A 129,459-nucleotide genomic window follows, 5' to 3' on the forward strand; every position below is an offset into this window, starting at 1 on the left:
AGTGAGTTTTAGTGAAGAAAAAATGTATCAACGAAAGTATATGGACATAAATGCAGTCGTCATGATGACATATTCATGAGAGAACTTTTACAACACAATGATGACGGTGAAAGTTTAGACACCTCTTAGAACAGGAAAAAAAAGACAAAGAAAAAACGAGCAAAGGGTGAGCTGGATGAAACATTTGGTATTCAGTCAAAAACAAAGTATCACTATACCTTGACGTGCACAAACAAAGAATAAAGTGCATGTCGCTGTTTCATTCTGTGCCCCTGCCTTCTCTCTTCCTTCCATCCAATTTACCCTCTTTCTTTCTGTTTGGTGAGACATTTTCTCCTCCGCTACAAAGCCAACGTCATGTTCAGAGCTTTTCTACATAAGTGTTTCATGTCGCTCCTTTTCGCTTAAAACACACTTGCCTATTCCGTGTGTTGTTGGTCTTATATTTTGGTTTGAGAGTGGATAGGTAACATTAAAGAGCTATCACTTTCTCTCTCTGTCATTCCCCTTCTTCATACACCATTTGATCTGAAGCCAGATATGCCTTTTAGATGTGTGGATGCGGACACACACACACACACACACACACACGCATGGAATACCTGCATGCAAACACATGCACTAGCACAAACAACGTGCACACACTCTGTCTGACTGACGGATAAACTGTTTGAGGGAACACACGTACATGCACGCTGAAACGTGTGCAACAAACACACCTTTATCTCTGATTTGACTTTGTGTATTTCCTCCCAGCCAAATATCAAAAGGCGAATACCATCTCACATCACACAGACAAACAACAGTATTACAATTCTCGGTACCCGACAATGCCATTTTCAAATCCCTTACCTTTGACAACTTGTGGAACGGAATAGGTTGAAGGAAAGGAGGATTCAAAAAAACAGATATGAATACACAACAAACACCACCTACAGCCAATAAAATATGCACGGCAGAGGACGCCTGCCTTTAAACTGACTACTGTCAGAATTAGTAACGTGCACAAAAAGACAGTGACTGGCTTCCACAGGTGTTTGTCTGCTTGTCTTCACACTCCATTCTTTCCATGTTCTATTTTTGCACCTACTTGCGTGTGCATTTTAGCGCTCACAGATATAACAGCTCAATAGTGTGATGTCAAAATGCGCGAGGAGCTCAAGATTGTCAGACAAGTTGCACGGAAAAAAAACATGCGGCATGCATTTTTAATATTTTTCTTACTTCTTTGCTTTATACTAATTTCCATGACACACATGACATAAATCATCTGGACAACGGAACAGATACAAAATGTTCTGAAAGTCAAAATGAATGCACTCAGATTGTAAGAATGTGCCCGTCTGAAAAACCTTGATATGTGAGATCCCAATAACTCGTCTTTTCTTTCACTCCAGTCTTTGTTCACTCTCTTTCTGATCTGTAATTGAAAAAGCATTCCATTTTTTATTTTATTTTTTACCGCTATCCAAAGGCTAAATCCAAAACACCAGCCGAGAGGTTAGCCTGGTCACCTGGCACCCACAGGCTCTCTCTCTCTCTCTCTCTCTCTCTCTCTCTCTCTCTCTCTCTCTCTCTCTCTCTCTCTCTCACACACACACACACACATGCACACACATACACAAACCTGGCTGCTGTGCTTCAATAAACTGTAAATTCTACCTCTGCGCCCACCATACCCAAGCTAACCCTTTAAAAGTCACCCGCCTCCACCTTGTAATGCATGAACACACAGACACACACATACATACTAACCCACAGTTGCACACAACAGACAAGCCCAAACACACACAAAAAACAATGTGGCTTAGTGGATGGTATCAAATTTAGTGGCCACAGGGATCTGGCTGGGGTCGTAAATCTATATCTAACATGTGAGAAAATCTCTACATGAATATCTGGAGACAGAGGGAGAGAGAGACAGACTGCAGGATACAGAGAGATAGGGGGACAAAGGGAAACAAAAGCAGAAAGCTAAATAAGTGTCTTGCAGGGAAAAAGGAGAGCCACAGACAAACGGCATCAGTGGGAAACAGGAGTCTGAGGGAGGTATGGAAAGAAATAAACAAATGCAAGATGGTAGAACAACTGAGTGGGAAAGTGGGCGACAAAGCGCAGTGGAGGACAGCAGGAATAGGTAAGATAGATAAAGATGAACCGGCAGAGGGAGAAATAGAAAGATAGACGGAGCAAGAGAGTCACAGACGGAGACTATATGACAGTGAGAGAAATATGGGAGGAGAGACAAACCGAGGGAGAGAAGGAGGGCTGAGACAGACAGACAGACAGAGAGAGAGCGAGATACATGACCCCTCTCTCTCTAACAATGGCTCTTCATGTGGTGCCCAGCTTAGCAGGCGAGCCGCTGGAATCAGGAATGTGGAATGTGGGATTTCAGGCTTGGAAGTGATAGCTACTGTCTGTGTGTAATATTTAGGGCCGACGCAGGGAGCCTCTGGCACGCCATTAAACACATGGACGGCACTGCTTTTTCTCTGCTGCATGTCTCTTGAATGCGTGTGTGCATACATTTGTACAAAACTGTGTAAAGATGTGTGCACATAGATACATTACAATATTGTAGGACATTTTTTTTTTAAATGACAAGTCTCAGAAAAACCAAAAAGAAATATCCACAACTTTTACTGAAGTAAAAGATGCAATACCGCAAGTAAAGTTCAATTTAGCTTGAGTAGAAATAAAAGGAAAGTATGAAAAATACTAATTATGCCGAATGTAAGATTGTTGTTAGATTAAGATTATTGATGCATTGTTAAACAGCCGTATCTGGTCAAGATGAGGCTGACTGGAATTACCTAATTACCTACGTTCTTTTTAATTTAATATACGTATAACAATGCATTATTTTTTGTGTCGATGATACATTTTGTATTAAAAGTTGAATATACAAAGTAACAATAGCTGTGAAATATGTGTAGAGGAGTTATGTTTGCCTCTAAAGCGTAGTAGAGTGCAGTACTTTAGAAAACATACCCGGTTACTGTCCACCACTGTTCTATGAATGTATATCAAAGACATATGTTGAAGACATATGTGTCCAAACTCTGATCGTCAACTAAAGAGCGAGCGTAATCGTCACTGCACAAACATAAAGTTGCAAGTGGACGCACACTGTGTATTGTCACTCTTTGTCTCTCACTCTCCGTCTCCCTCTCACACACGGCGCTAACACACACACACACACACTGCCGCTAACACAGGAGACAGTCGTTGCTGGCCGCCCCAATGCCTGTCATGGCTGTTGGGCCAAAAATCCCATGAATTATGGCTCTTCCAGATGTAAGAGATTTCTAAGGTGCCTCCAACGGCCTGCGGTCTGTGGTGAGAGAGAGAGAGTGAGAGAGTGAGAGTGAGAGAGAGTGAGAGAGAGAGAGAGAAAGAGATTTGGGTTTATGCAGCGTCATCTAAAAATCCATCTTCCTGTCTCTATCCCTCATCTTTATTATCTTACTGTATTCTATCAGTAGAAAAACTGTCATTACCTTCGGACAAAAATATTATTTTACTCATCACACATTTTAAATTTGGTAGGAATATGTGACTTGTGTCTGCAAGAAAGAGTGACTACCTCGCACACTCAGATTTTTTTTTTTTCTTTAAGTGGGCTAGAAATTGGATATTTTCGGAGGAATATATTTTTCCAGCTGAATGACGGTGTTTGTGTGAAATGATTTCACGACACATTCCACGTTTTCAACGTCTGCTTAATACCTGTTGATGATTTTGAGCGCATTAGCTGTAAAGTAGTATTGTATTTAATGTACCAGTGCAACAAAGGCATTTGTATTTACATATTCATCATTCATTTTCATATTGATGATCAAAAAAAATGTAAAACTACCAGTTGCTGCAGGGTTGCTGACACATTGATCATTTTGTCTGACCAGTGCAATTATCTTAATTTCCCCGTATGCACGTCAACACTTAAAATTCAACCCCCATCGCTCTCTTACTTAGTTTGGTCTGCTCTCACTCTTTCTCTCATTAGTACTTCGTAACCAGACAGTTTATTTGAAATTATGAAAGCATTACACTCTCTGATGTAGCAGTTTAAAAATCAATAGCTGAAACCCTAGCCGCCTCACTTAAGCCCTCTCCTATAGCAAAGGGGATGTCTCTTTCTCCCTCTCTCTTAAATGGTAATTTCATTTGCAGTCACTAAGACCTCACCGATAATTACCAATGCCCTGAGAGAGAAAGGCGAGTGAAAGAAAGAGGGGAGAGATGAGAGACAGGAGGGGGAAAGAGGATAGATGGATTAAGAAAGGAGAGTGAATGCCAGTCATTAGAAAAGCTTTCCTCTCTCCCTCCTTTGATCAGAGTTAAGAACACATTGCCTTCGCTCTATCGCTCCCTGACACCAACCTCTGAAAAGAAAAGATGGAGCACAGGAGGGGGAAAAAAAGGTGAGTGAGGAAGAGACAGACAAAAAAAGAAAAGAAAAGATCCCTGAAGTCTTAAATAGCAGGCCTTAATTTTGACATTGAACCCTCTCTGTTCTTGGGTTACACCGGGGCCATCCATTTTCAGAGAGCTCCACCATCCATTCCCCCCCCCCCCTTCTTCATCTCTCAAATGAACTAATCAGAAAGAGGAATATGAAGTGTCCTGCAGGATCCATTTCTCTCGAAGCATATGGCAATGATTGATGGGGGACAACTTTGACTTTCTCAGGTCATCCTTGCACACATCTGGGAGCATGCAATAATTCTCTTAATTTTAGACCCCGTCTCTTCCTTCTGCTTCCTCTTTTTCTGTCCTTTTTTCAAGTAACTTCAATTTCCCTTTAGCAAAAAAAAAAAAGAAAAAAGAGCCTCCACTCAGCCTACCCCTCCTCTTTCTGTCTCTCTCAAGGCTAACACAACCAGTCATTTTGCCTGAAATAAAGGTACCGTAGTGGTTGCCAGATGTTTATAACGACTGTTTGGGGGCAATCCCCTTGTTTTTTTTTTATGGCTCCCATGATTTTTCTTTCTTGCTTAAAAAAGCCATAAGAACCACTTATGTCATATAGCTATGGTCACTGGATTTACCATATGTGTAATGTTAGTTGATATTTCATTATGACAAATACTGTAAAAGAGCCACAAGGAAGATGAGTTACCTGTGTTTATTGCTTTTGAATGGATTTCGGTGAAGGCTTCTTTTACAAAAATCCGCACATCCTGAGATTTATTCACTTCCAGTTCAAACTTATGCTTGGTTGCTCCGATAATTTAAAGAAAACTGAAATATAAAGAAACTTAAAAGTTCAAAACTGAATGAACGTCATGTGGATTGTTATTCAAACCCATTTGAACTCCCAACAAGCTTTAAGTTTTCAGTGTGTGTGTGTGTATGAGAGAGGGGGGGGAGAGAGACAACTATCTCAAACCTCCCCGACAGCAACTGGGCCTTGTTAGCCGTGTATTGAAATCATCTTTGACTTCGGGTTTACAATAACAGAGAGGAACTTCAACCACTAAATGCTTTCGGGAAGCCCGCTCGTCCTCCTTCTGCCATGTGATGATCCCACCTCTGAAATATTCAGCACCATTAACATTCCGATGGGTATCATCCCCTTTCAGACACAATTCGCTCTGCTCTTCAGACCTGTGGGCAAAAGGCAGGGAGAGGCATGGAGCAGATGCTATCTTTTCCCATTCTTCACAAGATCTCTCTTCCCCAAAACACACTCGTGTGTGTGTGTTATATGTGGTGCACAGGAAACGATACACTGACTTGTGACATGATTTTCTTTTCTTTTTTGACGAAGAATAAATCGATACAATAACATTTAATAGGAAATATTTCTTTTTAAGTTTGATTTTCGTTAAATGTAGGGGCTAGAATATATTAAGTGAGCTTCCATTAATCATCGAATCAAGGAGATTTACATTCAATTTCATTACATGTAGTTTTAATTGTATTTTTACTTCATTTTTTTCTTCAGATAGTGTTCTGTTATCTTTGAATACTCGACCATTAAAAACTTCCATGAGTGTTATTGGCCAATAAAGCTGAATGTGTTGATCTTAATTGCTAATAATGTGACTATGTGGGTGAATTGTTTTACCAATCGAACATTGTGCTCTCTCCTATAGTTAACAGCTGCTTTTATGTTGTCAAGCGTCACAGTTGAGCTGCCCATAATTAACCAGGTGTGTGCGTGAGTGTGTGTGAGTGTGTATGGGTGTGTATGCGATCTGTAATCATGTGAGAGACAGCGCATTACACTTTAAGCACAATTAGCCACGCATTTAGGCATCTTAATTGGTGACATTCGATCTCAGGCTCTCGCTGATGAACCACTTAGCTGCAGACATATGGATTAGCAACCGGCACAGCTCTCCCTTCTCAGATGTAACTAACAGGTCTGGAATTAGTGCTCTCAACGCTGCCTTACAGATGACGACAGCTGTATTGACTCGCAGGGGAAACTACCGGTCCTTCCAGTTTGCTTTTGCTGAATTCCGTCTTACTCCTGTCCTCTCTTCTTATCATCGTCTCACATCATGTGGTCTCTCGTCTTACCAACTGAAGCAAGCTTTTTTGATTTTTGAAATTTTGATTTCAACCGCCACGTTGGCAGCGGGCCACGAACGTTTGGCCGTGACAGTATTTGGCCTGATTGTTGTCATGGCGCTGAAGCTGTCTCAGTTGTCTCGGCAACATGCGCCGGGGCTCATGGGAGCCTCATAAATGTCATGTATCGACGGAACCGCTTGGGAAAGCAGGAAGTCCTTGCCAAAAAAGAAGACAGATAGTGCGCCACTGGTGTTTTGGATGCCATGTTGCATTAAATCATGACTTCACATGTTAAAGCAAGATGTGCATGCAGCCATGCATACAAATACACTGACATTTGTCAACATTTGTGCTTGTAAACAGGCAGGTATGCATGCAGTGGTCAGCAACAAAACACACACAGGTATTACAGATGTGTTAAGAAACTCTTCCTCCTCCGCCCTTTAATTCATGCCCTCCCCTTTTAAAGTAATTCAGTAGCCTCCACCCCGCCCTCTGTAGGTGTGTCACATTTTTGCCACACTTTCCCCTCCCCAGGTCATTGTCATGTGCCTGGACCTACCGAGCAGAGAGGCTTTAAACAGGAGAGACAGCACTTGTCTGTTAGATTAGCCAGTCCTCGACGTCACATGCCTTAGCCTGCACACGCACCACTTGTCTGGAGGTGCCTGTCGGGGTTCATTAGAAAATGCCAAGATTAAAGAAACAGAGAAATTTTGTCAAAAGTTCGACAAAAATCTCAGAGATGCACGCAATGTGTTTCCCCTGAATGAGGAAACACATATTTGATTTGATATTGTGTAAATGTTGGTCTGAAAATATTTTTGTATTCTTTTTTTTATGAATAAAAGTGCCTTTTGAAATGTTTCTTCGATTATAAATAGATATTTCTGACCCAATGTCATTGTTATTCAACACAAAACCAATATTCTAACCAACAAAGAAACTCCAGGCCGAGACGAAGGCCAGCCGGCATTTCAAACGCCCCTGAGATTCCAGATATTCTAATACCGTGGGACCTCCTCTCATATTTATTGTGGGAATCAGAATTTATGATGAGTAAATTGGGTTTCTTCATCTGTGTGCCGGGGGGGTTGCAACATGCGGCCGAGATGGCTTGACTTATTGATTACAGGGAGCAGTATGCCCCATTTCAAAGGGAAGGAGAGCCCCCGCCACGCAACTTCTGAGAATTAATTTGCCCGGCATGGGCCTTCATGAGAAACACATGTCCGTACATACACACAGAAACACAAAGCATAGACACAAACAGGCACACAAAAACCAAAGCCTGCAGGTAAAAAAAAATAAAAAAATCACCCAGCTACACATGCATACAGCACCCCCGACCCACATACATGAGACCAATTTTTGCAGAGCTCCAGGTGACAAGACAGGGCCATTCTGCTGTAACCACAGATTGTCATCGTGCTTGCTGGCACGGGCATAAACACACGCTCAGGCATCTCAAACATTCTCCCGCTGTCTGGCAAAAAAATGTAACCGAGAAAGTCTTTTTAGAAACATTATTATTTTTTGTTAAAGAGTAGTTAATTTGTACCTTATTCACGGTGTTCACTGTAGCTGCACTAATGTTGTTTTTGTCTGTCAAATCTTTCTATTTTCTTTCATTATTCCCTATTTTAAATTCAGGCTGTTTTTCAGGGAAAACCTAATAAGAAAGAAAATAAGAAGAAATAAAACCCTGTCACTGAAACGTGTTTTAAAAATCTTTTTGGGCTGTTCAACCTTTCACATAAAGTAACATCCTGTGACACTGCAACTACACTGAAAGCAAATACGACTCCGACACGGTCCCATCCAAAGCGTTTCTCCAGATCGAGCCACAGCTGAACTATCAGTGGTTCATCCCTGGCATTGTCCACTGGATCACCCTCTGCACTCAGACACCAGCTCCTATTTCACCAGCAGCACCCGCGCTAATTTATCATCATGCTCATGACAGACAACACATCTGTGTGTGAATGGATTGAGTGAGGACAGAGGGAAGTGAAGGAGGGACAGCAGTGAGAGTGAGGGGTGGGTGGCGGGGGCAGAGAGAGGGAAGAGTATCGGAGGAAATATGGTAGCGAGGAGGATTCGGATCGCACAATCGGCGAGGCTTTCTAAGGGTCATATTTTCTTTGAAGGGCCCCATCCTACCCTTCGCTCGACCTCTCTCTATGCCTCCTTCCTCGTCCCTCATAACACCCTGTCAGTTATCCCCCTCGGCAACTGGACAGCTCATTGTCTTGGGCTATCTTATATTACAGCCCATATACTGCAGGTGTGACATGGAAAAGCGTTAAAGAGCTTAAGGAGTGAATTGAGAATGTAGACCGGCAGAGGTTTTACGGCGCCTTATAAAAATGTGGCTTCGCCGGCTGCAAAAGGGCAAGTCCATGACGACCAGCTTCTCGACTCCGTTCCGGAATGAAATCCTCTAAAAATATTCACAATGTATTTATATTTCAACGTCGGTTGACTGCCACCGCAGTGTTTGTCAGCGTGGCCGAGCTGAGCAGACGTTGTAGTGATGAGCTTGATGGGCAGATAGGTGGAAATATGGATGTACAACAGATGGGGGGGGGGGGGGCACACACTTACACACATGTGTCTTGTGTTCACATGTGCATGCTCATATTCATACGGTATTTGTGTGTGGTTGTGCGTACATGCATGCATACATGTCGAGACAGCAGGTGTGCGCATACATGCGTTCTCATGTGTGTGTTCAAGCAAGCATATCTGTGTACTTTTGCTCTCCAAAACCCACTCACATTTGAATGCAGGAGACAGGACACATCTCCCTGCTCTGTGAGCCGCTAGACAGCTCAGTCAGAATATTTTAGAGTACACACACACACACACACACACACACACACACACATGCCTCCCTGGGGTGCCCCATATGCAGCGCCTGGGGAGTGCAAAATGGAACTTTTTAAAAGCCAAAAACACTTCTCCCGAACAAACTAGTCTCGCTTAATAATACCACACCCGTGTTTCACTCTGCTCGCTCACGACAGGCCGTCATTATCTCCAAGGGGTGGGTGTTTGAGCTGCTTTTTAGGGAAAGGTCGTGCTTGTTGTTTTGGTGTCTGAACCCTTGGTACATGACATAGCAAATAGACTATCTATGCATCAACAAATACATTTTGGTATGGAAATGAAAAAGGGAAGAGTTTGTGGATTGAGCTTGAAGGTACTGCAGCTTTGCAAACTCCTGAGACATTCGATTGACTGAGTTGCTTATTGTGGACCTGCAGTACATATTGTAATATTTTTTGATGTGCATTATATTTAAGAATCAAGAAAATCTATGGTGTTGAGCTTTTTTTGTATACAGCACAAGAGGAGCAAGGGTCTTTTTTCTTCAGTTGAAGTAAATTAACTCATGTACACACAGACTCACAAAAACAAACACACACAGACTCCCGGCACACAAGCAGTATGTATACAGACAAACACACATGCACCTTCTGCTCGTATGAAGATAAATATGGCAAGGGGTAGATTTTCACCTGCACCCACTGAACAGGACACACACATTCATCTTTGCTGTATTTGGTGTTTTGGGGTATGTGCCTGTGTGTGTGTGTGTGTGCCTGTGACGGATGGGGGTGGGGGCGGGGACGCATATTGGGGTTACAGCAGCAAGGGTGTGTGAACCTCACTGCCGTTTCAATGTATGGAAATGTATGTGCATTTTTAAAGTAGGGGGGCTAAATTTATTTCTCTTCCCCACATGTACCCTTCGCCCCTTCCCCTCTCTCCACACCTCATTCCCGAAGCTGATAGACCTATGGAGGCATGATAGATGGAGAGAGAAGGAGAGATGAAGGGGGGGGGGGTCTCTGCATGCATGCATACATGCATGCATGGATGTATATACACCCCACCCCACCCTTTCCTCTCAAACACACGCCATGAAGTCCCAAACACGCACACGCACACACACCTCTGAATGCAGGATTCATGCGCAAACGTAATCCATAGTTTTACATAACGGGGAGGAGGAAAGAGGGGAGCCGAGACGGCTCCTGTAGCTGGGTGATAAAGATAATAGGAATCATCTGACTCTTTCTCGTTCTCTGTGTATGTATACACATTCACCATAGGGAGATGCTGATATGCTATAGGGGAATATAATGAGCTATGGAGAAGGTCCCCCCCTGATCGTCAAGAACACATGTGGGTCATATGTGTGCTTTGTGCAATTTTCACAATGTCTACGGATTATGCTTCATGGTATGCAGAGATTTAAAGAAATGACTCCAAGTGCAAGTCACATGTGTGTGTGAAATGGCAACGCACTATTTCCACGAATTGCATAAAGGCAATCGCTTTGGGAATGCACAATTGAGTGCAGTGTTTTGATCTGCAATAGATGGCTTTTCTGCACGTTTGTATAATAGTATGTATATACTGGGAGATTGGAGTTTGTTTGTCGCTGGAATTAATGAAGCAAAAAGTATCCAACACACTCTACGTACGAACAAAAAGAAAAGTCACTGTTAATTATTCAGAGAAAGTTAATTTTTCTGAATATAATTAAAGGCATTTAACCATCAGGGACAGAGTGAGATCAAAGATGTATATTTGATGTCATGCAGATAGCATTTTTAAATTAGCAAACCCTCTTAACTTTATAATTATCTTTGGTGTGAGAACTGAGGCAGGAAGTTCTTTTGTGTTAATTCTGGGTCTGAAATCGTCTCCGAAGAATTAGATGAAAATGAATTAGAAATAATTGCAAATAGACATGCAGATTGCATTTACAATGCAAATAAATCTGAGCAGAGCAGGACTAACGTTTCTTTTTTTGCGTGTGTTATTCTGAAATAACAATAAAAAATACAAGAGGGCTATTTTTATTCAAATACATTCACATAACAAGACATTTTAAGCTGTTTATACCATTTAAACATGGATTCCAACTGTAAGGTAGTTAACTGAGGGTTTCAATTAAACAATTTATTCCCTCACCATATTTCTCATTCTTATTTCTGGGAAAGGATTCATGTTTTTGGATGTGCGTGTCACTACCGCTCCACCCCATGTTTTTGCTGAAGCTGACACACACAGTAATGTCCAGATATATCAAGAAAGAGAAATAAAAAGAGGGAGTGAGATAGGGTTGCGGTGTGTGTGTGTATGTGTGTGTGTGTGTGTGTGTGTGTGTGTGTATGTGTGTGTGTATGTGTATGAGAGAGAGAGAGAGAAAGAGAGAGAGAGAGAGAGAGAGAGAGGGAGAGAGAGAGAGGGAGAGAGAGAGAGGGAGATTGGTTGAATTCTATCTCCAAGTATCAGTGGCCCCACGGAAAAATAGAATTGTTTCCTCCATATTAGGAATCAAAGCTAAGCCCGGTGTTATTGTGGCCACCATTTTGACTGCAGCCGACAGACCTTGAGGAAGCAGGTGCACCGGGATGAATGTGTAGGTGTCAGTACATTTTATTTATTAATTTTCTTTTTTCGATTTTCGCAGCTCAGAACGCATGCTTCTGTGTATACAATTGTTGAATATTTATGTGTGTATGTTTGCGCTATGTTCATATATATATATACAGTATATATTATCATGTGGGGAATATGGGTGAGTGCGACCACGTTTGCCGCTGGTGCACAAGCATCTATGGCTGCAGGTGTCTGTGCCTTGTGCATTTCTACTCACAGGGAATGGTTGACCTCACGAACCTCCCCCCGCACAACCACACCGTGTGTTTCTGGAGGACCCTTGAACTTGACCGTGGAGGGAGAGGGGTGAGGCTTAAAACAAACCAATCTGATGGACAACAAAGACGGGGGGGGGTGTTGGCTTGGGTTGGGGGGTGCCTAAAGGTTGAGATTCAAGTGGGAAGGTCCCCAGGGAAGTCCCCCAGGGTGCATGTGTGTTTGTTTGGTGTGTCCATATGTACTTTATCAGCTTTTAGAAAGCTGTTTAAGTCATCCATTCATTGTCTTATTTTTATTTTTTTGCTTTTTAAACATCCCCGTATATTAGACTGGTGCAAACTAAATATGTTCAGCATTAATGCTTTTTTTGAAATTGCCGCCTATTTATTTATTATTTTCTTTATGGGCTACATGGTACCTCAGTGAAACAGCATGGTGTGTTTATGAAACTAGTTCACATCAGCAGCACGTGTGTGTTAAGATATGCATACTGCCTGTGCAGTGTGTCCTACCCTATAACATGTGTTGAATACGTGTGTGCACTGATGCTCATGTTTATGCTATTTGTGTGTGTGTGTCTCTGCATGGTCCTCCATGTATGTGCTAAATGTATGTGGTGGTGTTTAGATCATACAGTCAGACAAACAGGCAGAAAACAGAGAAAAGCCTAAAATTGTTCCGTTGATGATTTCTAGCTTAATAAATGACTAAAATATCAGCAAAAACACCAATAAACTAAACAATTAACACTTCCAAAAATGTGTGAGACCATTTTTCCAAATAGATGTGGTAACGATGAGTTTGAAAAAGAAGCAGCAATAGAAGATGAAAGGAGTCAGACAAATGGGATGGAGAGAGATGGAGAGGAGAAGGGTAAACATTGAGAGGGAGAAGAAGAAGAAGAAGAAGAAGAAGAAGAAGAAGAAGAAGAAGAAGAAGAAGAAGAAGAAGAAGAAGAAGAAGAAGAAGAAGAAGAAGAAGAAGAAGAAGAAGAAGAAGAAGCTGGATGGAGAACAGGTGGGGCTGTGAGGGGGTTGAAAGAGGTCAGGGAACATAGCATATCTTGGTGAGGAAAATGAAGAAGCGTGTGTGCGTGTGTGTGTGTGTGTGTCTTCCTAATTGTGAGTAGAAGGTGAGGGGTGAGGTCTTGGCACGCTTCTCGCAAAAACAGCAGATAGAGATGGACAGTCAGAGGCAGCACTGTGCTGTGTGAGTGTGCGTATGTGCGCACATGTGTATGCATGGATGTCTGGGTACTTTGTGAGTGTGTGTGTGTGTGTGTGTTTGTGTGTGTGCGCGCGCCTACGAGTGTGAGTTTTAATAGCCAGAGTCAGAGAGCCTCTGTCAGACGGTCAGCTAATTGGACCATCTTACAAGTACAGAGGAGGCTGCTCGCAAATTGGCAAAAAGGGCAACCGGCTTCAATCTGATACCAAACTCCTTTCTGTCACGATGCTGTCCATTAGACAACAGCTTAAGTCAGGGAAATGGAACAAAAATAAAGAACAGCAGAATACAAAACAGGGGGAAAATAGTGGCGTAATTGTGCTTCGGAGACGTGTGTTGTTGCGCTTGACCCGAGTGTAGCGAGACAACGGGGATCATGCCAGATTTAGCTTAAATAAAAAATGTGGGGGGAACGTTGTCAACGCACTGGGCTGGTGTGTTTTTATATTTGTGTGTGTATGCATGTGTGTTTCCCTGTTGCAAAAGCCTCATGTATTTAAATCCATGTAAAGTCCCAACTGGGTTCCAATTAGGAATTGGTTTCCTAACGCCCTGAGGGGAAATTGATAATTGTGCTGTTGACTGTGGTAGTGACTTAGTGTGCTTGTGTGTTTCTATGTGTGTGTGTTTTGAGGGGCACACAGTGTATATTATTTTTTATCTTTTTGTTATGTTGACAATGCTGACGTTGTTAGTTGTATCAAATGATTCTTCATAATTCGACACGATACAGAGATTCAAATCCTCTTGTCTCTGTTGTTTATCATGGGTGCTGAGCTTAACACACACACACACACTTCTACATCATGTTGTGCACCGAATCTAAGCTTGAAGGCACACGGTATAGTTGAGTGTAGCTGTTTCTGAACATGTTGGGGCCTTGTCTATTAAGCATGTGTTTGTGTGTGTGGTTTAGAGGTAGTACAGTGGGTAGTAGCCTATTTCATTCATCTCTCTGCAACATGTACCCTGCTGATGGTGCTAGCTATACTGAACAATTCCCCATAATTGGGTATGATGCAGAATCCTCTTAGTTCAGTTGTTTTCACACTGCTTTACGTATTCAGTTTAAGGAACAGCAGCCATATTCATGCAGGATATACAAATTGAAATACAGTATATTGGAATCTGGCTTTGTCTGTTAATACATGATGGCTTGTGTGTGTGTGTGCGTGGCATTTTGAGTGTGACAGGTATAGCCGTGCCCTAATGCTCTTAAACCCCCCGTCCGACGTCTAACCTTGAAAAGAGAGAGTGACGCTGATGTAGTGGACGGCACGCTTTGCACGTCTAAACCTAAATGTTGAAAAATGTCCCCTCAGATAAAATGGATGACCCAACTGTTGGAACCCATCTGTATAAATACATTGTTTTGCGAGGCAGAGCTGACAAGAAAGCCAAGAAAATGTTGAATTTTCTGTGTATGGCTTTTCTGCTGTTTGAAAAGCTTGGCATAGCGGTAAAACAGCAGCCCTGTGTTTATTTTCAGCACGGCTGTGCTTTGGGGGATGCCAGGGCCATCCTTACTGTGTATTCATGAACTCTTATTGTGGTTGCCACTATTTCCATATCATGTCGGTGCAAAAACGCCTCACAGAGGGGAATTGAATTTGAGATATTTACAGAGTTTTCCTTAATCCGTACAGATGGACGTGCTGGGGTATGTACATATCGCTATAAACGGTTGTAGACTTATTCATATGAGACGGGATTCTGGGAGGGGGTATGGGGTTCAAATCCAACTCCAATTTACAAATGTGAGATAATTTTCTACACTCCCCTCTGAAGATTTTTACATGGGAATGAAGGGAGTGGAGGGTTGAGGAGGCACAAGGAATCTTTTGAGACTGCAAAACAGCATAATTGTTTTTGCTATGCTATCCAGTCGGGTGTTATACTACACATAATATATGGTTATTTCATACAGCCCCCAGACTGCCAAGATGTTTTCAATTTGGCACAGCCCTGCGATCATGATATCACAGAGAAAAGAGAGCGAGAGAGAGCGAGAGAGAGAGAGAGAGAGAGAGAGAGAGAGAGAGAGAGAGAGAGAGAGAGCTTCCAGTCTGGGATGGCCAGAGCAGTAAGAGGGGGATCATTTTGCCAAACTCAAAGCCCCCCCCCCCCCCCCCCCTCCTCCCTCCGGTCTCTCTCTCTCTTTCTCTCTCTCTCTGGGACGAATAATTCCACAGTTGCTGAGGCACTGAAAAAGCAATCTGCGGAATACCCCAGGGTCATGTCTGTGGCCGGATGATTTGTGTGAAATGTCATACATTAAATATAAGTTTAACATTCAGCCCGGTGCACTGTAAAACTGCCCTGTCGTTGCCACAGTCCGCCATTTCCCTCTGTGCAGGGTGGGTTCGGGTTCAGGAAAGCGGTCACAAAGGAGTCGGACACACACAAATACACACACACACACACAGACACACCACCCCCTGTGTCTGCCCAATCTTAGAGGGAGTGGGAGTGAAGGGGGTTGCGGACAACGGGGAGTTGTGAGACCATTCGATCCACAGCTGCATTTCATTTACAACTGCGAGAGCTCAAACTTTTTTCTTGAAAAATATATCTATATAATTTCTTTTTTTTTTCAATTTCATCTTGTATTTTTTTCCCAGGGAGGTTTTTGGGCCAGACAGGCATTGAGAAAAAAAAGGGGGGGGGGGGGTAGACAGACAGATGGACAGAGAGACGGACAGTTTGTCTAGAGGCAGGTGTTGAATTCGCGTTCGGGCTGAGATGAGAAAGTAAGAGAGGAGGTGAGGAAGGAAAAAAGGGGTTTGTAACTAATTCATAAAGTTTCAGGAAAATAGCAGCCACATAGAGGAAGAGAGAGAGAGAGAAGTGAGAGAGACAGAGGAAAAAGGTGTCTCCAGGGACTTCAGTGAAGCAGTCATCCCAGAGAGAGAGAGAAAGGGGAGATTCTGTCCATCCTAGCAGATGAGAAAGAAATGACAGAGAGGGTACAAAGGATGTCATCCGCCAGATGGACAACTGATGAGTTTTCTCCTTTTCTCTTTGTCTTTCTATGTTGTTGTTTTTCCTCGTGGCTTGTTTGTTTGTGCTCTGTCTGAGCCTCTAGAAAGTTTCTGTCTGAATGACTACAATTCGATCATGTGTTTGATATGTAAAGGGAAAACGTGGATTTTTCTGAAATGTGAAATTCACTGAAGATGGCCAAGTTTGGTGATGATCAAAGGGCAAACACTGGATGTTGCGAGTACAGAAAGTATAGAACACTACATCTGCCCTGATTAGGATATGCCAGACCGATTTGATATTGTTCATGAATGTAATTATGTACCTCTGTGCTTTTTCAAAAATATTCTTATCTTCTTAGCACAGTTCAAATTAGTTTTCGCCTGGTGGTGTTTGACAACATTTGCATCTGAAAAAAAATCCATGCACCCTTTCTACAAATTCTGCTTATTATTGCCATGAAAGAGCTTACCACCAGATTTATCAATTTCACCTTGAAGGTGTTTTACTCGCCAGTGCATTTGTAAGCAAGTCGGGACTCTTTGAAGACAAACACGGGATCATACAATCTGTAGCCCCCCTTACCTACCCTTTCCACTCCCTATTCCTCCTCCCTTTCCACTCCCTACTTCAAAGCAGAAAGGCTTCGATGAAGGTTTGGAAAGAAATGGAAAACAAATTGTTCATTTGTATCTGGGAGGAGACTCGACACTTGAGCAAATTCTCTCTGCATTCTCTCTTTACACGCGCTGCAGTAAGGTTATCTTAAGGCGGGGTGCGGGAGAACCAGAAAGAGGCAAGGCCCGAGCAGCTGCTGTTTTAAAGTCTCAGGCTGGGGAATCAAATGTGTAAATCAGAGCGAAGGTGGTCAATGATCACCTTCAGGACAAATCTACAGAGATATCAGATGCATATAACTGAAAGAGAATTGCGCTGTTCTGTTGAAGGCATTCAGAATTTACGTGTTGTTTGCACTGCAAGAACTGTATGACAAGAAAAGATATTAACCTTTTTTTATCATATTTGTTCACGTATTAAATGAGTCAATAGAATTGTCCACATCAAAAATGACTGCACCAGTGAAGGTCCAACAGTAAACTGGAGAATAACTTTAAGTTATGATAGTTGATTGATCTTTTTTACTGTTAGTTTGAGTCTAATAACATAAAATGATACACTGAGTTTCACAGCAATGATCAACAAGGTGTTGGCTCAAGCCAGCGTCTATTCAGCTTGCCTATGATTTCATAGAGCAACAAAAGTGTGTATTCTTCTTTCAACCCTTGTGAGCGACCCATCTGCATCTGTTATATTACAGGAAAAGGTCATACAGCTTTGATCATGAATACAATAATGCTCTTTATATTAACAAATGGCAGGCTTGACTTCACGGAGTTAAATAGATACTTTGTACAAAAGAGAAGCATTCAGATGCCATGCATATCATTGTGCTTTACTCTCAAAGGTGATGCTGGAACCCCAAATTCAGACACTCTAAAAGATAAAGAAGCAACTGCTGCACACTTAAAGTCACCTCTGCATCAATGTATCGTGTCAGCGTCTGATTGATGAGATGAGGGACAATGAGCCCCAACAAAATTGTAACTGCCACGTCTTAGTGTTATCGACTTCCATTTAAGCACCAGTGGAGGGTATCTGGGGAATTTACACCCTTGTGTTTAGTGGAAGTTCAAACTGGGATTGAAAACCTGAGTCAGTGCTGCACTGTAAGCTAGTTTGTATGACGGTATACAGTGCGTCCCAGTCCACACTTCATATGGCTGAGGACGAGGGACTCCATACCATAAAGGTATAACGCATTTATTCATATATGTTTTCAGCTTCAGGCCTATGATAAGGAGAAATGGGTTGATGGGAGAAGGCCAGACTGCGGCTCCTTGGCCATTATCCACAGGCAGGCAAATCAAGCCAGCAAATCAGGAACAATGGAGCCCTCAAAGAGCAGAGTGGGGATCAAAGCAGCACTAACTGGCCATTGCAATCCAATTGAAATGTTCACTTTGCATCTCTCCGAAGGTAATGGATGTGGAGAGTGGAAGGTGAAAAGAAAGAGCTGCCCGCTCGCATTTGACGTAAAATTACGGAAGGTAAGAAGAAGGAAAAGGAGGAAAAAATGCACGTGACAACCCTGGCCTTCTCGAGTCATCTACTGTAGAAGCTTCATAATGTCCCTTGGTTATTTTGACTTTGAATTTGCGAAGACCCATTTTTTCACTCCCTTTTTTTTCCCTTCCTTTGAACCTTCCAATTGTAACATTATGATGATATATGAGATGCTATACTATGGCCCTTGTGCATGTGGAGTAGGATTGTTGGCAGGCTATTTCTTAAAGTGTCCTCTCGCTCCCTCTCTTCGTCGCACTCGTTCTCCGTGTCTCTCTATCTGTCTCTCCCTCTCCTCTCGTTGTCTCCCCCATCACTTTCTCCCGCCATCTTCCCATCTCTCCATTTCAATGTGTTGATCACCTGGGGAGATGTTGCATTAATGCTGATGCCCAGTAAAAAGCAGAATCTCCTCTTTATTTATCTGCAGTAAAATTCCTTCCAATCTTTCCAGCACATTTCACTCAATCACGCAACTCAGGCCATTCCATTAGCCACACAGGGGCGTTTTACCTCATTGAACACAACACGCCCCGCACTTCTATGAATATAGATTCCCCTAAATTATGTATAATGGGAGTGCTCAGATTTTACCATTTTTACTAAGAGGGTTTGAGGGTGTATGCGTTGTTTCTGCTGCTTTTTAAGTGCATCTTGAAATCCACCATGTCTGCGAGAGACTGGCGATGGTGTATTTGCTTCCTTTGGGTGTGTAGATCGTAAATGGAGTAATGTGGATGTGTATGAACATCCAAAGTTGTCAATAGGTCAAAGCAAAGTTTACTGAGTGTATGTTTGTGTGTGATGGATGAAAGGTTAAACATAATTCTACAGATTTTGGATGCCATTCCTTCATTCCAAACTATTATTTTGCTGCAATAATACAGATAGTAGATGGTGGTTTTTATGTTGCTTTATTAATATCTCAGAAGCCCAAGTTGGACCTATCTCACAAGCAACCGCAATGTCTTAGTCTAGGGAGTCTGAATTTGATCTCTTGTTGTGCTGAACATGTTCTGCTCCGAGTGTGAGCAGTGTGACTAATTGGATGGTAAGTCATTTTAATTCACATGTTGGCAGTTGGTGTCCATGTTGCTCAGCGGGAGGGAGGGACACAGCTGAGCAACATCAACAAAGAGGCCAGCAATTCTATAATCAGAACAAAATCAACATCCTCATTACTGACTCCGAGAGCTGCTGCCGACATCAGAACGGGCTTCAAAACTCTTTCGCCTTGTTTTCAGGGAGTGATTATGTTTAGTGTCAGGCCAAACATGTCAACTTCTGTTTTGCACAAAGACACGCTTACCAGAACACTAACAACCTACCAGTGAGATAAAGTTAGAAGTATTTTAATCTGATTCATAGTTTGGCTGTTCATTTTATGCAGTGCTTTTTTTCAATAAGTACCAACATAAAAATGGAAACACGTAGTAATTGTTTCGTGTATAGAATGTGAACCTAAACACACAATACGTTTTTTTTTCAGAATGTGCCTGCACCCTTTCCTTCAGTTGTTTTCAATCTCCTCCAAAGTGAGTGATGGATGTTTTGGACACGGGCATTTTTTGGACGGCTAACATTGAAAATATGTCCGTCTTCGCCGTGACTGTTTAAGATAGAGGAAACATTGACAGCAGTTGGAGGGAAATAATGAGCATACAGTTTTTATTCAACCTCAGTCACATTCAGTTTAAAATCGATGCTTTGTCCTCATATTCAAAAACAAGCAGAGCAGTAACTATGTTTCCGTTGTGCACGTTTATTGGCAACAACATTGATCAAATTTTTATTTTTGTACTTTTGGATACCTGGAAAACTGCGATTATATGGCTGAGCACCAATGGCAATTATGTAGCGTTCTCTGTGCCCCTTGACCTTTTGCTGTTTGTGCTACCTCTGAGCTACACTGTGTTTGTAACCTTCGGCTCTCTGTACCTGTGGTTTGTGATGCAGCAAGGCATCGCCAACAGCGACACCGCTCTTTTCTTAACCTATTTGTTTGGCTCATTTACGCTGTCAAATTTTAACAGGGGAGAAGTGTTTTTTACTGGTTTTAAAAGAATGTGTATTGGAACTTCAAATTTTTTTGAAGTTCAGAAAATTCTCTGGATTAATTGCATTCAGTATGTTCATAAGGCCGAGGTTCTAAACTTTATGTGTCGTCCAACTCTTCCTCCACTGCTGCAAATGCAAACACACTGCCAGATGCATTGATTAGGTTGCGCACCAATCAAGTCTGACCAACCAACAGCGATGGATCAGAGTCGGACCTCGGTACTAGCAGTACTCTCTCAAACACTTAATAATATATTCTATAACATCACATGACTGTGCATTGTATTTGCCTGCGGCTGAGCTTGGCAGAAACCAGCCGTAAGTAAAGGCCAATAGGGCCTTCTGCATGTCTCATGAACATTGCACCCATGACACCTATTGGATTCATGCTGTGGAAATGAAACGTATGTTAGAATCTTTTTAGAAATGATTCTTGGCGATACGGGCTACAGCGGCAGTATGCAGACGAGTGCCAGAGAGGCTGTCAGAGCCTGTTTTAGGTTGAACCGGGCCTCTGACGCTGGCTGTCCCTGTCGTTAGAGCGTAATGGACATGTCAACCCCGAGGAAAGGCTGCTGGCATCTTGGATCACCATGCCCTTCAGCACTTGACACCCACGTCACCGATGTGACAGGAACATGCAAAAAGCATGCAGACACCATGGCAACTAAATCTGTGTGTGTGTGTGTGTGTGTGTGTCTGTGTGTGTGTGTGTGTGTGTGTGTGTGTGTGTGTGTGTGCATGTGCGCACAGCTGTGTGTGTGTGTGTATTGATCTGCTGATTTTTCCAAACTGTATTATGGACCTAAGTGTTGTTTCTAACATCTAATTTGTCCGAGCTTAGATGTAATTTCATATAGAATTCAGACACACTTGCTAGTTTCGCCTAAGAAATTGACAGCTGATGGAAATGTATTGCCGCGAATTCAGATGGATTGCTTTCATAAAACCTGATGTTGCTTTGGAGGGAGCCAAATATAGTAAGTGTTCCAGTAACTGTATGACGCCTCAGCACACACATATACACCCACACACCCACACACACACACACACACACATATAAACACACGACAAACACCTTCTCATATCCAGACGCATACGCACTAACACTTGTTATCGATCTACAGCTTAGCTCATGCCAGCAGGTAGTCCAAGTCACCGGTTATTCTGAGGAATTGCTTTCAGGAGCTTTATCCACACACACACACACACACTACATGATTGTTTCCAGTGGTTAAATCTACACAATTTGTGCACACGCAACTCTTAAGACACCATCACCTCCTCTTCACAGATCAAGGGCTGCGTTTGTCGATACCGCGCACACACACACACACACACACACACACACACACACTTGCGCTCTTATAACTGAACCAAGTTTAATGCCGTGAGAGTGTCAAGTTGAATACTGTTGCATAGTTCAAACAAAATCCTTTATCCTGTCCTCTCATCCTTCCCTTTCCTCCTCTAAATATTGCTTTTCCTCAGTCTCTGTCATAGTCATGCTTTTTGAATTCTCTTTACAGCCGATAACACAAGTTTGGAGTGTAAAGGATAAGGGATTAAAGCCTTTTTGTGTGAGTATATATGAATGGCTTGGGCGTACAAGTGTGCATGTGCATGTCATGTTTGTTGTGATCCCAGTCGGCCGGGCCCTGCCCCTACGACTGTGTCCCTTTTTGGATCTAATTTGAAAACAAGTAAGAGGAACACAAAGTTCAGTTTGTAAAACTAGCGTTTGGTACAAAAGAATGTTTCTCATTGAAGTCAATTAGCCAGTAGACAACAAAAGAGCCTTTCATTGAAGAACATGAAGTGAAAATTAAAAACAGGGCACCGCTTTAGCTGGCACCACTCTCCTTATAATATGTTATGTGTGCAGCCTCCTCCTCCTCTCCCAAAACCGTCCGCTCTTGCTTGAAACGGATCGAATTAAGATGTTCAAGGATTTCTTTTCTTTCTTTTTTTTTACCCCTTCCCGCTCCTCTGAAAGGTCATAAGTCTAATGTAATTATAGCACATAACTGCGGTAAGGGAAACACATGCCAGGAGATGATATGAACATACAAGCTGTAAACTGCAACTTTCTCTTCGCTGAGCACAATGTTGCTTTTTTATGGCTGAATCAATATCTTTAACGAAGGCTTGTAAAGCAGCCCAGTTAGAGACTTTATTTAGGCTTACCTCTGTCTGACCTCCTCTTACTCCACCTTGACTTTCCCTGCACAAGAACAGCAGGAAGCCTTGCATAAGAACCAGGAGGCATTACGGACTGTATATATGAAATGTGGTTCATTTTCAAACAGACATTCATTAAATTGATCGTGATGTACTGTTTCTTGATATGATTGTGCTCCAAGCTCAGTTAAATGGATTCTCTTTTCCACTTTTGCATTTTCAAACCATTCAAACTGAATGTGATGTGTCGTTTAGAATATTAAAACCAAGTCAGGCCTTTCAGATTTACTGAATTAAATGCTAAATAATATTTTTAAATGTTTTGCACTCAAGATTTCATTTTAAAATGATCTGTCAGTTAAAATGAAGGCAGTTTTTCAGTGCTTTATTCTAGGAATATTAAAAGATGGAACAGTGAATGGAATAATGGGGAAACGAGGGGGAGGGGGGGGGGTAAAGCAATAAAAAATAAAGAATTGTACAAAAGGAAAACAGAATGTAAAGGAAAGTAGAAGTGTAGGTTGTCGGGTAAGGTTCTAATCCTATAGAATCAAATCATTTTTAAATCTAGCATATGCATTTCACATGACTTGATTCTGAGCCGCAGACTCTCTGCAGGAGACTCTCGATAGACCACCGCAACATACAAGGTGAGTGACGTGTGGCTGGCGGGGGTGGCCGAGCTCACATTCCCACTGGCGAGTTAATCTGTTAACACGTCTACTGCCAGCTGACCACCACTGACCAAAATAATGTTCCTTGTTGCTGATTTAAAATTGATACAACGGGACACATTCCAGTTGAAAATGTTGTTTGTTTGAGCCATGCCCGCTTCATTATCTCATATTTCATGATCAGACAGAGTTGTGTTTGCTGGGAAACAGCAAACACAACTCTGATAACCAGACTGTAATACAGACACTGGATTAGTATTTTATTTATTGAAGGGATCCTTAAATGTTCTGTTTGCATGAATATTCAAAACGGGTGTTATCTTTGGACGGAGGTTGGAATGCTTCAGGTCTTTAGTTTGTTTATCTCATAAAGTTACAATCAATTTAATATTTAAATTAGTTTCGCAACATTTGAATGAGAAAATGTGAGGAGTAAATAGTGTAAAAGAGACCGACCTCCCAGAAAACCTTGCCATATACTGGCTAAAAGTTAACTCCAGCAGTTAACTCTTCCTTCCCTCTTCTTATCCCTCACTCTGTCACTTTGTCCTCATCCGTCAGTCATTCAGCTCAACAGCTATGACAAAGAGCGCATCGCACTGTACGTTGTTCTTGTTTTTATTTTCAAAATCCGAGAACGACTGATTTGACTTCATTTAACTATTCGTCCGATTTAGATTCAGGTCATTTCTTTAACCGAGACACACCAATAGTCATTTTGTATAAACACCCCTTTCATTGTTTCCCATCACTTGACCTCAGTCTTACCTTTACCAGTCTGAGTAATACCGTGTCTTGAGATTCCCGCTCTGATCTTTTGTGCCTGGCTGTAATTATTTCACCAGCCAAGAAAAACATAAAGAAGAAAATCAAGAAAAAAAGGAAGAAAACTTTTAAGAATAATAATAATTAGCGCGTTGACGAACCAACAAAGAAACAGGTGTGTGTGTGTGTGTGTGTCTGTGTGTGTGTGTGTGTGTGTGTGTGTGTGTGTGTGTGTGTGTGTGTGTGTGTGTGTGTGTGTGTGTGTGTGTGTGTGTGTGTGTGTGTGTGTGTGAGTAGGAGGATGGAGGTGGCAATGCGAGCATGCTCTCTCTGTTATTTGCTCGCCTGGTAATCAGCCAAACACGCTACAAGTCTCCTGCTATGATTTGCCCCCCGTCGTGTCTGCAGTCTGAACGCCTGTGAGTAAGTCAGTGTTTCTCTTCGCAGACGTGTGCATGTATTTATATAGCATATATACAGTATATATCTGCTCATGTCAGTGTGTGTGCATGAGACGATGCCTGTGCATGAGTGTACTGTATGGTCATGTGTGTGTGTTTGTGCATCTCAAGATTTATATTTCTTTCCTGTGCCTTCCCCCCTGCTGTGGGCTATACCCTAACTGAGGTTTACAGCTGGTATGTGTGTGTGTTTGCACGCATGTGTGTGTGTGTGCAGTCTTACATGCTCGCAGACGTGTGTATTTTGCCGGATGGGAATACAACTCCGAGGACATTTAATCTAGGGTGAATTTCACGCTAGTTACTGCTTGTCATCAAACGTTTCCAGCGTAAAATACTGCAGCGATCTTTTATTGGCGGATGTTCGGGACGAATTCACTGTCAGACCCCTGAGTGCCCCGCTGCCCTCCAGATAGACTGACGGTGTGTGTATGAGTGTGTGTGAGAGACAGAGGAAGAAAGAAAGAGGAAAAGACGCGTCGTAGACAACGTTTGTTGCTTTAAATTTGCTGCTTTTCAGTTGACGCAAATGAGTGTTGTAAGTGTGTATGTAAGAGTTTTCGGGGCAAATTAAAACTTTGTACCGTAGAGATATAGAGACATGAACGTTTTTTTTTTTCTTTTCCTACACACACACACACACACGCACACACACACAGAGATCTGGTCCCAAGCTTAGGGGAGGACAGATCCAGTGTAGCTACAGTCGTATGTGTTCACTTAGCAAGCCACAGCTGCTAGTGCCATTACTACGATTTCCTGTGTGTGTATGTCTCTCTGTCTATCTGCTCCCTCAACACACACATCTAAGGGCCCTTTCCAAATGGGTTTTAGCAGGACACATATTTTACACCCGCCTGAGTCGCTCTGATGTTCAGGTGCTTCACTGTAAAATGTGACCCAGGTTGTCTCCTAATGCGTATCGCAGCCTGAAAAAAACATGACGTATTCCCTCCACCCCTTCTAAAAACCAAAGGAAGGAACTCATAACCTTAACTTTAAGGCTGAACAAAGGAAGGAGTCATAGCTTTTTTTTTGTGCCTCTATATTAAAAGCTCTTAGTATTTAAGCCGGCAGTGAAAAACAAAGGACACATTTGTTGAATAGAATAATCCTTCCTGTGTTTAAGATGACTTCAAAGCTTTCAAATTTGAGTCTTAATGTTTCGACAAGCTGTTCAATCAGTTGTTTTTTGAGGACATCGCAAATGGCAGGCTGTCTCTGAAATACGTTTGCTTGTTTTACCTGACCCACTTTTCCTTCGCTGTGTGTGTTTGTGTGTGTGTGTGTGTGTGTGTGTGTGTGTGTGTGCGCGCGCTGTCCCTCTTTGCTCAGAAGGTTGTAAATGTAATCTTAGACACATGTTACTTCGGCTGATGTTTTTCAGATTGATGTCAGTTGCGATTAGCATATCTGCTGCCAAGACACAGGAGTGCTCTTTAGAGCCTGGCCTCATACACACTCGCTCTCGCACACGCACACGTGTACGCAAACCGTTGGGTAAACATAGCCCAGCTGCCATTTTGAATGATTGCAAGATGATTATTTGATGCAGTGATGTATTTTGAACGCAGCCTGTAAGTAAACTGAGGGAGGAAAGGATGAGAAATCTGACTGACAAGCTCCAAAACAAAATTCTACCCCAAGACAGTCTCCCGACATCTCAGCAACATATTATTACATCCTGGCCACAAAAAAACACATTTTAACTCTCCCTGGCCTCCAACGTTAATGTCACCCTTTCTGTTTCTTAAAATGCCGTCGATAGTGCAGCCATGTAAATGCAGCTGTGACCAACTCGCTCCTGTGCCGAAACTGTTTCATTTGCATTCATCTTGTGCTAGGGAATGGAGAATTCCTCCTCCAATGTAAGACAGCGGGGGAACTGTGCAAAGCGAATTTCTCGCCATCTCTGGAGAGCGAACGATATAGGGATTCAGAACACACCCTTCAGACAATGGAAGAGGAGGGGGTCTTATTTTCTCTCCTCCCCCCCCCCCCACCCCTCTTTCCCCTGTCTCTCTCCACACCTCCCTGACCCTGCTTCCCCTCAACCTGCCCAGCAGAGTGAGAGAATAAGTGTAGCACCAACAGGGGGTGGGGGGGGGGGAGAGGCAGAAAGAAAGTCAGATAAAAGTAGTTAAAAGAGGTAGAAAAGGGGAGGTGGGGGAAGAAATAACAGGAGAGTGGCTGACCAAATACCCAGCGACAAAACGAGAGAGGAAGACAGATGCAGAGAGGGACGGAGAGAGGGGGAGAGAAGATGAGAATATATATGCGGTGGCCAGTGTTGTGAGACAAGGCAGGTTGCTGTCACTTTAAAAATGACTGTAATAAAAGTGACCGTCGGAAGATGGATCTGGTGATTTTGGCTTGCTAATCAGTCATCTGTGAAGAGGACCACAGCCCAGATTCAGTGGCCGCCTGACACCTCTTGATTGATGCCTGTGCCCGATAAAAAAAAGGCCCATTAACTGTCCTCCTATTAAAGTGGCTGAAATGGCAAAAAAAAAAAATGCTCCCCTCTCCCACTCTGCTCCTCCAATCTCTCTTTCATTTAAAACCTACATCCTTTTATGTATTCTGCCCTTTTTTCTTATCAGTTCTCTGTACACCGTTAAGGTAGTCTGTTCTTCTTACAGTCATTATTGAGATAGTGAGAGAGATGTTAATCAGCGAGGCCTGCTTGTGTTTGCGTGTGTGTACTTGTTCTGTGCATGTCACACATACTGTACTTCAGTACAGTCCTCACACTTCAAAATCAATCGAGCAATAGGTGTCCAAAAAGCACACAATGCTTCAGCAGGTACCTGCTAATAACCTAATTATTGTTAAGTATGCAAATGAGCCTGCATAATCAGTGCCTTCCAGCCATCTTTTAACCTCATGACATGCGTCAGAAAAAATAAAAACAATAATGACCCCCGCAGCTGAATCTCATATCTCCTCATCTCGCCTCCTCTCTCTTAGACACACACACACAAACACACACACACACACACACACACACACACACACACACACACACACACACACACACACACAAGATTGCCTGCAATAATAATAACCCCACAGACGACAGCTTCAGCCCCCTCCCTCCCATCCCCTCACCCCCACCTCCCACATACAATCAAACAAAGCCTCTCTCTTACCTTGCGCATGACCAATCCTTCCATCTCTCCCTCTTTTTTTTTTCCTCCACCATTCTATCTATGCATGCTCTTCCATTTCTGTAAACCCAACCACACCTAACAGCAACACCTTGCACTCTCCCTACCATCCCACAGCCTACAGCGCGGCACTCACACCCCCAATAAATACAGCCCTGGTCTGCTGTTTTCCCATCTATCCCTTTTTCTCTGCCCCAGTCTCTTTACCCTCTCTCTCCCTCTCTCTCTCTCTCTCTCTCCCTCTGTCTTTCCCTCTCCCCTCGCTCCTGGCTGGTGCTGGTGAAATATCAGGGCAAACGGATTCCAGCTTTTTTCTCTGGCTCAGAGGGGTTGTTCTGTGCGATTTGGCCCTGGGGTGCATTTCAGCGCTTCTGATGTGAGAGAGAGAGAAAGAGAGAGAGAGAGCGAGAGAAGGGGAGACAGAGTGAGAGAGAGAGAAAGGAGACACAGGGTTTATCCTTTCTGTCTATATATGGGGCAGTCAGAGGTTTTAAAACGGCGGTCTTTTGAATGGCGTTACACCAGCAACTCAAGGCGTGCATGCTCTTCCCACTTTACAGAGGCCTTGAGGTGATCCCTATACATAATCAGGACAATCCACCTCCATGACAGGTGCGCAGCCATCTTGGAATCTCTCTGAGCGAGGGGACTTGAGCAGAGTGTCCGTGCTCATGAAAAAGATGAACGACTGCAGCGCCTCAGTTTTATTGCTTGAGATAAATTGACAACTGGTTAAATGAAAAGAAAAAATAATTCATTTTTCACTACATATTTTGTCATTACCAAACAATAGTGTCTGGTATTTTGATTTTATTCGATATTTCCCACTGAGCTGCTTCAAGACACACATACAAAGATAATATCGAATGCGTAACACTGCACCTGTATTATTCATTTAACTAAACTAACTGACTAATTAAGTATTTATTATAACCTTTGGTAAAAAAGAAAACGCTTTGGACGCTGAATATTGGAGTTTTCTTTTAAATTATTTTTTAATAATTAAGGGAAAAGGTTTCTGGTATTTTTGGTGTTCAGGCCCGTCGTGTTCCTCAAAAATATTTTTGTGGTAGAATTAATTTGGAATTTCCACAGCTGATTGTGTTTTACCTTCTCTTTTGTGTGTCCATGCATGTTCAGTTTGCACAACTTCCTACGCGCGTGCACGTGTGTGTGTGTGTGTGTGTGTGTGTGTGTAGGTGTGTGTGTGTGTGTGTGTGCGTGTGTTTATGTTTCCTAATCTCACATCTCACTGTGGGGCGTTTGAAAAGGATTTGTCATTCTCAGCTCAGTTGGGCTGATTGTGAATTAAATTTATTTTTAGGCACCTTTTTTTCCATCCTTTTGTGAACCCAGTTAGAATTGAGGTCAGGACACACAAACAGACATACATGCAAGCACACGCACACATACACACACCATCTCAGAGAAGGACACATAGCTTTCAGAACAAATCACTGTTGAACTACCCTGTGTGGAATGATTCTGACATTTTGTTTGGGAGAAATAGCATTTAATTGAAGGGAGGGGAGATACGGATGGCAGTTATGCAACCAAGGGAAAATGTCTACATTTCAACCCAAATTGAAAACATAACAGAGTTTGTGTGTGTGTGTGTGTGTGTGTGTGTGCGTGTGTGGATGTGTGTGAGAGTGTGTGTGTGTGTGTGTGTGTGTGTGTGTGTGTGTGCACTATTCGCTGTTTGCTTGCTTGTTTGATTGTGAATTAGTTCAAGTTACAGGGTTTGTTCCATAAAACATAAATATATATATATATATATATATATATATATATATATATATATATATATATATATATATATATATATATATGTTGACGTTACATTCTAAGTGATCCCTCTCTCTCTCTTGTTCTGTAAAATCCATCTGTCTGTCTTGGTTGTGATACCACTTTTGCAGGCATAACATTGACATGCAGAATGATTAAGTGCACAATAACTTTGCTGTTCAATTCATTTAGTTGTATCCTAGTTCTTTTTTTAACAAAATGAACGAGCAGTTAATTTGTTGGAATTATATTAATTATTTAATTTTCAATATCCAAGAACAGAAGAGATTATTTCAATGTCCTCATTGGCTGAAGTTCCACACGCGTTTAAAATCTGTATTGGCCTCTGCTGTTTCATAGTGTGTTTCTGTCAGCATTAATTATATTGCTCAATGTCCATAGGAGGAAATCGTATGTCTTTTTCCCCCAACACAGTAAGGTCAGAGGTCAGACGCATCCACAGAACAAGCGTCTGGAGCTGGGAGTGACTCAGTCTTTTGCTCAATGACACTTCCGCACGGTAGATGCTTGCAGAAATGGCTGCTTGAACTCAGGTCATCCGGTTTAATGACGGTCACTATAGCGGAGGTTGAAGTGGCCTCATAAGGACTCTTCCAATGCAGTGATGAAGCCAACAAGCAAACTTCGGGGTCAGTGCACAACTTAAAAATGACGCCTCTCTCTATCTCTCTTTCTTTCTGTCTTTCTTCTCTCTTTCGCTCCAAGTGTTGCCAATTTGTCTGAGCCGCATCCGCTAATCCGTGTGCATTTACGCATTGGTCATTGCGCCTCCGGTTGACTTGGCTGGCTTGATAGATGATGGCATCCAGGCAGGAGACTGACTGACTGTACAAGCGCACAGCTTGTGTTGGGTGGTAACTCCTTGCTTTGTAAAGGATACAATGCAAGTAACGAGTGGGGAAAAGAATGTCCAAGGAAAAAACAAGATATTCATTTTATTATTTTCCATTATTAATAAAATTGTCGAAATGATAGCACAGCCTCATTATACATTGAGCATTTGTATGAAATACGGATCGAAATAAATTGATATTATTAAAATCTCATAATTGTGTCAGATTGTTTTCTTCTTTTTTTGCTTATATGCAGAAAATAATTTAGCAGTGTCACTTATATAGGCCTGCTATGAAACGTATAGACTACAGTACATTGCTTTTAAATCATGGGTAACATATTCGTTTATGAGCACATGCTACCGCCTCTGACGCTTCTGACATGAATGTCGAGATGTCAATCTGTTGCCATAGAACTCCCTTCTCGATACTTTCCGTGTTGGGATGGCCCACTGAGTGACAGAGGAAAGGAGGAAAGGAGGAAAGGAGGAAAGGAGAGGGGGTATGTGGGGTCTGGGGGGCCTGGATGGATGATGGGGTGGGAAGGTGGAGGGGTGACAGTCCCCAGGAGAGAGGGAGAGTAGGGGCTCCTGGAATGGACCTCTCGGACCACTAAATTGACATGTTCAAGCTCCTGGGTTGTCATGAAGAAAGCACTCTAATAAGCCATGTGACAACATACAGTTGAGCAGTCTTACGTTCATGAGGCCATTAAACAGCAGGCCTTCTGCTAGATTTCAAATGATATTCTCATTGCGCGAATTTATTTTAACTTATACGTTTTATTGTACTGTTTTATGCGTACAATCGTATTCATATTATTACGTTATTATTGTTGTTGTTATTGTTATTATTATTTATTCCCCGAAATTTTGCATTTTTTCATGAATATCATAATAGATTAATGGAAGATTTTATCAATGCTGCATATTTAATTTATTTTTCACATTTTGATACAGTACTTCTCAATATTTTATTATGCAAATTGTAGTTAAATTACTAATTGAGAGTCACTCGAGTGATTTCGATCAGCATTTTTGATGCTGTCAAATAATGTCCTTTTATTTGACACAGGTGCTATTGTTCACGTGCACGGCAGCAGGTCTATGAGAGTATGTGGATCTGAGTGATAATCAATAGAATTTGGCGTTGAGCGGGGCTGGAGGCGGGTGGATGTGTGTTGTGTTTTGGGGCAACACGAGGAGGCCGGTTTGGGGGCTTTTTACTCCTCTGTCCATAGATGGAGGACACTCACTTGACGCGTGTCTATTAAAGAGGGATCAACAAAGAAAAAGATCGGAGGACCAAAGGGCCAAGTGGGAGGAGGGCAGCAGCGCGAGGTGAGGCTGAATGGAAACAGCAGTGGTGTTTTTGGTGTGTGTGTGTGTGTGTGTGTGCGTGTGCGTGTAGTGTGAGAGAGACGCACACAGGGAGGGTATAGTGTGTTTCTGAGAGTGTGCGTGCACTTGTATAGTCTAGATTTCCTCACGCGAGCGGCCGAAATGCGGGCGACGACGTCTGCCAAGTCACCCATCTCCGCCTCTCCTGTTTCTGTTCTCCTCCTCCTCCTCCTCCTCCTTCTTTGCTTAACACAACAGTTGTTCTTCTTCGGGAGCAATATCACGGCAGCACCTGCCCCGCCTGCTTCTGGGTAAAGGCTTTACAGTCAGGGGCCATCGATTGCTCTTATCAAATAAACAGAGTGGTACCGGCGGCTGCACGGACCCACCATGCCCTGCACCTCCACCCCACCCTCCGTCTCCTGTCTCCTAATCTCAAACCCCACCTCTACCCTGCTCGAGAGCCCTAGCAGCTGTGGTCCCATGTGAATTTTACATGATTGGCACCTCCTTATTTTAACCCCCCCCCCACCCTCCGCCTGTCCCCATTCCCCTGTTTCTTACCCCTCTTCATATCATGTTGCATATTAATGCACATATTTTATGCAATATCTCATCTGACAGTGCACACCGGCTATCACGTGCATGCCTTTATCGGGGAATTTGCATACCTGATTATAGTGCCTGAAGTGCTTGATTGTTGTGATGTGAAGCTGAAATGTGATATTTGGTGTGCAGACGGGGGTAGCCGGGTGGGGGTGCTGAAACGCTTTCCCTTGACCCTTGAAATGCAACGTAATCCCGTGTGACCCCGTTTGATTAGAGCATTTTTCTGTCTAATTGTTGTCATCAGGACTTGCACTATCACTGTGCATCTGGAAGCACTTTGACATCCAAGTCAGTGGTTCTCGAAAGTGGGATTCAAGAATTATCAAAGGTCCGCCCCCCCCCCCACCCCGGCAAAATGAAGAATTGTTTAATTTCACTGTGATTTCATTAACCTGCAATTATTTCAATTAGAGAACATGTGTCTCAACAAAGGTTTCACTTGTATCATGAGCGCCACACATACAGCAGGTTTACAATGCAATTCTGAATCAATAACAACGCGAAAAAACATATTGGGAGTCCCAGGGATAGAATCCAATTAAATGGGGACCCTTGGCTTAAGGTGTGTCCATTTGGGGGTCCTTGACATGAAAATGTTGGAGAAGCCCTGATCTAAGTGACTGAGGCAAAGGGCTGCATTGACAGTCTTTGTTTCTTTTTTCTCCTCTCTGCTTTTTTTCCCCTCTCTCTCTCTCTCTCTCTCTCTCTCTCTCTCTCTCTCTCTCTCTCTGCGTGCCCCCCCCCCCCCCTCTCTCTTTAAAAGGGAGCGGAAGAGTGGGCTGATACCGGTCTCATGTTGCGTATGGATTTTCGTTTCTATAATCGATTGAAATGTCCCAATGCATTGATTTCGGGTTCAGTGTTTTACAAACAAGCGTTTATAGGTCTCGATTTTATGTTAGGGATGATTCCAGTGTGACACCGATGCGCAAAGAAGCCGGAGTTGTTGATTTTTAAATACATTATAAATATACATACAAATAAATATCTATTGTTTCATGTATTAAAAAAATATAAAAACTGCCTCGGGATGGGGGAAGGCAAAGAAGAAGGGAAACAGGGTGAAAAAGATACAATATTGTGCTCTCTCTCTCTCCTTAATCAAATAAAGTGGTGTAAAAAACACACACACAAAGGCATTTCCTTCCCTCTGAATTTCTCCTTGAATTATATGCCATCACTAGTGTGTGTGATTGCGGAATATTAAATTAAAGTGGGATAAGTCCGCACCGAGGCGGGCTGCGTCCAATCCGCAACTCATTTCCCCTGTTGTAGCACCGCATCACTGCGCTCCTCTCTTTTCAATGACAATGTGCCAAATCTGGGCATTTTGAAAACACTTTCCATATGCTATTATCGGATCGCTACTGAGCAAGAGAAAGACAGAAAAGAAGAAAAACGGAATGTTTTATACCAAAGGTACCGAGAGTCTACATTTTTATTAATCATCTCTTTCAATGGCTTATTATACTTTATGCTTTTTGGGGGATTTAAAAGAGGTAAGAGGAGGACAATTTGAAGTTTTTATAACGATTGCATATTTATGGACCGCTGTTGGCTTTAGGGCTGAGTGTGAAAACGTCGAGAGAGTTTATGTCGAGCATATATGGGCAAAAACTTAATTTAGTTTCACTGGTTTTTCAACGTTTTCCTCTTTTATTGCTAAAAATACCATTGTTTTTGCTGACTTTTCTTTGGAGTGGTTGTCAGCAAATAAGTACGTGGAACATTTTTCTTAGACATTAATTTCGTTGAAATCACAGACACAAATATGTCGTTTTGGTTTATTTGCAATTACTTGATTTTGCAAGTCTGCGCCTTAATTTAACACAGATGACAACTTGCAAGGGACTTTCCATTTATACGATTATGTGTCCATTATGTCCTTTATCGTGGTAAAAAATACAGTTGTTGTTTTTGTCGTTATTATTATCTTTTTGAAATAATTATTTAAGGCCATTTTTTATGGTTTAATTATTCGGAAGTGAGTGGCAACGTCTTGTGTTGGTGTCATGCGTTGAAAGAGTTACACTTAACTTCTTATTGACTGTTTGATGGGCCTGTGCAAAGCTTATTTGTGCATGTGTTTGCTGGACTAGAGTTGGCCAGTGGGTCACTGTGGCAGGTCGCGGATCAGCGCTGTGGGCTTTTTGCGTGTTTTTGTGTGTGTCCTGAGGAGGCAGAGGGGTCAGCCATGCAGCCCCATGAGGGCGCCGACGCATAGGACAAGCAAGGTAGTAGGTTAGTCTGCACATCCTGCAAACACTGACCAGGTGACCGTTTGTAGTAAACATCAGAACAGAATTGACTCAATTATTATTATTTGTTTAAATTATAACATAATCTAACGTCACATCAATTCAGATTTTCAGTTTGATTTCCGAGAATATATCGATGGACCAACAATGGCTCCCTCCCATGACATCTCTCTGTGTGCTAAGGTAAAATCTCCAGACGATTCAAAGTTATTGATCCACTGAAGAGGCATCAGATCACTATGGGTTCAATGCTACCATTCATATGCATTATGCATGCATTCACTAATTGTCTTTAATTCCAAAACAATTCAAAAGATTTTCATTTCAGTCGACCTGGTCTATGTTTCTAGTGATGCCACTTCGACATTTATTTGCTTTACACGACACAAATACTCGCACACTCGCGCGCACACGCAGACACACACGAAGCAGTCACACACAGACACCAGACCGGAGTTTAGAGATAAAGATCTATAATTAACTGAGGATGCTACTGATATGGAAATGGGGCGAAATATTAGTTAACGCGGTCTATTGTCAAGCGGTCCTCCGGAGAAAGAGCATCGTCTGCAGGGAGAGTGGGAGGGTGGAGACCGGGGGGGATTTACAACACGCACGAGGTTAAGATAAGCTAAGATAAGCGGTAGCCTATAACAGTTCTTTCAATCCGCTTTGTACTTTCTCTTTTTCTCATTGAAAACAAATAAAATAGCAAACGCAACTCCGCTGAAAATGTCAGCAGCGCGCACAAATGTAACCACAGAAAGAGGGTAATGAGTATCCGTTCACAGAAATGGAGGTAGACTCGTATAAAACAAGGAAAACCACGTTGGTTTATGTGTACAAAGGTGCTCCGTTTAGGTGTATAAAGTCGCAAATGAGAAATAGGTCCACTCCAACGCAGCTTTGAGAAGCTCGACGCACGGCCCCGGTGGACTTTTTTTGCGCGTCCGCAGCAGCAGCGGGTTGACTCGACTCTCCAAGCCGTCTGTGAGCGACGCCTCCCAAGGCTGACAGGCTAGAAAACCCCCCTGGAGGACAGGGAGGCAGCTGCAGCAGTAGCGGCAGCAGCAGGAGCCTTGGATCCGGGTGAAAAGTGACGCCTCTGTTCCTCACCTCGACCCACCCACCCCCTTTGTCAGTAACCTCTATAAACTCAGAATAAACAGCCCTGGGTCGGGTCGGACTCGGATCTCTTGGCTTCTTAAGGATCCAGTTGGTGTGGGTGCAGTCCAGTCAATGTGGCTGTAAAGTAGACCGAGTAGTTCACTTGCCAGCAGCAGCCTTATCATCACATCCCAAGCCCCGGCTCATGCAGTTCAATTCACCCCCAGCTTCGATTTTTCCCATGAAGGCGAACAAGATCTCTTGATTTTCTCCCTGATTGAGAATGTGTAAAGTCTTCTTCTTGCCCAAAAGCCACTATTAAGAAACCAGGGAGAAAAGACACAGTAAACGGTTTGCATTGAAAGGATAGGGCCAACAGAGCGATGCACTTTGTAAGGGCACTAAATGTAAACGCCAGTGAATGGAGCTTTCAATAGAGAGGGGGATTTTTGTGTGACCCTGTATTGGATTTTGCAGTTTGGCTCTATTGAACCCACGCGGGGCCTCAGCGGTCCCGAAAGGGCAGTGATGACTGTACAATATGTGCTGGATTACTGTGATGCATTGTGGCTTTGGTTTTTTTTTTAAAGCTTGGACGTTTAAATGTGACATATATGCAACAGATCGAATACAGTATCCTCAATCCAAGATTTAAAAAAAAACGGACGATATTATTAGAGAATAGAACACAAAGCCCAAACCTCGTGAAGCGTAAATGACTCGCGTGTGTGAATGCGTTTAGTGCATACATCATGTTACCTACGTGTTCTACTCTATGTGTAGGCCCGTTTTGATGCGCAACAGTACGTTTGTGTGGTTTTGATTCCCTCGCTAAGGGTTTTTTTTTTCAGTCAGGCATATTACTGATACAAAAAACAGTTATTCCACAAAGTCTAACTCTTTCATTCATTTTAATCATTTGTTCCAAACCTCATGGAAAGTCACTGTTCTTTATATTCTCGGAACATTTCTCCGAATACGCAGACTTCATTCTGCGCATCTTAGAAAAAGTAATTGACCTGCGGTGTCGTAATCAACACAAGCGCTATAATACACAAATGAGCATCGCGGACAGAACAGCACACTCATTGTGCATTTGTTAAATCAAGAATACAGGAAAACTGTGTTGTGCTTCAGCACAGAAATATCCGTGTGCAAAACTTGCCTTTACAGACAAAGATGACTTCTAAGTACTTGTAAGTAATTCGGAGTCCAGCCTGTTTGGTGTGCAGGAAGCGGTTGTCCATTGTTCTACATGAGATTTGGCCCTTAGAGAGAAACCATACAAAAGGATTTTTTTTTGTTCTGCGCGCATAGACCTATGCGGCCGCCAGGGCTCCGTGTGCGCGTCATTTGCAATGTGGAGACTGTTGATCAACTCACTAATTACACTTCTCTCCTCTCTCTCCCTCCCTCTCCGTTTCTCTTTTGCTCCCTCCCTCTCTCTCTCTCTCTCTCTCTCTCTCTCTCTCTCTCTCTCTCTCTCTCTCTCTCTCTCTCTCTCTCTCTCTCTCATCTCTCTCTCATTCGCCCCCTCTCTCTCTCTCTCTCTCTCTGTCTCTCTACCCATTCCCAGAGTGCATATCGGGAAATAGACACACAAAGACATGCGCACTCAACTTAATCAGCCATTTTTTTAAACAGGGCTAAACGATAATAATTAGCAGAATAAAGACATATCGGATTTTCATTTCCTTTCCTCCGTTTCCCGACCCCCGTCCACAAGAGAAACTGCGAGGCAGCCCGTCGACACGTCGTTTCACCGCCACCGGAACCAAAATAAGGGATAGCTCTCTAAACGCTTGACATTTGTGGTTTTACCCCCTTTTCCCAATATAAAGTTGGAGGATTATTGTAATTTTCCCTTGTTTTTCCACCTTTTGATTGTCAAATTACGCAAGCCGCTGGATGTGACTGTTTTAAAAACCCGAGTGCAAAGAGAGAAGCGGAGGTGACGGCTTTGGAGGGGGAAGAAAGTAAGTTTTTTTTTTTCCTTTCCACCTCTCCCTTTAACTTTTATTGAGTAGTTTCGGGTGTGTGTTCAATTTAGGGGTCGGGCATCGATTATCGAACTCGCTGGTGGATCTTTGACATCGGGGCTGTTTGGATAACAGGTGTTGTGTGTTTTTAGTCCAGAATAAAGACGGATATCGTGATGTTCGTGCAACTCCGGCGCTTTGACGACACAACGAGCGGCTGACAGGCTCGGAGGCGTTCTTACGCATGTGTCCGTGGTATTACAGCAGCATATCACGTCCATTCCTGCCTTTTGCAAAGTTTATACCATTGTTACGGAGACTGTGTGGCGGACAGATGCATTGAATACTCCACGTTAGCTACAACGAGACGAGCGTTTCTTCCCGTTTGTGGCTTTGCAGTGGCGGATGTGGTATTGCCTTTCCAGGAGTGCGATCCCCCGGACATGTCCGCTTTGAGCTTGTTTCCAGTCGAGGACTCCGGCTTGATGTTCCCCCCTCCTCCTCCTCCCCACTCCCGACTCCTTATTTCTGTCCCCAACCATCAGATATTTCATTTGATGAGATAATGCGGATGCACCGCTGCGCTCAGCGCCAGTTTTAGAGCACATCGGGTTGCATGCACCTTCCAGGCATTCACGGCCGAAGTGACGATCCGTCTCCCGACGCGATCCCCTTTCGTGTGCATAAGTGTATATCGTCAATAGTCGAAGTAATGCATTTTATTTCATGATCGTTGCAAAAGAAGCCGATCAGTCCGCACATCTTTACCTGCTGCGCTCAAAGAGAAGTCTCACTTTACCGAGGCGTGGGTGGCTGCGTCGCCCAGGAGGGAGACCGATCGTTGGGCTGCTGATAGCACGGCGAGTCCCGTCAGAGCCAGCCACCTCCTGTTTTTCTTTAGCACCGGCATGTGACACATACGAATCTATCGAAAACTCATACGCCATTGTTATTTGTTTGATAGCAACACATTTTAATTTCCACCTTCCATCCGTAGTCTATGAATTCCATTTTCCTCGGTCCCCATCCGCGTCGGTGTGTTCATCATTTCCTTAAATATATTCTCTCTTTCATTTCCAGAGACGCGGGTTGCAACATCTTCTTTTAAGTTGTCGATTGGTGTTTGTATCAATTTAGTGGCAAGAAAAGAGCGCAGAGGTCGGAGTTGTCAGGTATTTTTGCGCCCTGATGGCAGTTTTTTTTTTAGGTAGGTAGACTGGGACGCGACAGTGACAGGGGGGACATCGATCGCACAGGAGGAAAAAAACAAAACATCAGGGCCAAGGGGCCAGTCAGTCTCCAACCCGGGTACGTAACGGTGTAGTGAGTGTGTGTGCGTGGAGAGACTGAATACGCTCCAAATGAACGGTGTACAGGGTACACGACCTTTTTACAGGACGGTGTATTTATACACGGCTTTTCTGGCTTTTTGATATGGATGTCAGAGCGTATTTATCCCCGAAAAGAGAGGATTTCAAACCAGTTTCTCCTAAATGTGTTATTCCTTATATTTGTTTGGATTATTTAATGCGTACAGGGCTTTATATACAGACTGTAAGCCTACTTTTTAATTAAAATACGGGGTTTTCTGTAGACTCTCCAAACGCACATACGGACCGTTATCACTACGTTAACAATGAGAATGAATCAATTGTATTGTCATTGTTATTGTTATCAATTTTTTGAGTATTATTACTGTGTGTGGAGACGTTAGCTGATATTTAAAAACTAAATCCAACAATAACATTTCTGATTTCCATCAATTCATTGTGGTTAAAATCTGATACATTTTACAGATTGCTACAATATGAACAAAGGTGTTTTTTGGGGGGGGGGGGGGGGGGGGACTGGGTGGATCTTCTTTTTAATCAGATTTAATTGTATCTGCATAAAATCCCTGAATTCATTACAAAAATGCAGCCTAGGCCTTATGACAAAACAATCAAAAAGAGAAATTATGAGAGGCGATGATCCTGTCTAATTGCAGCGAATTTCATCAGTTAATGACGGTATTGTCTCACTCTGCAATAACACAATTGCTGTGTTATTTTTCTGTTATTTTTCTATGAGAGAATTTCTGAGGTTTATGTTTGCATAAGCCCAGGACCCCTTGTTTTTGTTTTTCCGTGTGTGGTGTCTCAGTGCTATCAAAGGCTGGGTGTGTATATCTCTGCATGTTAGTTAAGCAGCTTGTAACGTTCATTTTACCCGTAGCAGTAGAGGGGAAGGATACAAAAACATATAGTGTGAAAGATGGGCTGACAGCCGTGGGAGGACAATAGCTGTTGGCTTGGAAATGCTGCTTGATTATTAAAAGCTAATGCATTTTCAGCATTGCAGCCTTCATTAAGGGTGCAGATAGAGGGGGGGTGGAGGGATGAGAGGTTACTGGGAGGAGGAGAGGATGGGAGAGGGGGAGAGAGAGGGAGACAGGGGCTGAGTCTGTCCTATAACTCCTGGGCCCAAGACACATGCAGCAAGAAGATTGGCTCGGGCCTCTCCTAGGGGTCGACAATGTGTCATTTCCACCCGGCTAGATTGCCCTCTGCCTATCTGATATTAATGTGCAAATCAATATTTCAGGGATTAAATTTCCCTTCTTCATTTTTTATGGTTTCTACCTCAATAAGTCTCCCGTCTAATAGAGGAGGCTGGATGATTTAGAAGCCTTTGCTGCAGAAAGGGAGAGGGCGAGAGAAAGAAAGAAATAGAGAGGAGCTTTGCAACAAGGCTATCGCTGCATTTTAATGTTCGTCTTCGTGGATCCCCCATAGGCCCTTAGTAAGGAGGGCTATACCGCTGCTTTACAGTGTAAAGACAGCCAATTTGGCTAAAAGGGCAGAAAGGGAAAATATGAGTCCGGTTGAATACTTAAGACGATGTGGTAATCCGAGTAGCAGGTATTAGCGAAGGGGAGCTCCCCCCCCCCCCCCCCCCCCTCAAACAAGCACACACACACACAGAGTTACATCCAAACCTGCATTACCAGCCGTCACGCTTCAGCGAACAGTATAGCTTACCACAAGCTGGACTGCTATAACAATATGTTTTTTTGCTTCTTCTCTTTCTCCTCCACTTTTTGCCTTTTTTTGCATCGAAGATTTACTCTCCTGCGCAATAACATCTGGCGTATGGGTGCGATAGAAATGAATCACTCTGACACAATGACCTGTGTATGATTATTAGGGAAGGGAGGAGCGTATTTCCACAGTCATAATACTGCATCTCATTGATAGTCAACTAAATGAGCTTGGACCCTTTGACTCCCCATAGACATTCATTAAGGGGCAGCGCACACAGAGGCGTCTGTCTGCCAATAGGTGTGTCTGTGTGTTTATTTAATCCTCCTTCCTGTACCATCTGGTGCGTGTGTGTATGCATGTATACGTGCGTGTCCAGCAGCAGCATAGTGTGAATTTCCCCCCAGTCAGCCCCCAATCCACCCCCCCCCCCCACCCACCCCCCATTCAGCCTTTTGCAGCAGAGTAGAGTAGACTGTTTTAACATACCCTTGATAGGGAGAGTGTCAGCGAGTGAAAACACGAAAAGAGAGGGAGAAAGAGACAGAGGAAGAGGCACAAAAGAGCTCTAATTGTAGCACGACCGCTTGGCTTCCTCCCTGATTCACGGCCATTACGATGTGAAAAGCACAACCGCCTGTCCACCATTATCAAAACTGCAGGCCTACACACACTTTCACATCCATACACGCATACTGGGGCGAATCATTTTTGTCTCTTATCGCTCAAATAACTGCTATCATTCTGGTCACCGGCTTTGAGGAGATTCAATATTGAACGTATCCAGCGTTCTCTTGGTGGTTGAATTTACAAAGTAAAAATTAAATTCTTAATTCTAAGGCTTCCAAGCTGGATCGTCATTTTTTGACTCTGATGGGCCAAGTGTTTTTCAGATCCTCTCTTTCACACTTCTTCCTTATGTTTATAATGGATAGTGTTTTATGCAACATGTATTATGCAACTGTTCAAAGCATGTCGTTTTTTTGATGCAAAGAGCTATCTAACAGCTGAATATTTCAGATGGATCAAGGTGGGATATTCTCTTTCTGGTTATGTAGTGTGTGTGTGTGTGTGTGTGTGTGTGTGCGTGTGTGTGTTTGTGTGAGGGGTGACGGTCTGCAGTAGTAGTGTCAAGGTCTCCTGGCTCAGCGAGGCCTGTAGGGGGAGAAGCTAAGAAGTCCGCAACAGCTCAGCATTATGTCTCAGAGGGGGGGGGGGGGCTTCCTTTGTCAGCCCTGGGGCACCACCGCTAACACACACTTTCTCTCTATCACACACACTGAGCGAGAGGCGGAGGAGGGTTAAAGACTTGGAACGAGATCAAGCCCCTTCGTAGCTCCCAGGGAGGGTACTTGTGAATATTCGAGTTTTAGTGTAATTAGCACTTAATTATATTAACATATGCAAATTGTCAGGCGGAGAGCTTGTACCGCCGGTGGGTAACGGCTGTGATACAAGTGACTCTATTGTACCACCACGGCAGAAAAAAGAATAATGGGTGTGTGTAAGGCAACCAGCCAGCAGCCAGCCCCCCGTGCTAGCACATAACCAGCTATATAGCTCATTTAAATCTCTGGCTGGCCGCTTTGCCAAATTTCATTAGTCGCCATGACGACCTGGCTAATTGTGCTGACTAATGTCCCCTGATCTGTCGTCAGTCAGGATGGGGGGGTGCATCCTCCCCCCCCCCCCCCAAAAAAAACATGAGAGGGGTAGAGGGAGCGAGAGAGGCCCGACTGTCCAGATTAGACCAGCACACAATGACTCCTATTTACACACGTTCCGCTTGTACGATCATTTGCATATTCAAAAATACTCTGCCATCTTTCCTTGTCAGCTCAGTGTGTGTGTGTGTGTGTTTGCATGTGCACTCGTGCATCGGGCAGGCCGTGCGCATGTGGCAGCAATGTGTCGGACGGGACGACAACAGCTCAGCTGTGTGTCGTGTGTGTCACATGTGTAACACACACTGCCGTCTGTGGAGCGAGGCGGGGAGTGTGAGACTGGTATGGCCCTGTGTAGCGACATAGCTGAATTTGTTTTTGATTATTGTACAAGACTGATATTCCGGCAAAGAACAGCTTGGGCCTAAATAGCAGGGACAAGGAGTTCTTCCTTTGAAACCTTCAGCCCTGCTTTTCATTCCATCCAAATATCTAATTACAACACATCTTTATAGCTACCCCCAACCAAGCAGCAGGACGTTCTTTTTTCAGGGGGAGGGTGGACAAACATTTCATTTTCTGTGCTTCCCGCTAGCCAAAGGTGGATAGAGATTGGGCCGAGTTGGTGCTACTAGTACTCGCATGCTAATCCTGTTTTTTGACAGGAATGTAAACTGATATAATTGCTTTTCAGAGGCAGGAACGGCGGTTTATACAAGTGTGAAAGCACGGGAAAGGGGATTAGCATTATTTTGCATAATGCTGGGCAGGCGCTGAATGGGGCATTGAACGCTTGACTGGGTGACAGAGATGAAAGAGAGATGAAATGCTCTACCCCTCTTCTCTCTCTCCCTCCCTCTCTCCCCTCCGGTCCCTCTCTCTCGCTCTCTGGCCGCTGTTGCCGGTAGAGGACTGTGTTTCCTGGAGAGGACACCGGAAACACCAGGCTGGTGTTTTTGGCTGTTCGGATGCCAGCAGATGGAAGCTGTCATCTGAGCCAATATTGATGATAATAGAGTAACTGTGGTAAACGTCTGGCTTCTTAAGCCTACATGTAGATACTGAACTGCATCCCTAAAGCACTGGAGTGTGCAATTATGTAGTGGATGGATGTGGCTCAGGTAGCATTTACATGGAAGGAAGGGAGCGGCTTTCGCGGATCAAATCAAACTACACCGTTCTTACATTTTCCTTTATTGAGATGTTTACTAAGGATTTGGTCGGATATGGTTAGAGGGAGCTGTGGAATTGCAAGGCAGGTGCGTTTCATTTGAATGCCTGCGTGTGTGCGAGCTCCGCTGGTAGTGGTAGGTGGGGGCATAAGGGTGGGTGACGCAGCTTAAAATTGCCACCGTGACTTCCATATGACCCGACTCGACTTTGTGAGTCATTTATGATCAACCGTCATCATTGCTATTGCATCTGGCGTATGGAAATGATCCAGGGTCGAGGGAGGGGCGCGGGGTTGGGTAGTGGAGAACATGAACGCCACAAAAGCCAGTGTGGCCTGTTTTTGTTGTCTCTCATTGGACAGGATCCTCTTTCTTTGACCTTTTGCACGCCTTCCCTCGCCTTTCATATGTTAATGCTCGCCAGACCCGAGGAGGAAACGTGCTGGAGCTGAGTGGAGGAGGACAAAGACTCCCTCTCTCTTTCTCTGCCTCCTTTCCACGCCATATCTCCTCTTTTCTTGCCTCTTCCCCTCTCAACAACTTGACAGACTTTGACATGAAAGGAAGTGAGTGCTTAGCGGATGGGAATGGCGGGGATGGCGTTCTCGCTGTGACCTGCACCACCTGTGAGGATCAAGTGCGCCGCAGCGATACTCGGTTGTGTGTATGTGGAGTGTTATTTTGAGTGGCCCTTGTAGTGTGTATTGCAGATCGGTAATCGTTTGAGCCGTGCCACCGGTAACGTTATAGCTCAGCTGGTTGAGGAGTGATGTGTTGCTTTTCGAGGGAATCGAGTCGAGTTGTCACACAGGGTCTGTCTCTCTCGGCTCCTCCGACTCGATGTTCTTACAACCAGTAAAGTACTGTCTCTGGCGGGGTAAAAGGATACTAATATAGTTACTACAACCCTCCCCTAACATAATACTCCAGTGCACCACTGTTGAGCATGACGTGGTTTCGGGGCTCTTCTGGCTCTGTTGTGGGAAGGGGGCATGTTATCTGTAGGAAATGTAATTTCTGTCCTCATTGAAACCGTTCATTATTGAGGGCCGTTATCTAAATGTTTTTGTTGCTGTTGGTCCTGCGCCAGTCAGGATTGCGTTACCCTCTCTCTCTCTCTCTCTCTCATGTCTCTATGTATGTCTCTCTCTCATCTCGCCAGGCCTTCATCAGTCTCTTAAGGGAAAAATAGAAAGAGGGGAATTTTTCTCTTCCCTCCGTGCTCCGTCCTGTTCTCAGGCTCGACTGCCTATTTTACATCAGCCATCTCAAACAGGATATTAGCCGTGGAAAAACATGGGTCTGGGTGTTTCATTTAGAATAATATGTTTATTCTTTTCATTTCAAAGTGGAAAGGGTGGGGTGGGGAAGAACAATTGGGGCCGTGTGTTCGAGGACTTTCTGTTTGATCTGAGGTCCTGTGGGCCCTGGGGGTGGCTAGGATTCTCAGGTTTAGGTCAAATAAAATAGGCTGCTGACAAAATGAGGCCTCTCTGTTTCTCTCGTATTGTCTCCGGGATTTGCTTTCTCTGTCGATGACTGTTGTCTCTGTCTCATGTTCTCTGTTGCTTTCTGTCTTGTCTTTCATTTGCATCTGTGGATGTTCTTTTTTTTCTGTGGCATGGCCGTCAGGTAAAGAGGGGAGTTGATCGCAAACAGGGATCGGGTTATCCTCATTGATATTCCTTTTACGTCATTGTCCGTGCAATATGTACTATACTATACTTGTTTTATTTATGGACATCAGTGTAGACTTAAAGCTGCAGCTACATTTCAGAATGTGACATTACTTGTCCTCTATACTCATTGAGGCGGTCACTATGAAGGACACTTGCTCAGCCCTCAGGTCCATGTGAGTGCCTCAATGTCCTCATCTTACAAATTCAACAAAGCGTTCAGCCGGCTTTTGTTTTAGAAAGGTTTGTCCCTCTTGTAGCTACCAACAAAATAATGCACAGTACAGAAGGTTATATGCCACATTTCATCGATTGCTCTCAGAAGTAATTTCATTGGTTTAAGAAGCTGCCGAAGTAAAAATAAAACCAGAAAAAAATATGCACATCTACCTCACCAAAAGAGAACTTTAAAAAGACAAGCTCGGAGTTAACAAGAGGGAAAAAGTTGATGAATGACTAAGTTTCTCCTTGTTTTAGAAAAGATACACCACAATAGCACAAGACGTCTCATGACAAATGATACATTCTCCCTCCTCGTTGGCCAAAGACAAAGGCGGGGATTGAGGAGGCAGAGAGCCCAGTCACAAGACAAATACGCATTAATAGACCTTAAGGAAAAATGGAGCAGTAAGGAGAGAGTGATGCTGTATATCCATGGGAATTTAAAGAAAAAAAATCTTGGATAAGATGAGATACGTGTATCAAATCACCCTTACTTTCTCTTTGGTTCAGGTATTTTATTTGTATGTGTGTCAGCATGTGCTCTTGCGCATGCATGCATGTATTTCTTACCCGCGACATGATTGGCATGTAGTATTCCTGGAGGCAATAACATGTGGATATCAAGGCCATTGGCAGGGCTCGTCAGGGAATAAGTGGCTAATTAATTATGCATGACTGGGCTTAAACAAACAGTGTAATGAGACATGAGAGGAAATTACCAAAGAATTTAGTTGCATGGAGACCTCAGTTATTCTAACAATAATAATAACAATAATAATAAAAATAAATATTATTATTAATTGTATTATAGTCATATTAATAATCTCAATTCTTTGACTTCATGAGCCGGAAATGTATATTCAATTAAAAACAAAACAAATGAGATTACCTAAACTCCCACTCATATGTCCACAACAAATATGAATACTTCATTTCGTAACTCCAGCGATACAGTATTAAAAAACATTACTTTGTCCAATGTAGTCTCAGTTTGATCGAATACAGGCAAGCAAGCATGTGTCTCCACATCTCCCACAAAGAGACTCTTTCCAACATCATTACTCCCAAACTCTGCTTCTTTTTTTTCTGACCTGGCACCAATCATGGAATAATCTTTAATTATTTGCTTTTTAAAAGGAAAAAAAAAGAATGAGACTCCCTTTTTTCCCTGTGACAGTAAAGAAGAAGAGCAGAGCGGTTGTAGGAATGTTCTTGCATATGCAATTGTAGGTATTAACAGTGCCGGTTTTGTCAGCGGTTTCACTGATGTATCAGCTCTCTGCCCCTAGACTAAATACAGAAGGGAGTTTTTCAGTGTTTAATCCCAGTTTAGATGAGAAGATATAGCAAGGCGTCGGAGGAATTGTTAAAAAAGCAAAGTATGGCTGAAGAATGGAACTCTTCCTTAACACAATCCCCTAAACAAGTGTCAAGATGTGGTGACGGATGGTCTTGTGTTCATTTTGGCTTGTCGGAGTGACTCATCCGTATACTTTTTTGGAATGTAAAAGTAGCGGCACAGATTTTGTTAAAAGACTAGACTGTACAGGGATTGCTTGCCCCTTCAGGTTATAAGTATAATAAAAAAAAAAATACACTATATCAGTTTGAATGTGCCTTCGCAGTGCCGCAAGTATAATCGGTGAGTCTGTGTTTTAGAGAGAGCAAGAGAAGAAACAAAAATAGAAAAAGAGAGATATTGCTGACTCTGGTCCTCTGCTGCCTTGTCATTGACCTCCACAGTCCCATGGTTTTCACAATAAGGGCAATGCAACACATATATACAGCTAAAAAAATAGAAAGACAGCAAAGAAAGAGACCTTCATTTAGTGTTGATCATTTAACAGTTAGATTCTTTTATTTTTTTATTTTACAAGTTAGATCTCAATATGTTATTTTGTCACTTACATCTAATTGTGTTTATTTCCTGCAGCGAATGGGAAGGTAATGGGTCCATTTCATCTTGGTTCCCTCTCAGCGGGCTGTCGCTGGATTTGTGTGACACAGTGTTTATTTGACAAAAGAATATTATGGTGCTAATCTAAAACCATGCTAATTACATTTGACAGTTGTTTGTTTGTCGTGAAATCCAATTAAAATGTACACTTTTCAACTCAATTGATCATCCTGCTTGTGCTCTGTCTTCCCTCCCATGGTAACTAAAAGAGCCGATGATGGCATAAAAAACAATTGCGCTTTCCTGGTGGTTTCTGCGAGAAGAGGGCAAACTCGCAACAGCTGTCAGAAAAAGGGGGTTTGTTTAAAAAGCAAATGGCTTTGGTCTAAAGTTCATTTGGAGACCTCTCTAATTAAATAGAGAGCCAAAAGCTTAAGTTAATTAGTAATTCCCGGGGTCCAGAAATTAGACCTGTCACGAGTATTCGAGCTCTTGGAAAGCTGAAAGGTATGTGTGCGTTTGTGTTTCGCGTGTTTTTCCACAAATCCCTTACGCCTGCTCTCATCTCCGAACACAAGTGTGCCTAATTTTGTTTTCATCTGTGCTTTTTGTTGTGCAAGGCCCACACATTGTTCCTGTTGAAATGCTCAAGACATTAATCGTCTTTTTTTGTGGCATGTCAAAGAAGTGCTTCGGAGATGTTTAAGTGAGGGGAACATATCTTGTGGCGTCAGTCAGGATACCTGCCCTATGATTATGTTTATGAAGATAATAACAGGGCTAGCGTCCCGCCGAGTAACGTCTTCAGAAAACAGTGGGGGTTTGAACTTTAAACTTTATTGTTATCCCTGGAGAAGGAATGGAAGGTTCGGTCGCCGTGTCGGAGGCATTTCTGCACAGTAAGCAAGGTGTCTCTGTGTCCTAACTGTTCAATGTAAAAGCAGATGTTCTGTTCTCTTTTCTTCTGTCCTCCTCTTGTACTTTGCAGTGTAATTGGACAGATAAGCACAGGTTAAGCAAACATAAATCAGCTGACTTTAACACAACGGAGAGACAAGATGTCCCTGCCTGTTTAGACCATAATAGAGTAATAACTGGCATTTGAGACAGCCAGCAACCACACTGCTGTGGCGTAATGCATTGACTTATATGTACTATCCTATCACTAGCTGTACTTCTGGCATGTTTCGTGGTCACTTGATAGAGATAGACATCTTTCACCAAATAGGGTAACATTTGTGACATTTTTTTTCCTTTCCTAAAAAGGAATGAATGTTTGGCAACAAGTAAACGGCGTTGCTACTTTAGTTTGTAATGCTTAATAATAGGTTCCAAAATATCAGCAGGACTTACTTGCTCTTGCAAAACTGATTTCAGTGCTGGAAAAGTACGACATGCTTTTAATTTCCGACCGCTGTGCCTGTGACAAGGCAAGTATTTCAAGGAAATATCGTGCTATTTTTGAGGCCTAGAATAAGCTACACGTACAAGTTGTTTCACAAGCGTCGCAGTTGTGATAGCTTAAAAAAAGCAAAGAATCGGAGGACTCAGGGTAGTTGATACAGTATAAGCAGCCGTTTATATTTGCCAGGTTGATGTGAAATGCCTGCGTCAGAGACTGCTCTCTGTGTCTGTGAGTGTGTGCTATCCTTGACTGACGTGGACAATGTTTGCCTAACCTCTTCTGCGCTGCACCACCACGGCCTTGTCAATTTAAGTGTGTGTGTGTGTGTGTGTGTGTGTGTGAGAGAGAGAGACAGAGAGACAGAGAGTCCAGCAATGGTTGCTTTCATTTTTCATGTTCTCAGCAGTATTTCTTTCTAAACAAACCTGCTGAGAGGCAGACTGAGAAAAAGAGAGGGGTCTGAATCAACACAAATGAGTGATATATATATACATATATATTTTTTTCCTATGGTGATATATAAATGTGTGCATCTACACACCCCAATAGAAAACACTTTTTTAGAGACCAGATTTGTTTTTCAGGTTTTGTATTTAGCGGGATTATTAATTTCACTTGGCAAATAATCCCACCCTGCCACCCCCTTGGACTTGCTATGTTATTGCAAAGAGGAGGTGTTTGTGTGTGCACGGTCTCATGCGTTTGCCTCGTCCAAAGGATAAGGCTGTGATTTATGTAACAGCTAAGCCCTTTCATATTGTGTATGTTGTACCTTACAACAGCACGATGAGCAGGCTAGATTAATATTTATTGAGCACAGGCAAATCAAGGATTAAGCAGTCATCATTTTAGCACTAATCCATGTCTCTGGTGAGATACAGAGACAAAGAGAGGCAGATTAGTAAACGCACAACTCTACAACACCACAATTAGTTGGTGACTTGCTCTCCTCATCTGTGCAGAAGAAAAGATGGCCGGTGGATGTGCAACACGTGCACAAACACACACTCAAAGTTTTGCTTCATCGTGTCTTGCTTACTTACCGACCGTTGCCACTGTTAGTCTCCTCCTTCTCACCATTGTCTCTCTTCGGAAGAATCCCACGTTGAAATTAGCAGTGGTTTGTCTGATTCACTCATCTGACGCAAATGTGTCTCATGATCTTTCCACTGTCCGAACACACACGCACACTCACACACACACACCCCCCCCCACACACACACACAGACACAGACTGACACACACGCAAGAGCAATGAATACTTCTTTCTTAGCTCCAACCACGTGGGAGAAGGATCGTTTGCTTATACTGTGTGAGTCTTTGGGTGTGCGTGTGTGTGTTTGGAGTTACTTGGGAGTCTGTAAATAAAATTACATTCTTTACTAATTGAGTTAAACTGCTTTGCTGGAGATGTGGCAAATACAAAAAAAAAAAAAAGATGAAAGCTCCCTGTGTATGTTTTTTGTTTGTACGTTGCAAGGTCCGTGTGTGTGAATTTGAATGTGTACGGTGGTAATCTAATTAGCTCTTAGCACTCTCAGGTGGTAACCAACAGGGATGCTGTGTGTGTGTACCACTGTTTGCTAGTTCTGTCCTCAAGCTTTTAGCGCATGCAAAGCGTCAAAGTAGCCTTGAAAACCAGATAATCAGGAGCTGGAGTTGCGATAGAAAAACAGGGTGTGTGTATGAGTGCATTTTTCTGTGTGTTGTCTGTAGGGGGCAACCCCTCACACGGGGAGCAACAACACGGAACAGCAAAGGGGCCAAAAAGAGCATTGGAGAGCTGGTGCAGTGGAGTGAGGGGTGATTTTGGGAGGGCACGGGGGGTCCGAACCAGATGTGAAGGCGATTGAGAGAAAATAAAAAGAAGAGAGATAAATAAAAAGAACGGACAGACAAGTCGTGCTGCGATAGAGAAAGACAGGGAGAAGCACAGAGCGAGAGAATGGCATCCTCAGTTCCCCTTTGCCCTCCTTCCTCTCTCTCACCCGGCCACTGAATGTTAATGGCTTTTCTGCCTCACCCCCCTATACGCACACACATATACCCCCCCCCCCCGTCCAAACCCTCCCCATGGACACTGGTGCTTTGTTTGTGGCAGTGCTTCTATTCTTTCAAACTTAATTACCTTCTTGCCTTTTGTGGCGTCAGGGGCTGGAAGTTTTGCTCTGTGGCAGTGGAGGTCGTCACACATTCTTTGGCGGTGCTTTCCCTTAATCTGGGGGGAGGGGGGGTAAAGAGAGCGAGGGGAAGAGTCTAGAGAGTGGAGCTTCTACCAGCATACACTTCTAAGGTGGTTGTAGTACCCCCCTCTGTGCACGCGTACGCACGCGTGCGCGGTCATAACAGTCAGGGCATAGGCTGCCCTTTGTTTGTGCGGTTCATTTCCAATCAACCCTAATTAACTAGAGAGTGTTTCCAGATTGCCGGCAAAAGAAAAATCCCCATTTTTTTTCACTCCCCTTGGTCTTTTCTGTTTTGAGTTTGAGGAAGGGGAAGGGGAGTAAAAAATAATGGAGGCATTAGCTATGTAGATTGGCTTTGCCTTTGATGCTGGAAAAAATCTTTAGCAAGGCCCAGCAATTGGTGACTGCGACCCAGCAGTGTCTGACTGTTTATTTTCATGTTCCAGTTTGAGTTTAGTTTGAAGTATTGCCTCTTCAAAGGCATGAGACTTGTGCATATATTTAGACTGGGCTGTGTAAGCCCAAAGTCCATTTGTAAAAATGTTAAAGCCAGTCAAAGTTGTCTTTAATCCATTGAGGTTGTTGCCTGTAAGCAGTGAATAGAGGACATGATAGATGTTTTCAACTCGTCCTGCTTTTCGTTTTTTGATAGGGGCTGGTGTAATCTGATCCTAAATCAGATTTTGGGACCCATCTGCGGCTTCAGTGATATGATTCTCTTGTTGCTCTGAGAGAGGAGAAAAGACAAACATGGCCCCTGGGTTCACTATTTGTTCTTACCTGGTCAACAAGTTTGTTTTTACATGCTCGACTATTTTTGGATCCTATGACGCTCTCATCTCACATGTTGCTGATTATTTTCCAAGGTCACCAAGATATATTCTTTTTCTCTGACAATGAAATATCAGGTAAGCACCTGAGGGTAGTTGGGTGTATGTTACCTGAGCAACCAATGAGACCAATTTACTTGTCATCAACCTGAGGGATAGAACCTGCATACCTACTCTTGAAAAAGAAAAAAAAGGCCACTTCCGTCCTCCACATTTCTCCTCATTATCCTGGTTCCCGCTCCTCCACGAAACGCTTCCCTCCATTCTTTGCATCCTTCTACAATCCGAGATCATTGCTGATGTCGGCGTAATTTTGATTTTGATTTGCTAAAAGGCATTTTTTTTTTTTTAGCAGAGTAGGTCATTTGTCGAACAAGATTCCTGTGCTAAATGGAGTGGGGCTTGCTTTAGGTGTCTGGGCCGCGCCTTGCAATAATGATAAGGTGTCTTTTGGTAATGAAGGCCTTTGCTTGCAAGGGAGACGCAGGGAAGAGGACAGTGGGACAGAAGAGGGTGTAGGGGGTATCAGGGAGATCTAGTGCATCTAGGGTCTAATATTACACCTCCAGGCAACAAACAAGGGCTGCATGAAATCCCTCTGTGAGATTAAGAGGTAAAGAAGACAAATTTTCTCCCTCTGTCCTCCCTTTTAAGACTTTAAACAGAGAGCATTAGGCCCTACTCTGTGATTGTCTGCATGTGTTTATATGTGTTTGTGCACGCATGCATCAGCGCTCTTTGATGGCAGCCGAAGCTCCTCTCGCATTGTGAAGAAGGAGATAATTCCCATCCTCCTTCATCCATTTCGTTTTTCATCCCTCCATTTCTGCATAGCAACAAATAAACAGGTCTAATTAGACCAGAGTAGGCCTATTCATGTCACTGACAGTGGGAGATGGATGCAGGGGCTTTCACAGTGCCCTTCGCCTTTGTCTTTGACTAACGCTTGGTGACATTTTGATAGAAGATTTGGTGTTAGACTGAGGGGCCACATGCCGAGACAGGGATGACCTTCTAGGAGACCTCAAGAAATGGACACATAGCCATAGTCTCACGCTGTCTTCTGACTTTGTTGTTTGACTTAACAAGCTTTCATGGGTCACCTTAAAGCTTAAGTCTGGACTTAATTTCATTAGTTATTGGCTGTGCTCGCATATGTATCCGAACATTTTCACAAGCAGAGAGGAAAAAAACATTTTAGACCACACCCCAAAGCACAGATCTGTCTACCGTAATTCCAGTGTTTACAGATCTTATAAATATTGGCAGCAGTATTAACAGCACCGTCTGCCCTTGCATTAGGATATCGGACAGCTAGTGATGAAGAATTTGAACGGAAAAGATCCCCGTGTAAACAAAGACGGCAGTGTGGCGACACTGCAATTACAGGTTTGGCATTTAACAGGCTGCATCTGTGGCTAATGCGTGATAGTCAGACAGGAGGACAAAAGCAGGAGGAGACCCTGACATGACCAGAAGCTCAGTAACTCAGGTTTGCGCTGTGGACATGTTGCTGTAACACTTTGTGTATTATCAGCACATTTATTGCAACTGAACACGGGCCACGACAAAGGAAGTTTTGGCCTTCGTGGTAGCTTTTGTAAGATACAGGATCCAACTGCTATGAAAACCGGAAGTGCTATTAACCGAGTCAGAGAGAGGAGAAAAGTTGGATAACATGAGGAAAAAAAGTGGAGAAATCCCCCACTTTAGACTGCCTCTGTCTCTCAGGGAGCTACTGAAAAGCAGATGGAGCAGAGAGGAGGGGAGGGGGGAGAAAAACAATGGGCCAAAGAGTCTCTGAGTCCCTTTCTCCCATCAGAACTAGCAGTGTCCAAACCAGGCATTCCGGGGCTATTATTTGCCTTTCACTGGATCTGATCTGCCACTTTAATTACCTCAGTGTATGAGTGTGTTTGTGTATGTGTGTGTTTGTATGAGCCTGTGTCCGTGTGCATATGTGTGAAAGCAAAGGGACATGCTTAATTAAAAAACAGAGGTAGGAGCGGCTCAGGCCAAATCTTTTGTTCTTCTGTTAAAAGAAGAGAACTGTTTCTGCAGTGTGGAAAAACCTATCGCTCGCTGTCAAATGAAAGTAGTGTGGTTGGTTAGCAGAGCGAAGGAAGCCAGTGGGCGAGAGAGAGAGGAAGGTTTCCTAATTCTCAGTAACATGATCTGTCTTAAAAGAAGCAGGAGTGGGCACTACTGCGGTGAAAGGTGCGAAGCCTGGGGAATGGGGCAAAACGAAGCAAGGCAGGTACTTATTCTAGAGACAAATGTCAGGTAATCAGCTGATTACAAGTTATTATACTGATCTGTACAAGTGTAACGATTTTGGTGTGGCTTCAATTGAAATCAGTGATAAAAAAAAGAATGGACAGTTACGTTATTGTTGACAGGCAGCTCACATGTAAACAGCTGCTAACCTGCTAGCATTAGGGGTGATATCTCAGTGCCAAGTGCTTAACACATTGGTTTATCCATAAGACATAATTCCATTCTTAAAGTGTTAGGAGATGCATCATTCATAAACCTCAGTGTTTTATGGCCGAGCTACAATTCAAAGGGGTTGCTCCCCAATGATATAAGCAGTGAAATGACACCACTGACAAGTAGTAAATCCTGTCGTATGTGTCGCATTAGCTCTCAAACCCACTGCTTCTGAACAGCTTTACCCTCAATCACATTAAAGACAAACCTTGGTAAGAGGGACACTGGTGGAAAACTGAAATATGTATGGTTGACTGCAGGAAGAAGCCCACTGTGTTGTTTTGGTGCTAAGGTGAGCGTAATCAAGGGTTTATATTAAAAAGCTAACTGAGTTGTAGTGCAAGTGGATGTGGCAAAACCTTTATGTTCTTTATTTTTCCCTATAGCCAAAGTCATATTGTTTTCTTCATCTGCCAAACAGACTGCACAAATATATCCAAAATTGAGAAATTTGTGGTGAAACAGGCTCAGTATGTGTGTGTTAATACCATGCATTCTTGTGGCATGACACATATTTGGCCTGTTTCAACTCCTTGCTTGCGTGTAGAACGCAGAGTTAATTGCTGATAATTTCTTTGCAATTACAAGTGTGAGTTAACCTGTAGACAGATGTGTTTGTATTGTTTGTGTATAGGGGTGTAGAAAACCATAGTTGCTATCTTCAGGATCTGTGCCTAAAAATCTAAAAAAGAAATCATCTCTAAATCAAAATAAGATGTAATGTTTGTTTTGAATTTTCTTGATCTAACAGTTGATCTAACGGTTCGATTTTAGTGCATCAGGACAGACATTACAGACTGTACAAGATTCACTGCATACATTTTCAAGTTAAAAACCTTTGGCGGACAATTTTACACTCCATTACAATGGTTATAAAAATGTGAAAAAAAATGACCAATGTTTGCTCTAGAACTACTCTTTACACTGCCTGACTGTACATACCTACCTTATGAGGCAACTTTGTCATCTACACGTCACAGGTCTACCTCCGGCCTTTTGCCATATCCATGCTGAGCAGATAAGCAGTGGGATTCATTTTCTGCTCCTTGGGAATTTTTCTTTAATCTTCCGAATAGAGAGACAGAAACTGAGTGAGACACAGAGAGAAAAACACACATAATTTAGCCCTTTTTATCTATCACTAGTCCCCATGGAATCACTGGGGCACGTGGCAATCTCTGGGATATGTCAGATTAGACGTGATTATAGCGCGTGCACACAGGCATGCACCCACAAACCTACTCACAAACATGTTTGATTTCATTCCTCACACTTTTACTGTCCCTCCCACTGGCTTTGTTTGGCCCTGGATTGTTGCAGATTAATCCCCTAATTGCTTTGTAGCTTTGTTGTGAGAGAGAGGGAGTGTAGAAAAAGAGAGGGAGAATTAAGCAGCAGGTGGAATGGGTTAAAGGTTAACATGGCTCTTTAAAGCTTTCTTTTAATGCCAGCTCATTTACACGCAAGCATTTGAAAAGGCGCTGGTACTGTATCAAGTGAAAAAAAAAGCGGGCATGCACAACTAGTTCATTTGTTGCATTTAGCTGAGCAAGAAAGCAGTTTCTTCTGAGTAGCATTGAAGCTTCAGTTCTCAAGCTTATAGTCTGTTTTTCTTTTTCTCCCCATTTTGCTTAGCCTCAGTTGTTTTTTCATATTCTATTTAGGTGATGGGAAATTATGCCTATGGTTACAAAATTAAATGTGAGTTTGTGGGCTGAGGAAGCCTTTTTTGTACATTGTGTGCATCCATTTGAGTGTGCCTTTGCATTCGCATTCGTGCCTTGTTGTGAAAAGCCAAGAGATTAAAGTAGTGAGGGGTTGAGAGATGGGCAGTCACCCAGGATTGATAACATCTCACTGGTATTCCAAACATCATTCTTCATGGAAGCTCATTCTCGCCCTCTCTCTCTCTCTCTCTCTCTCTCTCTCTCTCTCTCTCTCTCTTTCTATAGCTCCTACGTTAAAAGATATAAATGTTATTAATGTAAATAGTCTTCGTTATTCTTTCAGTTCCACCAGTGTCTAGGAAATTAGTTATAACGTTCCTTACCTGCATGACATATAGTTTCATACTTGCCTTGTCCACACAAAGTCATACCTTCAGGGCATTAATAGGTGTTCCCTAGTTAGCCACTCCTGACTGGTGAGAACATGCCAAGACTGATGGCTCTAACTCCAATTCACCCATCCTCTTAGGAATACAATCACTGTTCTGTACATACGTTATTTGATAGATTTCAAGATTGATAATCTTGACTGATAAGTGTTACCTCTCTGCATGTTAGTTGATTTGTCCACAACTTGAGAATATGCAACGCGAGCTGGTTTTAGCCTGATATCATAATGTTTTAACATAGCATTGGCACAAACAGGACAAAACAGAGCCAAAACTGCTTCCACTGTTGTACAGTGGTATGCCGATCAAAGAGTCTATTTACTAGATAATTGAGTTAGTCCTATAAACTTCCCTACTGCCAGCTGTCGTGGAAGCTACGTCATCCATTTATTTACCCTGTTTCCAAGCTCTGGTTCCTGGGGCCAATAAGAGATGAAACTTTTGTTCAGGATGTTGTTGTTTTTTCCTGTGGCAAGTAATCTCAGTCTTTCCAGTTATAAGACAAAGATGCAAGCAGTTTTGCAAGCAGATATTGTTTTTCTCCTCTTTTTAAAAGTTGTCATGGTGCTAGCTACTTCATTTTTTCTGGTAGGTGGTAGGCTATACAGAGATAGATAACTGTCATGTTGTTTTGTTGCATATGCGATATTGAAATCACCAACCTGTGCTAGAGAAATCAATCTGATTCAAATGAGGTTGGCAACAACACAGTTAGTACTAGGTCGAATGTCAGGTGAGAGTGAGTTGGAGATAATTGCATCAAAGTTAACGGTGGTTTGGAATTTGCCAATATTATATGCTGTTGAACACCATTTACTAAATCCCTGTTGTCTTTCCCAACTCAGGTCCCTGTTAGGCTGGATGAGATGAGATCCCTATGTAGTGGGCGTCATGGCAACTTGTGACTCTCCCCCTATGGTGTCATCACGGCAGCAGGAACATGGTGGCCAGAGGCTGGACGCTGCTGCTGAGGACAACTCCGTCATTGCCATGGAGACCAGTGTCGCCAACAGCAACAACGCCAACAACAACCAATTGTCGCCTGCTGCCATTGGAGAGCCAGAGAATGGCCTTGGAGAGCCTGCTGTGAGCCCGCTGAGGTCCTCTTCTACCCCCACCAATGTCAGTGCAACCACCGACCCTGTACCTGAACAGAGTCGGAGAGAAAGCTTTACTACCGGTAACAAAGGGAGTGTTACCGGGACTTTACCAGGAGGAGGAGGAGCAGCTTTGGGTTCGGACTGTTCTGCCCCTGCCACATCTCCTGTGGCACCGGCAAAGGAGATCCCCTGCAACGAATGTTCTAGTTCCTTCTCCAGTTTACAAAAATACATGGAGCACCACTGCCCCAACGCCCGTCTGCCTACCACTGGAGGTCATGAGGAGGGTGAGGAGGTTGAAGGGAGGCTAGGGGAGGAGAGTGAAGATGAAGGAGAGCGTGAGATGGGTTCTGCAGAAGTAGGGGAAATGAACAGCGAGATGGAGATGGAAGAAGATAGTGATGTGGAGAACCTGAGCGGCGAGATCATCTACCAGCCCGATGGCTCTGCCTTCATCCTGGAGGACGCCAAAGAGCAGTGTGGCAACCAGGGGGGGCACTCTGGGTCTCTCGAATTCAGGGGCCTGTTGTCCCCCCAGACCTTCCCCAATGCCCAGGTCAGCAGTGGACAGAGTGGCCTGAGCCCAGGGCGAGAGCGGTTAGAGCAGCCCACTGCACCCATGTCCTTCTACCCCCAGATCATCAATACTTTCCACATCGCTTCATCCCTGGGTAACAACCCCCTAGTGGCCGACCACCCCTCCTTCCCAAATACCTCAGCTGGAGGGCTGGCGGGCACTGGTCCCGTGTTGCACAGTTTTCGTGTCTATGACCTCCGCCACAAGAATGACAAAGACTATCTGAAGGCGGATGGTGCAGCCAAAAACTCCTGTGTGTCCAAAGATGTCCCCAACAATGTGGACTTGTCCAAGTTTGAGGGCTGTGTGGCCGATGGCCGGCGGAAGCCTGTGCTGATGTGTTTCCTGTGCAAGCTGTCTTTTGGCTACAGCCGTTCCTTTGTGACACATGCTGTCCATGACCACCGTATGACCCTGAATGATCAGGAGCAGAAGCTGCTGAGCAACAAGCACGTCTCTGCCATCATCCAGGGCATCGGCAAGGACAAAGAACCTCTTATAAGCTTTCTGGAACCAAAAAACCCCCCCAACTCTGTGCTACCCCAATTTCCCACACCTGCCAACTTCCTAGGGCCAGACACGGGGCTCCGCGGCTTGTGGAACGCTTTCCACAGTAGTGGCGAGAGTACCGATTCCCTTCAGGCAGGTTTTGCCTTCCTGAAGGGTAGTGCCAGCAGCTTCTCCAATGACCAAATCCCCAGAACCCAAACCATGCCAAAGGCTGAGACCAACCCAAACCTCGGGGGAGGGACTGGTGCCCACAGAACCCCCAGCGGGAGTTCTGCTGCTGCCGCTGTTGGCAACCTGGTAGGTCAGAACTCTGATAGTGACTGCAGGGGCCACCTTAGGGACACATGCACTTTGCAACCCAATGGGCCGGACCTGAGCCAGTACCCGCATGTCAAGCGTGAGCCCAGTGCAGCTGGAGGAGAAAGTCCAGAGCAGGATGAGGATGCTTACTTCAATGGTGGTGGAGTAGAAATGGAGGCAGAAGAGGAGGAGGAACAGACCATGGCGATGGAAGGCCAGCGGGCTGACAGCACCAGTAGCAAAGATTTCCCTATCTTAAACCAAAGTATTTCCCCCCTTTCCAACAGTGTGCTAAAGTTAAACAGTGACAGCAAAGGCCCTGCATCCACCTCCTCTTCCTTCCTGCCTGTTTGTGAGAAGCTGGAGATGGAGAAGAGCTGCCTGTCCACAGCCCTGGCAGCAGCCAGAGAGCGGGAGAGCAGCAATGACTCAACCATTGAAGCTCTGACAGGACAGGATGGGTCGTCGCCATCCTTCCACCCCCTTGACATGATGATGTTGCGCAGAGATGATGAGAGTCCTGGACCTCTGCATCAACACACAGGAAATCCCAGTATGCCTGGAACTCCAGGGACACCTGGTACCCCAGGTCCAGGTGAAGGGTCCCCAGGTAGTGGGGTGGAGTGCCCCAAGTGTGACACGGTCTTGGGATCTTCACGGTCTCTGGGAGGGCATATGACAATGATGCATTCACGGAACTCCTGCAAGACGCTGAAGTGTCCCAAGTGTAACTGGCACTACAAGTACCAGCAGACGCTGGATGCCCACATGAAGGAGAAACATCCAGAGTCTGGTGGATCATGTGCGTACTGCCGCACAGGACAGCCTCACCCTCGTTTAGCCAGAGGCGAAAGCTATACCTGTGGATACAAGCCTTTCCGCTGCGAGGTCTGTCTATCTTATTTTTCATCTCTATGGACTTCTGTTTATATGTCTTTTTTGTCTTTACAAAATGTCCAATTTACCATAATTTTGTTTTTAATGGGATGGGTTTCATAAGCCAACTTTGATCCTTGATTTAACAAAAACGAATCACTCCGTTTTGTGGACATATGCTAATAGAAACAGTATACCATAATCTTTAGCAATATATATGCAATATACAAGCATAGTATGCATATCATACCCTGTATTAATTATTCCCTTTTAGGTATGCAACTACTCAACCACCACCAAAGGCAACCTAAGCATCCACATGCAGTCAGACAAGCATTTGAACAACGTGCAAACGATCCAGAACGGTGGCACTGAGGTACAATACAACCACAACCATACCCATGCCAATCCTATACCCAGTGCCAGCCTTGGTGGAGGCTGCAGTGCACCCTCGCCATCAAAGCCCAAACAGAAGCCCACTTGGCGCTGTGAGGTAATGAAACAACAGTGTCATTGTAGCGCTGTGGTAGCTACATACCAATTTGCTTCTTTCAATTTCTAAACAATAAGCCAGTTATTTCCATTAACGTCACTATGTCTGTTCTTTTTCTTGGACACATCATCTGATTTCTAGTTAATATAATCCAGAATTGTTCACACATTCTAGCATTACCTCCAAATGTTGTAGAACCAAAAGAAATTCATCATGAGGACTGCATTACTAAAATGCTTGCATCTTGTTTTTCTGTGGATTAGATATTAAGATTTTGCTGTTGTTTTTGCTTTAGTTGTTTTCAATGTCCATTTTCAATGTAATATAATATGTAGTATATTTGTGTTTTAATGACAATTAATTATATAGTGACTTATGATTTTATTTGAAGTGTAAAACAATGCTTTGATGAAGATCTAGCATAGTCAGACGCCCTTAAAAGTAAAATTTATCCCATCTTGCTTTCAACAGGTGTGTGACTATGAGACCAATGTTGCACGGAACTTGCGAATCCATATGACTAGCGAGAAACACATGCACAACATGATGCTGCTGCAGCAGAACATGAAGCAGATCCAACACAGCCTCCATATGGGCCTGGCCCCAGCTGAGGCAGAGCTCTACCAATACTACCTGGCTCAAAACATGGGCCTGGCAGGTGTAAAACTGGAGAGTCCAGCAGGCAGCAGTGGCCCAGATGCTCAGATGATGATTAACCCGTTCCAGCTAGATCCTGCAACCGCAGCAGCTCTTGGATCTGGTCTAGGTGAGTGATACCAGAATTGAAATTAAATATCAGTTTTACCTCATAGTCAATGAAAACGTTCTTTATTTCTGCTGTGGGTGTGACAAATTATTTGGCTTTTTGATTTATTTGCCCTCCAGCTTCTTTTTTTAAATTTCTTCTGCTCAACTTTCACTGTCATTTCTATGTGTTTTGTCTCATATATCTGATGCCATCTGGGTATTCTCCGCGCCTTTCCTTTGTTGCTCTTCATTTTTCTTCATTCCCTCTAACCTTTTCTTTTTCTGCTCCCATCCTTTTTACCTTGCCCCCCTCTCCACACCCTCTTCTCTTTTCCTCTCCCTCATATCTCTGTTCTCATATTGTCCCTCTGTCATTGTCTCCTTTCTTTGACCCCTCGCACTGATTAAAAAATGATTATGAGAAGCCACATGAGAATTATTCTTAATCTTTCATTTGTAATTTTCTTAAATCAGCTTAATCCCTCCCCATACACAGCCCACCCCACCTTTGCTCACCCTGGAGAGGACTCACACGCATATACACACACATACACACACTCTCACACAGCAGGAAGTGGATTCCCGTAGGAGTGAGAGAGATTTAACAATGACCCTGTAGTGTTACACACCCACTCCCTCTTCTACTGTGGAGGTCACAGCCCAGCCAGCAGATGTACTCTCAGTGAATTACACTGATAACAGACAGCTCCCCATAGTGAGCACAGCTGTACATAGGTTTAGATGGTGTGAGCAGGATATTTATTCATTCAACTCAAACAAACATGCACACATACATGAAGGATGAATATACATGGTTACATGCATAGACACTATTTAGACAGACACATTTTAAATTCCATCTCACATTTAACATCTCATTCAGGTAAAAGTTTTTTTTAAACCAGCACACACCGCCACACAAACACTCATCTAGTCACCCACTAATTGGGGAATTATACTGTGAAAAAAGCAGATAAGAAAAAAAAAAATTTCAAATGATTCATAATTGTTAGATCCTCTGTGCTCCCAAACACAGTGTTGATATATTATCTGAAAAATGACATGATTAGCTTTGGTAACATGCATCGAGAGACAATGAAGGGATCAAACGAAAGAGTTAATTACATTTCTATGAATGGCAGATCTTTCTTTTTTTTCAGGGTGGGCAGGCAGAAGAAAGAGAAAACTTGTACAATGCATTGATCAGCTTTTCAAATCTCCGCGTGGATGTCAGAAAAGCCTGGAGCCGTAAAACCGTTGTCCCACCATTGCTGAGAGCAGTAATTAAAGCTACCTGATGAGCGAGTTAGCAAGTTGAAAAGGATGATTGTAATTGATCCTGATTCAATCCTATTAGGGGTTTTTTATAGACGAGAATTTGTAAGGAGCCCTAGCCCTCTGTGAGGCTTTATTTTATCAAATCCTTTTGTGTGAGAGAGGCCTGCACCGAGGACTCACTTTTCTCTCCACACTTAATTTCATTAAAAGAGCTTTTTCTCTCCTTTATCCCTCCCTATGCATACCAGCCTTTCATTTTCATCCGAGCTTTGTCTTTCTGTCATACCTCTTTGTTTTTTTGTATCATTCTTCTTTCTGTACATACTGCCTGCCTTCTATCTGACATATTATACTTCTATGCTTCCATGTATGTAATCCTTATGAGAGCCCTAGGTTTTAAACACCTTTTTGGCATTCCTCTTTGCTGTCTAACCTGCTTTCTCACTCATTTTCTCCACAGTGAATAGTGACCTATCAGCGGAGTTGCGTCTTGCCAGTGGTCAACTGATGGCAGACGATCTATCCCTGGTGTCCTCTGGTGGAATGGGGGGCATGTCCTCATCAGACCCCTCCCTCTCCTCCTTGTCTCCACCTATCAACGACCCCTCACTGCGCCTCTACCAGTGTGCAGTGTGCAACTGCTACTCCACGGACAACCTGGAGGCTCTCAACGCCCACGTCAATGCCGAGCGTTCTTTGCCGGAAGAGGAGTGGCGCTGCGTGGTTGGCGACGTCTACCAGTGCAAGCTCTGCAGCTACAACACCCAGCTTAAGGCCAACTTTCAGCTGCACTGCAAGACAGACAAGCACATGCAGAAGCACCAGCTGGTGGCCCACATCAAGGAGGGAGGCAAAGCCAACCAGTGGAGATTAAAGTGTGTGGCCATTGGCAACCCCGTGCACCTCAAGTGCAATGCCTGTGACTACTACAGCAACAGCGTGGACAAACTGAGACTACATGCCACCAACCAGAGGCATGAGGCTGCCATCCGCCTCTATAAGGTAAAAACACATTCTTATTTTTGTCAGTCACTGACATTATATATAGCATAAAGCTATGATAGCTTACTGGTATGCAACTCAGGGGAACGCCATTCATTTTAAGGTCAGATTTTTCAAAAAGGACATGTGTTTGTTTACAAAGAATGTGCCCCATCCTGTTAACTGCACTGTCACGTGGATATAAGTTTCCCATGAGAATGGAATGACCGAGATGGGAAAGGTCACTGGTAGAGCACCCAGGATGATTTCAATCGGATATGGGTATATGACCAGCTGGCACTACTGTTACTGTTAATTATACACAAGTCACGTACTGTCAGCAAGTTTAAAATGTTTGAAAGTTTTGATTATCTTCAGCTGTCCGTTCAGCTTGTTTTTTTTCCAGCTGTAAATAATTCTGGAATAATTCAAGAATGTGTTTGCATAATAGGAGGACAGAGTCTATAACAACTTCAGTTTAAACTTTTAAAGTCGATCACATTCTATTTATAACTTAAAGAAACAAACATTATGAAAATATTTGTATGTAATATTTGTATTTTTAATGAATGTAAAAACTTCTACTACTTTGTTACGAAAGTATACACATATAGAAGTGTATTTTATTAAATAGATTTCATAATTAATGTTGCCAGAAACAGACGTTCATGTGATCATTTATGTACACGTTCACACAGTTCTTCTGCAGACAAACACGATAGGGGAACTTTTTTTTGCTTGGGAATATTTAGTCGTGACTTGTCATAGGGTTACCAAACTAGTTGCCCAGCAGAGCAGTGAACTCATACAACTTAACGAATTCAACACTTCACTGTCTGAGCAATAAACAGTTCCTGCAAGTACATTACATTAATGAGGATTTCTTTACTACCGAACGCAACATTTGGCAGTGGGAGGTGTTTGTTTGTGTGTGGGTGTGTCTGTTGTGCCTTAAATGTAGAGACAACAGCAGTAAGAGGATATAAAAATGTGTCCTATTGATTTTTTAAAGTAAAATATACAACTACAATTGTATTACTTGTCCGGCCACTTTTCTATTATAATGATAAGCTTGCTCACAATTATTTAGTCTTATTCTCAAAGTATGATTTATTTTTTTGAATAGATGACTCCCAAGTCAAGTACTTTTTAATCTCTAGGCTTGGGGGAAGGCACGTCGATGCAAGAAACTAAAATAGGATGGGAATCTGCAACATTACATTTATAAAGGGTGTCTTACTCCATAGACCCACACATATTTTCAATATATTTTTTGTGAAAGATGTTCCTGCATGACACAGTGATCTTAAAGGGATTGCATTTAATGAGAGATCTGTGTCTGATTCTTACTTACAGCTCCAAGCCTTGAGTGGATTAAGCACACTGGCATTCTTAAGGTTATTTAAAACAGTCGTAGTTGACTTAAACAGGATGTACGTATTGACACAGGATTGGTCGGCAATTTGGCCAGGCTGAACTTGGCATGGGATGAGATGGAGATGTCTATCCTCAGGGATTGTTCACTAATTGCACTGAAATATTTACAATATATGCATTCTTAACAACAGTGCTGCTTGCACATTGGCCCACATATAGCTAACCTATCGGATCAGCTTGATTATCCCACACTAATCAGATTCTTCTTACTGTCAGAGGAGGACTTTAGCATCGGTGTGTGTGTGTGTGTGTGTGTGTGTGTGTGTGTATGTGCGTGTGTGTGTCTTCGTGTATGCCTGTGTGCCTACATTTCAGAGTGTTGAGCCACTCTTGGCAGTTGTTGATTTTAAAATGAGGCAATAGGCAAATAGTTGAACACTGGCAGCTATGTAATCGTGTAAATATAGTTATTTATATCAGTTATGATTGAATGTACAAACCGAAAAGTACAATCAATCAACAGCTCAGAAATATAACAAAGAGGCTTTCCTAATTTAGATCTTATTTTGCTTTCCATGAAACATAAGTAAAGCAGAGGAGTAAAGTTGTAGCTTTGTGAAGGCAAGTGAGAGTCATCCGAATGCCCCCTCCGTGCACCCATACACCCCTGTACCTCATCTACCCACCCACCCACCCGCCCGCCTGCCCCACAGGCCTCAACAAATCTGTTCCACAGATGACGCTTTTAATGCCTCTGGCAGAAATCCCACTATTTTACCCTTGGACATGTGGTATTAACGCGGAGAGAGGCCGAAAGAAAGCATAGAGCAGCAGAGCAGAGGCAGAGGGAAAAAAAATCATTTCTTTATTTGACCAGAAAAACACCTCTCCTTTTATGTATTGGCAGAGGTGAAAAGCACATGGCGATGGAGGTAGCTTGGCCGGGCACATAAAAGATCCGAGTGTTGACGACTTTACCATCTGTTTTTTTGGAAACACAGAATATCTTTATGGCATGGGAAAGCATTTGAAGATACAAACAAAAAGCATATTCAGGAGATTTTATGGCTGCTTTGTTGCAGCAATGGAGTACTTCTAAAGGGAATTGAGAGTTTGAAAGTGGAGTTTTTTTTCAGACTTTGAAACTGCAAGAGGCAAATGACATTAACAGCACATGGACATCAAGTCATCTGGTGTCCAGGGCACAGCAGGTGGCGCAGGAAGTCATATGCCTTATATGGAAAAAGCGGAGGCCCACGCCTTGCTGCTTATTGGAGAGGAAACTTAAGAAATCTGATTGGTTTGTTTCTAATGAGAGTCTACCGCACTGGGTGTTTTTTTTCACATTATCTCTCATGATACAAATTTAAGTTAGTGTGTAAAAGTGTGCATAGAACCGTACTTTAGTATTATCACAGCTGCCAAGTGCAAATCTTTATCCCCTGGAAACAGAAAATGGAAGATGTTTTAATCTAGCGTTTGTACGTCAGCCGCCTGTGAGGTAAGCTCTGCATTTAATGTTGCCGTAGCGTAGCGTGTCCATAGCTGGCCTGGCTCATGTTTGCCTTAGCATCGAGTATGATGATGGCTGGCTTCGTTATGATTTGTACTAACAAACACTGGCCTTAATACACATGGAGACAGGAGTAAATCTGTCATTGCCATTCACAAGTGCTGCAGGGCTAAGTAGGGGGTTTAGTTTGTAGTGAGCATGTGTGTGTGTGTGTGTGTGTGTCCCCGCAGAGCTTTGAGGTTTAGAACTGGGCTGTGCTTGCCCCTGGGTCATTACAAGTGGAGAATGTTCATGGTCAATGTGGCATGGTCAAGGACCACACACACACATGTACACACACACACACACACACACACTCTGTGTCTCATAGGCCATGGCACCTGTTTCTCAGATGGCTGTCCGAATGAATCTTTAACTGTCCTCAGCCCACCCCTGTCTGTCTGTCCAGCTTTCCGTCATAATTCAAGCGGAAATGGACAGCCGGGGTCCACTGCACATTTCCATATCTCTGTTTTTCTTTTCATTTTTTCCCCCCCTTATGCTCTCTTTTGAACTCTTAGGCTTATAAAATGCTCAGGTTTTTATGGTGGAGATGGATGGAGAGAGGGAGGAGAGACATTTGGATATAGCGCTTTGTTCGTGGGACATACAGAGAATGAGAACAGAGATAGAAGGTGTCGCTTTCTGACGCTGTCTCCCACTTTGTCCACTCCCTCCATTCTTACCCACTCTCTTTGTTTTGTCTCTGACTGTCTCGTTCACCCATTGTCTCTCTCTCTTTTTCTATCTCTCCCTTGGGGAGCCACAGATAGGCCATCTCATTACCCATGATCCTCTTGGCAACACCATGGCTGGGAAATGAGGGGTGGGGGGGAATTAAATGAGGGAGGTGATGGAAGGAGGGAGGGATGGAGGGAAAAGAAGAAGAAGAGGAAAGGGGGCTGGATTTATAGATGCATCAAAAGGAGAGTGTCCTTTTCTCATTTTCCTGATCTTCTCCTTTGTATTTTTTTTTCTTATTTCTTTTCGCTTTTTTTCATCAACCATGTTTTTTTTCTTTCAATCGCCCAACTCTGCCCCCCCCCCTCCACATTGTATTCTCCTCTATCTCCCTCAGATGACTGTGCTTATGCATCTGTGATATTAAGTCTACCGCTGTGCGTTGGCTATTAGCAAGGGTCAACCCTGCCCACTCTCATTTGAAAAGCAAATGGCCTTATATATATGCAGCCCAAATTATTGGACTGTCATTTGGACGTGTGGGATGGGGAACTGGACAGGAGATTGACTTTCATAGATTTGCATAAAAAGCCATTGTGCCTGTCCCCGGAATAGAAAAAGGAGACTGGATCTCTTTCAAATGCATGGCGTCATTTATGACACGCACACATAAATGCATATGTGCATACAGAGGTATGGTATTACATAAATTCATAGAGACACACTCACACATACAGTAAATGCGCTCACATACAATTGTAGTTGAGCCCATGTCTGCTTGTTCCAGACACTGGCTCTTGATCACTGCGTCCTTGTCTCGCAGACAGACCTCAAGACTTTCTCTTGAAAAAGGAATATTTGCAGACACTTCACACTAGATGCTACTTGACATCGATTTTCATGTTCTGTCACTGAGACTGATGATGCAGCCAGCCGCCGAGAGTTCAACGCTGTGAACCTGACCAGACGAATGAATTCACTTCAGTGTTTTTGCCAGAAAGGTTGTCTCTCTGTCTGTCTGTATGTCTCTTCATTTTTTACTTCTACAACTTGTTCTTTCGCTCTCTCTCTCTCGCTCTCTCTCTCTCGCTCTCTCTCTCTCTCTCTCTCTCTCTCTCTCTCTCTCTCTCTCTCTCTGTGAGGCAAAGAGATGCGGGTTAGTAGATTATTCAAATCGTCTCCTCTTTCACCTGCGTGGAGATTACAATGGAAATCTCTCAGAGGTCCGTGGGTGAATTGGGGGATGGAGGGTGGTGGCTAATTAAAGCATAAAAGCAGGTGTGTTTGTGTGTCTATGCTGTTGCTTTGTGTGTTTGACGGAAAGGTTTGAATGGATGGTCTTCCCCACCCTTCCCCCTTCTTCCCAATAATCCTCATAGATATTAATAACAGTTTTGCCTATTCTCTCTCCAACGCCTTAAACAGATGGTCAGCAAAGCATTAGTGTGTGTGTGTGTGTGTGTGTGTGTTCAATGTCCAGCTTTGGTCCAGCTCCTGATTGACACTCAAACATAATGTTTAATTACCCTAGCCAGCTTCCCCCTCCTCTCCTTTCTACTTCTCGACCCTCCGGTGAATTAGTTAAGGCCTGAAGACTGCGATGGCGGAAGCCTTCTTTTCTTCCTTTTGCAAGGTGTGTTTCTCTGTCAGTGTAATACAAAGACAGGACTGTTTATCTCATATTAATAGCCAGATGTGATCCTCTTCATAATCATCCCCACAACTCTCTTAGCTGTGGGTCATTTGGGCAAGGCCGGGCCGGGGCCAAGCCATTTGTCCATGTGTAGGGGACTGTGAAGCAGATCGGGTCTGACAGGTATGGGAACGATAGCAGAGAGAGATGGGGGGGGGGGGGGCTCTGGGTCTTCCAGACCACCAGAAGGAAGGGAACATTGCAGGGATGCAGGAACAAAAGAAGCTAGCTGGAGTTTGTCTTTTTCTGTCTTTTTTTTCCCCTCGGCTCATTTGAACCCTCCCACCCTCGCTATCTCCCCAACACCCACCCAAATACACACTTCCCTCCTCCTCCTCCTTCCATCCTTCCACCCCCTACTCACACACTTGTCTTCCTCCTCCTTTTTTCCATCCTCAACTCCTCCCTCTTACTTATTTTCTCTGGGGTCTTGATCATCCTGTTGGGACAAAGATAACAAGAGTGTTTTAAAAAAAAAAGACGAAAAAAGGATTCATCAAAGCGGGCGCACGATCTGAAATATGATCTCCCGGGGCACGTTGCCTTCACTTTTGATACCTTGATTTGATCAGAGCTGACATGGGAGCGAGATCAGATCAATATTTTTTGTAAGTTCATTCGCGTTACTTTTGACACTAAAATGCGTGCCTAATTTGTATGAAAGTTGTCTTAGAAATCATACACTCGTAATGTTTTACGTGCCAATTAGGGACAAGTAGGTGTTCTATTCTTAAAATAGTCTGAAGTATTAAACCAGCTTTAGAATGGTATTTAGATCGAACAATAACTAACTCCCCCTCTCATGAAGCGATCAGGATATTGATATGGACAAAGTTGAACTGAAATACTCCTCAACGCCTTTCCAAATCAATAATCAATCGATTGGAGGTAATTGTGCCTTCCTTGGAATGGTCCCAAGTCTCTCTCTCTGTCCCTTTCTCTCTCCTTCTCACACTCTCTCTGTTATTATCAGCATGTGGCCCAGTATTCGGCCTTTCAGCATTCCAGCTGTAATTGATTTTAACCATTAGGTGCTCAGTGAATAGATAAGTAGTGGGAGATGTTCGATTAATACGGTGAAAAAAAAGAGACGAGGATGAAAAGAGAGGGCGAACGAGGCAGGGAGTGAGGGATGTTGTCGGACAGCTCGAGAAAGAGGAACTGACCTGTCCTGCTGTCGATCTGTCTCTACCACTAGTCTTCCATCCTTGCAGCAGCACAATACCACTGACCTCCTGTGAGTTCAAGCAGCTTAGTTTCTGCGAGTAATCCTTAATGCTTTGAAATAGACCTGATAGAAAGCCCACTTACTTGTTCGGGATTAATGTGGGTTGGGTTGGGTTGGGGGGGGGGGGGGTCCTGAGTTTTTCGGCACATTTAGTTAAATTAACCCATTGGAATTATCATATTCAACTCTTAATTGTGGAGTTATTTGTACTGGGATCAGGACTGGACTGTCTTTAAAAGCATGTTGCACTTCATCGGCAGACAGATGGGAGACTTCCATTTAACATTGTTGTATGATATCGGCCTCGTGCATTAATACCCTTCTCTATTGTTTATGTTTAGGTTTACTACTGTGGCCAGAGCCTTATTATTCCTTTCAGTAGTTGCCCATCCCTACAGGGGCCATTTTGAATCTGAGTGCAGCTGAGGGTTGCTTTCCAACTGTTTTCTGAAGATATAAGTCTGAGGTTTCTTTTTTTTTACTCTGTTCTTTCTCCTCTTTTCCTCATTCTGGCAGGAGTGTAGGTTAGGACTAGGGGTAGGGGCGGATAGGGGGGGGGGTGGTGGTGGTGGTGGGGGAACAAAGGCAAACATTTGAGTAATCTTCAAAGAGCCCATTGGTATGTTGAGTGGACGCTGGTATGCGGACTGCGGCTGAGGCTTTTTCAAGGGAAAACAATATCCTTCCTTTCGATGGCCGGGGCCTGGGCAAACACGACCAGCCAGGCGACTGCCCAGTGCTGCCACCGCTATCAGCTTAACAACCCCCCGAACCCCCCTTCCCTGGCTGACGCAGAAAATGGTAGGGTCCTCTCTGTTGCCGGAACAGTACAAAGCTGATCATTATGGGTTTATGGGGGTAGAGAGATCGTGTCGGAAACGGTGACAGAAAATTGTTATCTCTGTGAGAGACAGTCACTATTTAAATGTCTTGAGTTCGGATGAAGAGGGATAAAGCAGACAGAAAGAGAGAGACGCTCCTCCGCCTTGTATAGTAGGGAGGGATCAAGTGTGCCATCTTGTAGGTCAACTGGAAGGCATTTGATTTCCTGTGGCAATATGCAAAACGGTGCAACTGAAGAGGTGCTTCCATTGTGCTCTGCCTGGCAGAGGTACTCCAGTGTGTGCACACACACTTATCAACAGCTTTTACATCCGACAAGTCCCATTGTTTCTAAGTAATAAGGCCTAAATATTATATTTACTTTCAGGACGTTCAAGATCCTGTTACTTTATACACATAGTATTATGTAGTAGTTAAACGTAGTTCGATTAAGCAAGGCATGTGTGTGGTGATATAGCTATCAGAAAAGTATCATGAGCACTGGTTTGATAAATACAGCTCTAAAAAGAAAGAAGCAGACAGTCTGCCATTTTGTGACAGTTTCAAAATGAATTCCCTTTGTCCAATAATCACTCGCCATTTTCTCACGAGGATCCACCCCAGGGATAATTTCTCCCATGTCTCTGTCATTAGCGGGACCTGGTATTAGGCTTGTGTTTTGTTCCCTGTACCTTTTGTTTTGTGCTAAGTGAAACCATGCGACAGGGTAGGGGCTAACTGGAAAACAATACTCCCCTTCACAGGCTCAGGAATGTGTAATTAGTGATTTGAACCCGACTACACTCGTCTAGATTCTTCCCTATCATTCTCTCTCTCTCTCTCCATCTCTTTTGTTCTCTCAGTTATAGATCCCCAGTCTCTTTGCCTCTCAATCTGTCGGTTAGTTTCTCTCACTGTATGTTTCTGTCATTCATTTTGTCCAACTATCTCAAATAGACATTTTTCAGCAAGACTCCATTACAAAACTTGGCAAAAATTGCTGCTCCTCTCACCACCAAAATGATTTCCCATTCTCTTCCATTTCAGTTTTAGTTAAATATAACAATGTCAGTGCACTACAAACCTCTTTGATGGTACCCGCCAATAAGCTGAAGCCCTCTTTATTTCTGTTTTTCTCCTCGTCTTTCATAGATCCTGTCAATTAGGCCTTGCCTTGATTTCCCAAAAGCATCTTAGCATGTCGGGAAAAATGGAAAATGACGAACCCAACCCAAAAGCATGTCAGTATTTCAGCAATACCACTCCCATTGCACAGCACTGGAAAAAGATAATCCCACAAGCATGTTAGCATTTCAATGATCTTGATCTCAGCGTTTTATGATCTCTGTCCCATCGTGAGTTGATGGAAAAGATAATCTCAGCTGCAATATGGTTTAGGCAAATGGGGAGGCCTGGTCAGTCTCACCTGACTGTGATGGAGACAAGCGGGGGCTTTTAGACCCTAATGGGCTAAGGTCAGGATGGCTAATAGGGAGTAAGTGGCTGAGCCATGCTGTCTAAATCTAATGCTAATGTAAATAGTGATCCATTTTCATGGGGGGGTAGAGGTGAGCTGGCTTTCAAGACACCTAACACACATACATGCACCAGTGAGTAAGAAAGATTTGTCCTGGTGTCTCTGTCTCTGTCTCTATTTCCTACACATTCATTGACTAAGACCAGAATAAATGGATCATGTTGTAAATCAACAAGAGTGTATTTTTCTTGAGTGACAGAGAAATTAATAGATAGAGAGTCAGGAGGGCTTTTTCCAAACAAGGGACCAGGGGTCAGGAAACTGTGAACTTCAGATTGACCTTTGCCCCATACGTCAGACACACTTACGTCACTGCTACAAGTGTGTCTGTGTGTGTTTGTTTGTGTGTGTGTGTGTGTGTGTGTGTGTGTGTAGTCTCATCACTATTGCTTCCTCATATTTTCTGCTGACTATTTGCAAAGATTAAAGAAGTGGAGTGAAATAGAGGGAAAGAACAAGTTGAAGGGAAGCAAAAAGTGACGGCACAGAAGCGGGGAAGAGCGGCAGGAAGCTCGTGCGAAAGACTCATCGTGATAACTCATTTATTTGGCTTGCCGGCCATTATGCGTCGGATGCTTATTGTTATTGGGTGACCTACGCTAAGATCGCCCACAGGCCCTGCACCTCATGGACGGGCCCCATGAGCTCCGATCGCATGTGACTGCCAGCAGGCACAGCCGAGAGAAACGGGAGAGGTAATTTAGCTCGAGGAAATATTTTTCTTTGCATTAACGATAGGGAGAACCCTGGTAGTGAAGAAAGTGAGGATGGCCATCAGGAAAGAAAAGAAGGGCATATAGGTCGGGGGGATTGTTTTGCTTCTCCAGTATCCTCAGATCACACACAGTGAGAGTGAGAGAGAGAGAGAAAAGCAGCAGATGTGTCCGTATAGATGTGCACTCAGCACTTTTTGTATGTGGCCACCATTCTATTTGCATATTTGTTTTTGTGCGTGTGCAGCACGGAATCTGTCTCTACACTATATTCGCTGCTCTCTTTATCTGTGGAAGCGAGGTGGCACATACCTGGGCCCTCAGCATCTCTTTTCAGCAGTGAAGTCTGCCAGCAAATCCATCGGCAGTGATCTTGCGTTACATCTGTGTCTTGGGGGGCTGAGCGGCGGTTACCAGTAACATGTGTTAGAGAGGCGGTAGCACCGATGGAATTCTACACTTGGCAGCCTTCCAGGCAGCGCTGGTATGTGTTTAAAATACTTTCAAGGAACAAAACACGCTTTTGTTGTTTGCTGGGCCAAGTGGGGCTGTTTTTGTCTCCGATGGCCCCCGGGGGCCCAGGGGATAGCACCGGAAGCTGGTGACGTTCCAAAAAGAAGGTATACCCAACAACAAGCTCTCTGCTCCCCCTAAAAAAACACAAACAATGATGAAAGGAGATAAAAAGGCACATACTCTCAGCGGACAGAAATAGAAAACAAGGATGTATGTAGTGATTCTTTACATGTAAAACGCGTACACACATGCTCTGACACACACACACACTGGTTATTAAGAAATAGCTGCGGTAGCGGAGGGTTCTTATTTTCCGTATGTGTTCATTAGCTGACTGGTTCTACACTTAACAACAGGAAAGAGTCATGTTTGTACTGAATACCCTAATTTGTCATTTGGTTTATGGAGGAAAACACAGCCCGGCTGCTTTGCGCTGCTTTCCAAACATTTGTGTCCTAGTAGCAGTGCACACGCACAATCACAAGCACAGAGACAGACACAAAATCACACGAGTGAGGTAAAACAAAAAATAATGTAGAGTTGGAATTATTGACACATAAAAAAAATCCCACACACACATACACAGACAGATGCAGCAGAAGAAAAGAAGCATGAAATTATACCCCCACCCAACCGCATGCATACACACACACACACACACACACACTTTCACCTACATGTGCACGCACAGAGAGATAAAAGAAGTTGTGAGAAGATGTCTTTTGCCTTGGCTTATTAAGAATTCAGTTAATGAGGCAGCTTTGTCACCACGGATAGAACAAATGAATGTGAGACAGCAGTGCTGCTTCCCCCCCCCCCCAAAAAACCCAGGGAGCGAGCAGAGGGGAGGTGTGTGCGCTTGTGTTTATGTGTGAGAAAGGTGTTTTGTAAACATCTCATTCTGCATAATGAATGCAGTACTCTGTCATCCTCACACACACACACATATACGCACACACACACACACACACACTTATACGCAGACACACACACAAGAGCAGCAAACCACTACACAAGGGCGCTTCCCTTACCTGTCAACTTGACTCTCTTCCCCTCTCCTTATACACATCCCAGTGTGTGTTTGTGTGTATGTGTGTATGTCACCGACAGGGCTGACAGTGTTGTGTTTTTGACAGGTAAACAGGAAATCCCGAGTGTCACAATTTGCATTGTGTGTATGGGGGGGGTGTATGCACACCTCCTCCACCATCCAGAGATGTCTGTGCCATGTTTAGGTCCACCCAGGGAGTGCTGTTTAGTTTTGATTGGCCCACAGGGAGCGTTAGCTTATTTGGTTGTTTGCCAAACACTAATCCCTAACAATTAACCACCAGGCACTCTGGAGAGGTGCCATATTGACAGGGATGGGCCTTTTTGCCATCCTGCACACACACACACACACACACATACACACACACACGCATATGACACAAATGTATGTACGGCACATATACACACACACAAATCAGCTGCGGCATAAATTACATACACATTTCAAGCAGACACACACAGGCGCAAACCCAGGAGCAGGAACAGTGTGTTTGTGTGTTTGAATATGCATTACACAGCCCACGCCTGGCAGGAGTCAAAGTGCTCCTTTAAAAGTTCATAAATCATGGATGTTCTGGCCTGTGATCACCAGACCGCCTGCCTTTCAGGCCTGCGGAGTGCCAGAGAGCGACAGACAGCCCTCTAGTTTAGGTCTTAAACAAACCCTCTGGAATGTGCTGATGGAGAGAGAATTAATATTAGGCCTAAACCTATCTGGCAGCCCGGTTCAACCCCAAGTACATCATCCAGCTACTCGCTTCAGATCCTAAAAACAAATAGAATATACGTTCTGACATGGTTGGATGTGAAGCGTCCTATGCCATGACTGATTTATATGAAAATTTTAATTTGGAACCAGTGCAATTACCTTCATGGCCATGTCATTAGGAAGCACTGGTAACCCTCTACATCCTGATAGGACTCTCAGCTATCACGCCTGTCTCCTCCGCAAAGAAAAAACACTCACATAACACAGCACCATTCCAATGAGCTTTTCTTCTGTGGCAGTTGTCAATATAATAGGTTGTCATTGGAGGACAGAAGGGCCTCGTTTGATGACCAGTTTTTCATTCAATTCTAAATACCCACACTTCTAGCAGATTGGTCATAAAAAAAGTATATTGGAGTGTAGTCCAGACACGATTGAATTGTGAAAGAACAAATATCACACATTATGTTTATGACAATGATTGATGTGGATGGTGGGGATATATGCAAGTATAGGGGACTTTGTGTGTGGTGTCTGGCATATGGCATGGATATGGAAGGCCATTATGAGAGGCTAGAACAAGATGATTGGTCCATCCATTCTTTTTCTGCCGCATATCCTGGGCTCGGGTCTTAATACTTTAACTCCTTCACTTTGGCCGGCAACTAACTCCCAACCGGGAGGGAGCAATCCACCGTTTTTCTCGCAGCAAAACATAATTGGTAGCATTTTAAAAATGTATTGTTGGAAAGAATTTGAACAAAATTTGTACCATTTATATTTCAATGAAAAGACATGAACTCAAATCTTCTTGGGAATGCATCTTTGCGTGTTTGTGATTTGCTGTATGTGCGTTTGCTTGCATGAGCACACGTGTGTGTGTGTGTGTGTGTGTGTGTGTGTGTGTGTGTGTGTGTGTGTGTGTGGTTTCCACGGTAAGGCTCAGCAGCCCAGTTCTCTCGCGAGGGAGGGAGGGGAAGAAAGAAAAGAAGCAGTGAGAGAGAGGGAGGGAGAGAAAGAGAAGGAGCAAGGGAGGCCTCCTTTCACAGAGAAACAAAGACAGCTGTAATTAATGGCCCTGAGCTCTGGACTAGGGGAGCTTTCTTCTGACAACTCCGACTTAATTAAAACTTAAGACTTCTGAAAGGGCCTCTGACTGCGAGGGGACGTCCCACCGTCTCGTGAGAAAAACCTCGTAAGATTTTCGACAAAAGAAAGAAAGAAGGAGAGACAGAGAGAAAAGATGTGTTAGCGGCTGTAGCTATGTTGCTAATCCCTGTTTGTCAAAGGAGGAAGAGGGGGGGTTAGAACTCACACACCTGCAGCTAACTGCCCCCCATCCCCCCTGCTCTTCCCACCACACACAACATTTCTTTTCCAATTTCTCTATTCTTGCTCCATATAACATGATGCTCAGGAGGAAATATCACCTTGCTCACTTTTCATGTGCTTCAAGAATGAAACATCTTCCTATAGCAGCCATGAGAGGCAGAGTAGAGTTAATACACACACACACACACACACACACACACACACACACACACACACACACGGCATTATGTGTATTAATTCATGCATAGAGCCCTGCACCTGTTTCTCACATGGCTGTATGAATAAATCTTAACAACGCATAAACTAACCTTCGTGAGCCACCTCTGTGTCTCTGTCTCTTTTCCTTGCTCTCTTTTCCTCTCTGGATCTTTCTCTCCCCCCCCCCCCCTCCTTCCTCTCCCTCCACAGAGGATCAGATAATAAAAGCTTGGCCTGGTCTTTTGTTTTTGTGCATTGTTCATTAGCCCGGCAGCAACAACAGAGGCACACTTGATATGCTTGGCTTGACTGGGTGTATGGGAGTAGGGCAAGGTGGGATGGGGGCTGTGCGTGTCTTGTGTTTGTGTGTGTGTGTGTGTGTGTGTGTGTGTGTGTGTTTGTGCACACGCACACATCGAGGTAGGGGGTAGCTTTGCAAGGCTGCAATGCCATTAAAGAGGCAACTGGAAATTAAGGGCTTGCAACTGACAGCACACGTTGAATGAGAAACCCCTGCAGCTGGCAACAATGAGCAGAGCTGCACAATGTGCATGTTAAAGACAAAAACAGTGTTCTGAACTCAACCCCTTATCTGACTTTTTGTGTGTTGTTCATCTTTATGTCACCTAAAACACGTCCAGTTCATTTGGAATGTGCAGTGTCTGTAATAATGTTCTCTCTGTTTGAAATTCACAGACAAAGTTGTCTTTGTCCATGAGATTTAATCGTTGCTCTGGATTGTTGTTTTTTGCAGCACTGCCCACTACTACATGTCTACTGTGTTAAATGCAATTAAAACTGTTACGTAACATCTGCACCCTCCTCACTTCTGTTCCACAGCACTTGCAGAAGCAGGACAGCGCGTACAGCCTGGAGTCGTGTGTCTACTACTGCGCACTGTGCGACTACTCCACCAAGGCCCGCCTCAACCTGGTGCAGCACACCCGCTCAGCTCGCCACCAGCAGAACGAAGGACTGAGGAAACTCCAGCTGCACCAGCAAGGCCTGGGAGGGGACGAGGAGGGCCCGAGCTTCAGCGAGTTGTTCCACATCAAGGAGTGCCGCTCCAGCCAAGGTCTGTGCTTCCTTAACCCGCTTTCTCTGTTTGCTTTAGTTGTTGTGACTTGAGTTTTTTTTGTTATTTTTAAGGCTATTTTGGGGCCGTTTTCAGGTGTTAAGCGTCATTTCCCTTTTTTTCATATCACTTTTCTTTTTTCTTCTTCAGTACACACATGCACTGACTTATTTGCCATTTCCTATTTGCTTGTGTTTTACATTTTTCAGATTTGAGTTAAATGCTGATTCCAGTTGTGGTGGTCAGTTGCATTTATTTGAGGTCTGATCCTTTACTCCTTATACTCCTCTCATCTCTTTTTCTCTTTTCTTGCACCACTCCCTCTTTATTCTGTCAAACCTCTCACCCTTCCTCCCTCCCTCCTTTGGCCTTCATATCCAGATCACGTCTCTCGATACAGACCCGTCCATTCCTCCTAATCTCTCCAAAATGAGCATACTGTTCCTATTAGGCTGCCGCGCTTATATGCGCAACACACACACACGCACACACACACACACACACAGTGTCCCGTGCACAGGGACATCCCAGTCAGGCAAGCAGTCAGCTTATGAAATTTCACCTTGGGAGTATCTCATAGTGAAACGGCCTGTACACACATACGTTCGTCACACACACATACATTACTCAAACACACACACACACACACACGTACACACACACGCACACATGCTACGGCTACACAGTCTCTCCCTGGAGTGAGCTTTCATTTCCTTTCTCATGACCAAAGCAATTTGGCTTTCATTTAAGACTCTCCGTCCTGCCAGCAGCTAATAAGTGTAACAGAACTGTAAAACATTCAGAGAGACAAAAAAGAAAGAAAAAAAAAAGATTAATCGTTTTTCTTTGAGTGGGGGTTGGATGGTTGGTGAGGGGTTTCAGGGTGTAACGGGAGGGGGCTACGCTGTAATTTAAACCAGAAGACCAAGAGTCAGGGTCCATTATTTAGTCATCCCTATGTTAATGCTGCCGGGAGAAAATGAGCGCTTAACTTGTTTTTGCTTTGCTTGACCTGAAGGAGCGGGTGGGATGGGTTGGCGGGGGGGATAACACATTTTGAATAGCATTCCAGAATAGCATTAGTCCATACATCCATCTGTGTGTGTGTGTGTGGGGGGGGGGGGGGGGGTGTATGTGGGTCTGTGCTCCCCAAAGTGTCCTGTTTATACTGTACATGTACTCCCAAAGCAGATGGGGGCCCAGCACTTAGAAACATATGTGAATCCCAACGTACACACACACACACACACACACACGAACAGAAGATCTCCCAATCCTGAAATGGAGACTGTAGCCCCCGTACGTTTGGTTTTAATTACACATGGATCAAAGTTTCGGTAAAATTTGGGGTATAGCAGAAAAGCATGCTTAGATAAATCATTACCGTACATTTTAACGTACCCCCTCCCCCCTTTCCGCTGCCCTCTCTCTTCCTGCTGCTCTCTTTTTGTATTGCTTTCTCTCTCTCTCTTTTTTTGTCCTGCTTATTCCATCACCCATTTTCTCCTGCTCCCATCGTTTTTTTTTGTTTTTTTTATCCAGAACAAAAGCCCGACTTCAAGCCCTTTTTTCCTCTTCTTTTTACATCTCAAACCAGTGAGCACAACTCGGTTTAAAACCTGTCAAACATAATATTTGCCCGCTTGCACCTACTTCGAATGTTCCACTCTTAAAACACACCATATTTGTTGCTAGGGCCCTCGTTTTATACTTTGGCTTTGATGCCACATGGTGAATTTCCATGAGGAAGCTAGTGCAAAGCTTAAGCGGACGCTGGCAGCGTCCAAAATGCTAAACCACTTTTTTGGATGCCCTCCTTCTGCCCACTCCATATAATTTTTAGTGAACAGTTTTCTTTCACAAGGTAGGCTACGTGGTAAATGTTTCAACGGTATTTCCTTGTCGACCATACACACTTGGCAGGTGTCTGCAGAGAGGGGTGTTTCAACCAGAGCTCAAACACTGGTATTTAATTTAATAAATCAGGGTTGTATTCTTCTTTTGTATTTCGGACAAATAGAGTGTTTTTTAATGTATATTTTTTGCTTCTTTTTAGCTGAGCTATTGTGCTTTTCACAAACATTACACGCTACAGTAGGTTATGTCATAGGGAAGAAAATGTATGTTATAGCTGCTTTGGGCTCCTATGGTGATAAATGATGTGAATGTTTTCACCAATGGAAAAAGGCTCTGTAGTAGGCAACATTTCCAGCCGCTGTTCGGTTTAAGGAGCCTCTATTTGTGTGTACGTGCATGTGTATGCGTGCTGTTAGTTTTCTGGGGCTACAACTCCTGACTCGAGCACTTTCTGTTCATTAGAGACTGGTATGAAAAAGATTAATTTAAGTGCTGACCGGTATCTTTCTCTTAAAGCCTGGGACCTGGCACTGGGCCAGATAATTATAGGCCCATTTGGGAATAAGAGTTCTAATGCTCTGGACTTTATGTACATGTGAATGGCTTTCATTAAACAATTGTGATGCTGATTTTATGGCCTAATTAAGGATACAGTACTGCAGAGATGCACCGCAAGGGTATAGGTGTTTTGAACAAAGACAGGAGTGTGTGAGAAACGCTCCTGTTGGACTGCATTGTGTGCATGTCAATACATGTGTTTTCCCGTGCATGTTTATTTGAGAAACCTGACACTCTTTGTTATCCCTTTGAGTCTGTATTTCCCCGAACCTGAGCCCAGCCATCTCATCCTTTACTCTTGGTAAACACCATTGTGAAGTGAAAGTGAAGGGTCCGTGTGTGTGTGTGTGTGTGTGTGTGTGTGCGCGCACTTAGCTACATGTTCATGTACAGACATTGCTGTGTCCTTCATAGACAAAAAAACCCAATGTGCCACCATTGCTGAGATAAATTGCTCTTCTCTGTGTACAATTAGAAGTGTTAAAGAAAATTGAGTGCATAAAAAAATGCCAGTTTGCATCAGCGGAGCAAGCATAAATTAATTGCCTACTCAACATGGAGGACTTGGAGGCCATTTTACTTTGAGGGTCGTCCAAAAGTTTTTTTTTTTGTTGCCCTTCTCTATAATGAAGTTACGCCTATAATGAATAGAGCTGTTTAGTAAAATTCAAGCAGAAAAAGAAAAATATGACAGATTACAAGTCATGGGTATTCCATCATCGATTTTATAATTTGAACAATTATTTTCGCTGGATTCGTTGGAGGCATTCTCTGAAGTTAAATTGTTACAGGGATTTCTCTCCCTCTGACTGTTTCTCTGTTGCCGGCTCTGTCTCAACCATTTGACCATTTGTTCAGCCATAAAGAACACTGTGAGGAGGCGCGTGTGTGTGTGCGTGAGTGTGTTTTTCTTACGTGTATCCTCGCCCTGTGCTCCGTCATGTGTAAGCTCCTCGTAAGCCAGACCAAGCAGAAACACTGGGGCCTTTTATGCATACTTTACTTTCTGTCATTTGTTTCCCCTTTCGCTCCCTCTGTCCCTCACAAAAAGGGAAGGGAGATGGCATCTTATGGAGGTAATTATTTCTGAGAGCCCGGCCCTGTCATCCATCCGTCCACCACCCCACCACACACACACATCTCCATCCCTCTATATGCCCCCCACCCTCCACCCCGCCACCACCTAACATGCATTAAAGAGGGAGGGAGAGGGCCCTCTTTGTCTGAGTCCCCCTTTTAAACAAAAGACCTCTTCTGACTTAGAGAGACCGACAACACTTTCATCGTGAGTGTACGTGTGTGTGTATGTATGTGAGTGTGTGCGTGTGTATCCAGAGTCGTTTGTTTTCCCTGAGTGATAAGGCTCTGGGTCATTTTTGGTTCCAGTAAAATTAGTGTCGCTGTTCTAACCATTTAGAAAGCAGCTGTAGGCTAAAAACAGAGCCTAATGGACACTTATTGTCCTTATATGTGCCTGTGCTCCAAGCAGGAAGTGATGGAATATGAGAGCAAGTGTGGCTTCTTGCATGTTTCCAAGTGCGCCGACTTTGCTTGTTTTCAATTTTACCCAACCCAAACTGTATGTGTCTGGAAGCACTGAAAACGATCATTCAATTTTCAATGTGGGAAAGGGCTTCACTGTTTCCCAAAGAGCATTTTGATGCGATGACACCAATGCATCTTTTGCGTTATTAGGTTTTCCCTCCTTCCTCACTTTCACGTCTTCATTTTATACTCCCCCCCCCCCCCCCCCCCCCCCCCCCTCTGGGTAGTGGGGGTGGTTTCGCCATTCCAGCGGTTGTCTTCTTTTTTCTTCGGAAGACAGAAGTCTATTTCCAAGGTTTGTCTCAGTAATTTGTGGCCATAACATAAACATTCACGGATGGCCGGAGGAGTGAGAGAAAGGATGCAACACACACCCAGATCTAGCTAACCGCTAGAGTTAGCGCAGCGGTGGCCATTTTCTTTTTCAAGTCAGACTGCAGTAGGTATGACCAGCTGACTAGCTCATCAAAGAACTCTTTTTTCTTCCTTTTTTAGTGTTTTATTCTTCTGTTGCAAGACATCTATGTTTAGATTAGACGTTTAATAGGTTAAGGCAGCCAATTATATTACATATTGATTTGCTTTCTGATTGCCTACAGATAATAAATTATTCGTGACCTTTTCTTTCTCATTTACTGTGAAAAAGGAAGTTACTTACATAAAAGGTAAAGTCCACAGATTTCAGTACGGCTGGATCCATTCCTCATACAATAAAAGCGTGGAATGTTATTTTATGTGCCCAACATGAGTAAAAAGCGGTTCCTGGGGAGAACTATTCTGATGAGAGAGATGTGATGTCAGCCAAGAGGATTATTGTGAAATATGTAGTTTTTTTATTGCTGTACATTTATCTGCAGACAATACGCTGCATTTTAAATCATTTGTCAAATCAAAATAAGACACATTCATATATGTATATTATTATATTTTCGGCAAGTAGCAATTTTCCCTAAATTTCCCAAAACCATATTCTCTGAGGCTGAGGGAGTAAAAGATGTGGTCATTTTTTGAATAATTCCATCCAAGTGAATTATAATTACTTTGCGGTTTGTGTGTGCACGTTGGAAAAAAAAGGGCAGCAAGCTGACTTGTGCCTGAGAAAAAAAACGAGCCTTGTTCACCATAAGCTATTTTTGAAATGGTGTGTTGGGGCGGTATGGGCTCAGGCCGATTGTTTTTCTTTGAGTTGAGCAGCTCTTTGGTGGAGGGGTATTACCCGGGGTTAAATTGTTCCCTCATGTTTTCCGCCAAGGTTCTGTGCCCACCACACTGACAGTTATAATTTGCAGAAATTGCACTGATTATCTGAATTAGCATACCTGACCAATGCCACATTAGTCTTATTTACAATACAAAGCCGTGGGGGCTATGAGGACGCATACTAAATATGACTTAACCCTTTGAAGAGGGGGCTGGCGTCACGGGGCCAGGACGTCTTTCACGTCAGTGATATCACAAAGAGCTTAAGGCCCCGCTCCATATGGAACCGAAAGCCTCTAGAAGGTCCTGGAAAAGGAAGTGTTGAATGTAAGGACCATATTGAAAGCACAGGGTTATTGCATGTTTTCCATTACTGACAGTCTCTTTCAATATTTCTTTCAGGTCTTGTCCCCATCTTGTCTTTACTTTTTTTCTGCCTTCAGCCCCCCTCCCACCACCACACCCCCCCCCCTTTTTTTCCGCCCCTGCTCTTCTTGATTTTCTTCTCCCTCACCTCCATTCTTTTCTCACCCCCGATCCCCTCATACACCCTCTGTCCATTGACTCTTAACCACAGATGGACAAAACAATGGGCCATGTCACACAGCATTAAGACAAACAATCCGGTGATGGAAGGAGGGTTGTGTGGAGCCGGAGCCGCGGTAACCAGGCAATACACTCACTGGGTCCAAGCAGCCACTAATCTCAGACCGCGATGATACAATTCACAGATGGACATTAAAGGCAGCCTTTATGCACACACACTCACACAAAGAAGAGAGCAGGAACTTTACTTTAGAAACTATTGTCAGGTAGAATTTCTGTCATTCCTGCAGCAGCAGCAGCAGCAACAACAAATTATTTCCTACTGATCCCTTCTTCTTCACTCTCCTCTCTCTTTCTTTTACCTCATCCATCAGTGGGAGGTATGGAATTGATAGCAGCTATTGATTACCTATAGCAAAGGCTAATCGTCGCTAACCGGAGGAAGCTTTGCAGCTATAGCAGCTGTCAGTGGCTTGTCGTATATGTGTGTGTGTGTGTGCGTGTCTATATGACCCTCCAGCTGTTCAGCAGCAAGAGCTTTTCCTCCCCAACGGTTACTTACAGCAGACTAATGGCCTTAAAGCAAAACAGCACATGCAAAATAATATATATCCTAGACGTGGCTTCTCTTTTGAGAATAAGGGAAATAGTATGTTATGTCTGCTCAAAGAAACACTGAGAGACATGCCCCGTTTCACCTCCCCACCTATGTGAATGAGACCCATCTCCCTCTCTCTCTCCTTTTCTTCATTTCCCTAATAGGAAATTTGAGCACACTGTGTGAGATTAAAGTGGAGAATCAATGCCTTGTGAGCAATAATTTCCAGACAAATCTCTTTCATCTTTTTCTCTCCCTTTCCCCCCCCCCCCCCGTTCTCTCATTCGTTTTCCCTCCAACCTCCTAATGCTAACAGGGGGTCTCATGTCATGACATCTCTTTCGCTTTTATCATGTCCTAATAACACTCTGAAAATAAAGAGAGAAAGAGGAATGTGACAGAGGGGGGGAAAGCATGCTGGAGAAAAAGAACGAGAAATGGATGGACTGATACCAATCCACTGAATGAGCCTTGGTCTTGATTTGTGCTTTGATGTGGATGTCTTTGTGCGAATTAGACAAATATGCCCGCTCTTCATAAGCTGCCATCTCCCCCCTCCCTGCTATTTTTCATGAAGGATGGAGGAAAATAAGGAAAACATGAGTGACAAGTTCATTTAGGAGCACAGAAATATACATTTGGGTGACTGAATAGAGAGACAAAAACAATGGTGAACAGATGCTGTTGCTATGTAAAAGTGCAGTATGCATAAAAAAGTAGCCTATAGAGGGCGGTTTAATAAAATAGAAAACAAAGAGAACGTACGGTATATGCAGAAAAGACACAAGGGTTTTTGCTTGGTTGGGCCCACAAGGTGCTTTACCCACGATGGCACATAAGGCTAATGGGCAAGGATATACAGACGCACGCACACACACACACACACACACACCTTGGTCAGGCTTTTGTTTCAAAAGAAGGTTAATGGGGAGTGAGGAAGAGGAGCGTTGCAATTTTCTGCTCTTTAGGAGCCAGAGAATTCTCCCCAATGTAAGAGAGACCAGACTCTCAGCGTAATAGGCATTTTACACCCTCATCACCTCTTACACACAAACACACACACACACACACACACACAACCACAAACACGAACACACACTCACCAGAAACGTGTGGGAGTGTAATAGGCATTATATGGTGTGTATTGCCGGTCCCCAGAGTGCCAGTAAGTGTTAGACATGCATAGAGTCGGCAATGAGACAATCAGCATGCTGAAATTGAAACCTTGTCTGGAGTCACACAGGAGGGGAGGAAGAGGAGAGGAGCAAGGAGTAGATTAAATAAAAAAAAGAGTAGAGAGGTGATGGGAGCACAGATGGCAGGAGAGAAGGAGATAAGGAAGCAGAATGAAAGGAGAAGAGAGATGGAGGGAGAGGAAATAGGAACTGATGTTTGTTTAATTGCCTCATAAGTGATGACACAGATAATTATGTCAATAAAAAGAGATCCTTCTCTTAGACAGGGCCGATGAGCAGCTGTATCTGTTTTTGTGTGTGAGTGTGTGTCGCCCTGTCTCTCCGTATAGCCCCATCAACTGTCGTCCCCTCCAGCCACATCGAGTGTAGGACACCATTAAAGCATTACGGTTTGTGTCATATCAAATCATTCAGCTTAATTAACAGAAACACACACACAAGACACACACACACACACTCATCATTTGGAATCATTTTAATTACTCTGTAACATCCTGATTATTAATATCTCCGCTTCATATACCTGGGGATATGAAGACGAGTTCACCTGTGTTTGCAGGCGTGTGTGTCCATGTGTGTGTAAGTGATGCTCCCTTGACTTCATATCTAATTGTCTTTTTTAATGACAATATTCCTCTGTGTGCCGGCTGTATGTAATGAGTCAGGGTGTGTCAAAGTGCAGGCCTGAGCTGTCTGCTTGAGTTAAGCTCTTTCCGTCTACTGTAGAAGCCTCCGGCGTACACACACTCTCGCGCGTACACACACACACACATACACACACACGTGGCGCACACTCAAAGAGACAGTATCAATGTGGGAGTTCCTGTATCTGACATGAGATTAAGAGGGCCAAGTGGAGGAACGTCGAAGAACTGCCCTGTTGCATTTGCAAGAAAAAGGACCATGCTGTCACAAACACACATCTACACACACACACACATACACACACACACACACACACGCAAGCATCCTGTGCTGTAAGTGAGCAGTAGCCTCCCTTGCATTATTCACAGTGGCCGAGTGATCGAAGCCTGGTTCAATAGCACTAAAGCGGCGCACGCTGGAGAGATTTGTCTTACAAAACCTTGACACACACACACACACACACAGGCGCACATATGCTCTCACACACATTGATTTTTGGTGGTGGGAATCTCCCAGGCTTTGGTCGAAAGGCAGGGACGTGAGAGGGGCTTCCCCCTTCAGAGCAACCCCCTGACAAACACACACATTCACACGGACACTATCATTCAGAACCTTACACACACGCACACGCACACACACACACACACACACACACGCACACACACACACACACACATTGCATAGGCAAATACTGTAAGTACATCTTTAGTTCTCTCAAAATGACATTTGATGATGATGCGATCCAGTGATAGCATGAATATGAAAATGAAAGAAAAGATTGGAGATGGGAGACGAAAGATCTACCGCTTAGATCTGATGGGGTTTCATTTACAGTAAGATGAGCTGATGGTAAAATCAAAAAGCAAGGAAAAAGTCTCGCTGATCATATTTCTTTTTTGCTGACTCTCCTGTTTTGCATTCTACCATCAGGGTTTGTTTTTTTTGCAAGCAAGGCAAAAAAAAGAAGAGAAGAACACGCATTGCCAGATATGTCGTATCTTTCCACTGCAGTGTGTGTATACGTTTGCACAGACACGAACAATTTGAAGCCTTCACTTGATTTGAATGGCGATTTTCTTCGAACACAATCAGTCACTTCATTCAGTTTTTCTATTTTGTTCAGAGCGGCACGGGCAGCGTCGCACACACCACCCCCTCTGGCGTCTTTGGCGTATTAACATGTATCGACAAGCCAGCACTCGCATGCCTGTAAACACTGACGTAGAACCTCACACATACTCACACCTCTGTCCCCTGAAGACATGTGATCAACCAGACCCAATCCCTTGTAATCATCTGGAACCTTCCCACACACACATACACACACATATATTTCCCATTGAATCCTGGGTAATGGTTTGGGGCAGGGGGCTGAAGCGGTGGGCTTCTTTCCCTTAGCCCCAGTGTCTTAAGCTGCCATTGATTAAATGTTAACTGATATACTCGGCCCTGGCAATCTTGTTAGAGCCGGAGCAGGCAGGCATCTAGACAGACAGTTTAGGACCCGCGCCCTCCTGATCAATAGCGCAGATAAAGATTTCATCCATCAATGAGCTCCCAAAACAAAAGGTATCTGATACCTGATTAGGCCCGTGGGGACAAACACACACACAGATTTGAACATCAACACACACTCACATATTACCACATTTCTTGAAGCACATGAGGGGACAAACAAACACACTGGGATCACAAATGAATGCAGTGGGACATACAAATCTGTACGTAAGCTTAAGTCAGCACACACTCACACACATTCCTTTCACTCACTATTTTGTCCGGAATAATACCTTCGCTAACCCCATCTGAAGTCGATCAGTTCCACACCTAATGCTGTAACTACCACACGTACACACACGCAAACGCACACGCACGCACAGTCGAGTTTGCAGATAAGGCAGCCCTTGACTTTTCCCGGATGAAGGTTAATTATGCCGTGTTAGTTCACTTAGTTGTGTGTATTTGTTTGTGCATGCAGGTGTACGTGCATCTTTTCCCAGTACTTTGTGCGTATAGGTGCTTCCTCAAAAGCACAAGCATTTAGATCCTCAGAGCATGCCAACGGCACCGCAAAACGGCTGAATCAATGTCTGGGCGACCACCAATGTTAAAGTGTATCAATAATGTTCCCCGATCTTGTTTTCCCGGCTAACGTCACACGGCATTTTGAAAGTCCAAGCCTTTTTGCCGCAATTAAGACTTAATTATAAATCGATATCAGAAGTCATTTGAATATTGATTTTTCCTTTTTCTTCAAATTGTTAACATATTCTCCACCCTGTCTAAGCTTTTTTTTTGTTGTTCCAACTTCAATCAATACTTCCCTTTACAGTTGTCAGAGAAGGGCTTTGGCATAATTGGAGGCAAAAACACAACGGGATATCTTCAAAGGGTTTAAACCCCAGAGGTGGTCAGGGGTTACAAAATGTCACAGCCCCTTACAATTCTGATGGATTTGCAAATACAGTTAATGACGCTTTGTGCTTGTCAAAGAGTGATCTCATTTTGGGGCATATTGGATGACATTTGTTGTCACAATGCCAAAATGCATTTCCATAATTTTCACGGCTGACATTTACTTTGATATGACACTGTATCAGAGCGCACTTCAAACAGTGATATCCATGCAACCTGCATTTCATTTGATTAAATGACATCTTTGCTTTTTATTTTCCTGCTCAACCATTTTGAGGGGCTGTGAGATTTTCAAGTGGCGTGTCAGGGGCAGGGAGTCTAATGCATGGAAACATGGAGCTTTCTGTTTTCTGACGGCTAGCAGAGATAAGGAAGAGATATGGCTCTACCCCTGGCTCAAATCTAAAACAGATCCCGCTGGGGGGTTCGGGGAGTTAAGAAAGTGAAGGAAAGGAGAAAGGGAGGGGTGGAGGTAGCAAGAAAACGGAATATTGTCAATCCTCTAAGTGTCTGGCGGTGTCTTTCTTTCTTCCCCTCTTTCTCTCACTCTTTCTCTCCCCCACTCTCCCTCAGTAATCTGATTTATTCGAAACATATGTGTGCTGCTCTGTCTTTGTCTGCTTCTATTAGGGCCAGTGGGGGCCCATATGACATTGTTTAGTCAGTCATGAAATGGACATTTTTGGCATGTTTTTGAGAAAGTCAGAGGAAAGCCAACACTCCTTATTTGTAACTGTCTGCGAATACCATCTCCGGGGCAGTTGCCCCCAGGTCTGTGTATTTCTGTGTGTGTGTGTGTGTGTGTGTGTGTGCGTGTGAACGTATGTGCCCATGTATTACAGGCTCCATGTGTTCCTTTTGGGGATGATTCTGAGCAACCTAATGAATATTTGGGTTTGAAGATATTTTTCCTTTTCTTCCATGACTCTATTCTTCTTATGTTGAAGGGTCCTACCAGCTTCCTTAACCTCAACACATAATAAGGCCCTGATGATACACGCATTTTTGTTTTGCACCCTCTTGTATGGCAACAGACATGTCGCATGGACTTATTGTCAGTGTGCAGCTATGCGGTGCCCCCGACTCAACCGAATCCCCCATCAATAAGACATGTATTCATAGAAAAAGTGTTGCGAATGAATAGAATGAATGGAAACATGAAGTCATTTCTTGTCATAATTCTTTATGTGTAATTCACACAAACACACTGCTATTGTTTCTAGTAATTATGTATTGAATGCAGCATGCATACCAAACGTGTTGGAAATATTATGAATGTGTAGTTCTTGAAAATGAGGATTCACGTTTCTCTTGTGCAAAATCTAATTTCTAAGCTACACAGCCCTAAACAATACATCTTTTCATGATCCTACAACTGTATTTCTATCTTTCCTTTCCATCTACTTCAATCTTTTGTTGGATTTCCATCCAGGCTTACAGTTTCTCTTTTGGTGGCTCTGAAAGCAGATGTTTTTTATGCAGCTAAAAAGGGGATACTGGCCCAATAGGATAAAGATCTGTTTAAGCATTATCCATTTGGCCACTGCCCGTCACAAACCTATTTTAAGCATAGACACAAACACACACGGCCATTCTCTGAAACCACGGCAGCCATTTTATTAGATTCCCGATTCCCTGCCTCGCATTAGTTCTCGGAAAATAAATAAACCTTAAATACATGACAAGGACCAGTCTGTGTCGATTGGAAACTATATCTAGCCTGCTGGTACCTTTTGTTTACAAGTGTAGTGATGGATGGACAGATAGAGAGAGGCACTGAGGAACAAATAGGATAGGTATATGGATGGATAGCTGTGTATAAAGATATAAAAATAGATGGACAGATAGGTGGATAGATAAACGGATGGATGGAGAGACAGATGAATACGGCAGGGAGATCTTGTTGGCCTGATAGAGTTGAGCAGGTATGCCGAGAAACAGCTGCTTTCTTCATTAGGTTCATCTATCGATCTCGGACCCTAGCTGTGCGTGTGTGTGTGTGTGTGTGTGTATGTGTGTGTGTCTGTCTGTTTTGAGGCAGAGAGCGGGGAAAGACAGCAGCTTCTGTAGATAAGTGCTGGTAATAGAACAGAATGAATTCTTATCACAGAGATGGGATGGCCATTAACCCTCAGCTTCTTGTTCTCTCTCTCTGTCTCTGTCTGGTCCGACTGTCGTTCTCTCTTTCTCCGTCATTCTGTGTCTCTCTCCCTCCGTCCTCCGGTCTGGACCTGCCAGGGTCACGTTGGTGAGCGTGTGTGATATTTCCACGATGTGTGTGACTCTCCGAGAGTGTGTGTGTGTGTGTGTGTGTGTGTGTGTTTTGCGGCTGCCGCTGTGCTCTCTGCCCCATTGGCCAGATGTTTATAATCAGGGCTAGATAAATATTGGGCCACAGAATCATAAAAGACCAGGAAAAGCAAAAAATAGGGAGGGGGGTCAGTTGGGATAAAACAGAGGAGAGGAATCTTCTTTTCAAATTATTCCTAAATCCCTCAGTAAGCTTGCCGTGCCGCCTCTTCAATTCACCTACTCAGCCTACGGTGATTCAAACAGCCGAAATGCAATATGGCTGTTGTGTAAGATGTTTGCGTGTGTGTGTATGTGTGCACACACGTGTGGAGGTGTACAGTAGGTGTGCTCGCCCATTGTATGAAGCCAGGTGTTGCGGCAATTGTTTTTTTTCCACCACTGAACCTTTTGAAGCCATATTTTTGTCCTGTGAAAACCTTTTGTATTTGCTATTAAAGAATCATTAATATCATCCCCCCCCCCCTCCGCCCCAAGTGCTCACAGCACTGAAAATGAAACCCCTCTTAACACGAAACAACAGTTTTTGTCTGCGCAGCAAGCAAGACACGGCCAGCCTTTAATCTTAGCTATGTTTATTCATATGATTTTCTTTCTTATTTCTTTTTTTTTTTCAAAAGAGTAATAGGTGTTTTGTTAGTCGCCTGCAAGACAGCGGAGCGGGCAATTTGAGCGAAATAAAATACAATGAAGTGTCTCAGGAAGTCGTAATTGACAACAACAAAGCAAATTTGGAACTGCTGATACAAGCATTTTATTTTTCACACAAAAGTCATTTATTTCAGCTTATTCTGTCAGTTCAACTTATTGACATTCACACCAGAAGCGTATTAAATGTGACAATCCTATTGTCTGGCTTTCACAGTCGACCCGCAAAACAATAGATATTTTTTGCTGGTGTAATAAGTTCTCATGTGTTTTAAGCAATAAGTGTGGGGGTGGGGGTGGATTGGAGCGTGTGGATGGAAACACGTGTGTTTGCTTGTGCTGGTGTGTGTGTGTTTACATGTTAGCATGTGGGCTGTGGGCCTCTGTGCATGAAATACATTGAGCGCCGTGTGGGAGTTAATGTGTGTTATGTGCAGAGTGGTTCGTGTGTAGGTGTGTGTGAGCGAGTGCAGGTGTGTGTGCGTGTGTGTGTCAGTTATTCCCAGGCCCTGTGCAGGAGCTGTAGCCCCTCTCCGCTGGGTTGATGTTTAGTATTTTAGACATGCTACATTAACAACATCTGGTTAAGATCTAAATGCTTGTTAAACGCGCTGAAATTCGTGGGGGGAAAAGGTACAGGGAGAACGAGGGGAGAGAGAGAGAGAGAGAGAGGGGATAAAGAGGGAGAGTAGGGTAAATAAAGATTTGAGGGTGAGAGAACGGGAGGGAGGGAGATCAGTAAGTCTGTAAGGTTATTACCCTAGCAGTATTACCACTGGCCCTTGACTGTGTGTGTGTGTGTGTGTGCGTGTGCGCGCATAGCTCTGACTGTGTGGGATGGTGTAATGTTTCAAAGCTTTCCCCTTTAAAACCTAGAGGCCAAACTAGAGCCACGCGCGGCGCAGGAATGTGACATCACAGGGCCCCGTATTCCTTGCGTACACACACAAACGCACGCACACGCACACACACATGGTCCCGTGGTCTCACAGGGGACATGACCAGAGTTGTAAGAAGAAATCAGCATCAACATCATGACTAAGTGGGGGAGACATGGCAGTCATGGGTGTTACGCAAAAGATTAAGACTGCACTACTACCACAGATACATCAGACACATACCAAATCGAGTCTTTATAAGTGTTTTTGGACATATACCACAACAGCACACGCACTATTGTAGCATATAGAGTCCTAACAGCCATACAGCAATGGCTTCTCAGTCTAGTAGTTAAAGCATTTCCCATATATTTCTCATAATATTTTCTTTGGCAGCAATTACCGTTTCACTTGACGCTCTGCTTTCATAGTGTCCGTGATTTAAGATAAACAACAATGTAAAAAGAGTATTTTTTTTTTTTACTCCTTTACCCCTTTAATGAGCACCATCCTAGCCCAAGGGAAGCAAATTAGAGGCAGCTCGGCCCAGCTAATGAATTCAGCCATTTTGGTGCCTCCGTGTCCAGTTCCTCCGCGTGGCATTGCTCTACGGTCCTGTGCTGTACGACCGAGTCCTCCACCGGGCACATAACGACCCGGCATGACGGTTATGGGCCCTTAGGGGGAGACGGGAAAGGGAGCGAGTGGTCTCAGAGCAGGTCATTATACAGCTAGAGGGCACACACACACACACACACACCACACCACACACACTGACACTTTCAATACATCCTCCATTGCCTCCATCTCCCATATGTCTACTCTTCCATTCTTTCCGAACGTCTCTTTCTATATATCTTTCTCCACATCCTCCTCTGTCTGTCTGTCAAAACCTGTTTTGCTATTTTATTTTTGACTGTGATATTTTGTAGTAACTGTGAGATATCCTTCTACGGAAATTGTACGGAAATAATTCAGATCACAATTTTCTCTCAGGTCATGTAACCCAAATATGTTGCGTTTGGGGATCTTCAGGAGTTTTCTATTGGGCAAACAAGTGAGTTATTCATCCAGGGACCTAATTGGTTACACTGGCTTCCAATTAATAGTTACATCTAAAACCAGACTGATTTGGCTGTATCCTTGATCAAGACTCACTTAATTATTCGTCCTTTCGAACGGTTAAATATAGGCTGGTGTTGGTTGCAGGGTAATCGGACCCGGGTCTGTGGTTAGCTCGAGCTCACCGGCCGGCTTTAATGTTCCGACCGACCCACATCAAAGAGAGTCCCACCAGGCTGCCAAAATCACACACCCTCCACAGCCTGACCAACTCCCTGTGTGTGTGTGTGTGTGTGTGTGTGTGTGTGTGTGTGTGTGTGTGTGTGTGTGTGTGTGTGTGTGTGTGCGTGGGCACAAGGCAGTGGAAGGTGACTGCGAAAGTTTTGCTCTTTGAGTCCTCTGGTAACGATTAAGTTGATGGTTAAGAGTCCCTGCCACAGAACCCTCTCCTATGCTCTCTCTCTTTCACACACACACACACACACACACTTGCACATGACAACTCACATGCAAACACATGCAGTTACTGTCTCACTCACTTGATCAATGGCCCACATCCACACCAACACACTTTAAACATGTGCACACACACACACGCAGCTTCACGCGCACTCACGTACACATGTGTGGTGTGTAACTGTCCGGGTCAGTCGGAGGGCAGACGCTGTGCTGATGTATTGAGAGAGCTCGTCTGGGAATGTCCTCAGTGTGGAAACACATTCCCCGTATGCACGCACGCACTCACACACTCACCACAGGTCTAACCGGCTAGAAGGGGAAAGGAGTGAAAAAAACCCACTGATGAGGCCCAGATGATCACCCCTCCTTTCCTACTTCTTTTTCTCTTTCTTCACCCACTCTTCACCCTCATTCCTCCCTCTCTTTCCCTCTCTCTGTTCATTGTCTCTCTTTTTCTCTTGTGTCCTATCTAGCTACAGGTAGACTGCCCCCTAGAGGTTCGTTAATATGGTGGTTTAGAAATGTCATGATCAAGCGCTGGCTTCATCTGTGACCACTTTCTCCAAAACCCATATCCTCCTTTCTTTGTATGTTCAATTTGCTTTAAAATGCGAACATGAAATGTGCGATCATAGCTTCCAAACATCATATCACAACAGTATCAAGCTAATTAAGGTTAAACTTAAGGACATCAGCTTACACTGGTTATTCTCTGAGTATGTTAGAGATTGTGTGCATGATAATGATCACTAACTTGTTCTGGTTATCCAACATGTTTGTTTGAAGTCACAGCAGATAATATGAATTTGTTATGGAAATGAAAAGCTCCATAGTGATGATATTATATCATATCATTTATATGATAATACAAATGTACAATTAACCTGCAATAAAGGCAGTAATATATCTATTTTTACATACATTCGGTGGAGTGAAGGACTGAAAGCAGACAATGACAAAAGAGATGAAAAGGTGTTCTTCTGCTTTTTGAGATTTTTTTTTGTTTCCCTTTTAAAATATCGTCCTGACCTTGCAGTATGTGGGATCTTCGAGAGCTTATTTTCCCCTCTCTGTATTCCTGGTTTGACCCTTCTCCCTCCCCTTCTTTTCTCACTCTTCTGTAAAACATGGTGTTCGATTTGTGCCATTTGCTTTCCTTTGGCATCGAACAAAAGTCAAGTGTAGAGAAAAGACAAACCAATGATGAAAGACAAACCCGCTACACACAGCAATATTTACACGCACGCACACACACACTCATGATTCCTCTTTCCCTCTATACGAAGGTGGGGTGAATTAAAATACAAAGATGGACGCTGCAGCACCAGCAGTGAAAATTGCAATTTCTGCAGCCCGGGCTCTCTTGGCTGACAGGAGATATTTCATCCCCGTTGTCACCAACGTATTAATAAAACATCAGGAGCAGAGTGCAGTCCCAGTCTCTCTCTCGCTCTCTCTCTCTCTCTCTCTCTCTCTCGTTCACACACAAACACACACACACATGTACAAGGACACGCATACACCTTGAGATAGGCTGTGTATACACGTGCAGAAAATGCGCACAGCACTCACACACATGTACAAATGCAAAAATACAACAGCGCTCATGTATATGAACACACACACACACACAACCACAGTTCTCCTCTTCAATCACATGCCAGCATCTGCCATGAAAATTTCATGCTGTATATAATGTCCACTTAATGTGTTGGCGCTTAAAGCAACGGCGCCAGCACTTAGTCTATGTGTCTGTCCGTGTCTGTGTGTCTTTTGCTGTGTACGTATGTGTGTGTGTGTGTGTGTGCCCCGCTGTATGTGAAAGGGTTAATCATATCATGTTTCCAAGGGGGGTTTTGCAGACCCCTTGTGCTCGTCATACAATGGCCAAAGTGATTGTATGCAAATGCAGGCTGACCTCAATGCACCCTTTGCCTGATTTCTATGAATATGGCTCCGTGCGAGTGTGTGTGTTGTAAAATATGGTTATTAAGGCAGTGCAGGATTGATGAGTGCAGCTCTTTTTACACTCTCTCACACAAACACACACTCTCACAGACACATCCACCAGTTTCATTCTCTGGCAGAGTGAGGGGTTTGTGGTGAAAGAGACCCCTCCTTCCCCCCGCTTAGAAGACATGAAATTTTTAACGGTTTGCTCTGTGTGTGTGTGTATGTGTGTGTGAATATGATACAGCGTGTGTATGATTTGACGCCTGTGTGCAAGTGTTTCTTTTTGAGTTTGCATTTGGGTGTGCTATCCTGAGATGGAGGAGGTTACTATACGTGTGTATTTATGTTTTGTGTGTGTGTGTTTGTGCTGAGTGTGCGCATGCCTGGTTATCTGGCCTCTCTCAGACTGCTCAAAATTCATTACAAAGTGACATCAGCCCAGCCGGAGACAAATGATGGCTGGATGAAAGGGAGCGCTGGGGCTCGGCTAGGATTAGTGTTAGCTTGCGCTGGCTACACATATACACACGTACACACAAAGCACACACACACACACGCGCACACACACTTTAATCCACTGGCAGAACACTGTAGATACACAGAATTATCAAACAAGGGGCTGAACTCTCAGAGATGGGCAGGCTAATCTGCTAATAGTAGAGAGCTGCACGTGTGTGTGTTGGTTTGTGGGCCTGTGCGTGTGTGTGCATGCACACATGTTTTTTTTTACAGAGGTAACAGAAATACATCGACACAATAGCTTCACACGGCGCGGTAGTGAACATCCTCACATGCTTTATCAGTTTTTACTTTGACTTTATGGAGTAGAGTGGGTATGGGCGATAAGATACTGTTAATACCAGTCTCTACTTTTTCAGTGTTTTAAGGAAAGTAGAATAGATAACTCTTTCATACAATTGAGTTTTTACATTAAAACAGTAACATTTCTTTTTTTGTTTCTTTGCTGTAACACTTTTCTAACCTGAAATAACAATTTGAATAGATTGAATAACAGGGAAAATATTTAACATTCATTTAAAGGGAAGTGTATGTTCAAGTAAACGTCAGTATGTGTTAAAGTCTTAAAATACATTTAATTACATTATTATGGGGGAAAAATGCCTTATTTGGAGAGGGAACCGAAATGACAAACAGTTTACCTGTCAGACATATTTTGTTGACAAACAACTTCCCTAATTTAAGGCAGTATGTATTATGTTTCACCCAACTAGAAGTGGCATGATAGGGCTACTTTCAACAGAACATGTGTCCAAGTCACTAGAAGCATTACTTGCTGGTGAGATATTTAAAAGCGAACGCTGTTTAGAAAAAGGGGGATTTGTGAGGATTAACTGAACATGTGCAAGCAGGAAAGAAAATGTGAAATGACTCTTATGTGACATGGTGCGATCTGATATCTCAGTGCTGGTGCCCAAGCCAGCAGACATAGTTTGTTTGGAGAGCATCATGGGTAATGTAGTTGTTTTCTATGTGCATTTTCAGAAGAGAATGCTGAGGACGGTGAGAGACCTCCTCGCTCTTCCTCCAGGCCTGGACACAACCTCACTGACCGAGACTTGACTGACAGCAGGAGAACTGACCGTAAGTGCACACAGATACTGTTCACACACACACACACACACACACACACACACACACACATAAAAACACATATGAACCGTAAGCTTCCCTTCTTTTCTAATTCATCTCTCTCTGGCCTTCAGATAAGGTTCTAACATGTGTGTGTGTACCATGTGAATGCTGCTGACTAGCCTCCATGTGACCTGCTTTAATCGTTTCCATCTGACAGAAAGAGAAAAAGAGAAAGAGAGAGACAGGGAGAGAGTGGGAAAGAAGGAGAGAGAAGAAACGGCGAGAAAAAGAGAGGGATAAATTGAGTGTTGGGGATATTACCAGGCAATGTCCAGGCCTCAGATTATTTTTTAATCAAATCAGTTTGCGTGCTTGTAATTTATAAGCGCATTGCATTAATCTTTTCTCGTTCTTGTGCCCTCTCAGATGACATATTAATTTTTCATAAGCGCAGGATTAGATGCGGGGGGGGGGTTGTGTATATGTTTTTCTAATATTGCACTGCATCCTTGCAACCCTTAAATTATTTATTTTTTTCCTGCACCCTCCCTTCATTTTTCTTTCTCTCCTATTTTTCCCTGTCTCAATCCATCCCTTAATTGTTGTCCAATCTGTGACCCTATCACCAGGCATTACCTACGATGGAAAAAGAGCACAAGCTCGAAGGAAATGTTTATCCGTTTGTAAGAATAGCAATGTTGTAAGCAGGGAGGGGCAACAATCTGTACAAGACGGCTTGGGGTTTTTGTTATTTTGGGCGAGGTAGGGAACACATGATGCCTCCGCTGCGAGGCTGTGGTCGGGATAGCCCTGGCTTTGTTAGATTTGATTTACCCAAATAAGAATTCATATGGCCTTTTTATGTATGAGATGGAAATCCATGGCTGGGGATGAATATTGCATGGGGTCTCACTCTCCTTTTTTTTCTGTCATTGCATGGGGTTCTCTCTTCCTCATTCGTTCTCCCTCTTTTCTCTTACCCCACTCACCTTCCAACTTCCACCCTCGATCCATTTCAAACTCCCCACCTCCTCTTCCTAGCATGCCATACCTAGCTCCATAATGTGAGGCTCAATGAGGCAGAAGGAGAGCTGAGTGAGGCTGGGGCCTATTAGTTTAGCTAGTCATCTATCTTTCAGCTCTATCTCTCTGACAGGCCTGTCTGACGGACTGGCGGGGAACCACCATCCATGCATTTACCGCCGCATATTACCGCCAGCGTCATTTAACACCAACGCACACATGCAAAAAAAGTGTCCAGGTCCCTCCTACTTTAATGCGTGCTTACGTATGTGTGTGTATCCCCATGTGTAGTGTATCAGATGTCAGGAATCTATTTAATAAAGCAGAACAGTATGCCTTTTTATTTGGTGAATAATTTGTTCGAGGAATCGCCTTGGGGTCAGCTGCAAGTTTGGCTAGGAAGCCAGATGTAATATTGCTCGTGGGTTTGGAGTGTTTTATTTTGCATTTGGATTAAAGGAGGTTTAAGAAAGTCAAATGCCAGAAAATGCAAAAGGGAGCCTGGTGTGTCAGCGTGTTGTTATGCTAGGGTTATCATCAGACAGGGCCTTGTTTTTCTCTTTTTCCAGCTTAAAGTAGTACGATTTAGCATCTCCATCCTCAGCCACAAATCTCTGGCGAGCTTGAAATGTTCAGATCTGTGCACGTGTGTATGTGTGTCCGTATGGAGATCTCCAGGGAGGGGATTACAGTGTGACCAAGTGAGCAGTGTGTTTGCGCACTTCATCTCCGAGACCAAGATCCTTTAAACAAAGAGGGGCCGATACAGAGAGGGGAAGAGAGAGGCAGAGATATAGGGGGGAAGGGCAAGGAAAGACAGGAAGTGCTTTTTTTCCCCTTGCTTCATTTACATTGTCTTTTATAATCCCATGTCACTTTAGATTAATTGTAATCCATGTTATTTTTCCATGCAAATGCCCTGATGTGGATTACTTCCAGATAGCTTTGTGCTGTGCGTGTAGATTGTGCATGTTGCCACCATGGCTCAGGGGCCCACTTCTTATAAATAACCAACTAAACAAAGGTCCCCGGCATAGAAATGAGCCTGTCAGGCAGCCTAAGGAAATTACAGATCTCTCTACCTGCCTCAAATTAGCAAAGAAATTACTCATTGTTCCTGCAGTCAAATGTTATGTATTAATATCGTGTACAATTTGGAATTGTGCAGATAAAGGGGGAGACAAAATGTAATCTCATGCAAACAAGATCAGATGTAAAATATTCCAATATCAGCTTGTTCAAATTATTTCTTTCTTATTTGCATGCATCTTGCAAATTTGCCCAACTTGAGATGGGAGCTGTGCTCATTTTCTGTCCCTCTAAGATGCAATTAAAATACATTAAATATATTAGCATGTTTAATTGCGAGCCTGCAGCAATTCTTTTGTGCATGTACGGATTGTGTGTTTTCTGTGTAATGACAGCTTGTTGAACGTCTCAGAAGATTTGTCAAATGTGACGAGGCCATGCTCATATGTATCTGTCATTAGAACACAAGCTGGAGATGGAAGAGAAAGGAGGGCTAGTCATTAAAAAAAAAAAAATCACAAACTATAAGACAGCTGCTGTTTAGCAGCCTTTCTCTTCCTCTCCCTCTCTATCTGACTGTGTCTCTCACGCTCTACATCTCACTCCTTCCCAGTCGCTCTATACCTCCCTCCGGCTAGATCTGGGCCTGCTGAGTGCTTCAGTGGGAGTCTGGGGTTCAGAGTGTGTTGCTGTAATGTTATCAGGTGACCGGGGGTCAGCCTAATGCGTAACCTTAGAGCAGTAGGCCAGTAAATCATGCTGGCCGCCCTCCCTGGCCTGTTTTGGCCAACTCTCCCTCCTAGATTTACTACTCCGTAACCTTAGCCAGTCTGCCAGGGCTCAGGACAGCTAAATTGAATACTAAATTCAAGCTGCCGCCACCCAGCCTGCTCCTTTTTAATTGACAGCCTTTCCCCCCCCCCCCCCCCCCCCCCCCCACTCTGCTGTTTGTGGGCTTTTTTTATTTTCTTGAAACGAAATGTCAGGAGTGGAATCTAATTGTTTTTCAGCTTGTAAAATAAAGAAAAAAGAGAGAAAAAAAATTGCAATAGGTATGGTTTGATTGTTTTGAAAGCCCGCTCCAAAATGTAGTTTATTTCTTATAAAGTCCTAGTTGGAGAGATATAAGGATCCAGTGATATGCTTGTTTGTGTGAAAATCTCATTTGCTTGGTTGAGTTTGCACAAAATGCCTCACCCCTTCTGACACAAAAGGGGAGATTCTAAAATAGATCCATGTGAAAAGCATTTGCTATGATGGTATTGCCGGTCGTCCTGCCTTTCGAGGAACAATTTGGGAGAGAAATATCCTGAGGTATTTCGAGCTATGGGCTGCTCTGTCCCTCTCTATCATTTTTCCTGTTCTTTCCTCTGTTTCGCTACATCCATCTGGCTCTCCCTCCATCGCTCTGTACTTCTCTGCATTTCAGCGCACACTTGCATGTATGTACGTGTGTGTGTGTATACGCAGCTCCCTAAACACCATTGACAGTTGCAAATAAAGATGGGTGGCGAGTGCGCTGCTCTCTCCCCCTGCAATGCAAAAGGGGTTGAGTGTCATAAATCACCTTTTGATTTATCCAATCAAGCAAGGTCCTGCTGCTTGCAGACATTTGTCATTGGTGGAGGTGGAGGGGATGTCAGGTTTATTCTGCCCCTCCGCTTCACTGGGCTGCAGCTGGTGGAGCCCACCTAAAGATGAAGGGATGGAGGGAAGGTGGGAAGGGAGGGGAAAGAACAGGGAGAAGGAAAGAGGACAGTCATTACGTGTGGGGTGCAGACTCAGAGACAAAGGAAAATGAGAGGAGAGTCTCCTGCTCTCTCCCATTATTACTCTGTAAATGTTTTAGCACGACTGAGGGCAAAAATATGAAGCTGCAAACACTATAGGCAGAGGCGTATTTTCATTTTCCCATCAATTTATAGATAGTGTTTGGATTGTGCCAGCTGATATGTGGTCTGCTATTATTTGTGTTACAGGTGATTATATCCTTGGAGGACACTCCAATTTCAATGCAATTCTAAGGCTCGAAAAAACTTTATTATTCCCATTAGCAGGGCTTGCCATTTAAAGCTCCTAAGTGGCCATAGAGATAACTGCTCTCTCAACATTCAAGGTTAACCAACTGATTTTCTCCATGCGAGTGTCACAAGTGTTGATGAAAGCACAAGGTCGAAGACGAATTTAAACTAGAAGGACAGATGTTTATGTTGCACATGCTCGCACACTCACACACACACACACACACACACACACACACACACACACACACACACACACACACACACACACACTCTCTCTACACCAACATACATTTACATTCAATATGACAGTAATCAATGGTGATCTGTAGGCTCTTTCCCCCGCCGCATTGTAAATGTGTTTGCAGCCCCTTGTCTGACAATCGCCTCATCTCCTTTTGCAGGCATGTCATTTAGTTGCAAATTGACTGGAAGAAGGAGGCAAAAATTGAAAGTTGAAATTAGAAATGGTGATAATAAAGATGCGTGGTGGGGCGGAAGCTCTGGAACCGTCAGGCGATATGACGGGTGCTACCATGATGGACCAATCTGACCAAATGGAGTGTCAGAGGCCTGTCATGAAGCACATAATACACACACATACATGCACATAGACACAAACACAAACACAAGCCCTGCAGGGACCACCACAAGCAGTGGAAGACAGGATTACCTTGCTATTCTGAGCTGCAGAGCAATTCTCGGATGTTCTTGGAAATTCACATTGTGCCCTTGTGTTTTTTTTCTCCTCTCTCTCTCTCTTTCACCCTTTCTTCCTCCCTCCCTCTCTTGTCACTTTCCTTGACAAGCCAATATTTCAGGCTTCAGATATAGGGGATTACAAATAAAATAAGTGGAACGCCTACTTAATGCAACAGAATTAAAATGCATGAACGGACCGGAGGAATTGATATGCGCCCAATACAAACATGAGCCACAGAATAATATGAAATACAAAATGTGTTTTTTTTCAACCCCCTCTCCATGTATCAGTGCTTTGATTTCCCTTTTTTCCATTTGTGCATCTAGCGTGAAGCGTTGATTCGCAAGAGTGAGGCTCACATATTGCCTTGAGTGACCAGACGAGGGAGGGGATGGGGTTGTGTGTGTGTGTGTGGGGGGGGGGTTGATGGCTTAGAGAAAGAAGGGGGGGAGGAAGAGAGCAGGGGGGGGGGGGGGGGGTTGCGGGTTGCTGTTGCTGTGTCTTTGTGTTGTGCCGAGCGGGTAAATTGTACTGGCAGAGTATACCAGGGCCTGCATGGCTTGTATCTCAGGATGAGGCTAATGAAAGATTTATCAGTGGCTGCAGCATTTACCAAATACAACCAGAGGCTGATCTCTCCACATTGAGCCCTGCTGTTAACGTCACACACGCTTACACGCACACATACGAATAGACACACACAAGTAGCGCCGCGACTGTACCACCAGCCGTGACCAAGCCCCAAAAACGTAGCATCTTGTACAGACAGAGAAGTTGTTGAGGCAGCTGGGGAAATGTATATGAACTAATGAAGTGTATAATATTACCATAACATTTAATGTATGTCGTGCTGTGATAATGAGCCTGCCCGAGTTCTCCCCATTTCACGTGTCCTCAGGGCAGAAACACATCAGTTTATATGAATGTGAATAATTCAGTCCATGATTGTGTCCTTGCTTATGTTGTCTTGGTGTCAAATACATATATTTTTTTAAATCATCACCTATGTCCTAATGAATATTAATTTGTGTTGATCTTATTTACCATTATGTTTACTGATAGTCATTTGACCACTTTGTGATCTAACCCAGCAACAAAATGTCAGTCATTTCAATTCATTCAATCGATTTTGTCAGTTTTATATTATTTTAGTCTTATATTATTGTAGTATATTACTTGATATGTTGGAGATTAATATTCACATTTCTCATACAGTATGTGTGATCTATGGGATACTATACATAAATGAGACAGGGCTGTTACTCTCGTTCAACTCTTATGTTAAATATGTCATTCTGCTCCAGAACTTATTCTTCAAAGCTCCGTTTGAAAAAGAAATCTATTGTTTAGCCAACAGTCATTTTGATATTTGGCAGCTTTGCTGTATTTTCAGATTAGTATTGTCATTTGTGGTGCTTTATATTCTGACTCTGTACCTCCTTTCTCTCCAGGAATGAATGCTACATCCAAAGAGGTTACCGGACCGAATTCTGTGGTTAAACATTCCCTCCTGCCAGATCGACAAACCGAAATTCCGCCCAAAAGGCCAAAGTCTGCTGAGGGGAAGACCTCTGCCAGTGAGCAGGTAAAGGTTTGTAGAATATAAAAAGGAAACTGCCAGTTGTACTCCAATAGCAACACTCTTAAAAATATGACTGGTATAGTTCCAAGCAATTTAAAAGGAGGGCCAACCATGGACCTTAAACTGTTTTCACCTTTCCAAAGAAAACACATCTGAACGTCATTGAGCTTTGTGTGCATGTAGATTTAGATTGGATATCTGGCAATTCATATTCCAAATAAATTGGTAAATGTTGTGGTACAGAAAGCTAATTGTTAATGAGACTGCTTCTGCTTCACAAGCACTAATGAAATCTAACCTTTGCTGTCACTGTGGGATAAACGAATGGGAAGATACTTATGAACTGTAAGAAGCAGAAATGCTAAGCTAAGCATTTAGGAATTGTTGGCGCCAGCTTTCTATCAAAGGGTTAAACGCAGGCCACCATTCCCCTCCCTGACAGAGCTTTTTAGCATCAAGCACAGTAGGCAAGTCTTTGTGTTCTTAAGTGGACTACCTGCACTAGCCTTAGGCCTCCCTCCCTGCTTCACCCACCCCTTTTTGCATCTCTTTAAATTATATGTGTTTTTAAATTAGATTATGAAGTATTAGCTTGTCTGGTTCTGGGCCCTGCAAGGAGGGAGGACTTAGTCATTTCAGAAATGGATTCTATTAAGACAGGTGGTGGGGAGGCTGCTATGTTCAGAGTACTCCCTGTAATGAGGGCAAGGCGTAGCTTGGGCGAGTACACACCTTTGTCATCTGTAATACTGATTAGAAATTCTGGCCAATCGTGGTTTGGGCTAATAAAATTACATGAGTTGAGAGACTTAAGTGAATTAAATGAAACATGGTTGAGCTACAATTTCTGCGTTACGGTGGACATGAGGGTTGGTTGAAAGAGGTAAATGTGGTGGGATGAGTTTAGTGGGCAGTGAAGAACAGGCAAGCCCTGTAAGAATTCAACAGTACAGGAGGACATGTGTCTTGTGTGTCTCCATTCTTGTTTGTTTTTAAAAAGTTATGGCTGACGTCTTTAGTGAGGCACACGGTGGACAGCCAGCTATGCTAATGGCTCTGTTGTGTAAGAATGTTACCCAATAAGGAGTACATCTTGTGCAAAAAGTAATTCCTGCTGTCAGATTCATTTTCCATTGTACAGAATGTTCATTTTCTCCACTCCCAATCAGTTACTTATGATACCGTCTTGTTTTTTTTAGATTCAGCAGTGTCCATATTGCAACTACAGCAGTAAAGATGCCAACCGTATGCAGCTCCATGTGATGTCCCAGCATTCCATGCAGCCAGTGATTCGCTGCCCGCTGTGCCAGGATGTCCTGAGCAACAAAATTCACCTGCAGCTGCATCTGACCCACCTTCACAGTGTGGCTCCCGACTGTGTGGAAAAGCTGATTATGACTGTATGTAGAAGTAATGATTATAAATATTTGTGTTTGTGTGTTTGACTTTGTGCGTGTCAGCGAAAATGTGTTTTTGCTAATTGTTTTAAAAAGTAAAATAGTATTCCAAAGTCACTTAATATGTTTGTGAAGTGTTTGTAGACATCTAGGAAATGTGTCTTTTACTTTTGTAGTACACCTCTTGAGAAGTGAACATGCATGAAGAATGTCCAGTCCTCCCTCTTGTTTCTTGTGCAGTATAGGACTTACTGCAATATTCACATCAATACATTAAATGTATTCCTTTAGATACTGCCATAACCTTGATTGTTGTCCACTGAGGAGAGCAAATTCTATTTTTAAAATAACATTTGTTATAAAGGCAAGAAGAAAATTGAAACACTTCCTTAACATTTGCAAATATTGGAGATAGAATCAACCATCTTATATCATTATTTGCAAATATATATAACAATGAAGATATTTCTTTGGTCTTGATAGGTTGTCGGACCTGACACAGCAACACCAAATAATATAATGCATCCCCAAACTGGACAAGACAAAGGTCCGTCTTTAATGGATTCCTCTACCTCTCTTACTGATGGGTCAGGGAAATCTCAAGGTGAGCAGAATTTGGTTCTTAGATTGTTTTTTTTCTGTCATTAATATGTTGACCTAGTGATAATAAAATGTAACTTCCATATACAAATGTATGCATGTATAATTATCAGGTTTAGTTGTTTGTCACTTCTAAGAAAAATATGATAAGTAGGTGATGCAGTGTATTGTACTTCAAATTGCATTTTCTACTTTTAGGAAACATCTCAAAGGATGAGCTAACCAGTCAAGACAAGAATGAATTGGATCTGCAGGGTGAGGAACTCAAGCCCCCTAAGGAAGCTGCAGAGGCTCCAGGCTGGAAGAGAGCCAGTGGATTAGGACATGATAGCAAGTCTCCTGATACCATACAGGACCATCTCAGTGAGCTCCAAAGGCTCCAGCAGCAACAACCACAGCTCTCAGTATCTGATCGTCATGTCTACAAATATCGTTGCAACCATTGCAGCCTGGCCTTCAAGACAATGCAGAAGCTTCAGATACATTCCCAGTACCATGCCATCAGAGCAGCCACTATGTGCAGCCTTTGCCAGCGCAGCTTCAGGACATTCCTGGCCCTCAGGAAGCATTTGGAAAATGGGCACCCTGAACTTAGTGAAGCTGAGGTGCAGCAACTCATCGGAAATCTGCCACTGAATGGAGATATCACTGAGAGTGAGGCCAGGGCCTTGGAGGAAGCTCAGGCCTTTGAACATGACTTGGACAAAGATGATGAAATGGACCAGGAAGAGAAACCCAGTCCTACCGGAAGTGACAGTAGCTCTCTGCTAGATGACATGGGAGCAGAACCAAAACGGACCCTACCATTCAGAAAAGGGCCCAACTTTACAATGGAGAAATTTTTGGATCCTTCTCGGCCTTACAAGTGCACAGTATGTAAGGAGTCCTTCACTCAGAAGAACATCCTACTAGTCCACTATAATTCAGTCTCTCATCTGCATAAGTTGAAGAAGGTTCTTCAAGAGGCGTCAAGCCCAGTTCCACAAGAGACAAGCAACAGCATTGATAACAAACCATTCAAATGCAATATTTGCAATGTTGCCTATAGCCAAAGCTCAACCCTTGAAATTCATATGAGGTCAGTGCTCCACCAGACCAAAGCCAGAACAGCCAAAACTGAAATGAGCAGCAGCAGTATCACAAGCACCAGTGGTCCAGTGCCTGCAAAAAGCCCTGCCCCAAGCACACAGGGGAACAGCAGCAACTCAGACACTGCTAGAAGTGGAACTCCTTCTGCTAACAAAGAAAACATTGTGGAACCCAAAGAAGCTAACAGCAGCAACAACACAAAACCAACAACAACTACTGACCAGGTTTCAGCACAGGCAAGCAGCCACCTGTCAGCGCAGTCCTCAGTCCAATTACAACTGCAGCTTCAACATGAACTCCAACAACAGGCTGCCTTCTTCCAGCCTCAGTTTCTTAATCCAGCTTTCTTCCCCCATTTTCCAATGACACCAGAAGCACTGCTGCAATTTCAACAGCCACAGTTCCTTTTCCCCTTCTACATCCCAGGAGCTGAGTTCAATCTTGGTCCAGAACTTGCGCTGCACTCAGCAGCGGCTTTTGGAATGCCAGGCCTTACTGGATCATTCCTAGAGGACTTGAAGCAGCAGATGCAACAGCAACACCAGCTGCAGCAGGTTCAGGCCCAGCAACAGGCTCAGCAGCAACAACAGCAGCAGCAAGCCTCTCAGACACAGTTTCAAATTCAGCAACAGAAACACCAGCAGTTGCAGAACCACAAATCCAAAATGGAGTCCAGCAATGTATCTGTTTCAGAAATTCAGATGACAAGAGAGGCAGAGGACCAACTAGAAAAACAAGAAAACAGAGCAAAGATGGAAAATGCAGGTGATGCATTAAGTGATGGAGGAAAAGACCCTAGAAAATCTAAGTTCCCAGAGCCATTGATTCCTCCTCCACGGATTGTGTCAGGAGCAAGGGGCAATGCAGCCAAAGCACTATTAGAGAACTTTGGATTTGAGCTGGTCATTCAATACAATGAAAACCGACAAAAAAACCAAAGGAAAAACAAAGATGGTGTTGAACAAGTGGAAATGAACACTGATAAGCTTGAGTGTGGGATGTGTGGTAAACTCTTCTCCAATATGCTTATTCTCAAAAGCCACCAGGAACATGTGCACAGTCACTTTTTCCCATATGTGGAGCTGGAAAAGTTTGCCCAGCAGTACAGAGAGGCCTACGACAAACTCTATCCAATAAACCCTGCTTCACCTGAGACTCCACCACCACCGCCACCACCACCTCCTCCCCCGCCACCTCCTATTCCATCTCCAGTGACGGCTAATCAGCCTCCCTCTACATCAATGACCAAGCCCCAAACCCCAGTACCCTCACCAGCCTCTGTCCCCAATATGGTCCCACACCAACCGTCTCACCAGACACCACCACCCCAGCCACCACCCCCTCCTCCCCCACCTACTGCCCCTGCTGCACCTCCCCAAGTGCAGCTCCCTGTTCCCATGGATTTGCCCATGTTTTCACCTCTAATGATGCAGTCTCTCCAGCACCCAGGCCTGCCCCATCAGCTTGCCCTCCAGTTGCCCACTATGGACTCTCTTTCCTCAGACCTTACACAGCTCTGCCAGCAACAATTAGGTCTTGATCCAAACTTCCTCCGCCAATCCCAGTTTAAGCGACCACGCACCCGTATCACAGATGACCAGCTTAAGATCCTTCGTGCTAACTTTGATATCAATAATTCCCCCAATGAAGAGCAAATTCAGGAGATGTCAGAGAAGTCTTGCTTGCCCCAAAAAGTCATAAAGCACTGGTTCCGAAACACTCTCTTCAAAGAAAGGCAGCGGAGTAAAGACTCTCCCTACAATTTTAGTATTCCTCCAATTACTACATTGGAAGATATTCAAATGGAGCCCCCGCTCAGTGCACATGAATACTACAGAACTGAATCAGCCTTCAACAAGAGGTCATCCAGGACCAGATTCACTGATTACCAGTTAAGGGTACTTCAAGATTTCTTTGACACTAATGCCTATCCAAAGGATGATGAGATTGAGCAACTTTCCACTGTGCTCAATCTGCCTTCCCGTGTCATTGTAGTGTGGTTCCAGAATGCCCGGCAGAAAGCTCGCAAGACCTATGAAAACCAGGCTGATTCTAAAGATAATGAGAAAAAAGAGCTGACCAATGAACGATACATCAGAACAGGCAACATGCAGTACCAGTGTAAAAAGTGCAACATTGTGTTCCCACGCATTTTTGACCTCATCACTCACCAGAAAAAACTGTGTTATAAGGATGAAGATGAGGAAGGTAGTGAGGAACCCTATGATGATTACCTAGATAGTGGTGAGCAAGATCCAGCTAAGACTACCCAAGTACCTTTTGAGCAACCTAAACAGTCCAATAGAACTGCCAGCAGTTCTGGCTCAAGCTCCCCTGTGCTGGCCTCTCCACGTGCCAGCATGGGGAAAACTTCCCCCAAACCAGACATTTCCCCTGAAACTGAACCTAAACAAACTGAGACTGCATCATCACCTGTGATTAAGTCACTACCAGAACCAAGACCATCAAAGGCTTGCACACCTCAGCCACCTCCTCAGAAAGCTCCTCAGCCACAAATGTCAAGACCCCATTCCCAGCCACAGGCAGCTGCAGTGCCCTCAAGTCCACTCTCCCTGGCCATTTCCTCACTGACAAACAACCTCCCTCACCAGATGCTTCAGTACCAGTGTGACCAGTGTAAGATTGCATTCCCCACTGTCGAGCTATGGCAGGAGCATCAGCACATGCATTTCTTGGCTGCCCAAAACCAATTCCTTCACTCTCAGTTCCTCGAAAGACCCATTGATATGCCCTATATGATATTTGACCCAAATAACCCCCTAATGGCTAGCCAGCTGTTATCTGGAGGCCTCTCCCAAATCCCCTCTCAGGGTAGCTCTGGTTTGACCTCTGCTGCAGGCTCTGGGGCAATGAAGAGAAAACTGGATGACAAGGACGAAAGTGTTAACGATAAAGACGGTGGAAACAGTAGTGAAGAGCAGCACAGAGATAAACGTTTGAGAACCACCATTACACCAGAACAACTGGAGGTTCTCTATGACAAATACCTACTTGACTCCAACCCAACAAGGAAGATGTTGGACCACATTGCACGAGAGGTCGGCTTGAAAAAGAGAGTTGTGCAAGTTTGGTTCCAAAACACCCGTGCAAGAGAGAGAAAGGGGCAGTTTAGGGCTATAGGGCCCTCCCAATCCCACAAGAAATGTCCCTTTTGCAGAGCACTGTTCAAGGCTAAATCTGCTCTCGACAGCCACATACGATCCAGACACTGGCATGACGCTAAGCAGGCAGGCTTTAGCTTGCCACCAAGTCCAATGATGAATCAAGACAACGAAAGAGGTGAAAGCCCAAATAAGTATAATTTCTTTGACTACCCACAGCTGCCTACCAAGACTGAGCCAAATGAGTATGAGCTGCCCACTGCATCCTCAACTCCAGTCAAACCATCTGAGGTACAATTAAAAAACTTCTTCAGCCCTTCATCCTTAAAAGCTGAAAACTGTGATGAAACTGAAGGGCCTACTATTAATTCAGCAGAAGTCTCATCTTATGATTGCAGTAGGATGGACTTTGATGAGACATCCTCTATTAATACAGCCATCAGCGATGCTACAACTGGAGATGAGGGCAATAACAATGAGGTTGAGAGCCTCACAGCCAATGGAGGGGACAAGCTGAGTGACAAATGTGGCCTAGCACCAAATTCTGATGGTGGGAATGAAAGGTTCCAATACAGCATGGTGAGCCCTGCCCTCAGCTTCTCTGGAAAGGACTATGACTCTTACTATGATGATATGGATGAATTCTATGACAGAAGTGAATCATCGAGTATGGCTGATCCCAGTTCCCCTAGTCCCTTTGGGGCAGGTAACCCCTTCAGCAAGTCCGGGAAAGGCAGCAATGCCGGGGATAGGCCAGGACACAAACGATTCAGGACCCAGATGAGTAACCTGCAACTTAAAGTTCTCAAAGCCTGTTTTAGTGACTACCGCACTCCTACAATGCAAGAGTGTGAGATGCTAGGCAACGAGATTGGACTCCCCAAGCGTGTTGTCCAGGTGTGGTTCCAGAATGCCCGTGCTAAAGAAAAGAAATTCAAGATTAACATTGGAAAGCCATTCATGATAAGTCAAAGCTCACCAGACGGGCCCAGGCCTCACTGTACTTTGTGTGGTATAAAGTACACCCCCCGGATGTCTGTCCGAGACCACATCTTTTCCAAACAGCACATTGCGAAAGTGCAAGAAACCCTGGGAAACCAGGTAGATAGAGAAAAGGACTACCTAGCACCAACCACTGTCCGTCAACTGATGGCCCAGCAAGAGCTGGACCGAATGAGGAAAGCTGGTGATGGATTCAGCCTGCCTGGCCAGCAGCAACAGACTGCAGTGGACAACAATAATGCACTTCATGGCCTCAGTCTACCCTCAGGCTACCCAGGGTTGTCTGGCCTTCCGCCAGTGTTACTTCCTGGAGTCAATGGGCCATCATCACTTCCTGTTTTCCCACCCAACACACCTGGTGAGTTAGTATGACGAACAGTTTTTAAAAAAAAGTAAAAAACACTAGAAGCTTTATGAACTGAGCTTTATCATGCACTATTTTATTATACTATTCTACTGTTTATTCTGTATCACAGTGGTGTTGGTCAAAAAGTCTTATTTTTAAAAACTATTTTAAAATGAAAAATGGTGGGAGTTAGTGCATGCATTGTCATCATCACAGTTGAACTGCTAATTGATAATTCAGAGATTTTTACAACAAATGTATCTATATCATGGCTTTTGTTTGTGTTGTTTGTTTTCCCCCTTATTGTAGGTTTGGTATATTTATATTATAATACATATTGGCAGATTTTAAATTATCTTAAAGCGCATGTGACAGTTTTGATCCATAACAAAATCTTAACAAGAGCGATAAAGTCTCAGCCAGTGACAAGCATCTTTCGCTTGTCATACAAACTAATTTCCAAAGTGATTTGGGGTTGAATATTTAAATATTAAATATTTCCATATTTATATACCACTGTATTTCAGCTTTAGCGTCTCCCGGTGCTGGCATGCTTGGGTTCCCTACACCAGCCACCCCCTCTCCTGCCATGTCTCTCAGCACTACCCCAACCAAGACTCTTCTGCAGACTCCTCCTCCTCCACCTCCTCTTCCTCCTCCTGTTCCCTCCACACCTTTGGCAGCAGTAAATCATACAGAGCAGCAAGGTAAAGATTCAGAGAGAGACAGCAGCAAGAAACCAGGAGACAAGCCACCGCAGATGAAGGTAAAGGACAGAGAGAACGTGAGCGGCTCACGCCCTGAGACCCCCAGCATGGCCAAGAAAAGGGAGAAACCAGCTCCAGGGAAAGCAGGAAGTGAGACTCAACTAGACGCCACACAGCTTCAGGCACTTCAGAATGCTCTTGCCTCAAGTGATCCCAGCTCTTTCTTCGGGGGGCAGTTCTTGCCCTACTTTCTACCTGGATTTCCCAACTGCTTCTCTCCCCAGCTATCTAGAGGGGTCCAAACAGGGGGCTACTTCCCACCACTGTGTGGAATGGAGAACCTGTTTCCATATGGCCCAGCAGCAGTCCCACAAGCTGCCATGGCCGCTGGTCTCTCCCAGACCGCCATCCTGCAGCAGTACCAGCAGTACCAGCAGTCCCTCCAGGATTCACTGCAGAAGCAACAACAACAACAGCAGAAACAACTTGAGCAACAACAGAGACAACAACAGAAGCAGCAACAGAAATCATCCCATGTGAAGACACCCCAGAGCATACAGAGCACCACCACCAACTCTTTCAAACCAAAAGAAGCTATAAACGCTAAGGATAAAACCAACAAAGGCTCTTCAAAAGAAAGCACAAAAGAAGAACCGAAAACAGATACCAAAAGTACCATGGATTTTCCAGACGCTTTTATTGTACCGTCCGTCAAGCATGAGTTTATATGCAGGAAGTGCCAGATGATTTTTGCTGACGAAGATTCTGTGGTGCGTCATCAGAAGTCCTTCTGTTACTTAGGACATCCTTTTACTGACCCGCAAGAGACAGTGCTTCGAAAGGCAGTGAGCAACTACACTTGTGTTGCCTGCAATGTGGTTGTTAACGGGAATGAAGCACTTGGCCAACACCTTCAGTCGAGCTTGCACAAAGAGAAAACAATCAAACAAGCAATGAGAAATGCCAAAGAGCATACTAGATTATTACCTCACTCTGTCTGCTCCCCTACTCCTAACACCACATCTACCTCGCAGTCTGCAGCTTCTTCTAATAACACCTTTCCTCATCTCTCTCACTTGTCCATGAAGTCCTGGCCAAATGTCCTGTTCCAGGCCGCCACAGCCCGGAAAGCTGCTTCCTCCTCCCCGTCTGCCTCTCCTCCTCCCCCCCTCTCCTCACCTTCAACGGTTACCTCAACTTCCTGCAGCACCTCAGGGGTTCCAACCTCACTACCCACCGAGAGTTGTTCAGATGAGTCTGACAATGAGCTAAGCCAGAAGCTGGATGACTTAGATAACGCGTTGGAAGTCAAGGCTAAGTCGGCCTCTGGCCTAGACGCGAGCTTCAGTAGTATCAGAATGGATATGTTCAGTGTGTAGGAGTGACAAAAGGATCCCTTGCTTAAAGAAAAAATAAGACTTTTTAAACTGCAGTTCCAAAGTTTCTCTAAACCCAAAAAATTACAGTACCAAATGATTGACTCAGGATTGTTTTTCCCATATTGATATGCTGGCAAGATATTGATTGATTTTTGTTGTGGACAGAACTGTTGCAGATGCTTGACTGAGCTTATATTGTATACAAAAACATGGAGTAGGAAAAAAAATCCCACAGGCTCCCTTGGGGGGGCTTGTTTCAAGCCAAAAACTCTCACGATAGCAAATTGCACCTCAGCTGGATTGTTTTCCAAATGCTAGCATGTACTGTATGGGATGACGATCCAGAACCCTCAAAGAGAATCTCTCTTAGTTTAGATAGGTGTAATTCAGTAGCTTTAAATTCTCAGGTCAGAACATAACATTTCTCATTTGTTAAAGCAGCAACAAGCCTGGGTACACTTGGCTTATAACCAAAACATGTCAAGCTTTATCGGACGCATTTCCTTGATGTGTATAGAGTACCAAGAGACACTATTACTGTTACAGTGGACGATGTGCATATCCTTTTAGTTTTGCCCTACAAAGACAGTATGGTTTTGCCACTGAGGGAATTTAGAATGGTGAAGTAAATGTGTATGATGCCCCTGTGTTTGCCAGTTTGTATTACAACAAGCTGTATCTATTTCCCGCCCCCTTTTTTCTTGTAGTATATACTAATCTGTGCCAACTCTTACCTTCTCACTTTTACCTCTGCTCACCCCCTTTTCTGAAGAGGTAATAACTCTAGTTTTGATAGACTCTCGGATTATGTGAATATAACATTTTTCATTTGTGAATTGCTGTACTGTTACGGTACTTGCTTGTGTCTGGACTATAGTGCACTTATTTTGTTTTTATTTGTCTTTTTATTATTTGAGTAGGCCATTTGTTAATTTAATAGATTTTTTTTCTGTTTGTATGTTTGTGTTTTAATTATTATTTGTGTCCATTGCAGCAGCATATTGGTCCATATTTGTTACAGGATTGATGCCTAACAATCTAGAGACCTATTTAACAATTGGTGCATCCATGAAAGCAGTACTGTATACTTGAAACTGTTAAGGTACAAGTTGGTCACAATGTTAAAAAAAAAGGTATGATCATTTGCTTTTCATTTGCAAATATGCTGCTTTAAATGGGGGACAACAGCATTTTTGTTGTATAATACAAACATGTTCATGTACTTGTAGGACTTAAAACAGTGTTACACCTATACGCAGCCATTTAGTGCATAGGTTGACGTCCTCCCAACAATTCTCTGGGCACTTCTGATGATCTACAGTTAAAGTCAACGTTTGAATTTTTCCACATTTAGTGATATCAACATTGCAAAGTATTACCTTACAAAGTTTTGCTGCTACTGTGTAATGTTATTTTGCTTGCCATCAATTCTCTCAACTTTCTACCAGACGAAATACTGGTCCATTAATTGCTTTGCTTTGCTATTTTTATTTTATATTATTTTCTTATTTTGCTGTGGAACTAAGAATGTGAAAGCTGTCAAAGGGTGTTCAATTTTTTACGAATCACTTTCTAGTTTGGTAATTGAAACCAATGTGATTCATTCCAAAGTAACAGAAGGCTATTTGTATGAAAGATAAAGGCTTGTGAACAAAGAAAGCTAAGCTGTTGTACATATTCATAGTTGGCTGTGCATGGTACAAATTTATTAATATGAAGAAATGCAAAAATGTATTGCTTTTGGTATTTCCTATTCTGAGATGAGCAAGTAGCATGTAATGCAACTGTTTGACAGGTTAAATCAAATCATGCTTAGTTATTGTTTCAAACAATGAAATCCAGTAACATTTCCTCTTCTGTTTTATTATTGTAAAGGTGGGGGTTTTTTTCAAAGTTGTAAAGCAAACTTTCAGTTTTTCATTTTCTGCGTGAGCTTTTTAATTGTCATTATTTGGATTTTTAGTATTTTAACATTTACTTTAATCCTGAAGACACTTTTCGATTGTGTTTCACAAGAGACATCCTGGCCTCCCAAGGTGCAATTCTGCCATTGTACAAACATGAGCGACTGTCCTGATTCCAAAGGCTTTCACAACTCTGGCTTTTTGCCTTTCCCCACTCTGTGGCTCAGCATTATACGACTGAACTGTCAGCTAGCATCATGTGCTAAGATGTTAGCATCAGACAGGACGCTTTCCACACCAAGGACTGGTAAAAGCTAACAAACCAACAAAATGGATGGTCCAACAATATAACTGTACATAGATATTGCAACTGCACAGCAGCCAAAAAGAAAAAAAAGAACTTTAAAAAAAAAAAAAAATGGATGGATTGTGTCATGTTTATGGGGACAGCCTTCAAAAGGTTGAAATTGGAATTGTTCTTCTGGATGTCAAAGGGATTTTCATGGCGCAATCATATCCTACACAATATGTACTCTTCAACATCTGGGTTACATAGGAAATGCACCCTGAGGTTTTAATAAGAAGAAGCCCCTATGGCTAAAACTTTAAATAAACTAAACCAAAAATGTTATTGATGTTTTATATATAGAGAGTAGTCGCATTAGTTTTTGTTACTGTACTGTTTGAGGTCTCAACTGTACCGTATCACGGTAATAACATGGTTTTGAAACCTTTTTTTTATTTTGTCACAGACCTGTTGTCATAGTTGAAATGACGTTTATTGTAGATGGTATTTGAACAACTTCTGGAAATAGTTCATCAAGTATGTTTGTTGCTCATTGTTGTGATACATTAAAAACTGTATCTGCAAACCAGTTTGGTCTCATCTAATATTCTTTATTTCATTTTCACTCCTACATGTTCTAATCATGTTGTCATGAAGTTGATTCTTTGGCAATTGACTGGTAATTTGACAGCATTTTAGCATACACAAATGTTTTAACGAGTACAATGTAAATGCTTCATTAGTGCAATGCAATTGTTTTTAAATGGAGTTTCCTAATTACACTTTAAATTGTGGCACGTCTTTTCCCAAAACGTTCACTATGTCATACATTGAACAAAATATGTATTGCATCAACATCCCTCTGATAATTGTCATTCCAGTCACTGACAGACTCAAATTCCAAATCATATATTGGGTATTTCCTATCATTATGCTATTTGTGGTAATCTGACTCTAAGCAGATGCAGGGGATTATGTTTGGAAGTGTCTGCTAATCTGGATCTGATCAAGTGCAACTCTAGAACCCTTCCATTTAAAGGGAAATGTCCACAATAATAAATCACGCCCACGGATAAACAGACGTGCAGCCACAACAGAAAGCAGAGGACATCTGTTTTTTTAATCTTAGATTGGTGATCCTCTATGTATTTATATATATATACATGGATGGAAAGACAGAAATTGTGTTTTTTGCTGCAGACTATGTACTGCTTTTAAAATTATATTAAGAAGCAAAATACACGTCAGTATGAGACAGTCGGGTGACATTTTACATTTGAGGTCAATAGATGCTGTCACATTAAAAATTGCACCTGAGGAAAACCTCAACACAATACATCACACCCTGCCAGCCAGACGTGTCCGCCACCAGTGTCATGGTCACGGAGAAAGCCGACATTCACAAGTCGTTAAATCCACCTAATGAAATTTCACAAGGGCAGCAAAAATTAAGGGGAAGATGAGGATCTTTTCACTCTGGCAGAATCGGTTGTGGCCTTTATTGTTTCGCTTAACACACTTCAGTGTGCAGTGAAACGGCCGCGACATGTAAAAGCCTCAAAAACTGCTTCCCCCCGCCCCCTTCTGACTTCACCCCTCGCCCTTGACGAATGTGTTCGGCTCACAGGGTGCAACTGTTCTGCTGAATGGCCCTTTCCTGTTTTGCCCACCCTTTAAGCGCAGGCGGTTGCCGAGGTAGGGCTCCCCCACCATATTATGGGATTGAATTGCATTTGACCTTTGTGGAGAACAATGGCTGAAGGCCTTTCATTTTTCTGGCCTTCACAGCTCCTAGAAGACGGACCTCTTTACTCTGCGTTTTCACTGTGGTCTGCCAGTAATTCACAAGCAGGATGACAGGGTGATCTATGCACAGTAAATGTGTGTGTGTGTGTGTGTGTGTGTGTGTTTGCGTACACCCAAGGGTGTACACAAGTCTATTGTTCGCTAGTTCTGACTCGTATCTCCTGGAATTGCTGTTTATAGGTCAAACTAAATATAAAGCCTTAAAAAAAGAACCCTTTTGATGTGACTGTATTTTGGTGGGGGCACCCAATCTTGCAACCTAACTGCACTGTCTCTGAATAAAAAGGCCCTCTGAAGAGAGTAGTTCATAGTAGTTCAGACACAGCTTTGCCAAAGAGGCCACAACAGTGAGCAGTCTTGCCCTGAATGCACGATAAAAGGTTTACTGTAAATTTTAAATGGCGTTTTCTGCAACCCATACATCACTCATGACCATTGGGTTCCACCCTCACTGCACAGTGCACCCTTCTAGCCACAGCTTTCCAGATGATACAGTACAGAGGCTGCGGTTCAGGCAGATCTGCCTTTGAATAGCCTGCAGCCAATGGATTTTCTCTGGATAATACAATGTTTGGGACAGAGAGGCAGGGATTAGTCCAGACGGATACATCCACCACCCCCCACATGCCCAATCTAATTAGACTGGAATCAGTTTAAGATGAAAGCAAGCCCTAGCATCACCGCACTAAATACTGGAATTAGTATTCCCCGCATGGGAATTTAATGACGGAGACTGAAAATCCAATCACATTCACTCCCAGTTTAGCCCCGCATGCATTGGGCCTGGACAATGACGAAATGAAAGAACAACAATGATTTGTCTGTCAATAGATATTGACCAACATCACATCTGAGGGCACTTGTGTATTGGCGTTACTATGTTGTCATCATTTAACGAAGATAAACAGCTTATAATCAGATATTTAGTCTGTTTCTGATATAAACCTTTGTCACATTCTGACTCTTCTCGGAGCAATAACATAAATAAATCAAAACAGAAACTAAGGAAGACATAGCATGCGTAAGGACAAGCACACCCATAATCTTTCTTACTTTGTTCCTGTTTATTTACAATTTGTTGATATATTAGTTCATCTATGGAATTTATATCAACAGTAATTAACACATATTCATTGCCACTATGTTGTGTTTTTAGCCCAACCAAAAAAGTTAACAGGGATCGGTGAAGTTAGTTGTTAATCAGCTCTTACATCAAAGCCCTGATTGCTGTGTAGATGAATTGAAACTGTCAAATTATTGATATCAGGCCGACGGCATCGGACCCGTTTTAGTTTCTATTATTTTACAGACTTTGAGCCCACATTCGCTGATAAAACAGCACATTTTGAAGCACATATTCACATGAAACATTCTTACAGTCTCTTGACTTTATCTTGCCCTTATTATTATTATTTCTCAACCTAAGTATATGCCATCAAGGGAACTCTATTTTAAAACCACTAAAATGCAAGCCATATTTCAGCTTCAGGTTGGTGATTAACGGCACAGACCGGAAATAACTCCAGCACCTGTGTTCCATCCAGCCGCACAATATCTCCTACACCTGCGATTCATCCACCGAAGCGTTACACCTGAGAAATCAGGAAACCATTGTCCCCCGTGCACAAATACTCAACATGAAATCTTATTATTTATTGCTGGCTGTTTTTGGGGGTATGCACCAAAGCAGAACCTGTTGTTTTTCTGCTAACAGGTGTAATGCAACTTTTCGACTCATCCAACAACTGATTCTGCAAAACTTTTCGACTTTTTTCCACTCCAGGAGGAAATTCAGTGTGCTTTTTAAGTAAATGATGAGATAAATATTGTTTGTGCAGTTGGCAGCACTGCATCAGTGGGGAAGAGGACGCAGCAATAGGCAACAAAAGGCACAACTCTTGTAGTGAGGCATCCTTTAAGATGGGGAGTAAACATTAACTGCGTTTTCCGTGGATTTACTCACAAACATACACATGAAAAAGGCAATCTAATCTTTTTTGACTTTATGTTTTTCTTTTGGCCTGCTTTTCGTGTTTGCTGCCGCAATATCTACTTTTTGAGGTACAAAAGGATGGAGGCAGGAGTATACCTGTGTTATCATTGCATTGTTGATGAAGGATACAGTCACTGCTGGCATTTCTACAAGACACACAGCCAACTAACACGTATATTAAAGTGATAGAGAAGGCGGAGGAGGTGTGAGGGAGAAAGAGAGGCAGGCCCTAGAGGAAAAGAAAAAAAGACGCAGACAGACAGGCCAACAGGCTGACAGAGACGGAGGTTCACGGATGGAGAGAAACAGAGAAAGAAAGAAAGAAAGAAAGCAGGTGATATAGACAGCAAAATGAGCAAGTGATACAAGTGAAGTGAGAGTGAGAGCAGGAGAGAAAGAAAAGGAGGGGCAACCTGAGAGAAATCAAACATGGGCTCCGTGCAACAGAGGTACGTCGGCAAACGAGCATGTTATGGCAGCCCGCTGGGACTTCCCCAGCAGATCGTTTGTGCTGTTTCTCAATCTGTTCTGAGGAGCGGCACAGCCCCACATGGGGACGTGTGAAGGCGTCAAGATGGGATTGCTTAAGACAGATGAAACAAGGTGTTTTTTTGATGCCATCTGGAGCGGACAAAAGCCTGATTTCCTGTTTTGCCTGTGACACAAAGGGTGCTATGTAGTTTGCAGAACGGTTCAAGGCTTTTTGTTGTCAGGGCTGTAAATAACGAAACAAATGAGAGGTGAAGTTACAGAGGCTCTGGATCCACATGCCAGAAACTGAAAAATACATTCTCTCTTGTTTTTGGCATATCTCTAACAAACAATCAATATTACAGTTCTATCATCACTTTCTTACATATTTCCCTTCAGTATGACAACAGTATGTAAAGTGGATATCCTGGCATTCACCCATTTAGCCACAGCCACAGTTTTCTTTGCATTCGCTGGGCCCCTGAAACAAAAACCACAGCAACAGAGATCAAAGTGTCAAGCTTGGTAATATTGCTTTACATTTTAAAGGGCGTTGAGCAGCCGGGCTAAGGTTTTTACAAGGCGCGCCGAGTCGTTGGGGAAATAAGGGAGCGATGGAGGAGGGAATGAAGGAATTTTAGGGGGTGATGGGATATGTCTCACTCTTTGTTCACGTACACATACACGCACACTCTCAAACTGAAATCATACCATGTGCAGCGGAAGAGCAGGCGGTGAGGAAATAGAAGCTAAATATAAAGTGACACGCCGCATTCCCCAGGTCATTCACAGGCCCTGCACCAAATCACACTGCTCCACAACTCGTCGTTTATCACACACACAAGCCCGAGTCTCACAGAGTCAATGATAAAAGCAGCCAAATAAGTATGCCTTGTCATTTATAGAATCACTGATGAAGGGATGAGGAGATGCACTGACAACAAATTGGTTCACTCGTACAGTCGTCTTTGTGTATCAACTCAGCATCCTGGCAGGGACATTTGTAACAAAAAGCTTTTTTAATGTTTAAATGAAGATTTTAATGAGGCCATGTATTGCTTTTCCTTTTGGAGTCTTTAAGAGCCCTCTAAATCATTAAAACTTGCCTCGTCTTTGATTGCAAGGTCATTTGAAGGAATAAGGCAGCCGTAAGTGGCCCTCGGACCAAAAGTGGCCTACATGCCAAAGACCGCAAATGAATAAAGCCTCATGCTTTTTAATTTGCATTCATCTCTAAAAACACAGACGAGCCATCTCAAAGTTATAATAGGCCGAGATGGCAGTTGGAGCCCCTCTAGTCATTAGTAGCAATGCAGCTCCTCTGAAATGAAGGCCTTTCTCATCTTGTTTTAACTTCAGCCTATTACTACAAAGACACATTATCCTGCTGTCCATTGCCTGTTTGTCTGCATACAATATTTCCGTCCGGCTATGTCTGTGCGTGCCCCCATGTGTTCACGTGAATTGCATGAATTCACCTTCCTTTGCCTGCCCATGAGCATGAACACATGCAACACGGCGATTTCAGCAGACACATGCACGAAAACAAAAGATGCTAGAAACGACATGCATTGTTTGTTTAATCACATGTTGTGAGATGACTCTGTAATTATGTTGTCATCTGCCCGCTTCGACGTGCCAGAACTGGGCCGCCACAGCATGCCTTGCCGCTCGCTCATAATTCCACACTTTTAATGGTTAAAAGTGACATTTCTTTTTTTCTTCCATTCTCATCTTTATTCCTTTTTTTTTTTTAAATCACAAACACCACTGTGTAGAGGCTTGTCAGGCCTCATGTGTCAACTCTTAGTGCATATGAGTAGGGCAACAGATGAACGTTTTTTTTTACGTACCGTATTGAACTGATGAGACAGCAAATAACAGTGTGTCCTATCAAACACTGCAATGTGGGACTTTCTTATTCACTTTTATTCCCCCCACCCTTCCTTTTCAATTTTACCTCATGCTTCCTTCTCTTCTCTGTTCAATTTCCTCTGTCTTTATCTTTCTCTAGTCGGTGTATGTGTGTCTTTCTCTCTTTTCCCCATTTCTCTCTCTTTCTCTCTCTCTATGCGAGGATAGGTGGTGTGTGTCTGTGAAAAAAAACTGAACATCTCCAGTGAAATTGGTTTTCTGTGGAGAAACTGATGGATCACTCTGTGTTCCTGACAGGAGGAGGGGATTGTTTATGCCATACGGACCAATACATGTTTACACACATACATACACACATATGCAGGGGTGGGAGGACAAGGGTGTTGTTTATGCTGAAGCAGAATTCATTTCCATGAGCTGTAGATTGCTGTTTATGGGGAAATACACTTTTAAGCTGCAAGAGATGTAATCTAGATTGTAGCATTCCCAACAATGAATTATGGTTTTTGGAGGCAACAGCTGCAGCAGCCTTCCTCTCACCCTCCATTTCCTCTGCACACAAACACACACACACACACACCCACGTACACACACACACATACACAGATTAGTAGCAAAATGTTACTGCTTTTAAAAAACAAACGACTTCATATGCCCGGCAAATCAGCCGCATCTAACTGTAAACTAGTTAAAACAAAGGAATTATACCCATTTTCAGCCTGAACAGTGTTAGCATCATCTTTTCTTTAACACTAGCAACCTCTATTAGAAGAGGTGAGAAATGATTCCATTACCAGCAATCTCTCCTCCTCCTCCTCCTCTTCTTTCCACGTGCACACTCGTGTAGCACTACACACACACACACACCCTGAATGATGGAGGAGAAGCTTGCTTACATTATTATTCCAGCATCTAAGGCAGCGTTGGCCATTGCACGCAAGCAAAAAAAAAAAAGCTCTAAATTTCACACAACAGCGCATCAGATGCTTGCGTGCTTGGATCTCGCATAAACTATAAGACATCCTCCACACTCATTTGCAAGCATTTCCAAGACAAGACTTGTTAGAAAATAAAACAGGCCTCACTTTTTCTCGATTATGATCCAACTCTATCCGCGGACCTCTTCACGACTTTGCAGATCCCAAAAATGTTTTATAAACTGCTCCGGTGACAGAGACACGATGCCCTTCAGCACAGATACACACATCAAATGCACCAAGCTGTTGATTTCTTATGAATATCACCTGATAATGACATACAGAGAGGATATACACATTATAAAAGTAATTACAAAACAGAACTTAAAGGCAGAAGAAACTGTGATTGGGTTCATTGTATCGTTTAATTTAGTTTGCTTTAAAACAACTTATTGTGGCCACAGCTGACAAACAGTTTGTAGGTGTGAACAAACACTCAATGATTAATAAATAGCTTAATTAGTTTTGTATGTTTTTTTGTATTTAACAATGACTGTTAAAATACTGCCCTGTCCTGTTTTTGACATTCAAATATGTCCCTACTGTCTCAAGCAAAAGACATCCTGGATTTCACCTGACGTATCATGCCTGAATAACGGTGGAATAAGAGACTCCAATGTCTACAATTAGTAATGCTTAACATATAACTTCTTGTGCAGTCCACTTATATTAATGTGTGTTGGAAACCAAAAAGGTTTTCATTCGTAGATTAAATTCATTCCCTTTCTCTCCCCCCACAGCTTTTATCAGTACTCGTGCAATAACTCGAGCGGAGATGGAGCAAATGTATTCCACCCATATGTATGAATGAATGAATGAATATGATTACCAAGTCTTGGACCCTCTCAAGGACAAAGTGCTGTGTTCTCCCTGCGTGTGCCGTTGACTGCCTTGTGAGTGTGTGTGTGTGTGTGTGTGTATCTTTGTTTTTGCCTTGATGCATTTTAAAACCAATGTTCACCTTTGTTCATGTCTTAGTTTTGAATTTATATTTATCTTTTCCATGTCTGTGTGTGTGTGTGTGTGTGTGTGTGTGGGGGGGGGGGGGGGTTATGTATCCATGTGCAATCAAAGGTTCAGATAGTTTACGTATGTGCGGAGGCTGTCCTCTTGGACTCAGAGTGCACACACACACACACACACACACAGCCATCTTTCCCTGGTCCCCTCTCTCACCTCCTCAGTGACTGTCACATTCAAATGCAGCCGTTTGCAGGTGACGTACCCAGGAAATGCTGTCCTGTAATTGTGTCGCTCTGTCTTCCTGTGGTGAGGTAGCCGGTGGCTTGCCGCCTGCCTGCCTGCGACACACCAGAATTACCAACTGAGGGGGGGGGGGGGGGAAGGGGTGAAGGGAGGAGAGGAGGGGTACCATTAAAATGCAAAATCACCACTGCGGTGCAGTGTGGCGCCTAGCTCTCTCACTCTTTCTCCGAGGCAGCCATCTTATGATGGAACGAGTATGTGTTTGATGGTGTGTGAATGTGTGTCCGTTTGAGTGTGTGTGTGTGTCTGTGTGTGTGTGTGTGTGTGCGTGCATTTATATGTCTGTGTGTTTGATAGAGTGTAGAGTCGAGCCGCGGCGAGGAACGGTGAGATGGCGTGGGGTTGGCAGGCGGGTTCGTGTGCGTGTGTGATTGTGTGTGTGTGTGTGTGTGAGGCAGAGGTGATAAATCAGAGCTAGGTAAAGGCTTTTTAATGCAGCGGACCCCTCTCCCAGCCTCCATCTTCTGTCAGGGCTCAGTAAAAGATGAGAGCCCCCTGGGGAACAGCACTAGCCTGCAGCATAGCAGGACTACGCCGCAGGTCACACACACACACGCGCACACACACACACACACACACACACAAACGCGCACACACGGGGGCTGACGCATAGCCACTGACTAGGCCTTGTGAATGAGTGAATACATGAATAACTGAATCTATTGATGCATGAATATATAAATAAAACTTTCCACAGGAGCCACGTTTATTGATGAACACCCCACAAATAAATGTGTTTTTCAAATGATTTCCAAATGAATTCCTAAATGATTTATTGCTGGTGATATTGCATTTATATCAGAGAAAATATTTTCGTCGAAAACAGAATGGATATTTGGTTCATTCCTGCCTGCGCTCCTAAGGTCAAGCAGAGTCTCTGTCGATGATGCGCTTTGAATCTTGAAGCGGCCCCAAGTTTCAGGGGGCCGGATATGAAAAATATGTGGAATTTGCCAACATCTGACAATACTTAGTCGGCAATATATCTCCTGTCTGACAGAAAAATGTGTTCTGAATTGCAGATACGCTCACTTTTCTGGCACAGCTTTTTAATTTGACTTTGAGGGGAAACACGCCGAGCTCCGAGATAGACAAGCAGAGACACGACTGCTGAATGTTGTGTAGGTCTTTGTGGATGGGGGCCGATAGGACTCCAGCAGCTTGGCGCAGAAGACAAGCACAAGCACTTGAGAACATAATACTTGACAATGAGCCCAGAGTGTCAGTTAGGGGCCCTGCCGAGAAAAGTATGGCATGTTTGTGAGGAGGATAAAAAAAAAAGAGACAGAGGACAATGCCAGAGAACTGATTCTTGATTAGAATTTCAGAAAGTTTGGGGCCTCAACTTATGTCTTTTTTAACATAAATTTATGATATTAAATAACCTGGCATTTCTTCCCACTTTCGCCAAACCACAAAAGCCTTAATCTTGAAGAAGTGATTATTTAAAAAATTGGTTTTATTTCAAGGGTTTAGCTGGAAAAAAGACACCAGCACAATGTGAAACACAGGCAGCATTTTATCCCACACTATGCTTGACCCGGCTCTAACAGGGTGGGTTACAGTATGCACATACATTAAGCTGGTGGGTGCTACAGTAATATGAATGAATCATTCATCAATCCGTTGCAGCAACGCTCCCCGACCTGTATGCTTGTTACTCGTTTTGTGTGGCTGTTTTCCTTGAGGTGGGCGTGGCCGAGCGTCATCAGTAAAATGGCAGCACCTGCTGGGCTCATCAGCAACACAGGTAACACCTGGCGCCTGTGGCCCAGTGCTCTTTTAAAAACCCTCTTGGAGCTCAGTTGCTGGTTTGCGCTCGTCCTTGAGACACCCATTTAAAAATGGACTTACTGATTCCACATGCAGTTTTTTCTTACTTTCCTCTTCTAATTTTATAAATAATTTGTTAATTGGCTTGGTTGCGTCTATGTCTTTTGTCATGGCCATGCTAGACTGGTGTGTGATGCCGTATAAGGATAAGGATGTTTATTGTCATCGTACGAACGTACAACGAAATTTAGTTGGCGACTCATCAGTACAGCAGCAACAGTTAAAAAGTGTATAAAAACATTAAGACAAGACAATTTCAAAACAAGACATTAAATAAATATATACAAGATAAAACAAGATAAAGCACAGGCATCAATGGCTTCAAAGTGGAAAATGTGCTTGGTTACAGTGTCGTGTTATTGACTGTTTGTTTCAGCACTGTCTGGTGGGAGCTGTGGGGGGGCGATGGAGGAAACCGCTCTGGGGAAGAAGCTGTTCCTCAGCCTGTTAGTCCGGGTTTTGATGGTCCTGTATTTCCTTCTTGATGGCAGTGGAACAGAGAGTGACCCGGGTGAGTGGTGTCTGTGCAGATGTTTCTGGCCTTCTTCTGGAGACGGCCAGCATACACAGCGTCCAGGTCAGCCAGGGTAACTCCCACAATCCTCTGTGCTGTTTTAACCACCCGGGCCAGAGAGTATGCAGTATCAGAGTCTTTAGGAGGAAGGACTTTGTCTGTTTGAAAAGCACCAACTCCACAGTGCAGGTTTGGACCTCATGTAGTACAACAGAACAACATCATAATCAAAGTTTTTCCTTTAGGGTACAATTCTGTGTTCACTCGAGAGTATATCAGCTCCGACAATGTGTAACTGTACTCACAACTGTGTGTGTGTGTGTTTAGAGGCAGCGGTTCAGGTTGTACTGTACTCTGTGTCGAGAAGAGAAGGTTAATGTGCATGTTTGTGTGTGTGTGTGTGTTTATTATTCTTCCGTGTGCTTGTGTGTCTCTGTGCATCTGTTGGACTGAGCAGGTTAATGCTGGGTGACACATGCGGTTCACTGATCTCCTGGAGGAGTCGAGACTCGCAGCAAAACCTTCACACAGGGGTATCCATGGCAACCACAAAAATTATATTTCTTCCTTCCCTGGCAAGCCGGAGATTCCAAGATGCTGAAATGCACAAATACATTGTCATTACCTGGCAGCCTCGTACTTAACAGGGTTAGGCTTTTTCTGCCTGCTGTTCTCATTGTTCAGTGTGTTGCCTACACATGTCATTTAAAAATTCCTGTTACCTTTCCCTGACAGAAACTCCATATTACCTTTTACATGCAGGGTTGATGCTTCTCTCCATGCCAACACCAGGCTGTGTTCTTGAAATGCTTTCCATCCACGGCCATGATTGTGTTTCTGTTTTACATTCTTTCATATTTTTGTTCTCAACTTGGTTTACTGGATTTAGAATATTAGATTTAGGCAATGAATTGAAGTCATGGTCGTGAGATTGGCAAGACATTATCAAAGATTCATGTCACTTTACATGTGCTCCTGCTTGTATTTGGCTGCTTGTGAGGATTCAGGGCCTTGTAGTAGCATTGATTGGCAGGTGATGGCGAATTAAGCTTCGTTCCACTTCACTGTCTTCCTCTGTTGTTGCTGACAACTTTGGTTGATTGCACAATGATCAGAGCCCCCCACACACACAAAAAAATACAAATAAATAACAGCACATATTTATAGAAATGAGTTAATTGCCTGAGCTCCAACAATATAAAATGATATATATATATATATATATATATATATATATATAAATATATATATATATACACACCATATTGTAGGTAAAAATAAAAGCCACATCAAAAAATTTAAAAATAACTGAACATGTAATCTGCTCTTCATTTTATGATAATTTTAATACCATCAATTATTACAGTGAATATCATTTTAAATGGTGCAACTTGAAAACGTTTATAAGAATAATGCTTTTAAACATTAATTTCTCAGCTTGTACATCAAACATCTTTCTCTTAAAAAGCATAAACCACATTGTACTAAAAGGTGCACTAGTACCGGAGCCAAGCGCATGCCTCCTTTTTCATCTCTTTCAAGGAAAATAGGAATAAGCACATTGTGTGCCGCAGTACATTCCTGAACAAGCAGAGGTTCAATCACAATTGCAGAAGTTATCAAAACTTTCAAAGAGCTCGGCTGGCGCCTTAAGCCACAGGAAATTCACTGGGACATCTGGAGGGATGTGTGCAGATTATTGCTCATTTAGTCTGTTCTAGACATCAGTAGGAAGAGGACTGAGATGGCTAAACACACAAGCAGACGAGAGGATGCACACACACACACACACACACACACACACACACACACACACACACACACACACACACACACAAACAGGCTTGGCTTTGGCAGATCTAACCCCAGGCCCACCACAACACACCTGTGTATAATCCCCCATGATGCCCTCTGGTCGTTTGTCCAATCCCCTCGCTACTGCTGTCCCGGTTCATCCAATCAGAGGACAGGTCAGGTGAAGTTTGATTCCATCTCTTTCGCCCTGTGTTGGTGTAGGAGGATGTGAAATATAAAATTTGCTGCCGGTGCCTCTTTGGTGTTTTTATTACGCGCAGCCTCAAATGACTCACTTGTCCAGTAATTTTACGACACTGTAATTTAATGTACAATCAGAGAATGAAAAAAAGAAATGTATAAGAAAAAATATATTATGTCATGGTAAGATCAGCTCGTATAATGTACGTAATAAAAATATCAGTTTGTAGTATATTTTAAAAAGTGGATTAGCAATATTATTTTAATATAAACTATTACTAATTACAGTGTGAACACAGCTGTTGAAAATAACCATGCAACTAATACAAAAAAGGGTTTTAAAGGTGGAAAGTTAAAGAGGCAGTACAACACAGGTTTATGAGTCTCCCCTCCATAACTGTGTCTGCATGCCTGCTGTCAGCTATATCTTTGTTTCTGATGTGGAGGAGGATACAGCCTACATTTAAACTTTTTCAAGTTATACAGTAGCATAACCTTTATCGACGTGTATCATAAGACACAGGACGTTTTTTACTGTATTTTCTTGATCTTTGTATCTGCTATTCCAAACTGCACACATTGAGGTGAACATATAGATCCCAAATTATCCTGGGTCTTGAGAACAAAGACGAAAAGGCCAAATTCTGTATATTCCCAAACCAGTGCCGCTCCATTTCCTCTGAAGGTGTGAAATGCAACCAGACAAAACCTCAACACCACGATAAAAGCTCAGGAAATTACTTCCTTATTTTCGGAGTGATTGATTGTCCCCCTGACCTGTTAGACTGAAGAGGTGGTTAAGAAGAGGAGGCAGACTAAGATAATTGGGCCCGGTGGTATCCAAAGCCCGGCAGGTGTTGAAAGAACTCTCATAAGACAGGTACCTGCAGCGGCTGCAGCCCTGAACTCGAGCACACCTAGGATTTCACTACCTTGGAGGAATTCTGCTGTTTTATGTTTGGCATGTCTTTTATTGAATAGATGAAATATGAGAGATACTTGTAAAACCTTCTGACATATTGGACATGCCACAAGAAAAACATATACAGGTGTCAGAAATCCTCTGAGGTGTCAACAAATAAATAGTGTATTTTTTGTTTCATCCACTTTTTGGCATGGAAATAATGTCATTTGCTCTTTGAAAGAAAGGGATGTCAGTATTTGGAAATATCTACCGACTAGAAGAGGGGTGTAATTCCCTCACCTGTTGAAAAGTAGGTAAAAGCTGTCACCATGAGCCAAAGGATCAGAGATGGAATTCTGTTGAAG

The 129,459-nt window shown here is 43.4% G+C and overlaps 1 protein-coding gene across 1 annotated transcript; it reads left to right on the top strand.

Moving 5' to 3' along the window:
- Positions 1–57,353: 57,353 nt before the first annotated feature.
- On the top strand, positions 57,354–116,049 carry zfhx4 (zinc finger homeobox 4; the record flags this gene model as incomplete). The annotated part of the gene is made up of 11 exons (XM_079292266.1): positions 57,354–59,837; positions 60,100–60,318; positions 60,790–61,084; positions 62,804–63,345; positions 77,573–77,807; positions 97,181–97,279; positions 103,498–103,631; positions 104,828–105,028; positions 105,509–105,629; positions 105,824–111,196; positions 111,712–116,049. 11 exons carry the CDS (start codon positions 57,354–57,356, stop codon positions 113,268–113,270), a joined length of 11,262 nt encoding a protein of 3,753 aa, XP_079148392.1. The 3' UTR covers positions 113,271–116,049.
- Positions 116,050–129,459: the final 13,410 nt, after the last annotated feature.

This window comes from Melanostigma gelatinosum, assembly GCF_949748355.1.
Source record: "Melanostigma gelatinosum genome assembly, chromosome: 20".
Classification (NCBI taxonomy): Eukaryota; Metazoa; Chordata; class Actinopteri; order Perciformes; family Zoarcidae; genus Melanostigma; species Melanostigma gelatinosum.